The 117,164-nt window shown below is 42.3% G+C and overlaps 4 protein-coding genes across 5 annotated transcripts; 3 read left to right on the top strand and 1 right to left on the bottom strand.

The window, feature by feature from the left end:
- Positions 1–4,526: 4,526 nt before the first annotated feature.
- On the bottom strand, positions 4,527–13,199 carry LOC129824239 (myeloid-associated differentiation marker homolog). 2 transcript variants are annotated; one of them, XM_055883715.1, is made up of 3 exons: positions 13,145–13,199; positions 12,074–12,187; positions 4,527–6,605 (listed from the first exon to the last, which is right to left on the bottom strand). In XM_055883715.1, exon 3 carries the CDS (start codon positions 6,472–6,474, stop codon positions 5,593–5,595), a length of 882 nt encoding a protein of 293 aa, XP_055739690.1. In that variant the 5' UTR covers positions 6,475–6,605; positions 12,074–12,187; positions 13,145–13,199; the 3' UTR covers positions 4,527–5,592. The 2 variants fall into 2 exon arrangements, with proteins under 2 accessions (XP_055739690.1, XP_055739691.1); XM_055883716.1 differs by lacking the exon at positions 13,145–13,199 and having other exon boundaries at positions 12,074–12,596.
- Positions 13,200–31,785: 18,586 nt separating this feature from the next.
- LOC129824238 (peroxisomal biogenesis factor 19-like) lies at positions 31,786–35,023 on the top strand. Its single transcript, XM_055883714.1, has 8 exons — positions 31,786–31,946; positions 32,827–32,924; positions 33,149–33,311; positions 33,390–33,475; positions 33,633–33,806; positions 33,935–34,093; positions 34,182–34,226; positions 34,338–35,023. The coding sequence occupies exons 1-8, from the start codon at positions 31,895–31,897 to the stop codon at positions 34,422–34,424; spliced, it is 864 nt and encodes a 287-aa protein (XP_055739689.1). The 5' UTR covers positions 31,786–31,894; the 3' UTR covers positions 34,425–35,023.
- Positions 35,024–40,050: 5,027 nt separating this feature from the next.
- Positions 40,051–61,228, top strand: LOC129824237 (coatomer subunit alpha-like). The gene is made up of 28 exons (XM_055883713.1): positions 40,051–40,291; positions 43,893–44,006; positions 44,108–44,181; positions 46,227–46,307; positions 46,458–46,534; positions 46,642–46,751; positions 48,715–48,824; positions 51,374–51,473; positions 51,741–51,959; positions 52,200–52,350; positions 52,511–52,577; positions 55,680–55,755; positions 55,893–55,975; positions 56,110–56,335; positions 56,565–56,703; positions 56,808–56,970; positions 57,076–57,222; positions 57,312–57,501; positions 57,598–57,693; positions 57,834–58,046; positions 58,178–58,267; positions 58,984–59,090; positions 59,204–59,350; positions 59,478–59,801; positions 59,891–60,001; positions 60,122–60,283; positions 60,381–60,575; positions 60,762–61,228. The coding sequence occupies exons 1-28, from the start codon at positions 40,252–40,254 to the stop codon at positions 60,819–60,821; spliced, it is 3,672 nt and encodes a 1,223-aa protein (XP_055739688.1). The 5' UTR covers positions 40,051–40,251; the 3' UTR covers positions 60,822–61,228.
- Positions 61,229–83,032: 21,804 nt separating this feature from the next.
- Positions 83,033–98,617, top strand: ncstn (nicastrin). The gene is made up of 17 exons (XM_055883711.1): positions 83,033–83,174; positions 83,710–83,811; positions 89,776–89,899; positions 90,031–90,149; positions 91,792–91,937; positions 92,093–92,237; positions 94,279–94,391; positions 95,066–95,218; positions 95,366–95,470; positions 95,591–95,668; positions 95,792–95,961; positions 96,081–96,183; positions 96,299–96,397; positions 96,593–96,680; positions 96,868–97,022; positions 97,163–97,375; positions 97,577–98,617. The coding sequence occupies exons 1-17, from the start codon at positions 83,117–83,119 to the stop codon at positions 97,697–97,699; spliced, it is 2,094 nt and encodes a 697-aa protein (XP_055739686.1). The 5' UTR covers positions 83,033–83,116; the 3' UTR covers positions 97,700–98,617.
- The last annotated feature ends 18,547 nt before the right edge of the window (positions 98,618–117,164 follow it).

Here is a 117,164-nt window from a genome sequence, read left to right as displayed (position 1 = left end):
CTTATCTGAAATAGTTCACTTCTGTGTTGGGAGGCATTGGATCAGTGTTCTCGTCGCGTCTCCTGTTAGTACCTTTTATGTAGGGAAGCTAATGATCCATCATGTATGACATTCCTGGGAGTTTGTAAACTTAAATGTTTTATTACAATAGCATTTTTGCATGTTCTCTATAGTTATGTAGTTGAAAATGTATCAATTGACCAATTTGGCCACTTAGAGGCCACTTGGGTACATTTGGGCAAACTTGTGAGGGACACCTGGGAGACTTCATGCTAAATATTATGTAGCTCTCTCATTCTTGAATGTATCAGTCTGAAACGTTGCACACACACAGTTGCCCTGTTGTGGACACCATCTAAATCCCCAGCTTCCTACCTCAATGTGTTGCCTTTCTTTTGCATTTCAAAGATGATGCAATAAAAAGAAAATGAATGTTTTAAAAATAAAATATTTTACCAGATCTATTGTGTTATATTCTCCTACATTAATTTCACATCTCCACAAACTTCAAAGTGTTTCCACCTTTTACCGGTGCCCTGCTCCGAAAATCAAAGCTGTTCACTTCATGCATCAATATTTTTGCGAGCCACAATGCACACTCCTTTTGCTCTCTAGATACACACAATATCAACACCAAACCACTTTTGGTTACTTTGAGTGCATCCACTTTCCCAACGCCTTCTTCACCATCCTCGTATTTTCAAAAGGTTTCCCAAATACACATTTTTATCCAAAAAACTTACTACAACAAGGAATGATTCATCAGACTCATTTTCCACAACAATTTTTGCCCTTTTTGTTCCATTTTTGGACTTTTTTCGCTAACTGTACTCTATGCGCTTTCAGCTTCAAATTACACTTCTGCTTCCGCCATCTCACAGTCCTCCTCGAATGCCAGTCGTGGCCCAGCACACAACTGATTTCTGATCCCTTCTTCTTCTTCTTCTTCATCTTCTTTGGACTTTATATGGCAGTTGGCAACTAACTAAGACTCGGACCTTATTTTTCAATTTTGGCCTAAAATGACATACCCAAATCTAACTGTCTGTAGCTCAGGACCTGAAGTAAGGATCTGCATATTCTTGATACCATTTGAAAGGAAACACTTCGAAGTTTGTGTAAATGTGAAATTAATGTAGGAGAATATAACACATTAGATCTGGTTTTGTTTGTACCATCATCTTTGAAATGCAAGAGAAAGGCCATAATGTATTATTACAGCCCAGGCGCAATTTAGATGTTGGCCACTAGATGGCAGCAGTGTGTGTGCAACGTTTTAGACTGATCCAATAAACCATTGCATAGCTGTTCAAAATGTTGTATCAAGACTGCCCAAATGTGCCTAATTCGTTTATTAATACATTTTTAAGTTCATAATTGTGTACTCTCCTCGAACAATAGCATGGTATTCTTTCACTGTAATAGCTACTGTAAATTAGAGAGTGCAGTTAGATTAACAAGAATTTAAGCTTTCTGCCAATATCAGATATGTTTATGTCCTGGGAAATCTTGTTACTTCCTAATTGCTAATCGCATTAGCCTATGTTGGCTCAACCTTCCCGTGGACGCGACACTGATCCCGAAGCTGACTTGCCTAGTTAAATAAAGGTTAAATAAAGGTTAAAATTAAAATAGGACTGAGCTTATGTGTGACACAGGGGTGCAACTTTTACTGGGGACGGAGGGTGGCATGTCCCCCCCACATTCTGAAAATGCATTTGTATCACATTGGAATATGATACAAAACGAGGCAACGGTGTGCTTTAGGACCATGTGGACGTCTCCGAGCGGTCAGGTAGACTGTTTGGAGTGTTTATCCGACTGGATAAAAATAATATAATAATAAGAATAATTATGTCCCCCCCACTTCTAAAACCAAAGTTGCACCCCTGGTGTGACACACTGTATACTCATGCTGGCCACAACGCTCGCGTTACGTCCGCTCACATTCAAAATACATTTATACATACATGTTATTCAATCACTTCATTCAAACTGCTCGAGCTCGTCAACGAGCGTCTGCATGGCCAGGTGCTAAAACAGAACATAGTTCTATTTTTGACACTTGTCGCACTGCAAGTCCCTCCTCTCCCATCTCCTCATTGGTTTTTAGGAGCAAATACCCACGTGGGTGATTGGAAGATGAACTAAGTTCCACACTCCAGTCCAGATGGTGGTGGTGGTATTGCACCTTAAGAACAAATTCTTATTTACAATGACGGCCTACCCCAGCCAAACTCTAACCCAGACGACGCTGGGTCAGTTGTGCGCCGCCCTATGGGACTCCCAATCATGGCCGGATGTGATACATCCTGGAATCAAACCAGGGTCTGTAGTGACGCTTCCAGTCAGTCAGATAGTCCAAAGAGTTGGAGATGCTTTGCATGTTGAAACATAGTGTATGGTGCCACATTCAAAGCAACTGCCTGAACTGATGGCAGACACCTGACAGTCCTCAACCCAGAATGGACAACTCACTCAGATCCCTGGTTACATATAGGCAGGTGTCAGATACAGAGTTAACATTTTAATATGGGAAACAAAGTTCTATAGATTTTGATAGAAACTTACCTTTAACCTTTAGATTTTATGCCCTCAACCCTGATCATTATCAGGGAAATTAGAATTTTTTTGAAATTATATCCATCAATCCCAGTATAGAAGGCGCCAAACATATTGCTTCCTTATAGTTTTCAGTCATAGGAATGGGCATAAGTATTCTTTGTGCACATAACATGCTTTCAGAAATGGCCATATTCTGTCATGGTTAAACAACTGAGGTTGAATGGCAAGAGATGATTGTTTTTCAGTCCTTACCTGTTTCTTGGTCCTTTGCGCTGTAGCTGAGTTTGTATCATGGCTTCTGTGTTCACGCATCACACACACAGACACACTGATCAGTACAACAGTAGATCTACAAAAGCCTGTCATGATGATAATAGATTCGCTCCTTCAGCTGCATGGTCACTTCAACCAGGTCTATCCTTCCTTAGGGCTGGAGATTCCTTGTGAGAGTGGAGGTGAGCTGCACAGTAAGAGGCCAGAGACACCAGACAGGATCTGATTGATTTGAGCTGACCAATGAGGCAAAGATCAGATGCCACATCTCCAGCTCCAGCATATGGGCAGCTTTGACCAGCGTGAGCAGCTTAGAGTCCTCCTGTCTTCAGTTCCTCAACCATCTCAGCTAAAATGGTGTTTCTCTTCAGAATTGGTCTTGGAGTGAAGGTCTGTCTGCACTGAGGACAGCTGAAGATCTTCGAGGAGTCATCTTCACCCCGGCACCTCCTGATACAGCCCATACAGTAGCTCTGTCCACTGGGGATAGCTACTGGTTCCTTCAAATTGAGTAGCAGAATTGCTCTCTATCCGAGGACCTGTTTGTGCCATTCTCTACCACAGAGGTAGAGGGAGACTGCATCAACTTCTCTGGAGCAGACTGTGGCATCTCATTTATAAATCCTACATATACAAAGCAGCAACCCAGAACCACACCCCCTACAGCGGTTTGGGAGGTGGGTGGGATGCTACTGTGTGTGTGCGTGTGAGTGTGTTTTGAGAGAGATCAGGAGAGAGAGATTGAGAAATAATCTTGGTGTTAATGGTTTACTTTTATTACATTTACATTTTAGTCATTTAGCAGACGCTCTTATCCAGAGCGACTTACAGTAGAGTGCATACATTTTATTACATTATTTTATTTTTTACATACTGAGACAAGGATATCCCTACCGGCCAAACCCTCCCTAACCCGGACGACGCTATGCCAATTGTGCGTCGCCCCACAGACCTCCCGGTTGCGGCCGGCTGCGACAGAGCCTGGGCGCGAACCCAGCCCGGCCTGGGCGCGAACCCAGAGACTCTGGTGGCGCAGCTAGCACTGCGATGCAGTGCCCTAGACCACTGCTCCACCCGGGAGGGTGAACAAGGACTGTTGCGGAAAATTATAATCAAGTGAGAGAGACTACCTTGTTATCTTCTTGAGGCCATGAGTTGCGGGTCGCTCCTCTTTTCAGTTTGCTGCAGCTAGCAATTGGAACGAGTTCAACAAACACTTAAACAGGACAGTTTTATATCAATTTCTTAATTCAAAGACTCAATCATGGACACTCTTACTGACAGTTATGACTGCTTTGTGTGATGTATTGTTGTCTCTACCTTCTTGCTCTTTGTGCTGTTGTCTGTGCCCAATAATGTTTATACCATGTTGTTGTTATGTTGTGTTGGCACCATGCTGTGTTGTCATGTGTTGCTGCCTTGCTATGTTAGGTCTCTTAGGTCTCTATGTAGTGTTGTGTTGTCTCTCTCGTTGCGATTTGTGTTTTGTCCTATATTTATATTGTATTGTAGCTAGAGTGGAACCATTCCTTTAAAGAAACACAGCATTAGTAGATACAGAAATGTCTTACTATTGCTAAGCATTAACTATTAATATTAAACAAATCAAGTAAATACGTAATTTCTCTCTCAAAGGACACAAGCACAAGTAAATAGTTACAGACACAAGAAGTGATTGGCACACAGGCTTTAATATATCACATGGGTTTTATTGAACACTGGATTATATTCTCCCAAAACACTGATGTGGTAGGCACATTCTCAACAGGCACAGTGGAATAAAAAAACTCAACAAAGGACATGTCATGTATCAGTAACAGCAGGAAGTAGAGAGAAGAAAATGCAGCAAAAAGATGTCTCCCTCTCTATGACAAAGTGGACATTCTCATCCACAAGAGCAAACTGACACAGTAGTACAAACCAATGGGCCAGATTAAGGATAATACACGTAACTAACAACTTACTTTTTATTCTAAGATGTTTTTGGAGAGCCCATCACCTACAGAGAATGAGTTATAGCAAACAAGTGTCAAACAGTAAGTGCGCATTACCTTTTGAATATATTCTTTCAACATACAATAAACTCTTGGCAAACAGCTTGGCAGAATATGAAAATATATTTTTAAAAAATGTGAAAATAGGAATATAAAATAACCAAAAAGCTAGGCTAACATACAATTTAACATGAATTTCTAAACTAAATGTTTTTCAAACATTGGAGCAGTGTACAAATTTTCTAGGAATTACTTAAGGGTTTGATTGAGATTTTTTTTCTACTTTGTAACTCCAAACTAGGTAGGTGTGAGTTGTTCTGTAAACTGAATATTACATCTACTAACAGTATTGCATAATTTCTAAAAAAGCCATGCTTATAAAAAAGACCATTCAAAGTTAAAGGTTTAACTATAGTAACATCAACATACTCAATAAATCCATTCCATCTATGGAACACTGTGTGTTTGTGTGTCAGATAAGCAGAGATAAAACTTTAAAAAAAAAGATCTGGTCCATCTAATCTGAAATCTTGGGTCCATAACACCATCATTGTGTAAGGATTTTTTCCTTTGCATGAAATACCACAGCAATCCCCTCAATGTATAGTCCCTCTCTGGGTGAGTAGGTGACTTCTGTCTGAACATTGATGTATAAATGACGCAAAATACAGTAAGCAGTTTATTTCATTACCTCTTCATTTCTACTCCTCAACCTCTCTCTACATTGTAATCAAATCAACCACCTCCCTCTTCCTTCCTCTCACACAGTAACAAACACCAGTCGGGCAGAGTAGATCAGGTCTGCCAGGTAGAGCACAAAGTTGACTGCAGTGAGCACAGCCACAGCCACCTGCTTGTCCCAGTCGCACAGCCCTGCATATCTGCCACAGCTATAGGGCCTGGAGGATCCCCCGTGCTTCTCGTCGAACTTAAAAATGGGCCAGATGATGGTGGCGGAGAGGTACATGGCGACAGCCAGTACGGCGTAGGCGGACAGGAAGCGGGCAAAGGGGAATGGCAGGCAGCCGGTGCACTCACAGATACACAGCACTATAATGGCCGCTGACAGGATGAAACAGATGCAGAAGACGGCCAGGCACCACCTCAGTGCATTGTGAGAGTCGTAGGACACTGGGTCGCTAATGAAGACGAAGATGACGCAGGCTACAAAAGTCTCACACACCTTCAGCAGACCCGGGGCGGTGGCCATGTAACCTGCTACCTCTCCTGGCCTGGCTTTGCTGATGCTCACCTCACAAATGTAAGCGATGGTTGCCAGGCAGGAGAAGACAGTGGCCACAATGCGGTAGTTGTGAGTCTCGCTGCGGGAGTTCTGGCCCTTGAGGAAGTAGAGGGGGAAGATGATGGAGGCAGAGAGGCAGAGCAGGGAGGCGTAGCAGGCAAAGGTGATGGGGAAGTTCTTCCAGGAGACAGGGGCACGGGTCTGCAGGCCAAACAGCTCCACCAGCAGCACCAGCAGGGTCCCAGCAAAGCTGAAGGCCCAGCAGAACACACACCAGTCCCCTGTGCCATGGGAGAGGTTGGCCCCATGGACGGTCACAGCAAAGGCCACACAGGAGAAGACCAGAGCACACAAACGCACCCAGAACAGGGGGTTGGAGTGCACCACCACTATCGGCATGATGGGATATGGATGATGCTTGACAACTAGAATGGATTAGATTAAAGTGAAAGGCTGAATAGGCTGGAGATGAGATATTTATGTGGAATACTGTAGGACTACTGTTCTTGGTGCATCTGGTGCAGAGGGATCTATAAGGAGACACAGAATTGAGAGCAGCTTCAGTAACAAAGAACAAATTAACAGAATGCATTCATATAAAAACAATGAAGTTCAAATAGCAAGTATTGATTCCATTATGGTTTTCATAAAACATTCGTGATGGTGTATCACATTTGACGACATGAAGACAACAAGTGCATTTTTTGTCATTATCTCCTTGTAAATGTAACATAATAATGGGTGACAATACACAAAAGTGTATCAATTCAATCATGGATTTCGCATTTTAAATACCATGTACAGTTGAAGTCAGAAGTTTACATACACTTAGGTTGGCGTCAGTAGCACTCATTTTTCAACCACTTCACAAATTTCTTGTTAACAAACTATAGTTTTGTCAAGTCGGTTAGGACATTAACTTTGTGCATGACACAAGTAATTTTTTCAACAATTGTTTACAGACAAGAGTATTTCACTGTATCACAATTCCAGTTTACATACAATAAGTTGACTGTGCCTTTAAACAGCTTGGAAAATTCCCGAAAACTTTGTGATGGCGTTAGAAGCTTCTGATAGGCTAATTGACATCATTTGAGTCCGTTGGAGGTGTACCTGTGGATGTATTTCAAGGCCTATCTTCAAACTCAGTGCCTCTTTGCTTGACATCATGGGAAAATCATAAGAAATCAGCCAAGACCTCAGAAAATAGATTGTTGACCTCCACGGGTCTGGTTCATCCTTGGGAGCAATTTCCAAACGCCTGAAGGTACCGCGTTCATCTGTACAAACAATAGTACGTAAGTATAAACACCATGGGACCACGTAGCCATCATACTGCTCAGGAAGGAGTTGCGTTCTGTCTCCTAGAGATGAATGTACTTTGGTGCGAAAGTGCAAATTAATCCCAGAACAACAGCAAAGGACCTTGTGAAGATGCTGGAGGAAAAAGGTACAAAAGTATCTATATCCACAGTAAAACGAGTCCTATATCAACATAACCTGAAAGGCCGCTCAGGGAGGAAGAAGCCACTGCTCCAAAACCGCCAAAAAGCAAAAGCCAGACTACGGTTTGCAACTGCACATGGGGACAAAGATTGTACTTTTTGGAGAAATGTCCTCTGGTCTGATGAAACAAAAATATAACTGTTAGGCCATAATGACCAACATTATGTTTGGAGGAAAAAGGGGGAGGCTTGCAAGCCGAAGAACACCATCCCAACCGTGAAGCACGTGGGTGACAGCATCATGTTGTGGGGGTGCTTTGCTGCAGGAGGGACTGGTGCACTTCACAAAATAGATGGCATCATGACAAAGGAAATTGGGCAGAACTGAAAAAGCGTGTGCGAGTAAGGAGGCCCACAAACCTGACTCAGTTACACCAGCTCTGTCAGGAGGAATGAGCCAAAATTCACCCAAATTATTGTGGGAAGCTTGTGGAAGGCTACTCGAAACATTTGACCCAGGTTAAACAATTTAAAAGGCAATGCTACCAAATACTAAGTGAGTGTATGTAAACTTCTGACCCACTGGGAATGTGATGAAAGCATTAAAAGCTGAAATAAATCATTCTCGCTACTATTATTCGGACATTTCACATTATTAAAATAAAGTGTTGATCCTAACTGACCTAAGACAGGGAATTGTTACAAGGACTGAATGTCAGGAATTGTGAAAAACTGAGTTTAAATGTACAGTTGAAGTCGTACGTTAACATACACCTTAGCCAAATACATTTAAACTCCGTTTTTCACAGTTCCTGACATTTAATCTTACATTTTTTTCCCTGTCTTAGGTCAGTTAAGATCACCACTTTATTTTAAGAAGATGAAATGTCAGAATAATGTTAGAGTGATTTATTTCAGCTTTTATTTATTTCATCACATTCCCAGTGGGTCAGAAGTTTACATACACTCACTTAGTATTTGGTAGCATTGCCTTTAAATTGTTTAACCTGGGTCAAACTTTTCGGGTAGCCTTCCACAACCTTCCCACAATAAGTTGGGTGAATTTTGGCCCATTCCTCCTGACAGAGCTGGTGTAACTGAGTCAGGTTTGTAGGCCTCCTTGCTCGCACACGCTTTTTCAGTTCTGCCCACAAATGTTCTATAGGATTGAGGTCAGGGCTTTGTGATGGCCACTCCAATACCTTGACTTTGTTGTCCTTAAGCCATTTCGCCACAACTTTGGATGTATGCTTGGGGGCATTGTCCATTTGGAAGACCCATTTGAGACCAAGTTTTAACTTCCTGACTGATGTCTTGAGATGTTTCTTCAATATATCCACATAATTTTCCTACCTCATGATGCCATTTATTTTGTGAATTCACCAGTCCCTCCTGCAGCAAAGCACCCCCACAACATGATGCTGTCACCTACGTGCTTCACGGTTGGGATGGTGTTCTTCGGCTTGAAAGCCTCCCCCTTTTTCCTCCAAACATAATGATGGTCATTATGGCCTAACAGTTATATTTTTGTTTCATCAGACCAGAGGACATTTCTCCAAAAAGTACGATCTTTGTCCCTGTGTGCAGTTGAAAACCATAGTCAGGGTTTTTTATGGTGGTTTTGGAGCAGTGGCTTCTTCCTCCCCGAGCGGCCTTTCAGGTTATGTTGCTATAGGACTCGTTTTACTGTGGATATAGCTATGTTTGTGCCTGTTTACTCCAGCATCTTCACAAGGTCCTTTGCTGTTCTGGGATTGATATGCACTTTCGCACCAAAGTACATTCATCTCTAGGAGACAGAACGCAACTCCTTCCTGAGCAGTATGACGACTACGTGGTCCCATGGTGTTTATACTTACGTACTATTGTTTGTACAGATGAACGTGGTACCTTCAGGCGTTTGGAAATTGCTCCAAAGGATGAACCAGACCCATGGAGGTCTACAATTTATTTTCTGAGGTCTTAGCTGATTTCTTTTGATTTTCCCATGATGTCAAGCAAAGAGGCACTGAGTTTGAAGGTAGGCCTTGAAATACATCCACAGGCACACCTCCAATGGACTTAAATTGTGTAAATTAGCCTATTAGAAGCTTCTAAAGCCATGACATCATTTTCTGGAATTTTCCAAGCTGTTTAAAAGCACAGTCAACTTAGTGTATGTAAACTTCTGACCCACTGGAATTGTGATACAGTGAATTATACGTGAAATAATCTGTTTGTAAACAATTGTTGGAAAAATTACGTGTGTCATGCACAAAGTAGATGTCCTAACCGACTTGCCAAAACTATAGTTTGTTAACAATACATTTGTGGAGTGGTTGAAAAACGAGTTTTAATGACTCCAACCTAAGTGTATGTAAACTTCTGACTTCAACTGTATAAGAGGATGTGAAAGTATAGGTTCCATCTTTTCATTCTCTGAGAAGGCTTTATCAGCTGAGCGATTCCTGTTCTATTAGTCAGTGAGTCAGTGTCACTGGACATGCTTTATCCCCACCCCCGCTTTTCAGACAGGCGTGGTGCTGAAAGAGACCCCCACCCGACCTCACAGCCAATCTGTCATCGGCCACTAACAGTCTCATTATCCAGAGACACTCTGAGTAACTATTGCTCCCTCCCACTCCCTCAAGCCACTCTCTCCTCCAGTCCCCTCCACAAATTGTGAAGAGTCCATGCTCCCAGTTTACATAACGTAGGAGGGACTAAAAGAGACACACCTGTTTACATTAACAAGATGTCTTGTTCAAACAGCAGGGGACAGAGAGTGGGAGCAAGAGGGAAGGGATGTGGATAGAGAGAAATAGAGGAAACAGACAGATGAATGAAGATTTTCAACTATGGACAAACTCAAAGTGAGAGTGAACAAAGCAGTCAGGCAGAACAGGCTAGTTGAAGTAAGTAAAATGTGGAAATCCCTGTGCCTTAACCTCAGAAAGGCATATTTTAAACACAATGATGAAGAGGAATAGCAGAGCAGTGAGTCATCTCCCTCTCTCATTCTCCCTCGTGCACCCTCCCTCTTGTAAGATTTTCCAACTCGTTGATTTATCCCAACTATGCAGACTACTGCCGAACTGCTAACTGAGTCAAAAGGTGCCAAGTCCCCTTTCCCGATCTCTCTTTTTTATATTTGACTGATTTACCTTCTTAAATCTCTCTCTCTCTCTTTCTGTCTCTCTATCGAAGAGAAACACTAATCATGTAAACCACTTAAAATAAACCTATGGGAGGAAGTAATGGAAAAATCCATCCAGTCCCAGCCATTACTTGGTACTTATGAAATCATGTTAGGAAAATGGGTATGCCACCTTTTAGGGGGTGGCATGGAAAAGACAGCCTTTCCTTTCGAGAGGTGCTTAAAATAGGCTCATAGGCTCACACATAGCCTGGACAGGAGGGGAAACAGGATACACAATAGCATACTTTTGCACAGTCACACACACACACACACACACAAGCTTGAGGGTGAAGAGGGCAGGCTCAGTGTTTGTTTGAGGCAGGGTTCACGAGCGTTGTCATGACACAACATGGTTAACTCAATTTCACCCGTAATCCAGATAAAGAGCCATAGGCTCCAAGACTGCTAGGCATAGACAGTCTGTCAGCTAATGATCCCACAATGGAGGGAGGGAGAAAGGGAGAGAGGGAGAAAAAGTGAGATAGAGGCACAATACAGTGATGTAAACTGTAAACTGTAGACACTGAATACTGTAATATTGAGATATTTTAGTCACTGAGGATGTTACAGAAATACACTAGGCCATGATGTACTGTATTGTTAAAACCAACGTGTCCAAAATGTTCACGTTGTTTCACCATGCTCCATAGGTGAGCTGGTCAGATGCAACAATATAGGGGGAATATTTGTGTTATAACAAGTGTTCTGATCAATAGTAGGGACTATAGGAACGCCTGCACCCACATTCCCACAAACTATCAGAGCCCTCATATTCAAAATATTCATCTATATTATTCATTGTTTCACAACTTTCCTGTTATTCTGACAGCTGTAGCCTACTGTTATCCTTCCGTTATTCTGGTTGCTCATTGACAACCACAGTCTGAGATGGGTGTGACGCTCAATTGTGCCGCGCCCTGGAGTTTCTCAGTGTTAGAACAAAACGAGTGTATCCCCCCATCAAGTCATTCATATGAGGCAAAAGACATTTGAATGGCAAAACAGTTTAACAACACTGCATAAGTTATTTTCTTGACTATCCCTGTGTCCAAAATACTTCTAGGCTATTTGATGTGCAAAAGGGGATGTTTCAATTGCATAGTGTAGAAAGCTCACCCCGAAAGATAAACAACATTCCTGGAATTAGTATTTTTAATATACTGTGTTTAAAACTATAAAAGGCATGCAGTTAGGACGTGTTTAAAACTATAAAAGGCATGCAGTTAGGACGTGTTTAAAACTATAAAAGGCATGCAGTTAGGACACGTTTCAACTGGTTGTACAATTTGTAGTCATCATGTTGAGAAAAAAAACTCTCGAATAGACCTCTATATTTCACAATCTCAAATATAACACTGTAACCAAAATGTATTACCTTTGTTACGTTGTGGCTGCAATATCCTCAGTTCTCTCTCAGGATCTCCAATCGAATGAGAGTTTGCCAGCGTAGCCCTCCTACAGTCATAGTAAGAAAAGCACATCCACCCAGCTCCACGCCCAGTGCAAACCAAATTAGGTATCAAATGTCGCCACCATTTTTCTACTGCGCGCCATCTCATCCCTCCTCCACGCAAAATTGCACTTGACTAAGTAGGCTAGTTTCTAAGATGAATTGATTGCACGTTTTCTGTAGGCTACAAGTGTGTTGCCAAATTCTAGAAGTCTGGATCTGTGCGTTCTCCATCAATAGGTCAGTATTTGAATAATCACTATATTAACAACCTGATATACACAGTGCCTTCAGCAAGTATTCACACCCCTTTAGATTTTCCACATTTTGTTGTGTTACTGCAGGCCTGGGCAATTATTTTCCATGGAGGGCCACATTAGAATATATTTTTGCCATCGCGGGCCAGAATCATATTACAGGATTATAAATCACGTCCAGATATGCTACTTATTTTACTTTTTTAACATTCACAGAAATACACCACATCCATGTTCTCCTTTTGGTAGGTATTTTCATGCTTAAACATGCAATGAACTACACGGAGGGAAAGGTACACTGTACATTCAGCACCAGAACTCTTGTTAACGGGTATGCACAAAAACACAAGAGAGCTCAACCTATCATTTAAATTACTCAATCAGTCTGAGCAGTGAAGTCTCAGATGGGCAGCGAAGTCAGGTAACGTTATAGTTTCTGACGTCGCTATGCGCAGGATTTCTGAAACTGTTCACATACATAGGTTGACCCAAACAGTACAAACATCTTCTGAACATGACTCCTAATCTTTGGAAAGTTTTGTTCATTAAGAGATGCATAGAACCTCGTCAGTGACATTGTTTTCAATAGTTCTCCAATCACTGCATCAGACTGAAGATCGATAAGCTCAAGTAGCAGGTCAGTGGGAACGTTATCCACATTTAAGGTGAAAGGAGCCTGTCACCAACAGCATGTCATTTTCCAACACCTTCAAATTCTAAAAACGATGAGAAAACTCACCGTTCAAAGCACTCAGCAGCGACGTATACACCCTCTGGTCATGTGATAGGAAACAGACTAATAGTAGTGTCGGAAGGTGGGTGAGATTGTTGGCTTCTACTTGGCGGGTCAGGAGTAATTTTCCCTTGAGGCTTTGACAAGGCTGTACATCTGATGTTGAAAAAGGCCAAAAAACACCCTACATTCATTGTCTACTTTCCTTTTCATTGAAATCTTTGAAAAACGAATTTTTGCGCAATTTCTAGCAAGCTACTATTTGTAACTAACGTGTGTGTCAGCCTGTCAGTCACTCTGTCCTCGTGCAGTTGTTATTTATACGTGCCTTCAAGAGTTAAATCATTACACAAAGGCGAGTATTCATTGGGCTTTTTATTTGGTAAACAAATACGTTTACGATCGCAAATTCTTTATGTGATCAGAGCATTTTTCTGCGGGCCTCGTTGAATTAGGTCGGGGGCCGAATCGCCCAGGCCTTTGTTACAGTATGAATTTAAAATGGATTACATTGAGATTTTGTGTCACTAGCCTACACAAAATGCCCCACAATTTCAAAGAGGAATTATGATTTTAGAATTTTTTTACAAATTAATTAAACGAAAAGGGGAAATGTCTTGAGTCAATAAGTATTTAACCACTTTGTTATCGAAAGCCACATAATAAGTTGCATGGACTGAGTGCAATAATAGTGTTTTAAATGATTCAATGACTATCTCATCTCTGTACCCCACATACAATTATGTGTAAATCCCTCACCTGAGCAGTGAATTTCAAACACAGATTCAACCACAAAGTCTAGGTAGGTTTTCCAATGCCACACAAAGAGCACCTATTGATAGACGGGTAACAAATAAAAAGCAGACATTGAATATCCCTTTGCGCATGGTGAAGTTATTAATTACACTGGATGGTGTATAAATACATCCAATCACTACAAAGATACAGGCGTCTACCTAACTCAGTTGCTGGAGAGGAAGGAAACCGCTCAGGGATTTCACCAAGAGGCCCATGGGGACTTAAACAGTTAGAGTGTAATGGCTGTGATAGAAAACTGAGAATGGATCAACGACATTGTAGTTACGCCACAATACTAACCTAAACGACAAGAGTAAAAAGAAGGAAGCCTATACAGAAAACAAACTATTACAAAACATGCATTGTAATAATGCACTAAAGTAAAACTGTTAAAAATGTGGCAAAGGAATAAAATGTATGTCCTGAATACAAAGCGTTATGTTTGGGGCAAATCCAACACAACACATCACTAAGTACCACTCTTCATATTTTAAACCATGGTGGTGGCTGCATCATGTTGTGGGTATGCTTGTCATTGGCAAGGACTAGGGATTTTTTTAGGATGACAATAAACAGAATAGAGCTAAGCATAGACAAAATTCATGGAAGAAAACCTGGTTCAGTCTACTTTCCAACAGACACTGGGAGACAAATTCACCTTTCAGCAATAACCTAAAAGACAAGGCCAAATATACACTGGAGTTGCTTACCAAGATGACATTGAATGTTCCTGAGTGGCCTAGTTACAGTTTTGACTTAAATCGCCTTGAAAATGTATGGCAAGACTTGAAAATGGCTGTCTAGCAATGAACAACCAACTTGACAGAGCTAGAACAATTTTTTAAATAATAATGTGCAAATATTATACAATCCAGGTTTGCAAAGCTCTTAGAGACTTACCCAGAAAGACTCACAGCTGTAATTGCTGCCAAAGGTGATTCTAACATGTATTGACTCAGGGGTGTGACTACTTAGGCTGAATTAGATATCTGTATTTCATTGTCAATAAATTTGCACACTAAATACATGTTTTCACTTTGTCATTGTAATATTTGTGTTGTGGAGAAATGACCAGGCAGGAGACGGGAGTACAGTTAGTTTTCGTTTAGTCAAAACCTCTCGAGCTCTACAGTTCCCGGGCACACTAGTGCGCATGTGCATTTCCTATTAGGTGTAGTAACGTAACACTGTCGTAATACATCACCGCTTAGTAACAGCATAGTAACTAATATAAACAGATGTAGATCCCAGATACTACACTCATTATGGGGTATTGTGTGTGAATGGGTGAAACAAAATCTATTTAATCCATTTTGAATTCAGGCTGTAACAACAAAATGTGGAATAAGTCAAGGGGTATGAATACTCTCTGAAGGCACTGTTACCTAATGAAAATAATTACAGGTTTATTAATTCAATTGATTGTCATTTAGTTATTACAGTTTCATTTGGCACAATGGTTCATATTTATAGCAGGCAATGTCCTTCAATTGTATAATATTACATCTGTAGCCTATAACATATTGTTATCAGTCAATGGCTACCAAGAAATTATTTTGCAGGTACTTCTTTGTTGTTGTTCACATTATTTGTATATGTTGCTAAGAAACAGAGACAGTTCCCATGGAAACCACTATTTATTTACTACCCTAATGACTAGTTTCTCAGAAACAGACTGAAGGCATCTGAAGTTTTACAAAGATGCACCACAAGTATGCAAGCACGCACACAACACACTCTCTCTCACACACACACAAACACACAATGGTGACTGTTTGCAACTAAGGACGATGTCCACGAGCCCTATACTACTAATGTAGTTTAAAGTTTTATTGTCACGTGGCACACAAGTACAGTGAAATGCCTCTGGCAAGTTCAACTTTGGATTTCAAATATATATTTAATTTAACTAGGCAAGTCAGTTAAGAACAAATTCTTATTTACAATGATGGCCTACCAAAAGGAAACAGGCCTCCAGGATGGGGGCTGGGAAGAAAGAAAAAAAGATATAGGACAAAACACACATCACAACAAGAGAGACACCACAACACTACATAGAGAGACCTAGAACAACAACATAGCATGGTAGCAACACCACATGACAACAACATGGTAGCAACACAACATGACAGCAGCACAACATGGTAGCTGCACAAAACATGGTACAAACATTACTGGGCAGAGACAACAGCAAAGGCAAGAAGGTAGAGACAACATTACATCATGCGAAGCAGCCACAACTGTTAATAAAGGTGTCTATGATTGAGTCTTTGAATGAAGGGATGGAGATAAAACTGTCCAGTTTGAGTGTTTTTTGCAGCTCGTTCCAGTCACTAGCTACAGCGAACTGAAAAGAGGGTCCCAGGGATGTGTGTGCTTTGGGGACCTTTAACAGAATGTGACTGGCAGAACGGGTGTTGTAAATGGGCTCCCGAGTGGCGCAGCGGTCTAAGGCACTGCATCTCAGTGCTAGAGGTGTCACTACAGACTCTGGTTTGATTCCAGGCTGTATCACAACCGGCCGTGATTGGGAGTTCCATAGGGCGGCGCACAATTGGCCCAGCGTCGTCCGGGTTAGGGTTTGGCCATCATTGTCAATACGCATTTGTTCTTAACTGACTTGACTAGTTAAATAAAATAAAAATAAAAATGTGGAGGATGAGTGCTGCAGTAGGTATCCCAGATAGGGGGGAGTGAGGCCTAATAAAAAAAGTGTTAATCAAATTTAATCATAAAGCCCTTTTTACATCAGCCGATGTCACAAAGTGCTGTACAGAAACCCAGCCTAAAACCCCCAAACAGCAAGCAATGCAGGTATAGAAGCACAGAAAAACTCCCTAGAATGGCAGGAACCTAGGAAGAAACCTAGAGAGGAACCAGGCTATGAGGGATGGCCAGTTCACTTCTGGCTGTGCTGGGTGGAGATTATAACAGTACATGGCCAAGATGTTCAAACACTCATAGATGACCAGCAGGGTCAAATAATAATAATCACTGTGGTTGTAGAGGGTGCAAGAGGTCAGCACCTCAGGAGTAAATGTCAGTTGGCTTTTCATAGCCGATCATTCAGAGTTAGAGACAGCAGGTAGAGAGAAAGAGTATAAAACAGCAGGTCCGGGACAACGTAGCCCGTCCGGTGAACGGGTCAGGGTTACATAGCTGCAGGCAGAACAGTTGAAACTGGAGCAGCAGCACGACCAGGTGGACTGGGGACAGCAAGGAGTCATCAGGCCAGATAGTCCTGAGGCATGGTCCTAGGGCTCAGGTCCTCCGAGAGAAGAGAAAGAAAGAATTAGAGGGGGGCGCCAACCCGGACAGGAAGATCACGTCAGTGACTCAACCCACTCAAGTGACGCACCACTCCTAGGGACAGCATGGAAGAGCACCAGTAAGCCAGTGACTCAGCCCCTGTAAGCCCTGTAAGCCAGCCCCTGTAATAGGGTTAGAGGCAGAGAATCCCAGTGGAGAGAGGGGAACCGGCCAGGCAGAGACAGCAAGGGCGGTTCGTTGCTCCAGTGCCTTTCCATTCACCTTCACACCCCTGGGCCAGACAACACTCAATCATAGGACCTACTGTAGAGATGAGTCTTCAATAGAGACTTAAAGGTTGAGACCGAGTCTGCGTCTCTCACATGGATAGGCAAACCATTCCATAAAAATTGAGCTCTATAGGAGAAAGCCCTGCCTCCAGCTGTTTACTTAGAAATTCTAGGGACAATAAAGAGGCCTGCGTCTTGTGACCGTAGCGTATGTGTAGGTATGTACGGCAGGACCAAATCTGAGAGACAAGTAGGAGCAAGCCCATGTAATTCTTTGTAGGTTAGCAGTAAAACCTTGAAATCAGCCCTTAACAGGAAGCCAGTGTAGATAGGCTAGCATTCGAGTAATATGATCACATTTTTTGGTTCTAGTCAAGATTCTAGCAGCCATGTTTAGCACTAACTGAAGTTTATTTAGTGATTTATCCGGGTAGCCGGAAAGTAGAGCATTGCAGTAGTCTAATCTAGAAGTGACAAAAGCATGGATTCATTTTTCTGCATAATTTTTGGACAGAAAGTTTCAGATTTTTGCAATGTTACATATATGGAAAAAAGCTGTCCTTGAAACAGTCTTGATATGTTCGTCAAAAGAGAGATCAGGGTCCAGAGTAACGCCGAGGCACTTCACAGTTTTATTTGAGATGACTGTACAACCATCAAGATTAATTGTCAGATCCAACAGAAGATCTCTGTTTTGTCCGACATGAGGTCGAAGGAATTTTCCGTAGAGCTCTGAGACTGGAATGTGTCGAGGCGCAGATCTGGGGATGGGTACCAAAACATTTCTGCAGCATTGAAGGTCCTCAAGAACACAGTGGCCTCCATCATTCTTAAATGGAAGAAGTTTGGAACCACCAAGAATCTTCCTACAGCTGCCCGGCCAAACTGAGCATTCAAGTGAGAAGGGCTTTGGTCAGGGAGGGGACCAAGAACCCGATGGTCACTCTGACAGAGCTCTAGAGTTCCTCTATGGAGATGGGAGAACCTTCCAGAATGACCACCATCTCTGCAGCACTCCACCAATTAGGCTTTTATGGTAGAGTGGCCTGACGGAAGCCACTCCTCATTAAAAAGGCACATGACAGCCCACTTGGAGTTTGACAAAAGGCACCTAAAGACTCTCAGACCATGAGAAACAAGATTGAACTCTTTGGCCTGAATGCCAAGCGTCATGTCTGGAGGAAACCTGGCACCGTCCCTACAGTGAAGCATGGTGGTAGCAGCATCATGCTGCAGGGACTGGGAGACTAGTCATAGACTGTTCTCTCTGTTACTGCATGGCAAGCGGTACTGGAGCGCCAAGTCTAGGTCCAAGAGGCTTCTAAACAGCTTCTACCCCCAAGCCATAAGAATTCTGAACAGCTAATCAAATGGCTACCCACACTATTTGCATTGATGCCCCCCTCCCCCTCTTCTACGCTGCTGCTACTCTGTTATCATCTATGCACAGTCACTTTAATAACTCTACCATATTACTTTGACACCGGGGACCCCGCACATTGCCTCTGTACTGGTACCACCTGTATATAGCACCGCTATTGCTATTTACTGCTGCTCTTTGATTAGTTATTCTTATCTCTTACTTTATATATATATATATATATATATATATATATATATATATATATATATATATATATATATATATATATATATATATATATATATATATATATATATATATATATATATATTTCTTCTTCTTAAAACTGCATTGTTGGTTAAGGACTTGTAAGTAAGCATTTCACTGTAAGGCCTACACCTGTTGTATTCGGCGCATGTGACAAATACAATTGGATTTGACTTGATTGTTTAGTCAAGATTGAGGCAAAGATTAATGGAGCAAAGTATAGAGATCCTTGATGAAAACCTGCTCCAGAGCACTCAAAACCTCAGACTGGGGCAAAGGTTCATCTTCCAATAGGACAACGACCCTAAGCATACGGCCAAGACAACGCAGGAGGGGCTTCGGAACAAGACTCAATGTCCTTGAGTGGCCAAGCCAGAGCCTGGACTTGAACCTGATTCAACATCTCTGGAGAGAACTGAAAATAGCTGTGCATCAACGCTCCCCATCCTCCCAGACAGAGCTTGAGAGGTTCTGCAGAGAAGGATGGGAGAGACTCCCCAAATACAGGTGTACCAAGCTTGTAGCGTCATACCCAAGAAGACTCGAGGCTGAAATCGCTGCCAAATGTGCTTCAACAAAGTACTGAGTAAAAGTGTCTGAATACTTATGTAAATGTGATATTTTTGCTCATTTATAAAAATTTAAAACGGTCTAAAAACCCGTTTTTACTTGGTCATTATTGGGTATTGTGTGTAGATTGATGAGGGGAAAAAACTATTTAATCGATTTTAGAATAAGGCTGTAACCTAACAAAATGTGGAAAAAGTCAAGGGGTCTGAATACTTTCCGAACTGTAAATGGATGGGAGAGCTTCCTACTGCCTGAGCTATGTTGTTGATGTAAATTGAGAAGAGCGTGGGGCATAGGATCGAGCCTTGGGGTACTCCCTTGGTGACAGGCAATGGCTGAGACAGCAGATGTTCTGATTTTATACACTGCACTCTTTGAGGTAGTTAGCAAACCATGCCAAAGACCCTCAGAGACACCAATAGTCCTTAGCCGGCCCACAATAATGGAATGGTCTACCGTATGAAAAGCTTTGGCCAAGTCAATAAAAAAAGTAGCACAACATTGCTTAGAATCTAGGGCAATGGTGACATAATTTAGGACCTTTAAGGTTGACACATCAATAACCTGAGCGGAAACCAGATTGCATACCAGAAAGAATACAATAGACTTCAAGAAAGCCAGTCAATTGATTATTGACACGTTTTTCCAAAATAGAAATTGGCCTTTAACCTCACTGGTATAGGGGGCAGTATTTTCACGTCCGGATGAAAAGCGTGCCCAAAGTTAACTGCCTGGTACTCAGGCCCAGAGGCTAGGATATGCATATTATTAGTAGATTTTGATAGAAAACACTCTGAAGTTTCTAAAACTGTTTGAATGATGTCTGTGAGTATAACAGAACTCATATAGCAGGCAAAAATCGGAGAGAAAAAAATCCAACCAGGAAGTGGGAAATCTGAGGTTTGTAGGTTTTCAAGTTATTGCCTATCTAATATACAGTGTCTACGGGGTCATATTGCACGTCCTAAGGCTTCCACTAGATGTCAACAGTCTTTAGAACCTTGTTTGATGCTTCTACTGGGAAGGAGGGGAGAATGAGAGCTGTTTGAGTCAGGGGCCTGGCAGAGTGCCACGAGCTCAGTCTCGCACGCTCCCGTGAGAGTTAGCTGCGTTCCATTGCATTTCTACAGACAAAGGAATTCTCTGGTTGAAACATTATTGAAGATTTATGATAAAAACATCCTAAAGACTGATTCTATACTTCGTTTGACATGTTTCTACAAACTGTAATATGACTGTCTGAACTTTCGCCTGGACTTGCCCACGCCTCCTGAGTTTGGATTTGTGTACTAAACGCGCAAACAAAAAGGAGGTATTTGGACATAAATTATGGACTTTATCGAACAAAACAAACATTTATTGTGGAACTGGGATTCCTGTGAGTGCATTCTGATGAAGATCATCAAAGGTAAGTGAATATTTATAATGCTATTTCTGACTTCTGTTGACTCCACAACATGGCAGGTTGTTTGGCTTGTTTTTGTGTCTGAGCACCGTACTCAGATTGTTGCATGGTATGCTTTTTCCGTACAGTTTTTTAAGAATCTGACACAGCGATTGCATTAAGGAGAAGTTTAAAGTTCCATGCATAACACTTGTATTTTCATCAACATTTATGATGAGTATTTCTGTAAATTGATGTGGCTCTCTGCAAAATCACTGGATGTTTTGGAGGCAAAACATTACTGAACATAACGCGCGAATGTAAACTAAGATTTTTGGATATAAATATGAACTTTATCGAACAAAACATACATGTATTGTGTAACATGAAGTCCCATGAGTGTCATCTGATGAAGATCATCAAAGGTTAGTGATTAATTTTATCTCTATTTCTGATTTTTGCGACTCCTCTCTTTGGCTGGAAAAATGGCTGTGTTTTTCTGTGACTAGGTACTGACCTAACATAATCAGATGGTGTGCTTTCGTTGTAAAGCCTTTTTGAAATCGGACACTGTGGTGGGATTAACATCAAGTGCATCTTTAAAATGGTGTAAAATACTTGTATGTTTGAGGAATTTTAATTATGAGATTTCTGTTGTTTGAATTTGGCGCCCTGCCCTTTCACTGACTGTTGTCAAGTCGATCCCATTAACGGGATCTCAGCCGATCTCAGCCGTAAGAAGTTAAAGAAGAAAAAATCTAAACCATCTGACCCAGATGTTTTTTTGGGGTCAAGTTTAAGGAGCTCCTTTAGCACCTCGGATTCAGTGACTGCCTGCAGGGAGAAACTTTGTAACGGGGCAGGGGAAAAAGAGGGACGAGCATCGGGGCTAGTCACATTAGAAAGGCTAGGAGATGAGGAAATGTTGGACGAGCAATGAGGCATGGCTGAGTCAAATAGGAATCCTGACTTAATGAAGTGGTGATTAAAGAGCTCAGCCATGTGCTCCTTGTCAGTAACAACCATATCATTAACATTAAGGGACATGGGCAGCTGTGAGGAGGGTTCATTCTCCAGGTCTTTAACCGTTTTCCAGAACTTCTTGGGGTTAAACCCACAGAGAGAGAACTGGTATCACGAAAACGTCTCACCTTTTCTGAGGACCAATTCGAATCAGATTCCGTACCCCTCGAGGAAAAACTGGATCCTCATCCACTTAATTTGCGGAATACAACTGATTCAATATTTTGAATCTGTTTTTGTGTGTTAAAAAATAGTAACGTTAAAATCACATTACACATTTTGTAATGACAAATGCATTTGAAACTTAATTCACAGTAAAACTTTTGTATGACTTATTATTTTATTTATAGGAGTGGGAAACAAGGTGCTTGTGCATTGATAATGTCATGACTTGCCAGTCCTTAGATGGAGATCGGGCGTGCCGGCTAGGCTAAGGTCTTTTAAGACTCCCCCCAGTTTTATGATGGTCATAAATACCTTTCCTTGCCAAGCAGTATGGAGGGAGAGACCTAAGTAGAACAAAGGATCTTCTCCTGCCAAAACTCCTACATCCCCAAAATTTGAGAATTAAACAATATTTCTGTTTGAGAATGTGTTAATGGTCAGTGGACACTAAAATAACCCTCATGTCGAATTTGTTTTTATGTTGTGACATCATGAAAGACAGTATAACCACATAACTGTATCTCTGTGTGTCTACACTTCTCAATTATGAGAATTGCATCTGAATGTTGTATAAAATTAATGATTAAGTTTCAGAATACTTTTGAAAAGATAGAAATGTAACTATAGTCTTCTAAATGAGAAAAAAATAGTTTATCCAGTCAGTAACCAAGCCCACGTAAGCACAGACATTATGCCAAAGATAATGGAACACCCTTTTCCCCCCCAAGTGTTTAAAAGGACTTGCTGAAGAATTAACATATTAGACCAGTTACGTGCAGCGCCAACTGAATACGTTACAAATGGTTAAGAAATCTACCACTCTATAGACCAAGCAAACTAAGGTGTGAGCCGGATGAGCCGGATGATGCAAAATGGTTTGTAGTTTTAAACCTACAACTCCACCAAAGGACAAGACCAGAGAATGTGAGGACGCTAGTCCCCACGTTGAAATGGTTACATCTATAGACCAAGCCGAATGTTGCAAAATGGTTATAAACTATCGATCACTACAAAAGAAGCAAATCCTAGATGTCACGTTATCAGTCTGCAGCTGAAAACATACGTAGCCCAGGAAGAAGACACCGGCAACCTTTGAAGCATTCTAACGAGATCAACTCTAAGAACTACTGTACAGGGTATGTCGAAGTATCAATTCTTACCACCACCACGACCTCTACCTAAGGACATGGTGATCTCTGGTGACTGAAACAGAGTCGTACACCCAACATCTCCGAGACCAAAGGATTTAGACGATCAAGGCCAGCTCAATCGTAAATGTATAAATTGCATTCTCTTTTTCCAAATGAGCAGTTATTAGAGTGCTTAAGATTTTGTATTTTTGTGAGCGTAGCTTCCCAATGTCTGATAGAGTAACTCCTTTGTCTCCCTTTCTCCCCCCCCCTCTCTCTGAATTCGCCACCGTGTTATAACCACTGTCCTGTATTGTTAGTCTTCTAGAGACTATTTACTGTATGATGTTAGTGTGTATTTGTGTATTCTGTAATTGTTTAATTAGTTAGTAAATACATAATTTACCTAATTTGTGTATCGCTGAATCATCCATAAAGTAGGGTTCGTGCAGACTACAAGAAAGTACGACGTTCAGAATGTCTGATGAGGTAATAATACATTAATAAGTGACTGTCGATAAGATATGAAAATATCTGAAGAGTTAAATTCGGGACATCATTTTCCCGTGGTTCCCCGACTGCATAGTTAATTAATGTTACATGATTAGTTTAAACATGTAATAATTACACATAAAGAATTGATTCGATACTATAACAATCTTCACTTTAATGATAGTCAAGACACGTCAATAACCACACCAAAACACAAGGTAATAAAATAAAGTCCATTTTACATGATAGCCTGCTGAATTTGCAAGACAACTTTTCTTTCATTTTGATTTTGGCACAAATGAAAATGTGCTTCCGACTTGCCCATGGATTGATGTTTCAGCTATAGAAACAAGAATAAATAGAAAGGACATCTCCACTCAAGTCAATGATGGCGTAATGGGTGGACTGGCTGCCATTTTGAGTGTACCCATGCCAGGAAGTTAAAGCAGGAAGTGTACCCTTCAATCTGTGCTGTGCTATTAGAGCATGCGCAGACCAGCTGGATGGTGTGTTTATAGACATATTCAATCTCTCCCTATCCCAGTCTGCTGTCCCCACATGCTTCAAGATGGCCACCATTGTTCCTGTACCCAAGAAGGCAAAGGTAACTGAACTAACTGAACTAAATCACTATCGCCCCGTAGCACTCACTTCTGTCATCATGAAGTGCTTTGAGAGGCTAGTTAAGGATCATATCACCTCCACCTTACCTGCCACCCAAGACCCACTTCAGTTTGCGTACCGCTCCAATAGGTCCACAGGCAATGCAATCGCCATCACACTGCCCTATCCCATCTGGACAAGAGGAATACCCATGTAAGAATGCTGTTCATTTACTACAAGCTCATCATTAAGCTTGAGGCCCTGGGTCTCAACCCTGCCCTGTGCAATTGCGTCCTGGACTTCCTGACGGGCGCCCCCCAGGTGGTGAAGATAGGAAACAACATCTCCACTTCGCTGATCCTCAACACAGGGGACCCACAAGGGTCCGTGCTCAGCCCCCTCCTGTACTCCCTGTGTAACTGGTGTGAAATGGCTAGCTAGTAAGCGGGGTGCGCGCTAATAGCATTTCAATCGGTGACGTCACTTGCTCTGGGACCTTGAAGTAGTTGTTTCCCTTGCTCTGCGAGGGCCACAGCTTTTGTGGAGCGATAGGTAACGATGCTTTGAGGGTGCCAGTTGTTGATGTGTGTAGAGGGCCCCTGGTTCGAGCCCAGGTAGGGGCGAGGAGAGGGACGGAAGCAAAACTCTTACACCTGTTCACCCATGACTGCGTGGCCATGCACGCCTCCAACTCAAATCATCAAGTTTGCAGACGACACAACAGTAGTAGGCTTGCTTACCAACAACAACGAAACACCCTACAGGGAGGAGGTGAGGGCACTCGGAGTGTGGTGTCAGGAAAACAACGTCAACAAAAGGAGATAATCGTGGACTTCAGGAAACAGAAGAGGGAGCACCCCCCCCTATCCACATCGACAGGACAGCACCCCCCCTATCCACATCGACAGTACAGCAGTGGATAAGGTAGAAAGTGAAGTTCCTCTGCGTACACATTGCTGACAAACAGAAATGGTCCACCTATACAAACAGCGTGGTGAAGGCGGCGCAACAGCGCCTCTTCAACCCCAGGAGGCTGAAGAAATTGGCCTTGTCACCTAAAACCCTCAAACTTTTAGATGCACAATTGAGAGCATCCTGTCAGGCTGCATCACCGCCTGGTACGGCAACTGCACCACCCATAACCGCAGGGCTCTCCATAGGGTGGTGCGGTCTGCACAACGTATCACCGGGGGCAAACTACCTACCCTCCAGGACACCTACAGCACCCGATGTCACAGGAAGGCCAAAAAGATCAACGACAACCACCCGAGCCACTGTCTGTTCCCCCTACTACCATACAGAAGGTGTGGTCAGTACAGGTGCATCAAAGCTGGGACCGAGAGACTGAAAAACAGCTTCTATCTCAAGGCCATCAGACTGTTATACAGCCATCACTAACACAGTGAGGCTGCTGCCTACATACAGACTTGAAATCACTGGCCACTTTAATAAATGGATCACTAGTCACTTTAATAATGCCACTTTAATAATGTTTACATATCTTGCATTACTCATCTCATATGTATCTATTGCATCTTGCCTATGCTGCTCGGTCATTGCTCATCGATATATTTATATGTATATATTCTTATTTCATTCCTTTACGTAGATTTGTGTGTATTAGGTAGTTGTTGGGGAATTGTCAGATTACTTGTTAGACATTGCTGCACTGTCGGAACTAGAAGCACGAGCATTTTGCTACACTCGCAATAACATCTGCTAACCATGTGTATGTGACCAATAAAATTTGATTAGATTTTTTGAGTCAACTCAACTGACATTACAAAAAATACATTCCATTGCATGAGCCACATCAGTTGGCATCATTTTAATTAACATTCTACATTACCATGGCAATCCAGCATCAGTTTGATCGCTACCAGCACCTGCCCGCCCGTCCAGCAGCACTACTCTGGATGGTTCGGACTTAGAATATGTGGACATCTACAAATACCTAGGTGTCTGGTTAGACTGTAAACTCTCCTTTCAGACTCACATTAAGCATCTCCAATCCAATCCAAGAGCCCCATATACTACCCACCACTGCGACCTGTATGCTCTCGTTGGCTGGCCCTCGCTTCACACTCGTCGCCAAACCCACTGGCTCCAGGTCATCTACAAGACCCTGCTAGGTAAAGTCCCCCCTTATCTCAGCTCGCTGGTCACCATAGCAACGCCCACCCGTAGCACGCGCTCCAGCAGGTATATCTCTCTGGTCACCCCCAAAACCAATTCTTCCTTTGGCCACCTCTCCTTCCAGTTCTCTGCTGCCAATGACTGGAACGAACTACAAAAATCTCTGAAACTGGAAACACTTATCTCCCTCACTAGCTTTAAGCACCAGCTGTCAGAGCAGCTCACAGATTACTGCACCTGTACGTAGCCCATCTATAATTTAGCCCAAACAACTACCTCTCCCCCTACTGTATTTATTTTTTTCGCTCCTTTGCACCCCATTATTTCTATCTCTACTTTGCACATTCTTCCACTACAAATCTACCATTCCAGTGTTTTACTTGCTATATTGTATTTACTTTGCCACCATGGCCTTTTTTTGTTTGCCTTTACATCCCTTATCTCACCTCATTTGCTCTTATTGTATATAGACTTATTTTTCTACTGTATTATTGACTGTATGTTTGTTTTACTCCATGTGTAACTCTGTGTTGTTGTATGTGTCGAACTGCTTTGCTTTATCTTGGCCAGGTCGCAATTGTAAATGAGAACTTGTTCTCAACTTGCCTACCTGGTTAAATAAAGGTTAAATAAAAAATATATATATTTGCACATTCATCTTCTGCAACATCTATCACTCCAGTGTTTAATTGCTGAATTGTAATTATTTTGCACTATGGGCTATTTATTGCCTTACCTCCCTTAACTTACCTAATTTGCACACACTGTATATAGACTTTTTTTCCTATTGTGTTATTGACTGTGTGTTTGTTTATTCCATGTGTAACTCTGTGTTGTTTGTGTCGCACTGCTTTGCTTTATCTTGGCCAGGTTGCAGTTGTAAATGAGAACTTGTTCTCAACTAGCCTACCTGGTTAAATAAAGGTTAAATACACTGCTCAAAAAAATAAAGGGAACACTTAAACAACACAATGTAACTCCAAGTCAATCACACTTGTGAAATCAAACTGTCCACTTAGGAAGCAACACTGATTGACAATAAATTTCCCATGCTGTTGTGCAAATGGAATAGACAACAGGTGGAAATTATAGGCAATTAGCAAGACACCCCCAATAAAGGAGTGGTTCTGCAGGTGGTGACCACAGACCACTTCTCAGTTCCTATGCTTCCTGGCTGATGTTTTGGTCACTTTTGAATGCTGGCGGTGCTATCACTCTAGTGGTAGCATGAGACAGAGTCTACAACCCACACAAGTGGCTCAGGTAGTGCAGCTCGTTCTGCTGCCTGCAACATCCTCCAGCATGACCGGTTTGGCGGTGGGTCAGTCATGGTGTGGGGTGGCATTTCTTTGGGGGGCCGCACAGCCCTCCATGTGCTCGCCAGAGGTAGCCTGACTGCCATTAGGTACCGAGATGAGATCCTCAGACCCCTTGAGACCATATGCTGGTGCGGTTGGCCCTGGGTTCCTCCTAATGCAAGACACACTGATGCTATGGACTGGCCCGCCCGTTCCCCAGAACTGAATCCAATTGAGCACATCTGGGACATCATGCCTCGCTCCATCCACCAACGCCACGTTGCACCACAGACTGTCCAGGAGTTGGCGGATGCTTTAGTCCAGGTCTGGGAGGAGATCCCTCAGGAGACCATCCGCCACCTCATCAGGAGCATGCCCAGGCGTTGTAGAGAGGTCATACAGGCATGTGGAGGCCACACACACTACTGAGCCTCATTTTGACTTGTTTTAAGGACATCACATCAAAGTTGGATCAGCCTGTAGTGTGGTTTTCCACTTTAATTTTGAGTGTGACTCCAAATCCAGACCTCCATGGGTTGATACATTTGATTTCCATTGATCATTTTTGTGTGATTTTGTTGTCAGCACATTCAACTATGTAAAGAAAAAATAATATTTCATTCATTCAGATCTAGGATGTGTTATTTTAGTGTTCCCTTTATTTTTTTGAGCAGTGTAATAATAATAATAATAATATTTGTTTTATTACAAAATACCAGGGACATTATTGTATCACAATTCCAGGCAGCCATTGCAAGTGTATCCATGAGTTTACCAGTCAATTGCCAGAATTAGAAGCCCATTCTATTCATTCTTATTTCTATGGTTTCAGCACAGTGGCGATGTCGTACTACCCATGAAACCTAGCGGTCAAACAGGAAAATAGTTCCACTAGTTTTTACACCATTCATTTTTCCCCATAGGGAATTTTAGAAACACTTAAAATAAGGACTGTGTTACGTGTAGGCTAACCCTGGTGTAACGTTTTGATAACCGTGTAAATCTTTTACGGACAAGATTACTTTTATTAGTATATTCGGCTCTATTTACTCTTTAGATTCAGAAATGATAAATAGCATCAAAGTAGACATCATGCAAGATTACAAATTCCTGAGATGACACCTGCTAACAGGTATTGTGTCACTTAAAAACTTGCCCAAGACAGTTTACAGAATTTTCAATTTAAAGAAATGTAGACAATTTATTAATTGCTACATTAAGCTAACATTAGATAGTTAATCCAGAGATTCATACCTTTGCCTCGATTCAGTCTCGTCCAGATCATCATGGCGTTTGTACTTCATGATAGGCACATTAGCGGCGAATTAGCATTTAATTTGTGTGGGGGTAAATACAGACTAATATATTGATAAGTCAACCTTGTAAATGTCTCTCGAACAAGTTATCAAAACGTCACTCCTGTGCAAGCCTTCACGAAACACAGCCCTTTAAGTGGTTCTAAAATCCCCTATGGAAAAAATGATTGGAACCATTTCCCGTTTGACCGCTAGGTTTTATGAGTATTATGACCCATACTGTGTGACACTATTGTCTCAATGAAAAGTTTGGCTTTCGACTAGCCACGTGCGACATGCAAACGCAGTTACAAGCCTGCTAGGAGTTATGCTGCGTTCAAAACTGGGAACCTTGGAAAAATACGAGGTCAAATCCGAAAGTTGAAGCTCAAGAAAGAGTCCTCAGTTCCCGAGTTGGAATTCCGAGTTGGATGACCATTCAAATCGATTTTTCCCAGTTGGAGCTATTTTTTTGGGGTTCCCAGTTGTTTCGAACACACTGAAGTCGTAGATTTGCATGCAAAGCAGAATTAGGCCGATACCCACTAATTATCAAAATCCAGAAAAGAGCCGTTAAATTCTACAACCACCTAAAAGGAAGCGATTCCCAAACCTTCCATAACAAAGCCATCACCTACAGAGAGATGAACCTGGAGAAGAGTCCCCTAAGCAAGCTGGTCCTAGGGCTCTGTTCACAAACACAAACACACCCCACAGAGCCCCAGGACAACAGCACAATTAGACCCAACCAAATCATGAGAAAACAAAAAGATAATTACTTGACACATTGGAAAGAATTAACAAAAAAACAGAGCAAACTAGAATGCTATTTGGCCCTAAACAGAGAGTACACAGTGGCAGAATACCTGACCACTGTGACTGACCCAAACTTAAGGAAAGCTTTGACTATGTACAGACTCTGTAAGCATAGCCTTGCTATTGAGAAAGGCCGCCGTAGGCAGACATGGCTCTCAAGAGAAGACAGGCTATGTGCACACTGCCCACAAAATGAGGTGGAAACTGAGCTGCACTTCCTAACCTCCTGCCCAATGTATGACCATATTAGAGACACATATTTCCCTCAGATCACACAGATCCACAAAGAATTCGAAAACAAATCCAATTTTGATAAACTCCCATATCTACTGGGTGAAATTCCACAGTGTGCCATCACAGCAGCAAGATTTGTGACCTGTTGCCACAAGAAAAGGGCAACCAGTGAAGAACAAACACCATTGTAAATACAACCCATATTTATGCTTATTTATTTTTACTTGTGTGCTTTAAACATTTTTACATTGTTACAACACTGTATATATATATTATGACATTTGTAATGTCTTTATTGTTTTGAAACTTCTGTATGTGTAATGTTTACTGTTAATTTGTATTGTTTGTTTCACTTTTGTGTATTGTCTACCTCACTTGCTTTGGCAATGTTAACACATGTTTCCCATGCCAATAAAGCCGCTTGAATTTAATTGAAATTGAATTGATTTCCGAGTTCCCAGTCGTTTTGAACGCGGCAGGCGGAGGAGCATTATCCACGGTCAGAGCATGGTAGAAGGGGACTCTAAAAACACGCCATTTCGATACATCTACAACCGAAGTGACTTTATAGCAGGTTAGGAGAGCATTTTCGCCAACCCTTTTCCTAACCTACCGGTATGTGTATTCATCATTAGGGTGGATAATTGTTGTTTCACATTCAGGCATAGACTACTTTTTACAGTTCTTGAAGGTCATTTTCCATTCTCTCATGCCTCTTAGTGCTGAGCGATTAGTGCTTTTGAGGTCGGTTCGATTATAAAAAAATAATCATGGTTTTTGATTTCGGTTTTGATTTTTTGCATTGAATGCTGTATTCAACACAGGTAGTGACTGCACATTTACTGCTTATCATTTATTAACCATAATTTATTCACATTACTTAAAAAAATATTTCAGTTGTGTATATTAGGCTACATTTGTTTTATTTGATGACAATTATTTCATTCCAAGTCATCTCATATCTACAGAGCTGCCGCCTTTGCTGTCTGACAAATTCACTATTTTGTAGTTCTTCAAAGTAAATGAGGCATACTTTAATGATTTCTGAATACTATGAATCACTTAGATCATGTATTTTCAGGTCTCTCCGTAGCAGGTATAAAAGAAAAACAGAGCGGATAAGTAGATGTGCAATGGATTATGGGCATTGTATGTCATAGCAAGTGCTCCGAATGTTTTGTGTATAATTTGTCATCTCTGTCACCTCAAATAACCTGACGTCTGAAAAGGTCCAGATGACACCAAAGAATGGACATTTTCACTGATTTGGAAAATAATTTATAAAAATGTTGGATTTACAGATTAACCTTAAATGGTATGAGCTCACTGGTAATACTAACCATTTGAATAAGATCCAGTTAAACAGCTAAAATGATGGGATGTATACATAGGCTATTGGTAAACGTGTTTGCTGTTTTAATTGTATTGAACAATTATACAAAGCTGCTATTCATATTCACTTTTTGACGATGTATGATTTGACATTCATCACTTTGGAACGAATGTGTTCTTCCTATTCGTCCCTACCACTGCAAACCTAGCGGTGCCGTGTTCAAAACAAATGGAAACTGTGAACTCTGACAAAACATTTTATACTCACGTCATTTTACTGCGTCTACAGTACAGTTGTTTGGATAGAGAAGATGGCTTCAGGATCAGCCGGACAAGACACAGAACTGGATGAGTTATTGGACAGTATGATTTTACATTACTCCCTGAGTGAAGTGTGATTGTAATCAATCCTGCCAAAAGATACATTCATACAAAGAATGGTGTAAAACGCGACTTGTTAGCTAGCTAGCTAACTTTAGCTAGCTTAGATGGTGGAATTTGGTTGGACCTGCCTGCCAAGTCCAAAACGAAAGCCAGGCATTAACTTACAAAATCTCATGCCTTTTGCTGTTTACTACGGGGTCATCATTAGCATTACAACGCTGCAGCAGATGGCTCAGTGGGGGTATATATGATAGCATAATTTGTCGTTCGCTTTGACCCCGATTTGAGAGAAATGGAACGGCATCAAATGTGGTAGCAAGTTAAAACTCAAGCTCCCCTTGAATTAATATTATGTTAGTTTTTATGGTTGACAGCTAGTGTGATCTGGATTGTCAGAGAGCTCTGTCATTGTTTATGTCAACTGGATAACCAATTTTAATTCATAATGTATTGCATACTAGTAACCAATACCACTTTGTATAGCCGGCTGCCAGACTAGACTAGAGACTACTGTTATCTTGATAGCAGGAATTTAATGCAATTACCATATCATAATCTGACGTTTTTAATAATTCCAGTAGGTTGGTGAAGTTGTACTCCTAACATCAGAGATGGTAATGGTGGTAATGTATATTAAAAAAATGGGTTTCTAAAGTAGAAGTAGTGACCTCATCATACTGAGTTTGATAATCAACTAATACATGACTGAATTGCACATTGACCCCGACGTTGAAGAGTTGACCTTTGTCCTCTAGCAACCTGCTCAATCTCTTCACCTTGTCTTGACCTGCTCCTGCTAAATGCTGATAACTGTGCCACAACATCTCCACTTCTACTCTCTTTCCTCTATTAATTAAAGGTGCGCTCGATGACTTTGAGAAGACAAACTCGGCCACCTTGGGCCCAGCCCTTGCTGCTGCCATGACTCCCCCATCAGCCAAGGGCAGTGAGGAGAAAGTAAGTGAATCTTTTCCCTGGTTTCTAGAATGTCCCTTAGCTTCACCAATTGCTTATAAGTGCTTGCTTATAAGAAACTCTGGTTGTTGGTGTTCTGATTGTGGTACAGAAGATATCTTTCAGTGTCTCCTCAATGTCTGTCAACCCTTCCCTATACATTTCTCTCTGTGAATGGGGGAAGATCAATTGACCAAGAGTTTACCTGTTGATGCAAATCTCTCTAGCTCCCTCTACTGGAGGACAGTCAGTTCTTCGAGGCTCTGTTTGAAGGTGAGATGGCCTCTCAGGCAAAGGAAGAGTGGGAGAAAGCCATGACTGAACTCGCACAGGAAGAACCTGAGCTGCTGCAACACTTTCACAAATTGTCAGAGGCAGCAGGGAAAGTTGGTAAGCATCCACATATTTTCAGTTCTGTTTTCCCCCTGTGTTTTGCGGATATATATATATGTATATATTTTTTTACAGGTACTGATGTAGCCTCCCAACAAGAATTCACTTCCTGTCTCAAAGATACCCTCAGTGGATTGGCTAAAAATGCAGACAACTTACAGGTAGTTCAGATGATTATAATTTGGATGTTTTTTAATAAGTAATGAAAGGTTTGGTTATCACCACCCTTGGACAATGTTCTGAAAATATTGACCTTTGTTGGACTGTCCCTTTGTACTTCAATGCATTTCAGACTGTTCTCGTGTTTTTATTAATCAGAGTGCAGGATTGGCTGGAGAGGATCTGGCAAAGACTCTGGAAGGGCTGGATTTAGATGAGGGTGGAGAGCGGGGCGGGCAAGATGGAAACATCCTGCCGATCATGCAGTCCATCATGCAGAATCTTCTCTCCAAGGAAGTGCTCTACCCGTCTCTCAAAGAAATCACTGAGAAGGTTCGTGTGTTTTTCTTGGTTTATTTTGGGGTTTTTCCTCAAATTATACTTATTCTTATTTTTTATATATCTTGCCCTTTACCCAACTTTCTAACTGGATAACTGATTGTCATTCACTCCTCATGCAGTATCCTGAGTGGCTGAACAGCAATCGTCAGTCCCTCCCCCCAGATCAGTTCCAGCGCTACGAACAGCAGCACAGGGTCATGGGAGAGATCTGCAGCCGGTTTGAGAAGGAGGGAGATGTGGAGAACAGCTTTGAGAGCATTCTGGAAATCATGCAGCAGGTGAGACAAACTTGCATGAACTGTTGGTTGTCATCCATACTGATGGTTTCCTGTGTATGGATATTGATTGAGTTATCTGAATTTTCAGCTACAAGACCTGGGCCAACCACCCAAAGAGCTGGCTGGTGAATCAGTATGTTTCTCCTCTCACTTGCACTCTCTTTCTTTGTCTACCAACCTATCTTTGTTAGTGCAGCTGTATAGTAACGTTAAATTGAACCCCATATCTGTTTTCCCCCATCAGCCACCTGGCCTAAACTTTGACCTGGAATCCCTGAATCTCCCAGGAGCCTCTGGGACTGGAGCTGCAGATCAGTGCTCGATCATGTGATCTCAGAGCAGCCACTTCAATTGATACACAGGCTTGGGCCGTGTGCAACGGGGCTGACGAGGGAGGACCATCAATCACTAGAGCAGAAGGACAAGGAGGAGAACGAGACTGTGCACTGCTCTCCTCCTAACATATGTTTCTGTGTCAAAATAGAAGAGCACTGTGAAGGGTGGCAAAACAAACCAATGTGACCACACCCTTCGGTAACTCACTGATCATTACATAACTGATTTTAAGTCAATTGCTTTGGTTTGTCATAATAAGCTCTTCCAGGTCATTTATAGTACAGGTAGTAGCTTTCCCACGCACAGCTCAACTGACTAGCACTTGACTTATCTGGCAGTTTTTACACTCACCACTGTTTAGCCTCATGGTAAGACTGGTTGAACTGCCCTATTGGTTAAAACAGTGCCTTGCACATTTTTCTTGAGAATTTGAGAATGTTCATTATTGTTCTCAGTCTTAGAGCAGGGATATTAGGTTTCTCTGTTGTAAGAGTTGCTGAGTGATTGAGTTGTATCATGGGGCTGCATGCCTAACAAAGGTTGTTGAGTCAGTGTCACAGTTCCACTCATCAATAAAGTAACACTAACACCTCAGGTTGATTCAGGTTGTTTCTGACCACTAGTTTAGATTTACAAAATGTGTCATTGAATTATTTAAGGAAAAGAAAATGGAAGAGTTAAACTTGCCTCCTAATTTCATAACATAATCATAAGACGGCTAGCTGATTTTAGAGACTTTACCTGGGTTCTCGGTTAGTTAGATCTTCCCAATAGCTGCCATGTTGTACCAGAGATGGTAAACTGGTCTGTGCACATGATTTGACCTCTAGTTTTCATGTTGGTTCAAAAGTCATTGTTATATTGATAAGAGTCCACAGCCGCAGAGCCAGTCATGCGGCCAATTGGGGCTCCCGAGTGGCGCAGCGGTCTAAGTCACTGCATCTCAGTGCAAGAGGTGTCACTACAGTCCCTGGTTCGAATCCAGGCTGTATCACATCCGGCCGTGATTGGGAGTCCGGCAGGGCGGTGCACAATTGACCCAGCGTCGTCTGGGTTTGGACAGGGTCGGCCGTCATTGTAAATAAGAAATTGTTCTTAACTGACATGCCTAGTTAAAAAAAATTAAATTAGGTGTTTATAAGGGACATTATTCAAGTGTATAAACCGGTTAGTTCATTTGGGGCTGTGGTTAGCTCATTGGCACTCTGACTAGATGGGTTCGAGTCGTGATGGGGCTAAAGCCAACGTCAGTCAGCAACCGTCGGGGTAACGACGGCCCCAGATTCCCGGGGTCATCTGTCCAGTAGTAGGACCACAGACACCACTAAGATTGTTAACTTTTTGGGTACTGCAACCACCTTTGCTTTTTATGTCGCTACAATTTATGCCGACGTTATGAAAAAAGGGTGTGTGACCACAATCTTGAAATAGGATTTGTGCCTTCAGGAGAAAATACTGTGTTTTGCACATTATATTGAAACCGGTACCACTACCGATATGTGACCTTGCTTTGATCTAAAGAAAAATAATACAAACTATGATAATATATGGTATTTGTTTTTTAAAGCGACAGATACAAGTACAAATATTTAAAACCTTTTCTGAGAACCTTTACAGGTGTGGATTTTAAGTTATGTGCAAAAATGACCATTTGCATATGGCTGTGAGGGGAGATGAAGGTAGCCTATTATTGCCACATGTTACTGCAAGAGGAAAATTATCAGACCATGTAACACCGTCAGAGCTGATAGCCTGGTGTCGTTCTTCCAATTATTTTTACCCGATTAGCTACATGTCTTTCCCCTGTCATCATTCAATCATCTGCCTGAATATATTGTATACATAAACTAACTCTGTGTAATATCCACTATATATACAATAATATGTGGACAACCCTTCAAATTAGTGGGTTCGGCAAATTCAGCCACACCCGTTGCTGACAGGTGTATAAAATCGAGCACACAGCTATGCAATCTCCATAGACAAACATTTGCAGTTGAATGGCCTTACTGAAGAGCTCAGTGACTTTCAACGTGGCACAATCATAGAAGGCCACCTTTGCAACAAGTCAGTTCGTCAAATTTCTGCTCTCCTAGAACTGCCCCGGTCTACTGTAAGAGCTGTTATTGTAAAGTGGAAACCGTCTAGGAGAAACAACGGCTCAGCCACGAGGTTGTAGGCCACACAAGCTCATAGAACCGGACTGCCGAGTCCTGTAGTACGCAAAAATCATCTGTCCTTGGTTGCAACACTCACTACCGAGTTCCAAACTGCCTCTGGCAGCAACGTCAGCACAAGAACTGTTCGTCGGGAGCTTCATGAAATGGGTTTCCATGGCCGAGCAGCCACACACAAGTCTAAGATCACCATGCGCAATGCCAAGTGTTGCCTGGAGTGGTGTAAAGCTCGCCGCCATTGGACTCTGGAGCAGTGGAAACGCATTCTCTGCATTCTCAAACTCAGTTTGTTTTCCTTTTGTTTTATGCTCTGTTCATATCTGAAGAAAGATCATTGCTGGTTGAAAACACTTTGAATAAATAGTGCCGAAGAACATGGCTGACCTTTTACATTGTCCCAACCAACTGTGCTATTTTGTTATTTTTTAAAAAGTTTTGTGTAACTTATTTTTTAACTTACTGTGTACATAATGTTGCTGCTACTGTCTCTTGTGACCGAAAAATAACTTCTGGACATCAGAAAAGCGATTACTCAACGCGGACTGGAAGAAACTTTTTCCTTTAACGAGTACGACAAGAAGGATATCCTGCTTTCAGTGGAACAGGCCCAGATCCACGCCTTTTGCGTGAAGAAAAGATGCCGGAAAAGGGGACACAGATCGGGGATCCTTCTGAGAATCCGGAGGCAAGGGAGTAAACACCCAATGCCTTCCATTCATCTTGCTAACGTGCAATCATTGGGAAATACAATTGATGACCTACTATTAATATTATCCTACAAACGAGACATTAAAAACTGTAACATCTTATGTTTCACAGAGATGTGGCTGAACGAAGATACGGACAACATAGAGCTAGTGGGATTTTCCATACACCGGCAGAACCGAGACGCTATCTCTGGTAAGACGAGGGGTGGGGTTGTGTGTCTTTTTTGTCAATAACAGCTGGTGCGCAATGTCTAATATTAAAGAAGTCTCGAGGTATTGCTCGCCTGAGGTAGAGTACCTTATGATAAGCTGTAGACCACATTATTTACCAAGAGAGTTCTCATCTGTATTATTCGTAGCCGTCTATTTACCAACACAAAGCAAAGCTGGCACTAAGACAACTCTCAACCAACTCTATAAGGCCAAAAGCAAAGAAGAAAATGCTCACCTAGAAGCGGCGCTCCTGGTGACCGGGGACTTTAATGCAGGCAAACTTAAATCAGTTTTACCAAATTTTTATCAGCATGTCACATGTGCAACCAGGGGGGGAAAAAACCCTAGACTACCTTTACTCCACACACAGAGATGCATACAAAGCGCTCCCCCGCCCTCCATTTGGCAAATCTGACCATAATTCTATCCTCTTGATTCCTGCTTACAAGCAAAAACTAAAGCAGGAAGTACCAGTGACTCGCTCAATACGGAAGTGGTCAGATGACACGGATGCTACACTACAGGAATGTTTTGCTAGCACAGACTGGAATACGTTCTGGAATTCATCCAATAGCTTTGAGGAATACACCACCTCAGTCATCGGCTTCATCAATAAGTGCATCGATGACGTCGTCCCCACAGTGACCGTACGTACATATCCCAACCAGAAGCCATGGATTACAGGCAACATCCACATCGAGCTAAAGGCTAGAGCTGCCACTTTCAAGGAGCGGGAGACTAATCCGGACGCTTATAAGAAATCCCACTATGCCCTCAGACGAACCATCAAACAAGCAAAGCGTCAATACAGGATTAAGATTGAATCCTACTACACCGGCTCTGACGCTCGTCGGATGTGGCAGGGCTTGAAAACTATTACGTACTACAAAGGGAAATCCAGATGCGAGCTGCCCAGTGAAGCGAGCCTACCAGATGAGCTAAATGCCTTTTATGCTTGCTTCGAGGCAAGCAACACTGAAGCATGCACGAGAGCACCAGCTGTTCTGGATGACTGTGTGATAACGCTCTCGGTAGCTGATGTGAACAAAATCTTTTAAACAGGTCAACATTCACAAATTCGCTGGGCCAGACGGATTACCAGGACGTGTACTCAAAGCATGCGTGGACCAACTGTCAAGTGTCTTCACTGACATTTTCAACCTCTCCCTGACCGAGTCTGTATCAATCATCGACAACGAGCAGTTGCCATACTGCTCGTTGTGTCCCCTGCTCGTTGTGTCCTCAGCAAACCTAATGATGGTGTTGGAGTTGTGTTTGGCCACGCAGTTGTGGGTGAACAGGGAATACAGGAGGGGGCTAAGTACACACCCCAGAGGGGCCCCAGTGTTAAGGATCAGCGTGGCAGACGTGTTGTTGCCTACTCTTACCACCTGGGGGCGGCCCGTCAGGAAGTCCAGGACCTCCTCCTATAGGGAGGAGGTCAGAGAATTGGCAGTGTGGTGCCAGGACAACAACCTCTCCCTCAATGTGAGCAAGACAAAGGAGCTGATCGTGGACTACAGGAAAAGGCGGGCCAAACAGGCCCCATTACCATCGACGGGGCTGTAGTGGAGCGGGTCGAGAGTTTTTCAAGTTCCCTGGTGTCCACATTACCAATGAACTATCATGGTCCAAACATACCAAGACAGTTGTGAAGAGGACATAACAAAACCCTTTCCCCCTCAGGAGACTGAAAAGATTTGGCAGAAGGTCCTCAAAAGGTTCTACAGCTGCACCAGAGAGTATCCTGACCGGTTGCATCATCGCCTGGTATGGCAACTGCTCGGCATCTGACCATAAGGCGCTACAGAGGGTAGTGCGAACGGCCCAGTACCTCACTGGGGCCAAGCTTCTTGCCACCCAGGACCTATATAATAGGCGGTGTCAGAGGAAAGCACATAATATTGTCAGAGACTCCAGTCACCCAAGTTATAGACTGTTTTCTCTGCTACCGCACGGCAAGCGGTACCGGCGCCAAGTCTAGGACCAAAAGGCTCCTCAACAGCTTCTACCCCCAAGCCATTAGACTGCTGAACAGTTAATAAAAATTGCCACCGGACAATTTACATTGACCTCCCCCCTCCCTTTTGTACATTGCTGCTACTCACTTCGCCCCCACCTACATGCACATATTACCACCCTGCACACTTACTTTGTACCAGTGCCCCCTGTATATAGCCTCCTTATTGTTATTCTTGTTACTTTTTATTATTACTTTTTTATTTTAGCCAAACCTGGTAAATATTTTCATCTTCTTGAACTGCACTGTTGGTTAAGGGCTAGTAAGTAAGCATTTCACGGTAAATGTCATGTAATGCCACATGTTCAATGGCTCAAATTGATAATTCACATGATTGACGTTTTATGTGAGCTATATAAACGATAATTGTGAGGAAAGGTTGATGCCACAGAATTAATTGAGTACAACTCATTGGGATGCAAGCCCCACCCGTAGACTGTAGTAGTGACTCAATCACTGCGCCGTGGCGTGGAGCTTTTTGCATCAGCTGCAAAGACCTATGTGTATGAACTTTATTGTTCCCAAGCAAAAAAACATTGCACCAACAGGTCGACGTGTCAGGAAATAGTCGGCGCAAGTAAATGGGCTAAAGAAGGAGTTGGGTAACAGTCTGCGAAAAACAACCGTTTCAAAGACTTTCAAAAATACATTTTCAGCGTGAAATAAATATAGCTAGCTAACGTTGGTTGTCACCGCTTTCTTACGATGTTGACCAAATTCGAGACGAAGTCGGCCCGTGTGAAAGGTAAGTTAACGTCGTTAAGTTAGCAGCCTGTGTTAGCTAGCTAACGACGTTGCCCATGTTCATGTAAAATGTTGCTCTTAAGTCGTTGTAAATTTACAAGACATATTTATTGATTATATTAGAAATGTCATTGTCACGATCTCTAGATTGTTCATGACTTCGCTAGCTAGCTTCTACCCTCTGATTGCAAGGAAACGTATGCTATCTTCGCTAATGCTAACGACACTACATGACCAAAACACATCTCGATTTGTTCAAATTTATGGGCGATTCACGATAAAACAGTAACAGTCAAAAGTTTGGACACCTACTCATTGAAGGGTTTTTCTTATTTTTTTCTAGTTTCTACATTGTTGAATAACAGTGAAGACATCAACTATGAAACAACATATGTAATCATGTAGTAACCAAAAAAAGTGTTAAATCAAAATATATTTTATATTTGAGATTCTTCAAAGTAGCCACCCTTTGCCTTGATGACAGCTTTGCACACTTGGCATTCTCTCAACCAGCTTCATGAGGTAGTCACCTGTAATGCATTTCAATTAACGGGTGTTGTGGAATTTATTTCCAACAAAACGTTTCTTCTTTCAGTGAAATACGGAACCGTTCCGTATTTTATCTAACGGGTGGCATCCATAAGTCTAAATATTCCTGTTACATTGCACAACCTTCAATGTTATGTCATAATTACTTAAAATTCTGGAATAAAATTGCGTGCAATGAACGCAAGAGAAGTGACACAATATCACCTGGTTAATATTGCCTGCTTACCTGGATTTATTTTAGCTAAATATGCAGGTTTAAAAAATATATACTTCTGTGTATTGATTTTAAAAAAGGCATTGATGTTTATGGTTAGGTACACGTTGGAGCAACAACAGTCCTTTTTCGCGAATGCGCACCGCATCGATTATATGCAACGCAGGACACGCTAGATAAACTAGTAATATCATCAACCATGTGTAGTTATAACTAGTGATTATGATTGATTGATTGTTTTTTATAAGATAAGTTTAATGCTAGCTAGCAACTTACCTTGGCTTCTTACTGCATTCGCGTAACAGACAGGCTCCTCGTGATGCAGGTGGTTAGAGCGTTGGACTAGTTAACCGTAAGGTTGCAAGATTGAATCCCTGAGCTGACAAGGTAAAAATCTGTCGTTCTGCCCCTGAACAAGGCAGTTAACCCACCGTTCCTAGGCCGTCATTGAAAATAAGAATGTGTTCTTAACTAACTTGTCTAGTTAAATAAAGGTATAAAAAATAATAATCGGCGTCCAAAAATACCGATTTCCGATTGTTATGAAAACTTGAAATCGGCCCTAATTATTCGGCCATTCCGATTAATCGTTCGACCTCTATTACAGACGGTAGGCAATTAAGGTCACAGTTATAAAAACTTATGGCACTAAAGAGGCCTTTCTACTAACTATGAAAAACACCAAAAGAAAGATGCCCAGGGTCCCTGCTCATCTGCCTGAACATGCCTTAGGCATGCTGCAAGGAGGCATGAGGACTGCAGATATGGCCAGGGCAATAAATTGCTATGTCCGTACTGTGAGACGCCTAAGACCGTGCTACAGGGAGACAGGACAGACAGCTGATCGTCCTCGCAGTGGCAGACCACGTTTAACAACACCTGCACAGGATCGGTACATCCGAACATCACACCTATGGGACAGGTACAGGCTGGCAACAACAACTGCCCAAGTTACACCAGGAACGCACAATCCCTCCATCAGTGCTCAGACTGTCTGCAATAGGCTGAGGCAGGACTGAGGGCTTGTAAGCCTGTTGTAAGGCACGCCCTCACCAGACATCACCAGCAACAACGTCCCCTATGGGCACAAACCCACCGTCGCTGGACCAGACAGGACTGGCAAAAACTGCTCTTCACTGACGAGTCACAGTTTTGTCTCACCAGGGGTGATGGTCGGATTCGCTTTTATCGTAAAAGGAATGAGCGTTACACCAAGGCCTGTACTCTGGATTGGGGTCGATTTAGAGGTGGAGGGTCCGTCATGGTCTGGAGCGGTGTGTCACAGCATCATAGGACTAAGCTTGTCATTGCAGGCAATCTCAACGCTGTACGTTACAGGGAAGACATCCTCCTCCCTCATGTGGTACCCTTCCGGCAGGCTCATCCTGACATTACCCTCCAGCATGACAATGCCACCAGCCATACTGCTCGTTCTGTGCGTGATTTCCTGCAAGACAGGAATGTCCGTGTTCTGCCATGGCCAGCGACAATCTCAATCCCATTGAGCACGTCTGGGACCTGTTGGATCGGAGGGTGAGGGCTAGGGCCAACTCCCCCCACAGAAATATCCAGGAACTTGCAGGTGCCTTGGTGTAAGAGTGGGGTAACATATCACAGCAAGAACTGGCAAATCTGGTGCATTCCATGAGGAGGAGATGCACTGCAGTACTTAATGCAGCTGGTGGCCAGACCAGATACGGACTTACTTTTGATTTTGACCCCCCCCCCCCATTTGTTCAGGGACACATTATTCAATTTCTGTTAGTCACATGTCTGTGTAACTTGTTGTGTTTATGTCTCAGTTGTTGAATCTTGCTATCTTCATACAAATATTTACACATGTTAAGTTTGCTGAAAATAAACGCAGTTGACATGGACGTTTCTTTTTTTTGCTGAGTTTATGTTGATTTGTTAAACACTTTTTTTGGTTACTACATGATTCCGTATGTTATTTCATAGTTTTGATGTCTTCACTATTATTCTACAATGTAGAAAATTGTAAAAAAAAAAAAAAAAAAAAAAATTTGAATGAGTAGTCTTAATGAGTCCAAGCTTTTGACTGGTACTGTATATTCTCTAAATAGGCTTTGCTGTACAATTTTTAAAGGTCAAATACACTGCATTTAAAACAGCAATAATCTAATAAATTCAGAGCTTGTGTAATTATACCTAGGCTAAATATATATGCCTTCCAAACCATAAGACCCACTAATAATTTTGATTTTATAATTTCTTTTTTTGCAATCACTGAACTGGCTTTCAGTTCTGTCTATAAAAACCCTTTTACAAATGTAACCAGAACAATCCATAATGCACATACAGTTTTAGTGAATCAGGCATTATAGAAAATGAACACCTGTCTCATAAACAATCTCTCAAGCACAAGCCCATGTGCTAGTGAGTAGCCAGCTTATATGTATGTATGTGTGTGTATATATATGTTTGAACATGGCATCCGATCTCAGAAATCTGACTTCAGTGCGTTCAAGACAACTGATAACTTGGAAAAAAATAGCTCCGATTGGGGCACAAAAAAAATGAGCGGTCATCCAACTCAGAATTTCAAATCTGAAACTAGGGCATCTTTCTAGAATTCCGACCTGAAGATCACTGACACCGTTTTTCCAGTTTCCAGTTTCTTGAAAGTACCAATAATCATTTATTGTGTACTTGATGACCATGTTGCCATTCATTGGTGTCATAGCTAGTAGACACAGATTGTCTAACTAGCGAGTCTCCCTAGGCAAACTTGTTACCGCCCACAATGTGTCAAGCTTTGCCTAGGGGCGGGTTTACAAGACTAGTAAGTCAACTTTCTAAAAGCATTTATTTTCCATAGGGCTGAGTTTCCACCCTAAGCGGCCCTGGATCCTTGCTAGTCTTCACAATGGAGTCATCCAGCTGTGGGACTATCGGATGTGCACACTGATTGACAAGTTCGATGAACATGATGGTAAAATGAGTTTTGTAACTAATTTCAACAACAAAAAATGGAAGAATTTGATCCATTTTGATTGGTTATTGATTATGATGTTTGTTTTTTTTATTGTAAAGGCCCTGTCAGAGGAATTGATTTCCACAAGCAGCAGCCTCTTTTTGTGTCTGGAGGTGATGACTACAAAATCAAGGTTAGACATTTATATTAGGGATGTGAAAAATTTACAATTTTGTTTAACTCTTAAACTGCCATTTGAAAAAAATAGTTTTTCCATTAAAATTATAAGGGAAAAAATCATACAATTCCATGTCAATTCACAATGCAGAATAATGGTCCTATTACATATGTATATACCCTTGAAAGCGCTACGACATATTTGTTTGTCTGTAAGGGTATACAATGGCTTTTTAACACCAGAACCGCCTGTCCTTTCAGCCTATTAGTACCCGCTAGAGAACATTGCTAACGTTGCCGGGCGTCCCCTTTAGCATACACATCAGATGCATATCAACACGCAAGGTTGCGAAGATATTCTTGGAGAAAGTGATATTTGGAAAAAGAGTTGCACCTCTTGAATTGAGTTATTTGACAGAAGTTAGTGTCACAGAAAGTGCAGAATGTTCTTTTTGATACTATATAGAAATCAAAAAGTTTCACATGCATGTGACTGAAGGAGGATTTGATAAAGGGATGCAGGTAGACTGGCTTCGTTTGCTTCCCCTCGCTCATCAACTCAGTCAAAGATATGTTTTTCATTATTCCAAAGGCCTACTGCAACACAGGATATTTTTGTTTCCCTTACAGTAAATGTAATTCGTAATAATAGAATTATGGTAAATAAAACAGTCCCGTAAAGCTTATTTTAACAAAGTCAAATGCAAAATAGGATGATATCGACCTGCCAGGCACGTGGTCAAATTATTTGCCATAAACATGAGTGCCAATGCTGATTAAATAGGCATAACGCAAACTCATCGTTACACTATTGTTCTAAATTAAATCAACCTCTTGACCCTCATTGTCATTCAGTTAGGCCTGGCTGGGTACCAACGTCCTACATCACATTGTCTTTGAATAAGTAAGTAAATAAATAAAATACAAACATTAAGGAAAAGTCGGGAAAGGACGTAATTGTTTGGGGGCCATTTAAAAAAATATATTTTCTTTAATATATATTTTTTTGACACCATCTAGGCGGTTCTAGTGTTAGGCGGTTCTTCTAGTGTTAGGCGGTTCTTCTAGTGTTAGGCGGTTCTTCTAGTGTTAGGCGGTTCTAGTGGTTAGGCGGTTCTAGTGGTTAGGCGGTTCTATTTTTAATGCAGACATAAAACCTTCTCTGTAGATAGTTTCATAGCGCCACTGAATGGGCATTTTACTTGTCTGTTAAGGAATGCCGCTTCTGAAGCAGGACTAACGTCCATCACTAGGCGACCAGAACTGTCAAACAAATCATCTCAAGCTGCCTGCACACAGCCTGTCTACTTCTTACGGGCAGACCACTCTTTCCTTTATCAAATGAAATGTTATTGGTCACATACACATGGTTAGCAGATGTTAATGCGAGTGTAGCAAAATGCTTTAAAGTTACTTAAATACTGTGACTTACCAAGACATTTAGCAGAAAGAGAACACCCCTTCTGCTAGGAATCGACTCCTAAGATTCAGTGTTTTTGAAACGGAGGAGACTGATTAGCTGCCGTAATTTCGAGAACACAAACACTCGCATCTTTCATAGCGAGCTAGCAAGCGACCGAGAGCGAGGGGAGGGGCACAATATAGGCAGGTCGGCCACCAGGCAGACGGAGTCAGAACCATAAACTAGGCCTATCTATCGGCAGTCAAAAGTTGTATCTCGCAATGGTATTTAGCCATTTCTTGGCCTCCAATGTCTCGTAACTTCAGTAAAGTAGGGCCTATCATCAATGAATAGGCTAGGATATTCTACACACAACAGACCGAAGACTGAAAACACACTCTCATCATCAGCGAAGAGAAAGAGCAAGCGAGCCAGCTGCACTGTGATTTACATTTTGTGAGGGGGAAAAACATTGTTTTTCATTAGAGATTTTTCTTAACGTTAAGGATCCCAATTTCATTTTAACGTTTAAACATTTACACCCCTAATTCATACACCCTCACCTTCTCCCTCATATTTGTTTTAGCAGAGAATACATCCTAAAACATACTGGAAAACTGATGTCACTGCTCTATTAACTGTTTATCTCCCTTTACCAGGTGTGGAACTACAAGCTGCGGCGTTGCCTCTTCACTCTTCTTGGACACCTAGACTACATCCGCACCACCTTCTTCCATCATGTGAGTCCTTTCTTATTTTTACATACAAAATGGCTTGCCTACATCCATTTTGTTGTCACTTACGTTAAGGCCCAACCTTTGAATGTCATGTTTATCCCTTAGTTTCATGTTCTCAATGCGTTCTGAAACCCATTCCTTTCCTTTCTCCAGGACTATCCCTGGATTCTGAGTGCCTCAGATGACCAGACCATCCGCATCTGGAACTGGCAGTCCAGGACATGCGTCTGGTAAGTCTGTGCCTGAGCCAAGCGTTGGCACCTCACTCAAACGCTTGCATGTGTCTGTTTTTCTAACTGTAAATTATGATATCATTTTTTGTGTTTCTCTCCTGCAGTGTCCTGACAGGGCATAATCACTATGTGATGTGTGCTCAGTTCCACCCATCTGAGGACCTGGTGGTGTCGGCTAGCCTGGACCAGACTGTGCGCGTGTGGGATATCTCTGGTGAGGTCGTGGGGATGGGACTCAGGGTAGCGGGTGGGGGTGAGGTTTGGGGAGGGGGCTGGGTGGTATGGAAAGGAAGCTAGGGACAGGACATGTCCTGAACCCCTTCCTCTCCTCTTTGTAGAGAATGAATCTCTATGGGCTGTTTGCAGAAACACCTCTCTCCTTAGTTGAGATGGACAGGTGAATAGAGAGAGTGAAAATGATAGGGGAAGCAGATAATGAGAGCATAGCTATGAACAGAACTAAAGACCTTTCAGTGAAGAATTGTAGAGCACGGTAGTTAAATGAGATAAGGTAACACTTTGTCAGATGGGGAGATTGAGAGAGAATATGGGAGAGGTGTTTCTGTGCTTCTGCATGTTTTAATATCTACTTATCGTCTGATCGTGTTTGACTGTCCTTCCATCATTCTTTTACTCTTCTCATATACTAACCCATTTTAGGTATCTAAGTTTCCTACCTCATTCTCAACTCACACACACACACCACATAATTCTGTTTCAGTGTGGGTATGCATGGCTTCAGTGACTTCTCATAACCAAATAAAATGTTATTTGTCACATGCTTTGTAAACAAAAGGTGTAGACTAACAGTGAAATGCTTACTTACGGGTGCTTCCCAACAATAGAGGAAAAATATAGAAAAAAGAATAACACAAGGAATAAATACACAATGAGTAACAATAACGTAGCTATATACACAGGGTACCAGTACCGAGTAGATGTGCGAGGTTATTGAGGTAGATATGTACTGTAGCTCACAATCCTGTGCAGCTGGGAGGTGTGGAATTCCCTTATTTATTCTCACTATTCTGTGCGCATGAATGTCCCAGATTACATGATAGTCAGCCATTGTCTCCAGGCTCAGTTTGTCCGTTACAATTTCACCTCTCAAATACCCTAAGTAAACTATGTTAGGCATCAGTGCCGTGCTACTATTAACTGCTCTCATTTAATGATAACGCATCACCTCGCAAACTTACCAGTTGTTATTACCCTTTACTAATAAGTAATATATATGATATAATGCTCTACCTGTGCATTGTGCATGTCTCCACGGCACAGTCAGCAATACTGTAAGTAGCCATAACATCCTCTTTCAGACTTTATCAATATCATCTTTGCATTTCCTGATCAATGCTGTAGATTACATTAACTTGTAATTGATAAGTTTGTTGGTCAGTAAGCATGAACTCTTGGCATGACTCAAACCTCAAAGCAGCAGAAAGATGTTTAGTTTGTAGCAGTATCTAACCCAAGCATGGACTCTCCAAAATACTACTCACCCCTCCTGACATTCAACGCCCAATCAGAGCACCTCTTTACAACCCCAACCACCACCTCCACCAGCCCATCAGCCAAGTCCATCCCTTCCCACTTCCACCTGTGTCACCTGTCCCCATGCTCTCCCTGGAAACATCCACACCTGCACATGGGTTCCTAGTGCAGTTCTCCTTCATGAATCCTCTTCTTGATCCTGTTGGCTTATTTGTTCACCACCAGATTTCCCTGGGCTAGCGACACTGACACAAACTGTGTTCTCTCCATATTAAGTGTGTGATCTGACTCGAGTCCTGGACATCATCTTTTTGTAATTGATTAATTGTGAACCAATGACGGGGAACTGGGATGCTCTTTGTGTGTTGGTGATTAATTAACCCCATTATGGCTGTTTTGATGTGCCGTTAAAAAGAGATGGTAGTTCCTGGACTCGAGTTAGGACCACACTGAGAAAACAGGTTGTGTTGTTGCTTTTCAGTGCATGTGTGTGTGTGTTCCAACAGCTACGTTTTTATGTTAGAGCTCTCAAATCATGCACTGCCTTTACTCTCACTGATGGTATCTCTGAGTGTATTAACGTGTGTCAATCCATCTCTTTCTCCTTCCCCTGTATGTGGATTCCCCTGTGTAACATATATATGGATTCCCCTTGTGCGTGGTGCTATGTTTGTTGGTTCCAGGTCTGAGGAAGAAGAACCTCTCTCCCAGTGCCGTGGAGACTGAGGTGCGAGGCATCTCTGGCGTCGATTTGTTTGGTGCTTCCGATGCAGTCGTCAAACACGTGCTCGAGGTGAGTCATTGATGTCTGTTGAAAGTAAAGTCGGTATTTACCCTAGGATGTTTTTCAACAGTGGTGGCAATGTTAGCGTGGGGGGCGTGGTAGTAGTGGATGTGGTCAATAGTGCGGTTTTAGAGGCCCTCTTGGCCACAGAGACATGTTAGCGTTTTAGAGCAAATTTCCTACAATTCTACATATTTGCCATGTTTTATGCTTTGTTCTTATGCAATCTAAGTGACTCAAACATAATAAAATCAATGGGAGCCCCATGACATTATATATATTTTTTAGATTAACCCTATCTGTAGTTTTTATTTTGATTGTTAGGTCTCAAAGATGATCTTATTTTTAAAAATCTATAGCTCCATTATCTTTTCTACATAATTTATGTCTGGTTTTAGTCATCCATAAAATTAAAGTATTCACACCCCATTAATTTTTCCACATCATGTTGTTACAGCCTGGATTTAAAATAGATTCCATTTCGATTTTTTTGTCACTGGCCTACACACAATACTACCACCTAATGTCAAAGTAGAATAATGTTTGTAGATTTCTTTAACAAATTAATAAAAAATTACAAGCTAAATTGTTTGTTCAGGAGTGAAACAAGTCACGTAATACGTTGCATGGACTCACTAGCCCTGTTTCCGTTGGCTCGAATGTAATTATCAAATTCAAGGTTGGCCAGCGCAGCCCATTTTCCCAAATTCTGCTAGCTCGATTAGAATTCGGGCTGGTGATGCCGTTACTATGTAACCACCAGCTGATCACTGCTGGATGCTGTCACCACGTTTAGCTAGCTCGTCTCGGCTTGTTGCTGTTAGCTAGCACATGGACAAGCAGTACTGCAGTAGTCAGACAGGACATTAATTACCACCGTAACTGAATCCTTCATTAATTGTTGCATTACACAAACTTTTATGAGAACAGTCAGCCTGTTATGCTAGCGACGATGCTAACCTTTCAGCTAGCTAACAAGCTAAAAATCCTTGCTAAATGCATAGCTCCGAGTCTGGCTGGCAGTGGCAGGAGAATGGGGTAACGTTAGTAGCATCATGGTGAGGGTGAATACAATTCTTCATCTTGCTAGCTAGCACCATTAGCGAAGCCAGCTGCACATTCACGGCTACCTAGCAAGATTACATAATTTCTCATTTCTGGAGACAGTGGAAACCCAATTTGAGCTAGCCCACCAAGGCCAGCCTAATCTGGGTTGATTTTAAAGTGCCAATGGAAACGTGGCTTCTGTGTGCAATAATAGTGACTTTTGAATGACTACCTCATCTGAGTGAAAAGGAAGCCTGTACATAATAAAACATATTCAAAAACATGTAATACTGCAAAACAAATTGGAAAAGCAATTCACTTTTTGTTCTAAATATAAAGTGTTATGTTTGGTGCAAATCCAATTCATTACTGAGTACCACTCTGTATTTTCAAGCATTGTCTTGGCTGCATCGTGTTATGGGTAGGCTTGTAATTGTTAAGGACTGGGGAGTTTTTCAGGATAAGAAACAGAATAGAGCAAAGCATAGGCTAAATCCTAGAGGAAAACCTGGTTGTCTGCTTTCTACCAGACACAGAGAGATGAATTCACCTTTCATCAGGCCAATAACCTAAAACACAAGGCCAAAGCTACACACACACACACACATAGAATAAAGATTTAAATCCACGTAAAGTGTTGGTCCCAGGTTTCATGAACTGAAATAAAAGATCCCAGAAAATATGCACATGAAGGTTATTATTATTTAAGGCACATTTTTTGTAGGTCCTTGTTAATGTGCTTTTTTCCTTTGCCTCTTTCATCAGCATGATCATTACACAGGTGCACCTTGTGCTGTGGACAATAAAAGGCCACTCCTAAAATGTGAAATTTTGTCACATAACACAATGCCACAGATGTCTCAAGTTTTGAGGGAATGTGCAATTGTCATGCTGACTTTAGAAATGTCCACCAGAGCTGTTGCAAGATAATTTAATTTTAATTTCTCTAGCGTAAGCTGCATCCAACGTCATTTTAGAGAATTCCAAACAGCCTCACAACCGCAGCTTGAGGAGTACTTCTGTCTGTAATGTAGCACTTTTTGTGGGGAAAATCTGATTCTGATTGGCTGAGTTGGCTCCCGCCCAGTCTTGTGAAATTCATAAATTATGGGCCTAATGAATTTATTTCAATTGACTGATTTCTCTATATGAACTGTAACTCATTAAAATCGTTGAAATTGTTGCATGTTGTGTTTTTATTTTTGTTCAGTGTATCTATCTAGATCTCAATATATATCATATATTTTTGTAGTGGTGACAACGATGTAGCTAGGGCATCCCGCTGCTGAAATCTAGGTGAAACACTGAAAGTAGTTGTGGTGTGCCTCAGAATTTCCTATTTACAAGTATCCTGTATGCCCGTCTTTGGAGAAGCAGAGCGGTGTGAGCTGAGCAGATCACTGAAATTAATAATATTTTATTGGTAGGCCCTGGAGTTTGTACTGCCCAAGAAAAGCTCTGAGCCATCTGAGGGCCAGTTATGAACCATGTGAGTTTTCCTCTCCCTGCAGGGTCACGACCGTGGGGTCAACTGGGCCGCCTTCCATCCCAGCATGCCTCTCATCGTCTCGGGGGCTGACGACCGGCAGGTCAAGATCTGGAGGATGAACGGTGAGTGTGTGTAACTGGAGGATGTATTGTCTTACTATGTACAGTACTTTCAGAAAGTATTCACACCCCTTGACTTTTTTCACATTTTGTTACTACCTGAATTTGAAATGTATTACATTTTGATTTTGTGTCGCTGGCCTCCACACATTACCCCACTCATGTGCAATAATTGTGTTTAACATGATTTTTGAATGCCTACCTCATCTCTGTACTCCACACACAAAATGATTTATAACTTGATTGTCTTACTTTCTCCCACCTCTCCAGAGTCCAAGGCATGGGAGCTGGACACCTGCAGGGGCCACTACAACAACGTGTCCTGTGCTGTCTTCCACCCCCGCCAGGAGCTCATCCTTTCCAACTCTGAGGACAAGAGCATCCGTGTGTGGGACATGTCCAAGAGGACTGGTGTCCAGACCTTCCGCAGGGACCACGACCGCTTCTGGGTGCTGGGGGCTCACCCCAACCTCAACCTATTTGCTGCCGGTAAGTGACTAACGTATAATGATAACAATGAATCAAATTGATATGGAGCTTTTTATTGTGCTCAAAGTAGATTACATTGTAAGGCAGATGGAGGTGGTATTCTTGACTCACCACCTATGCAGATGGGCACACATACTGTATATCGCTGCACTTAATTTTACTGTCTTTCAGTGACAGTGTGCTGTTGAAGACATTTGTTAATTAGAAGTTGAGTGCGTGACCAGGCTGTTTGTCCTCCAGGTCATGACAGTGGTATGCTGGTTTTTAAGCTGGAGCGTGAGCGTCCGGCCTATGCTGTGTACGGAAACATGCTCTACTACGTCAAGGACCGCTTCCTGCGCCAGCTCGACTTCAGCAGCAGCAAAGACACTGCCGTCATGCAGTTGCGCAGGTGTGTGCGTGTGCATGCTCATATAACACTGCGAAGTCTGTATTGTCCTTTAACTGAATTCTGAAGGATGAGACTGACTGCTTGCGATTTTCTAAAAGAATGCGAGAGGTCAGCTGGTTTTGTCATGTGAATTCTAACCACTGTTCTGTTTTTCTACTAGTGGGTCAAAGTTCCCAGTGTTCAGCATGTCTTACAACCCTGCAGAGAATGCTGTCCTGCTCTGCACTGTGAGTCTCGCTCTTAAAACAAACTTGCATGCACATAATAAGTTATACAGTCATGTCCTAAATTATTGGCACCATTGATTAAGCTAAGCAGAAAAGACTACATTAAATAATTCAAATACTGAGCTATATTGTGTACTTAAAAAATTGGGAAATTATATCTATTTTATACTAAGACCATTGAGAGATTGATTTAATGAGTCTTTATTATTTTAATTATTTGTAACCCAGTTTTCATTACCTCACCTTTGCGAGGATAACCGCACTGAGCCTTTTTCGAAAATGTTTTATGGGATTGGAGACAACATTGGGAGGGATCTTAGACCAGTCCTTCATACAGAACCTTTCCAGATCCTTGATATCCTTCATCTGTGCTTACGGCAGTGTTGTATGTAGTGCCCGAGACCGGTCTCGAGACCACGACTTATCAATTATGTAGTACAATAGAGAAATCATGCACAAAGTAGCCTATACAATCACAAAGCACGTGAAATACACTGCTCAAAAAAATAAATGGGAACACTAAAATAACACATCCTAGATCTGAATGAATGAACTATTCTTATTAAATACTTTTTTCTTTACATAGTTGAATGTGCTGACAACAAAATCATACAAAAATTATCAATGGAAATCAAATGTATCAACCCATGGAGGTCTGGATTTGGAGTCACACTCAAAATTAAAGTGGAAAACCACACTACAGGCTGATCCAACTTTGATGTAATGTCCTTAAAACAAGTCAAAATGAGGCTCAGTAGTGTGTGTGGCCTCCACGTGCCTGTATGACCTCTCTACAACGCCTGGGCATGCTCCTGATGAGGTGGCGGATGGTCTCCTGAGGGATCTCCTCCCAGACCTGGACTAAAGCATCCGCCAACTCCTGGACAGTCTGTGGTGCAACGTGGCGTTGGTGGATGGAGCGAGGCATGATGTCCCAGATGTGCTCAATTGGATTCAGGTCTGGGGAACGGGCGGGCCAGTCCATAGCATCAATGCCTTCCTCTTGCAGGAACTGCTGACACACTCCAGACACATGAGGTCTAGCATTGTCTTGCATTAGGAGGAACCCAGGGCCAACCGCACCAGCATATGGTCTCACAAGGGGTTTGAGGATCTCATCTCGGTAAATAATGGTAGTCAGGCTACCTCTGGCGAGCCCATGGAGGGCTGTGCGGCCCCCCAAAGAAATGCCACCCACCCCACACCATGACTGACCCACCGCCAAACCGGTCATGCTGGAGGATGTTGCAGGCAGCAGAACGTTCTCCACGGCGTCTCCAGACTGTCACGTCTGTCACGTGCTCAGTGTGAACCTGCTTTCATCTGTGAAGAGCACAGGGCGCCAGTGGCGAATTTGCCAATCTTGGTGTTCTCTGGCAAATGCCAAACGTCCTGCACGGTGTTGGGCTGTAAGCACAACCCCCACCTGTGGATGTCGGGCCCTCATACCACCCTCATGGAGTCTGTTTTTGACCGTTTGAGCAGACACATGCACATTTGTGGCCTGCTGGAGGTCATTTTGCAGGGCTTTGGCAGTGCTCCTCCTTGCACAAAGGCGGAGGTAGCGGTCCTGCTGCTGGGTTGTTGCCCTCCTACGGCCTCCTCCACGTCTCCTGATGTACTGGCCTGTCTCCTGGTAGCGCCTTCATGCTCTGGACACTACGCTGACAGACACAGCAAACCTTCTTGCCACAGCTCGCATTGATGTGCCATCCTGGATGAGCTGCACTACCTGAGCCACTTGTGTGGGTTGTAGACTCCGTCTCATGCTACCACTAGAGTGAAAGCACCGCCAGCATTCAAAAGTGACCAAAACATCAGCCAGGAAGCATAGGAACTGAGAAGTGGTCTGTGGTCACCATCTGCAGAACCACTCCTTTATTGGGGGTGTCTTGCTAATTGCCTATAATTTCCACCTGTTGTCTATTCCATTTACACAACAGCATGTGAAATTTATTGTCAATCAGTGTTGCTTCCTAAGTGGACAGTTTGATTTCACAGAAGTGTGATTGACTTGGAGTTACATTGTGTTGTTTAAGTGTTCCCTTTATTTTTTTGAGCAGTGTATATTCACATGCGCGCTGCACACAGCCTAGTTTCAGCGGAATATCATCTGCAGGCAGCGAGAGTGTGCAGCTCTCAGCTGGTTTTGGCATGGAGCAGCACACAGAAGAATGAAATCGGTAGCCGGTAGAGTTGGAAAGACGTTTCAACTTATATCTACCAGTAAATGCTAACTAAGCCATTAATGGGTATGCAAACCAGGTATTGGAAAAGCTGAGTCTGAAGTGTTGGTTAGTAGGCTATTTGTGATGCGCAATTGTCATTATGCCTGTTTGCATCAGGGGCGTAGACAAGGATGGTGGGTATACTCTAATTTTGCCAAAAAGTTCCCATACGGAAAGGCACCCTGTGTGAAAAATACTTTAATTTTTTATATATATATATTTTTAGATTGATCAGATTTCCACTCCCTAAATAATTAAAGCTGCGTACCACCAGACACTGAGATTAATATATCTTTCAGCAGGACAATAACCTAAACCACAAGGCCAAATCTACACTGGAGATGCTTACCAAGAACACCGTGAATGTTCTTGAGTTGCCGAGTTACAGTTTTGACTTAAATCTGCTAAAAATCTATGGGAAGACCTGAAAATGGTTGTCTAGCAATGATTAACAACCAATTTGACAGAGCTTGAAGAATTTTGTAAAGAATAAATGGCAAATGTTGCACAATCCAGGTGTGGAAAGCTCTTTGAGACTTACCCAGAAAGACTCACAGCTGTAATCGCTGCCAAAGGTGATGTATTGACTCAAGGGGTTGAATACTTAATCACAATATTTGTTTTTCATAAATTATAACATTTGTAAAAAAATATATATATATATATATTTTTTTTTACTTCCATTTTGCCACTATTTTGTGTAACTTGTTGACAAAAAATTGACAATTAAATCCATTTAATCCCACTTTGTAACACAACAAAATGTGGAAAAAGTCAAGGGATGTGAATACTTTCTGAAGGTACTATACATACTCATCATTTAGACACTTTCTTTAGTTGTTGAAAATGTATTGACGTGTCTCTTCTATTGCAGAGGGCAACTAACCTGGAGAACAGCACCTATGACTTGTACTCCATCCCCAAAGAGAGCGACTCTCAGAATCCAGATGGTAAAACGACACTCTTTTTCTCTCTTAACGAGACGACATCTGTCAAATGTGAATGGATTTCTAATTTCATATCTTGCTTTTTAGATGATTTAATAACCCCACTAAACCCATGTTAATTCTTTCTCCCCCTCCTGCAGCTCCTGAGGGGAAGAGGTCCTCTGGTCTGACCGCAGTCTGGGTCGCCAGGAACAGGTTCGCTGTTCTGGACCGCATGCACTCGGTAAGTGTGTGTGTGCACATGATTAAATAGCATGTATTGTCTGGACCAATGGCTGTAGTTATTCTAAATATGGTTACAGTACAGAGGTCAGAGGATGACTATAGTAATGATGGTGAACCCTGCTCTACCTCCAGCTGCTGATCAAGAACCTGAAGAATGAGATTGTGAAGAAGGTACAGGTACCTAGCTGTGAGGAGATCTTCTATGCCGGGACGGGCTCCCTGCTGCTGCGCGACGCAGACGGAGTCACCCTCTTTGACGTGCAGCAAAAACGCTCGCTGGCCACCGTGAAGATTGCCAAGGTCAAGTATGTGGTCTGGAGCGCCGACACCAGCCACGTGGCCCTGCTGGCTAAACACGGTATGTACTAAACACACATCTTATCTGTCTTTTCATCTCTGTTTTGCTGCCAAGATTTTCTCCATACTAGTTGTTTTTCCAACCTTTCACAGATTCTCTCTCTCTACCTGTTGTCAACAACCTATCCCAAATGTACACCCTATCTAGCTGTTCACTCGCTTTCTAGTACCCCCAGATGTTAGCCTTCCTTTACCTGTTAATAAACCTGATTGTCTGCTTGCCCCGGCAGCCATTATGATCTGCAACAGGAAGCTGGAGAGTCTGTGCAGCATCCATGAGAACATCCGTGTGAAGAGTGGAGCCTGGGATGAGAGTGGAGTCTTCATCTACACCACCTCCAACCACATCAAATACGCCCTCACCTCAGGGTAAAGACACACCACTACTGCACAAGACACCGCTCTAGTGACGAGTTTGAGAGAGGAGAGCAGTATCCAACTTTTCTAATCACACTCCACTCCTCTTTCTGTAGTGATCATGGTATCATCCGGACTCTGGATCTGCCCATCTACGTGACCCGGGTCAGAGGCAACAGTGTCTATTGTCTTGACCGTGAGTGCAGGCCCCGCGTGCTGAACATTGACCCCACGGAGTACCGCTTCAAACTGGCCCTGGTCAACCGCAAATATGAGGAGGTGAGGAGGAGGTCATTTGATGCTCCTTCTCTCTTTTCCCTTTCTGGAGTTACTTTTTGACTGACTTTGTTTGACCAACTTTGTTTGACCCCTGACCTCCTACAGGTGCTGCACATGGTGCGTAACGCCAAGCTGGTTGGCCAGTCCATCATCGCCTACCTGCAGAAGAAGGGCTATCCGGAGGTGGCCCTGCACTTCGTCAAGGATGAAAAGACCCGCTTCAGTCTGGCTTTGGAGTGTGGAAACATTGAGGTGAATTTGAGACCCCAGGTTTCATTCAACATCTCTGAGAGACCGTCTGTGTGAAACACTGTGGTGTAATTTGCCCTCCGATCCTGTAGGTGGCGTTGGAGGCCGCCAAGGCTCTGGATGAGAGGGGCTGCTGGGAGCGGCTGGGCGAGGCGGCGCTGCTGCAGGGTCACCACCAGGTCGTGGAAATGTGCTACCAGAGGACCAAGAACTTCGACAAGCTCACCTTCCTCTACCTCATCACCGGCAACCTGGCCAAGCTCCGCAAGATGATGAAGATAGGTTAGACAGATAGAGGAGTGTGTGTTGTTTCAGACCAATAGTGCCTGTGTTTGTCAGAGTTGTTTGACTGACAAGTGTTTGATCACTGTGTTGCAGCTGAGATCAGAAAGGATATGAGTGGACACTACCAGGGTGCTCTGTATCTGGGGGACGTCAGCGAGAGAGTCCGCATCCTGAAGAACTGTGGCCAGAGTGAGTCTTCTTAAATGAACACACACCTCTTACTCTCTCTTTCCAGCTCCCACAATATTTCTGACATGGGACTCTTGTTTTATGGTGCTTTTGGTCTAAACTGCTTGTCTGTTAACTCTGTGGCTGTCTTCCATTTGTAGAGTCACTGGCATATCTGACTGCTGCCACCCACGGGATGGACGAAGAAGCGGAAGCCCTGAAAGAGACCTTTGACCCAGAAAAGGACACTGTCCCTGAGGTGGACCCCAATGCCCAGCTGCTGCAGCCACCACCTCCCATCAACCCCCTGGATACCAACTGGCCCCTGCTCACTGTGTCCAAGGGCTTCTTCGAGGGAGCCATTGCAGCCAAGGGTGAGTCCCCTGCCCGGACAGCACATTTTGTGTAAGCCATTTGGGACTAGCCTGCGGTAGTGTATTGTGTCGTGTCAGCATATTTGTTGTGTAGAGTTGTTACATTCGTTTTTTTATTGTGCGTGTTGCAGGGAAGGCTGGTCAGATGGCTGCAGACATGGATGTTGATGCCCCAGGAGGAGAGGGCTGGGGAGAGGACGCAGAGCTTCAGCTGGACGAGGGTGAGTCCTTCTCAAAAAATCCTTAAATGAGGTGACAAGACTTTAGATTGGCACTATCTTACCCCATCTCTTTCTATGTTCCTCTCATTTATCTCCTCTCTTTTATTTATTTGTATAATTTTTTAGGGGGTAGATCAGCTTTAATATTGCAGATATTTTGTAGCTTCCATCAATGTAGTTTTCTGCATCACTTCCAATCCCCCATATATTTTTTTGCAAATATACAGTACCAGTCAAAAGTTTGGACACACCTACTCATTCAATGTTTTTTCTTTATTTTGACAATTTTCTACATTGTAGAATAATAGTGAAGACATCATAACTATGAAATATCACATATGGAATCATGTAGTAACCAAAAAAGTGTTAAACAAATCAAAATATGTTATTTTAGATTCTTCAAAGAAGCCACCCTTGCCCTGAGGACACTTTTTTTGGTTACTACATGATTCTATGTGTTATTTCATAGTTTTGATGTCTTCACTATAACTCTACAATGTAGAAAATAGTCCAAATATAGAAAAACCCTTGACTGAGTAGGTGTTCTAAAACTTTTTACCTGTAGTGTATGTTTTACGGACACAGTATGTTTTACATTAGTTATCTTGTTATTATTTGTCATTATTCCCAACCTTAAGCTCCATTCAACCCCTCCCATCTATCTCTTAACACCATCCATATTGGATTTCTATTTGACATCTCTCTCTTTCCATCAGATGGTTTCATGGATGCCCAGGATGGATTAGGGGAGGAAGGAGGTGCCACGAAGGAGGAGGGAGGAGGCTGGGAGGTAGAGGAGGATCTGGACCTGCCTCCAGAGCTGGTGAGATGATTCTCTTCTTTAACATGAAATCTCCACTCTTTGGTTTAGCAGGACTCATAGCATGACTGATGACTAGTCAGTCTGAGAATGTTGTCTCTTCTCTCTCCCACTAGGAGTTGCCAGCTGGTGCCGGAGTAGGGGCTGAAGATGGTTTCTTTGTCCCTCCTACCAAGGGCATGAGCCCCACTCAACTGTGGTGCAACAACTCCCAGCTCCCTGTGGACCACGTCCTGGCTGGTTCCTTTGAGACTGCCATGAGGGTAATCTCTCTCTCACTCACTCACTCACTCACTCACTCACTCACTCACTCACTCACTCACATACACACATGCCTTTTATACAGGTTTATACTTTATACTAGTCTCTCTCTCTTTCTCTACTTTTCAGTTGCTCCATGACCAGGTTGGGGTGGTGCAGTTCGGGCCCTATAAGCAGCTGTTCATGCAGACTCTATCCCGCGGGAGGACATGCTACCTGGGCCTGCCGTCTCTGCCCTGCCTGCGTGGCAACCCGCAGAGGAACTGGAAGGACTGTGGGGCCAAGCAGGGGCTGCCCGCTGTGGGTCTTCGTCTCTCAGATCTCATTGCCCGCCTGCAGCAGTGCTACCAGCTCACCACTGCCGGCCGCTTCGAGGAGGGCGTTGAACGCTTCCGCACCATCCTGCTGTCTGTGCCACTGCTGGTGGTCGACAACAAGCAGGAGATCGCAGAGGTACGTAGACTTGTTTAGACTAAGGTTAATCAAGTGTGGGCCTGATGGTATTTAGTGGTGATAACCTGATTGAGGTCACTGTCTTTTAGGCTCAGCAGCTGATCACAATCTGCAGAGAATACATTGTTGGCCTCACCATGGAAACGGAAAGGAAAAAGTTGCCTAAAGACACATTAGACCAGCAGAAGAGGCTGTGTGAGGTATTGTCATTGTGTTTATCTACTTCCCAACTGAACCATTAGTCCGCCATCTCCCTATTCACTGAAGAGCTCACTACCCATTGATCCTTTTTTAAAGATTGTATGTGTTGTTTTTCCCAGATGGCAGCTTACTTCACCCACTGCAGTCTCCAGCCAGTCCACATGGTCCTTGTCTTACGTACAGCACTAAATCTATTCTTTAAACTGAAGAACTTCAAGACAGCTGCCAGTTTTGCCCGTCGTCTGCTTGAACTAGGACCCAAACCAGAGGTGGCACAGCAGGTAACAAAGTGTGTGTGTGTGTGCTATGTCCCTTTATACACATGCAATTATTTCTATATATTCACTGTCTCTTACCTTCTCCATCTCTGTATTAAAGACACGCAAGATCTTGGCAGCATGCGAGAAGACGCTGACAGATGCCCACCAGCTGAACTACGACCCCCACAATCCATTTGACCTGTGCGCTGCCTCGTACACGCCCCTGTACCGTGGACGCCCAGTGGAGAAGTGCCCCCTCTCTGGGGCCTGCTATTGCCCCCCCTACAAGGGCCAGGTCTGCAGGGTCACACAGGTCAGTCAAGAGAACAGCCCTACTGTGTTGTCATGTACAGAATGCCCCTCTATTTAGAATTGTCCCGCTTTGATATGAAGTTGTATTAATTGCTTTGTAATTGCTTTGTAACTGAGTGTTAAAACATATTTTAGATGTCCTCTTCCGTCAGTGATATCGCTGACCGTTAACCTTCTTGTTTCCAAGGTGACTGAGATCGGAAAGGATGTGATTGGTCTGCGTGTCAGCCCTCTGCAGTTTCGTTAGAGGATGTGAAAAGGACCAGGAATGGGGAAGAACAACATTGATCCATTAAGCGAAACACATCCACACTTTATTCTATATACACCGTTTCTTTCTTGGATTAGATAGAAGAAAACATGATTAATGAGAGAGAAGGGTTGGTAGGGTGATATACGATTTATTGGTGAGAAAATGTTATTTTGATGTTAAGCCTTTTTATGTTTCTGACTGTGACTGCCTGCTTTACCTTTCCTGTGATGCTGTACTTGTGAGTGTTATATCATCTCTGCTCCAATTGTTGTTTTATTAGAACCCTACTAGACAAACCTGTCTGTCTCTTTCTGACCTGTAAGCCCCATAAAATGAATAATACAAAATGAACATCACTGCTTTGTGTAACTTGTTAAATATAATAAAAGCTCTACTACTAATATGTTGGTGAACAATTCTGTAATTTCACAAGTGTCATTCTAGCTCGTTTCAAGTCCTGGTTTTCAAACATGGACACCCCAAACAATGCTTTGAAAGCTCTGGATCAAAGTCATGTTCTGCTAATGTTGCAAGTACAACATGAAAGGGACAAATTGGTGCAAATAAAAGACAAAATGGCACAACATTAAATATAATTTCTTCCTTTTCCCCCAGAGGAACAGGTTGAATCATTCATATGTAGAAATCATTGCCATTGTATCATTTTGAGGAACCATCTTGGGAGTTTTCAATGTGTATTTTTGGGAATAGAATGCATACCAGCGATTGGATATGCCTTTTAAACAATGGAGGATGGCTCCATTGGCTGGAACAGAGCGAATGGAATGCCATTGCCGTGTCTTTGGCTATGCCGGATTAAGTGATGACATGCTATTCTATAAAATAATTTCTCTGTAATTAATATTACCCGATTAGCTAATCAGGTAAATGTAATAAACTAGAAAGTCGGGGCACCACGAAAGAATGTTTATAGAGCTGTTATCTTCCGAATAAACTCTTAAAGACCTAGTAATCTTTTACATCAGTAGCAGTCAATATTTAATCGTCACTTTATTCAGTCTCATCTGAAAGTTGTAAATTCATGGTTATCTTCACGAACCCTGGCTAACAAGTTGAATCAGCAATACAACATTTGGTTAAATTATTTATTTACTAAATACCTAAATAATCACACAGAATTACATCTACACAGAATGGATCATACATTGATTACAAATTATGTCAAAGGAAAACGTCCCTAGCGGACGGAACAGATATGACGTCTGGTTACACAAAGAAAGGGCGGTTGGGTTTTGACTGGAAGAGCGGGAAGACTGAGGAACAAAAATATTTTGTGTCTCTATTGGGCCGTAGGCAGCTATGCTATCGTAAATGCAGTATCTTATGAATTCTAAATAACCGTCCATTTGAAAAAGGAAAATGCAATAAATATTTGCTCTGAGCTGCGCTTCGGTAGATTGGTCGTAGATAGATGGCCGGGTTGTCCAGCATGGAAGAATGTCTAGTGGTGAACTGGAGCATGGTAGAATGGATACTCTGTCCGTCCTCTCCTAGGCCATGTTTACAGCTGCTGTTGCTAACGCAACGGCTAGGAGGTATCACTTCTTTAGTGAATAAGAGTTCAAAGTTCATACCATACTTTTAAGCTCGTGCTATATTCTGGCTGGTATAGTTGAAATTCATCCTTCGGCGTGTCGATCGTCACATTGAACACGATGCTAATTTCGTTAGGTTATTATCTGAGCCCTTTTAACGTAGGACCGTCGTCCTCAAGTCCCCGGAACAGGAAGTTCAATTTTCGTCAACGGGTTTATATAGTAGTGAAAGAAGGGCGTGTTTCATAGTTTACAACCCATGTTTGTTCACTTGGGCGGGGCCTCTGAGTGAGCAGAGTGGTGTTCTTATGACAAATCGTTCTCTCATTAAGAAGCTAAAAATTACATTTAATCTTTTCACAAATAGTTTCATATTTAAACATTTAAATTGCACAACAATTCCATGTGAATCTGATAACTAGAATGTGTAGATGTTCCAGGATAGTTTATGTCGTCCTATCATCAGTTTTCATGTCTGACGCCAACTGATCTGACGTCATATTCATCAAGTACCAACGCATATTTTCAACTGGTTGGATTACCGAAATATGGTTCCGTTTCCCACCTTTTGATGTTCCCAGAATCTCTATGTTAACAAAGGGCTTTTCAAGAGTCAACTCTATAAAGTAGAGAAAGAGAAACGGGGGGGGGGGTATTTATGGGGGTCATAAACCTCCCCCATCAAGCCAACGTCATGACACCATCAAACCAGTATTTGATACCATTCTACTCATTCTGCTCCAGCCACTGCCATGAGCCTTGTCCTCCCCATCAACCTCCTGTACTTTTAAAGTACGATTTTTGAATGTTAGAAATGTATTAAACTGCTTTATCAAGGCTTGTCTGTGTTCACTACCATTTTGAAGATTGGGCAGCCTTGTTGTGCGCAACCGGTTCTTGCAAAAAACATTCTCTATTCAGGCTGCAAAGGCTTTGATTTCTATACTATACTGAACAAAAATGTATGCAACATGCAGCAATTTCAAAGATTTTACTGAGTTACAGTTCATAGAAGGAAATCGGTCAATTGAAATAAACGAATTAGGCCCTAATCTATGGATTTCACATGCCTGGGCAGAGGTGCAGCCATGGGTGGGCCTGAGAGGGCATAGGCTGACCCGCTAGGGAGCCAGGCCCACTCACGGCAGAGCCAGGTCCAGCCTATCAGATTTAACCCACAAAATGGCTTTATTACAGACAGAAATACTCCTCAGTTTCATCAGCTGTCTGGGTGGTTGTTCTCAGACGATCCCGCAGGTGAGGAAGCTAGATATGGCGGTCCTAGGCTGGAGTGGTTACACGTGATCTGCGGTTGTGAGGACGGTTGGACGTAATGCCAAATTCTCTAAAATTAAGTTGGAGGAGGCTTATGGTTGAGAAAACTGCCCATTTTAGAGTGGCCTTTTATTGTCCCCAGCACAAGGTGCAACTGTGTAATGATCATGCTGTTTAATCAGTCCATTACATGAAATTCAAATAAAAATCAAAATTAAATGACAGGTTGTAATGCAACAAAATAAGAAAAATGCCAAAGAGGATGAATACTTTTGCAAGGCTCTTTATTCCTCTGTGGAAAAAGAAGAAATTATGTAAAGAAGAAATTAGGTTTAATGTTTTGCCATTTAATCTCAAAGACTGAGATGTTAAGGACAACTTTTATTTGCAGCAGTTGCTTGGTTTCCATCCAATTGGGGACAGATTTTCATGTGATTATAAATAAATTGCTAAAATAAAATATGTGCATTTTCCCATCAGAGTTGTTTCCATCAAATTGACTTGTTGTGGATAAAAGTATGTGCGTGATGACATAGTGCACATGAAAATTACTTTTGCGGTTAAATTCCCATGTACCGAATAAAAATACAAGTTAAATGGGTTTCCATTGCATTTCCAACTCTACTAATGGTTTGTCACAAAAATGTTTGCCCTATAGAGCGAATGTGCCCACTAGTATTGGCACATATGCTCTAGCCAACAACACGCTGATACAGTGAGGGTATAACCTATGATAAGAGCATGATGGACAAAAGAGCAAGAATATTTACATTTGTCAAATAGCAGCCAAGCATCGATCATCATGTCACCAGAATAAGACCTTCGATATTTATTGGAAAGGAGCATCAAGCTCATCACCTTGCACTTTCACCATCCTGTAAAATTCATCATAACTTACTCCATCTGTAGCCTAATAAACTGCATACTTTCCCGAGTCGTAGGGAAGGCCACACAAAATGTCATCAAGTGACTCAAATTTACTTCGATATTATGGTTAATATACTGTATCAATATCTCCATTTTATTTTTTGTACGATTTTTTTTATTTATAAATAAGAATACAAAACATCACATACAAACAACAATATACAGACGCCAACAAACATCCACAACATCACCCCTGCCCAGATCCACATTCTCACACCCCCATCTCCAGCGCCCGCATCACTCTTCGCCACATAGCCACAACTTGCACCATTTTGTTCCTCTTCGTTGCCCACGCCCTTATTTCCTTTAATGACATCACAAAATAACAAACATAATGACATTTGTGTTCTATAGATCGCCTCTGACCATTCCCCACATTCTAGGTTCGAAATATTGTTCCAGTAGTTGCTTTTGAATGTGTTAGCTTCAGCAGGAAAAAGGTCTGTTGAGACAAAGCACATTCCTTTTGTGAATTTGGAGAGGGAGACCTGAATCTTCTCACCTTGATTTACAACAGGATGTGAGTTGTTAATCCACCCCTAGTTATTTCCTCCCCCCTCTGTGGGTGAGAGGAAGTTATTCATTGCAAACCTGATCAAGTTATTCATTGCAAACCTGATCTGACCTGTTTAGATTGTCGTGGACAGTAATGACACACACCCTACCTTGTCACAACACAACTGATTGACTCAAACGCATTAAGAAGGAAAGAAATTCCACAAATTAACTTCTAACAAGGCACACCTGATAATTGATATGCGTTCCAGGTGACTACCTCATGAAGCTGGTTGAGAGAATGCCAAGTGTGCAAAGCTGTCAACAAGGCAAAGGGTGGCTACTTTGAAGAATCTCAAATATGAAATATATTTCAATTTAACACTGTTTTGGTTACTACATGATTCCAAATGTGTTATTTCATAGTTTTGATGTCTTCACTATTATTCTACAATGTACAAAATTGTAAAAATACAGAATAACCCTGGAAAGAGTAGGTGTGATCAAACGTTTGACTGGTACCGTAAAAGTAACATACGCATCTCAACATCAACTGTTAAGAGGAGACTGCGTGAATCAGGCATTCACGGTCGAATTGCTGCAAAGAAACCACTACCAAAGGACACCAATAATAAGAAGAGACTTGCTTGGGCCAAGAAACATGAGCAATGGACATTTGTCTGATGAGTCCAAATTTTAGATTTTTGGTTCCACCCGTCATGTCTTTGTGAGATGCAGAGTAGGTGAACGGATGATCTCCGCATGTGTGGTTCCCACCGTTAAGCATGGAGGAGGAGGTGCGATTGTGTGGGTGTGCTTTGCTAGTGACACTGTCAGTGATTCATTTATAATTCAAGGCACACCTAACCAGCATGGCTACCATAGCATTCTGCAGCGATTCGCCATCCCATCTGGTTTGGGCTTAGTGGGACTATCATTTGTTTTTCAACAGGACAATAACCCAACACACCTCTAGGCTGTGTAAGGGCTATTTGACCAAGAATGAGAGAGATGGAGTGCTGCATCAGATGACCTGGCCTCCACAATCCCCCGACCTCAACCAAATTGAGATGGTTTGGGATGAGTCGGACCACAAAGTGAAGGAAAAGCAGCCAACAAGTGCTCAGCATATGTAGGAACTCCTTCAAGACTGTTGGAAAAGCATTCCAGATGAAGCTGGTTGAGAGAATGCCATGAGTGTGCAAACCTGTCATCAAGACAAAGTGTGGCTATTTGAAGAATCTCAAATATGAAATATATTTTGATTTGTTTAACACTTTTTTGGTTACTACATGAACCCATATGTGTTATTTCATAGTTTTGATGTCTTCACTCTAATTTGACAATGTAGAAAATAGTAAAAAAATAAATAAAGAAGAACCCTTGAATGAGTAGGTGTTCTAAAACTTTTGTCCGGTAGTGTGGCTACCTCAATTACTTTGAACACCTGCACATCGACTCGGTACTGGTACTCCATGTATATAGTCATGTTATTTTTTCCTTGTTATTGTTATTCGTTATTCACTGTGTATTTATTCCTCGGGTGACTGTTTCTATTATTATAATTGTTTTATCTTTATTTTTAACTCTGCATTGTTGGAAAAGGACCCGTAAAGTAAGCATTTTTACACCTGTTATTTACCAAGCATGTGACAAATAAAATTGGATTAGATTTTTTGTGTGTGTGAGACAAAGCTAGAGGTTTTACTCATCCCAAAATCTTTCCACGAAATGAGGAATTTTTCCTTGGAGGTTAATGAATTTGGTCAACAAAAAACTGAATTGCTAATTTGCTAAATTAGGCGTATTTGACCGAATATAAGTTTTGTAATGGTTAGATTCCTGTGGGCAAAATGAATGGGTATAGAATAAGGTTTAGAAATAAACGTTGAAAATACGGTCTGAGGTTAACACAAGTTTAAGAGATCTTATATGATTTTTAGATTAGATAATATCAGTTAGTTAACATGACCTTCATGGAATATGAAGCCTTCATGTGCGTTATGTTTTTTGACAAAATTCACAAAAAAGTGACAGTAGCTGATTAAGATTATCACATAGAACAAAACGCACAAGATCTCCTAAGCCTGTCTTTACCACAGACCTTATTTTCTGTGTTTATCCAAAAACTCCATACATTTTCCCATACGTTTTGGTGGAGTTAGTGCCAAAAAAAAGACACCATTACTATTGCTCTCTATAGCCATTGAGGGCTCCCACCATTTTAAAGTAGTCAACTGTCTGCGGATTCCGATGAGTTGGGACCAATCAGCCAATGAAGAAGAAGAAAATGGACTTCTTTAAAATGAAGATTGCCTCAATGGCGCAGCCAATGCTGTCACAGACACTATAATGCACAGGTGTCAAACTCATTCCACGGAGGGCCGAGTGTCTGCGGGTTTTCGCTCCTCCCTTGTACTTGATTGATGAATTAACATCACTAATTAGTTAGGAACTCCCCACACCTGGTTGTCTAGGGCTTTATTGAAAGGAAAAACCAAAAACCTGCAGACACTAGGCCCTCCGTGGAATGAGTTTGACACCCCTGCTATAATGGCACAGTTCCAAAGATGAATCCTCTATCTATTTCTATGGCTTGTTGGTCACATTCGTATCTGCCCTATCATTGGCTAGAATGGTCCCACCTAATCTCGTCTCCTCCTGCCTGCCTTCCATCTTTGAGGACATGTGTTTCCATTGTTAGAACAGTCACATATATATCTTGTCAATATAATACACCATTTTTGCTTGTAGTAGACAGCGTCTCTTCACTATTAGTTGAAGCAGCATACTCAAACTAACATTGAAAAACATCCGAGCTTGCTAACGAAACAATGTAAATAGCAAATAAACATGATGACAAACTCTCACTTTGTAGACTTTCGAGTTTTACGCCTGCACACAGCGCAAAAATGAATCTATCAGCATTTAACTCACATTGAGCACAGCTGCCCAGTCAGGCAGTGTTGCTGCACATCCATGAAACAAAACGGAAGAAATACTTTGAAATCAGCTACTGCAGCATTTTTCTGATATAAATTGCAACTCACATGTGCTCATTATTGACTTCTGACTATATTTTGATTCGTAAATGTAATGCTCTCACGGTAGAGCCCTGCAAATTGACCACCCGCCAACATGGCTGGAGAAACATTCTTACCCGCCAATACCTAAATCTACCTGCAATTGCCCTAGTAGTGTTGCAGTAAAAGGGAGGTACCTTCTACCCAGGATAACTTCTAGTTTCCAAATCCACAGAGGTTTGGGATCTAAAATTTGTTTATTATGATCAAGTTCGATCACAACAGTGAATTATTTTAAAGTTCGCTACAAATCGAGTTATTTCATTGAATAGTGATCCATTATGACTATATAAAATACAGTACAGAAACTGCTTCTCCAACAGACATCCCCAATCACACTTCTAGGCGATGTCATGGCGACGTTGGCTAACAAAGCACATGCGTAGAAACGGTCTCTCGCGCCAAACTGCGCATGTCAATCCGTCAAATAAAAGGCACTTCAATATAAAGCTAAAAAGCTGTTTTTGACGAAAATGGAAACATGTCAGTTTGTCATTTTCTCGAGATTGGAGTAATAACATGTTTAGCTAGATAAGACATTGGCTCGAATCTAGGTTGTGGCATTAGATTTCGAGAAAATTTACAACTAAGGAATCATTTTTTACTTCTCTCCTTTACTTCTGAAACCCCCAAATTCCGGTGTGGTCGGCTTGGTCTGTTTTAGAAGCGTACCCGGAAGTCTCGCGATGTTGCACCTCTATGTTTAGAAATTCTGTGGCATGACCTTTACAACAACCATGTGATCAAAGGTCATAAACGTTCGACTGTTGTCGACTGGAAATTTCTATCATTGGTTAATATCAATGCATGTTTACTGTTTTGGGTGGATGACTATTGAGAGCTTATATACATCTTTATCCTTACAATGTATTTACATAGGCCTTCATCCAAATGTCTAACATCCAAATGTCTAACATAAATAAATGAAATATCCTCCTTGTGACAATATAGCTAATGTATTTATCTAGATGTTACTTCAATGTTGTGTCCCATGTTATAGCCTAATGTTTGTCTTGCCAGTAATATTGTTGTTACAAAACAAATTAAAATGTGTTGATTGTCTTTTAGGTGTGAATAAAATTTAATACATGTTGTAGGCTACACAAGGGTTATTGTAGGGGGTTTCTACACTGGTAATTTTAGAGGCTTAATCTGTGTCCGGAAAACCGTCCCTTAATGAGCAAGTACCGCAGACACCCGTCGTGAGGTCAATACCAAGTGAATTTGACTGCTTGGCATATTGCCTGGCATATTGTTTACCTTATGTGAACTGATGTACGTGTATAGTCTAATCCTTTTCTGTACTGTGATTATTTTGTCCTTCATGTGATTGAATCAAATTCTGTTCTTTACTTGCTTACTGACAAAAGCAACTTAAAGATTGAGAATTAAAGAAATAAACTGCAGGCTGTGGTAATGCTGACATGCTATCAATTACCATACATGCAATCACACCTGTTACAATTCCATGTTGCACGATCACAAATAATAATTAGGACGGTACAAGGGCATGGCATCAAATAACATTTTATTGGTCGAGTACACGTATACAGATGTTATCGCAGGTGCAGCGAAATCCTTATGTTTCTAGCTCCAACCGTGCAGTAACACCTAACAATACACACACAAATCCCCCCTCAAAAAAGAAAGGAATTAACAAATATCAGAATCCGGAATATAAATATTTGTATTTATATATTTCACCATTATTTAACCAGGTAGGCCACTTGAGAACAAGTTCTCATTTACAACTGCGACCTGGCCAAGATAAAGCAAAGTAGTTTGACAAAAACAACAACACAGAGTTACACGTAAACAAACGTGCAGTCAATAACACAATAGAAAAATCTATGTACAGTGTGTGCGAATGTAGAAGATTAGGGAGGTAAGGCAATAAATAGGCCATAGAGGATAAATAATTACAGTTTAGCATTAACACTGGAGTGATAGATGTGCAGATGATGATGTGCAAGTAGAGATGCTGGGGTGCAAAAGAGCAAAAAGATAAATAACAATATGGGGATGAGGTAGTTGGGTGTGCTATTTACAGATTGGCTGTGTACAGGGACAGTGATCGGTAAGATGCTCTGACAGCTGATACTTAAAGTTAGTGAGGGAGATATAAGTCACCAGCTTCAGTGATTTTTGCAATTCATTCCAGTCATTGGCAGAAGAGAGCTGGAAGGAAAGGAGGTGTTGATCAGAGAATCACCAGCAGCAAGAGCGACATCATTGATATACCAGAGTCGGCCCGAGAATTGAACCCTGTGGCACTCCCATAGAGACTGCCAGAGGTCCGGACAACAGGCCCTCTGATTTGACACACTGAATTCTATCTGAGAAGTAGTTGGTGAACCAGGCGAGGCAGTCATTTGAGAAAGCAAGGCTATTGAGTCTGCCGATAAGAATGCGGTGATTGGGCCTCCCGGGTGGCGCAGTGGTCTAGGGCACTGCATCGCAGTGCTAACTGTGCCACCAGAGTCTCTGGGTTCGCGCCCAGGCTCTGTCGCAGCCGGCCGCGACCGGGAGGTCCGTGGGGCGACGCACAATTGGCATAGCGTCGTCCGGGTTAGGGAGGGTTTGGCCGGTAGGGATATCCTTGTCTCATCGCGCTCCAGCGACTCCTGTGGCGGGCCGGGCGCAGTGCGCGCCAACCAAGGGGGCCAGGTACACGGTGTTTCCTCCGACACATTGGTGCGGCTGGCTTCCGGATTGGAGGCGCACTGTGTTAAGAAGCAGTACGGCTGGTTGGGTTGTGCTTCGGAGGACGCATGGCTTTCGACCTTCGTCTCTCCCGAGCCCGTACGGGAGTTGTAGCGATGAGACAAGGTAGTAATTACTAGCGATTGGATACCACGAAAATTGGGGAGAAAATGGGATAATAAATAAATAAATAAATAAAAAGAATGCGGTGATTAACAGTCGAAAGCCTTGGCCAGGTCGATGAAGACGGCTGCACAGTACTGTCTTTTATTGATGGCGGTCATGAAATTGTTTAGGACCTTGAGTGTGGCTGAGGTGCACCCATGACCAGCTCGGAAAACAGATTGCATAATGGAGAAGGTACTGTGGGTGGTGATCTGTGATCTGTTTGTTAACTTGGCTTTCAAAGATTTTAGAAAGGCAGGGCAGGATGGATATAGGTCTATAGCAGTTTGGGTCTAGAGTGTCTCCCCCTTTGAAGGGGGGGATGACCGCGGTAGCATTTCAATCTTTGGGGATCTCAGACGATACGAAAGAGAGGTTGAACAGGCTAGTAGTAGGGGTTGGAACAATTTCGGCAGATAACTTTAGAACGACAGGGTCCAGATTGTCTTGCCCAGCTAATTTGTAGGGGTCCAGATTTTGCAGCTCTTTCAGAACATCAGCTGTCTGGATTTGGGTGAAGGAGAAACGGGGGGGGGGGGGGGGGGGGGGGGCTTGGGCAAGTTGCTGCAGGGGGTGCATTGCTGTTGGCCCGGGGTATGGGTAGACAGGTGGAAAGCATGGCCAGCCGTAGAAAAATGCTTATTGAAATTCTCGATTATCGTAGATTTATTGGGGGTGACAGTGTTTCCTAGCCTCAGTGCAGTGGGCAGCTTGGAGGAGGTGCTCTTAAATATAGTGTATACAGTGGAATCTGAAAGTATTCAGACCCCTTCACTTTTTCCACATTTTGTTAGGTTACAGCCTTATTCTAAACTGGATGTAATTGTTTTTTCCCTCATCAATCTACACACAATTTTTGCAAATGTTAAAAGAACTCAAATATCACATTTACATAAGTATTCAGACCCTTTAGTTGAAGCACCTTTGGCAGCGATTATAGCCTTGAGTCTTTTTGGGTATGACGCTACAAGATTGGCACACATATATTTGGGGAGTTTCTCCCATTCTTCTCTGCAGATCCTTTCAAGCTCTGTCCGGTTGGATGGGGAGCGTCGCTGCACAGCTATTTGCATGTCTCTCCAAAGATGTTTGATCGGGTCCAAGTCCAGGCTCTGGCTGGGCCACTCAAGGACTTTCAGAGACTTGTCCCAAGGCCACTCTTGCATTGTCTTGGTTGTGTGCTTAGGGTCATTGTCCTGTTGGAAGGTGAACCTTCGCCCCAGTCTGATGTCCTGAGCGCCCTGGAGCAGGTTTTCATCAAGGATCTCACTGTACTTTTCTCCGATCACCTTTTCTTCGATCCTGACTAGTCTCCCAGTCCCTGCTGCTGAAAAACATCCCCACAGCATGATGCTGCCACCACCATACTTTACCGTAGGGTTGGTATTGGCCAGGTAATGAGAGGTGCCTAGTTTTCTCCAGACATGATGCATGACATTCAAGCGAAAGAGTTCAATCTTGTTTTCCTCAGACCAGAGAATCTTGTTTCTCATGGTCTGAGAGTCCTTTAGGTGCCTTTTGGCAAACTCCAAGCAGGATGTCGTGTGCCTTTTACTGAGGAGTGGCTTCCGTCTGGCCACTCTACCATAAAGGCCTGATTGGTGGAGTGCTGCAGAGATTGTTGTCCTACTGGAAGGTTCTCTAATTTCCACACAGGAACTCTGGAGCTCAGTCAGAGTGACCATTGGGTTCTTGGTCACCAACCTGACCAAGGCCATTCTCTCCCGATTGCTCAGTTTGGCCAGGCGGCCAGCTCTAGTGCTCTGATATGTACTGTCAACTGTGGGACCTTATATAGACAGGTGTGTGCCTTTCCAAATCATGTCCAATCAATTAAATTTACCACAGATGGACTCCAATCAAGTTGTAGAAACATCTCAACGATGATCAATGGAAAAAGGATGCACCTGAGCTCAATTTCGAGTCTCATAGCAAAGGGTCTGAATAAATATGTAAATAAGGTATTTCTGTTTTATTTTTTTTTATACATTTGCAAAAAAATCTGTAAACCTTTTTTCGCTTTGTTAAAATGGGGCATTGTGTGTAGATTGATGAGGAAAACAATTTATTTAATACATTTTAGAGTACGGCTGTAACGTAACAAATTTTGAAAAAAGTGAAGGGGTGCCGAATGCACTGTATGTACATGATGGTGTGTGTATAGACAGTATAGACAGTATAGTGGCTTGCGAAATGATTCACCCCCTTGGCATTTATTTTTATTTTGTTGCCTTACGACCTGGAATTAAAATGGATTTTTGGGGGCTTGTATCGTTTGAGTTACACAACATGCCTACCAATTGAAGATGCAAAATATTTTTATTGTGAAACAAACAGGAAATAACAGAAAACTTGAGCGTGCATAACTATTCACCCCCCCCAAAGTCAATACTTTGTAGAGCCACCATTTGCAGCAATTACAGCTGAAAGTCTCTTGGGGTATGTATCTATAAGCTTGGCACATCTTGCCACTGGGATATTGCCCATTCTTCAAGGCAAAACTGATTCAGCGCCTTCAAGTTGGATGGGCTCTGCTGGTGTTCAGCAATCTTTAAGTCATACCACAGATTCTCAATTGGATTGAGGTCTGGGCTTTGACTAGGCCATTCCAAGACATTTAAATGTTTCCCCTTAAACCACTCGAGTGTTGTTTTAGCAGTATGCTTAGGGACATTGTCCTGCTGGAAGATGAACCTCCGTCCCAGTCTCAAATCTCTGGAAGACTGAAACAGGTTTCCCTCAAGATTTTCCTTGTATTTAGCGCCATTCATCATTCCTTCAATTCTGGCCAGTTTCTCAGTCCCTGCCGATGAAAAACATCCCCACAGCATGATGCTGCCACCACCATGCTTCACTGTGGGGATGGTGTTCTCGGGCTGATGAGAGGTGTTGGGTTTGCGCCAGACATAGCGTTTTCCTTGATGTTCAAAAAGCTACATTTTAGTCTCATCTGACCAGAGTACCTTCTTCCATATATTTGGGGAGTCTCCCACATGCCTTTTGGCGAAAACCAAACGTTTTTGCTTATTTTTTTCTTTAACAATGGCTTTTTTCTGGCCACTCTTCCGTAGAGCCCAGCTCTGTGGAGTGTATAGCTTAAAGTGGTCCAATGGACAGATCCTCCAATCTCCGCTGTGGAGCTTTGCAGCTCCTTCAGGGTTATCTTTGGTCTCTTTGTTGCCTCTCTGATTAATGCCCTCCTTGCCTGGTCCGTGAGTTTTGGTGGGCGGCCCTCTCTGGCAGGTTTGTTGAGGTGCCATATTCTATGCAATTTTTAATGATGGATTTAATGGTGATCCGTGGGATGTTCAAAGTTTCAGATATTTTTTTATAACCCAACCCTGATCTGTACTTCTCCACAACTTTGTCCCTGACCTGTTTGGAGAGCTCCTTGGTCTTCATGGTGGCGCTTGCTTGGTGGTGCCCCTTGCTTAGTGGTATTACAGACTCTGGGGCCTTTCAGAACAGCTGTATATATACTGAGATCATGTGACACTTAGATTACACACAGGTGGACTTAACTAATTATGTGACTTCTGAAGGGATTGGTTGCACCAGATCTTATTTAGGGGCTACATAGCAAAGGGGGTGAATACACACATATGCACGCACCACTTTTCCGTTTATTTTATTTTTATTTTTTTTAAGAAGTTATTTTTTTCATTTCACTTCACCAATTTGGACTATTTTGTGTATGTCCATTACATGAAATCCAAATAAAAATCCATTTCAATTACAGGTTGTAATGCAACAAAATAGGAACAACGCCAAGGAGGATGAATACTTTTGCTTGGCACCGTATTTGAATAGAAAAGGTGTGTACAGCAGTAGTTATATAGGATGAGCCTTGACTAAAATACAGTATGTACATAAGAAGTGGGTAAAACAGTATGTAAACATTATTAAAGTGACCAGTGTTCAATGACTACTTATATAGGGCAGCAGTCTCTAAGGTACAGGGTAGATTACCGGGTGGGAGCCAGCTAGTAACAGTGACTAAGTTCAGGGCAGACATATTCTGATTGCGAAGGGAACTAAGCATGATGTTTCTTTCATCTGATGCAGTAAGTTTCCTTGTCCAACCCCTGCGTCTACGTTCCTCAACGTTGCCTGTTTCAGTTGATGATTGTGTTTCAACCTACATATTGAATTGATGATCATTAGCACCTGTTTGGTATAATTGTTAAATAATACACCTAACTATATGCCTACAAAATCCTTGACTTTATGCAAGTGTACCTAGAAGAATTCATGCTTTTTTGAATGCAAAGGGTGGTCAACCAAAATATGGATTTGATTTAGATTTTTCTTCTGTTCACTCACTTGCATTTAGTTAATTCATAAATATAATCTATTAACATGTCTGTTTTTGAAAGCATTCTTTCTTTACAGCATTTTTTCACACCTGCCTGAAACTTTTGCACATTACTGTACAGTCGTGGCCAAAAGTTTTGAGAAGGTCACAAATATTAATTTCCACAAAGTCTGCTGCCTCAGTGTCTTTAGATATTTTTGTTACATGTTACTATGGAATACTGAAGTATAATTACAAGAATTTCATAAGTGGCAAAGGCTTTTATTGACAATTACATGAAGTTGATGCAAAGTGTCAATATTTGCAGTGTTGACCCTTCTTTTTCAAGACCTCTGCAATATGCCCTGGCATGCTGTCAATTAACTTCTGGGCCACATCCTGACTGATGGCAGCCCATTCTTGCATAATCAACGCTTGGAGTTTGTCAGAATTTGTGGGTTTTTGTTTGTCCACCTGCCTCTTGAGGATTGACCACAAGTTCTCAATGGGATTAAGGTCTGGGGAGTTTCCTGGCCATGGCCCCAAAATATCCATGTTTTGTTCTCCGAGCCACTTAGTTATCACTTTTGATTTATGGCAAGGTGCTCCATCATGCTGGAAAAGGCATTGTTCATCACCAAACTGTTCCTGGATGGTTAGGAGAAGTTGTTCTCGGAGGACATGTTGGTACCATTCTTTATTCATGGCTGTGTTCTTATGCAAAATTGTGAGTGAGCCCACTCCCTTGGCTGAGAAGCAACCCCACACATGAATGGTCTCAGGATGCTTTACTGTTGGCATGACACAGGACTGATGGTAGCGCTCGCCTTGTCTTCTCCAGACAATCTTTTTCCGGATGCCCCAAACAATCAGAAAGAGAATTCATCAGAGAAAATTACTTTATCCCAGTCCTCAGCAGTCCAATCCCTGTACCTTTTGCAGAATATCAGTGTGTCCCTGATGTTTCTCCTGGAGAGAAGTGGCTTCTTTGCTGCCCTTCTTCACACCAGGCCATCCTCCAAAAGTCTTCGCCTCACTGTGCGTGCAGATGCACTCACACCTGCCTGCTGCCATTCCTGAGAAAGCTATGTACTGCTGGTGCCCCAATCCCACAGCTGAATCAACTTTAGGAGACGGTCCTGGCGCTTGCTGGACTTTCTTGGGCACCCTGAAACCTTCTTCACAACAATTGAACCGCTCTCCTTGAAGTTCTTGATGATCCGATAAATGGTTGATTTAGGTGCAATCTTACTGGCAGCAATATCCTTGCCTGTGAAGCCCTTTTTGTGCAAAGTAATGATGACGGCACGTGTTTCCTTGCAGGTAACCATGGTTGGCAGAGGAAGAACAATGATTCCAAGCACCACCCTCCTTTTGAAGCTTCCAGTCTGTTATTCGAACTCAATCAGCATGACAGAGTGATCTCCAGCCTTGTCCTCGTCAACACTCACACCTGTGTTAATGAGAGAATCCCTGACATGATGACAGCTGGTCCTTTTGTGGCAGGGCTGAAATGCAGTGGAAATGTTTTTGGGGGATTCGGTTCATTTGCATGGCAAAGAGGGAATTTGCAATTAAATGCAATTCATCTGATCACTCTTCATAACATTCTGGAGTATGTGCAAATTGCCATCATACAAACTGAGGCAGCAGACTTCGTGAAAATTAATATTTGTGTCATTCTCAAAACTTTCGGCCATGACTGTATATGTCAGAGCGGCATTGGACTAAGATACAGTGGCATAGTATAGAGTACAGTATATACATATGAGATGGGTGATGCAATATTTACAAACAATTAAAGTGACTAAGATACCGTAGAATAGTATAGAGTACAGTTTACACATATGAGTAATGCAAGATACGGAGACATTATTAAAGTGGCTAGTGTTTCATTTCCTTAAAGTGGCCAGTGATTCCTAATCTATGTCTACAGGCAGCAGCCTCTGATGTGCTGGAGATGGCTGTTTAACAGTCAGTGGTGTAGTCTAGAACACAATACAGTATATACAGTACATACAGTTGAAGTCGGAAGTTTACATACACTTAGGTTGGAGTCATTAAAACTCCTTTTTCAACCACTCCACAAATGTCTTGTTAACAAACTATAGTTTTGGCAAGTCGTTTAGGACATCTACTTTGTGCATGACACAAGTCATTTTACCAATAGTTGTTTACAGACAGATTATTTCACTTATAATTCACTGTGTCACAATTCTAGTGGGTCAGAAGTTTACATACACTAAGTTGACTGTGCATTTAAACAGCTTGGAAAATTCCAGAAAATGATGTCATGGCTTTAGAGGGTTCTGATAGGCTAATTGACATAATTTGAGTCAATTTGAGGTGTACCTGTGGATGTATTTCAAGGCCTACCTTCAAACTCAGTGCCTCTTTGCTTTACATCATGGGAAAATCAAAAGAAATCAGCCAAGACCTCAAAAGAAATTTGTAGACCTCCACAAGTCTGGTTCATCCTTGGGAGCAATTTCCAAACGCCTGAAGGTACCAAGTTCATCTGTACAAACAATAGTAAGAAGTAAAAACACCATGGGACCACGCAGCCATCATACCGCTCAGGGAGGAAACACGTTCTATCTCCTAGAGATGAACGTACTTTGGTGCGAAAAGTGGAAAACAATCCCAGAACAACAGCAAAGGACTTTGTGAAGATGCTGGACGGAACAGGTACAAAGTATCTATATCCACAGTAAAACGAGTCCTATATCGACATAATCTGAAAGGTCGCTCAGCAAGGAAGAAGCCACTGCTCCAAAACCGCCATAAAAAAGCCAGACTACGGTTTGCAACTGCACATGGAGAAATGTCCTCTGGTCTGATGAAACAAAAATAGAACTGTTTGGCCATAAGGACCATCGTTATGTTTGGAGGAAAAAGGGGGAGGCTTGCAAACCAAAGAACACCATCCCAACCGTGAAGCACGTAGGTGACAGCATCATGTTGTGGGGGTGCTTTGCTGCAGAGGGGCTGGTGCACGTCACAAAATAGATGGCATCATGAGGCAGGAAAATGATGTGGATATGTTGAAGCGACATCAGTCAGGAAGTTAAAGCTTGGTTGCAAATGGATCTTCCAAATGGACAATGACCCCAAGCATACTTCCAAAGTTGTGGCAAAATGGCTTAAGGACAACAAAGTCAAGGTATTGGAGTGTCAATCACAAAGCCCTGATCTCAATCCTATAGAACATTTGTGGGCAGAACTGAAAAAGCTTGTGTGAGTAAGGAGGCCTACAAACCTGACTCAGTTACACCAGCTCTGTCAGGAGGAATGGGCCAAGATTCACCCAACTTATTGTGGGAAACTTGTTGAAGGCTACCCGAAACGTTTGACCTAAGTTAAACAATTTAAAGGCAAAGCTACCAAATACTAATTGAGTGTATGTAAACTTCTGACCCACTGGGAATGTGATAAAATAAATAAAAGCTTAAATAATCATTATTTCTACTATTATTCTGACATTTCACATTCTTAAAATAAAGTGGTGATCCTAACTGACCTAAGACAGGAATTTTTTACTAGGATTAAATGTCAGGAATTGTGAAAAACTGAGTTTAAATGTATTTGGCTAAGGTGTATGTAAACTTTCGACTTCAACTGTATGAAATGGGGGATGCATGTGGAGTGCATGTGGAATAGTGTGGAGTGTGGTTTATACATATAAGATGAGTAATGCTAGATACGGAACATTATTAAAGTGGCTAGTGATCCATTTCTAAAAGTGGCCAGTGATTCCTAGTCTATGTCTGTAGGCAGCCGCCCCTGATGTGCTCGTGATTGCTGTTTAGCAGTCTGATGGCCTTGAGATAAAAGCTGTTTCTCAGTCTCTCGGTTACAGCTTTGATTCACCTGTATTGACCTCGCCTTCTGAATGATAGCAGGGTGAACAGGCAGTGGCTCGGGTGGTTGATGTCCTTGATGATCAATTGCCATACAAGGCGGTGATACAGCCCAACAGGATGCTCTCAATTGTGCATCTGTAAAATTTTGTGAGGGTTTTAGGTGTTGAGCAAAATTTCTTTAGCCTCCTGAGATTGAAGAGGCACTGTTGCGCCTTCTTCATCACACCGTCTGTGTGGGTGGACCATTTCAGTTTGTCAGTGATGTATACGCCAAGGAACTTGAAGCTTTCCACCTTCTCCACTGTGGTCCCATCGATGTGGATAGGGGGTGCTCCCTCTGCTGTTTCCTGAAGTCCACGATCATCTCCTTAGATTTGTTGACATTGAGTGAGGGGTAATATTTCTGGCACCACACTCCCAGAGCCCTCACCTCCTCCCTGTAGGCTGTCTCATCGTTGTTGGTAATCAAGCATACTACTGTTGTGTCGTCTGCAAACTTGATGATTGAGTTGGAGGCGTGCTTGGCCACGCAGTCATGGGTGAACAGGGAGTACAGGAAGGGGCTGAGTACGTACCCTTGTGGATCAGCGAAGAGGGGGTGTTGTTTCCTACCTTCACCACCTGGGGGCGACCCGTCAGGAAGTCCAAGACCCAGTTGCACAGGGCGGGGTTCAGACCCAGGGCCTTAAGTTTGATGATGAGCTTAGAGGGTACTATGGTGTTGAATGCTGAGCTATAGTCAATATTAAGCATTCGTACATAGGTTTTCCTCTTGTCTAGATGGTACAGGGCAATGTGCAGTGTGGTGGTGATTGCATCGTCTGTGGATCTATTGGGGCGGTAAGCAAATTGAGGAAGGTCTAGGGTGGCAGGTATATAAACAAACAAAATACTGCAGAGTTACTTAAGAGCTAGTCGCAATGCTGCCATCTCCGTCGGCGCCATCATGTCTCCATTTGTAGTCTCCAATTGTAGTGGGTCTAGGTCAGGTTTGGGCAATTATGGTCCTCGGGGGCCTGATTGGTGTCACACTTTTCCCCCATCCATAGCAAACACACCTGATTTAAACTAATTGCATTTTTAACTGAAGATCATGATTAGTTGATTATTGGAGTCAGGTTTGTTAGCTGGGACTGGGGCAAAAGTGTGACAACAATCAGGCCCCCGAGGACTGGAGTTGCCCAGGCCTGGTCTAGGGTGTTGGGTAGGGTGGAGGTGATATGATCCTTAACTAGACTCTCAAAGCACTTCATTATGACAGAAGTGAGTGCTACAGAGCAATAGTAATTTAGTGCAGTTACCTTCGCTTTCTTGGGTACAGGAACAATGGTGGATATCTTGAAGAAAGTAGGGACAACAGACTAGGGAGAGATTGAATATGTCCGTAAACACTCCAGCCAGATGGTTTGCACATGTACGGAGAATGAGAGCTTTACAGTCCTCGTGAGCGGCGGTGGCCTGCGTCAGCGGCACTGTATTTTTCTTGAAGGAGGCAAAGAAGGTGTTTAGCTTGTCTGTGAGCAAGGCGTCGGTGTCAGCAACATGGCATGCTTTCCCTTTATAATCTGTGATTGTCTGTTGTCCCTGCCACATACGTCTCGTGTCTGAGTTGTTGAATTTCAACTCCACTTTGTTCCTGTACTGTCGTTTTGCCTGTTGGATTGCCTTATGGAGGGAATAGCTGGACTATATGTACTCATCCATGTTCCCAGTCACCTTGCCGTGGTTAACTGCGGTAGTTCACGCTTTCAGTTTTGTGCGAATGCTGCCATCTATCCATGTTTTTTTGGTTTGGATAAGTTCTAATCGTCACAGTGGGAACAACATCCTCTATCCACTTCCTGATGAACTCAGTCACAGAGTCAGTGTATACGTCAATACTACTCTCAGAGGCAACCGGGAACATATCCCAGTCTGCATGATCAAAACAAACTTTAGGTATAGATTCTGATTGGTCAGACCAATGTTGAACAGTCCTTAACACGGTTACTTCCTGTATACGTTTCTGCTTTTCGGCGGGGAGGAGCAGATTGGAGGCGTGATCTGATTTTCCGAAGGGAGGGAAGGGGAGGGCCTTATAGCCGCCCCGGAAGGGGGAGTAGCAATGGTCAAAAGTGCCCTATGAACAAGTAGCACAGGAGATGTGTTGATAAAATTTCGGTAGCATTTTCCTCAGATTTCCTTTATTAATGACCCCAAATACAATAAATGCAACCTCAGGATATGCGGTTTCCAGTTTGCACAAAGTCCAGTGTAGTTCTTTGAGATCCGTTGCGGTGTCGGCTTGGGGGTGAATATCCATGGCAGTGACTATGACCGAAGATAATTCACTCGGGTGGTAATGCGGACGGCATTTGAGGGTGAGGTATTCCAGATCGGGAGAACAAAAGAACTTCAGTTCCTGTACATTACCACAATCACAACATGAGCAGTTAATCAGGAAACATACAACTCCACATGTATTTTTCCTAGAGAGTTCTTTCTTCCTTTCCGCTCAATGGCAAACAACCAAGCATATCCCATATGCTGCAAAAACACCTCTGTCATTCTAGTAGCCAATGCACTCACTACCTGGTTATATTTTGAGAAAACTGTCACAAAAATACAAAACAAGTTTTGTGAATGTTAAAAAGAGCTTGGGCTGGTATCTAATTTTCTTATCATCAGGATATTAATTCCTTGGACCATGTTGATCATGTTCTGCTTTGCGTAGAAGTTACATTTCAATAGCATCCACTTCATGGGCAATAACAAAGGTGAATGCCATGCCTGCCATTGTCGCGTTTCCTAGAAATAGCAGAAATAGCTGTCGGTGGATATGTACCTCCTCAAGCTTTACTTGTCGACTTCCGTCAGCATCCGTCTACAGACGGCTACTTTCGGCTGACCACTCAAACGCGCCCATAGACATTAAGGTTAACTTTCTCAGGCAGGATGAGAATTACGACATCCTTTGCTAGTTACAACTATTTCACCATGATCCTTAGAAAAAAAATTGGGCCATAGAGAGCAATAGTAATGGCGTCTTTTTGAAGGCACTAAGTCCGCCATGAACAAAGCCTATGGGAAAATTCATGGAGTTTTTGTAGTTTTTTTTTTAATAAACACTGAAAATAAGGTATGTGGTAAACACAGGCTTAGGAGATCTTATATGTTTTGTTTAATCAGATAATCTTAATTAGCTAACATCACTTTCTGTGATTTTTAAAAAACATTTATGTAATTTAGAAAGCATAAAAAGGCTTCATAATTCATAAAGGTCATGTTAACTGAACGACATTATCTCATAGAACAAAACTTAGAAGATCTCATAAGTCTGTGTTAACCTCAGACCTTATTTTCGTTGTTTATTCCAAAACTCTATTCTTTACCCATACATTTTCCCCATAGGAATGCCTGAACGAACCAGACGTAAATCATGTCCTATTTTTAGGACTACAAGCCTGAGTGCTCTATAGAAATAAATAGTAATGACGTTTTTTTGTAGGCACTAACTCTGACCGACATGGTGGAGTTAGTTAATGACTTTTTGGATAAACGCCGAAATTAAGGTGTGTGGTAAACACAGTTTTATGATATCTTATACGTTTTCTTCTATGAGATAATCTTGTGTTAACCTCAGACCTTATTTTCGGAGTTTATTCTAAAAACCTATTCTTTCACCATTCATTTTAACCATATGCCTGAGCGAACCAGGTCACAGATTTCTGGGTTTGAGGACTACACGCAAAGACAGAAACTCTCTGCTCAAGCTTCCAATTCTCATTCATGCCACAAGGTGGTAGACTATACGGAGCGCTTCAAATTAAAATAATTCCGGCTTCATGCGCCATTGGGAGTGTTCCCATAGCGCTGACGTCATCCACGTAGTCCTACCTCTTGGTTTTAATATCTATGGTTTCACAGCGTTGTTTCTGAAACCAGGAAGATGGGTTTGGAATCGTCGAAATGGGCTATAATATTCTTCGTTTGTTGGGTTTACAAAAGTAAGTTTACCCTTTGTTTATAATACTAGCTACATACGTTCAGTTACCTATAATTACCGTTTTAGTTTGGCTTAGCAAGTTATCCTCTTTGTTGGGCGATTGCATTGGCTATTTCCATTGTAACTCGCAGCTAACGTTACTGTAAATGGTATAGTAGCTAGCTTAGAGCCCAAGGCTACATCTAAATTCTAGCCAGTTACAACGATAATGCTGACAGTGAGGTCATATTTTTACCCCATTACACTCTTCGACAAACACAATTAACGTTATGTAGCTAGTTTGTTGAAGTCCCGTATGAGATGCACTTAGCTAGGTTAGCCAGCTGGCTAGTTAACACGATTGTAAAACTGATAGCTACTGTAACTCGTGATCTTAAGTCAAACAGTGAGTGGGTGGCTATACAGGCATTATAGGCTTCAGGATGACTGGATGAAAGCACATTGGATGTTTAGCAATATGGTTAGGTGTTTTGGGAATGGGAATACATGACTACAGAAACTGGCCACTTCAATTGTATTTTTCTTTTGTCTTTCAGATGTGAGCTGTAACTCTGTTGAGCAGAAGATTTATGTGGAGCTGAATAACACTGTACCATGCGTTCGACTGCTCAATGCTACACATCAGATTGGCTGCCAGTGTGAGTGACATAGCATGACACACACTGGATTTCTTTGTAGAAGGAATGTGGGTGTCATTTCCAGTGACTTTTTAAAAGGACATTCTACTCCAAAATGAATTCAAATCTAATGGATGCTTAAACCATCTATCTCTAGCCCCCCCCCCCTCTCAGAAATGAACACAAGTACATATTGGTCCAATTTTTTTTTACGGTTGATTCTTTTACGATAGCATAAAAATAAATAAAAAAAACATTAAATAGGCCTAATACTCCTACCGTGGCACACTTTCAAGATGCTAGAGAGCTCAACATGTGAGACTGTGTGTGTGCGTGTAAGATGGCGCTGCATTGCATAGCAGCTGTTTTACGGGCTCCTGACCAATTCTGCTAAGTTTATATACTGTATCAGTCAACTTTGTACACTCCTACTCATTCCAGATTTTTTATTTTTTTTAACTATTCTACATTGTAGAATAATAGTGAAGACATCAAAACTATGAAATAACACACATGGAATCATGTAGTAACCAAAAACGTGTTAAACAAATCAAAATATATTTTATATGTGAGATTTGTCAAAGTAGCCACCCTTTGCCTTGATGACAGATTTGCACCCTGTAGACCTAAGCAAGCCTTTTTCTGTATCTAAAAGGGGCTACTTTCCTGTAATTCCATTTTTTTCTCTTGTTTTTATTTATTTTTTATTTCACGTTTTATTTAACCAGGTAAGCCAGTTGAGAACAAGTTCTCATTTACAACTGACCTGGCCAAGATAAAGCAAAGCAGTGCAACACAAACAACAACAGAGTTACACATGGAATAAACAAATGTACAGTCAATAACACAATAGGAAAAATCTATATACAGCGTGTGAAAATTGAAGTAAAATTAGCGAGGTAATGCAATAAATAGGCCGTAGTGGCGAAATAATTACAATTTAGCAAATTTACACTGGAGTGATAGATGTGCAGCAGATGAATGTGCAAGTAGAGATACTGGGGTGCAAAGGAGCAAAAATGTAAAAAACTATAACAATATGGTGATGAGGTAGTTGGATGGGCAATTTTAAAGATGGGCTATTGTTAGAGGAATGTATTTCCTATATGTTCAATTAAAACACTGTCTGTTTCTAAGAATTTGTAAGATACTTATTTGCATAAAATGAACAGAGACCAGTCTCATAATTAATCGGTGGCGTTTATTTTCGAGAGCTCTGATCATAGTACAATTTACATCAGGTTATATAATAAAAAATGACGTCATAGGTTTTTAAAATGTCCTTCCTCCTCTCGGATACAATGACAATATAGTTCACAAGCCTTCCCACATTGTCTGCCACCTGTTAAACAATCTACTACTAGCCCAAGGTCTCTCCCCTCCCTGGGTAGAGACAGAATGTCCTGTAAGCAACACAGCATTCCAGCCAGTCTGACGATAGCTCCATTAGTTTCTAACAAGGAACAGAAAGTCCTTGTTCTAATTCTTGACTAAAACTACACACATTATATTCAGTATTATGATTATAATAAGATTCATACATCCACACAGTAACATAGTTGTATTCTGTTTAGTTATAAGTTTAAATGTATACATAATTTAGTCATTATTCATAAAAATCCCATAACAGTTATGTACAGGTGCATTGATCTGTAAGCTGCTCTGATAGCTGATGCCTAAAGTTAGTGAGGGAGATATGAGTCTCCAGCGTCAGTGATTTTTGCAATTCGTTCCACTCATTGGCAGCAAAGAACTGGAAGGAAAGGTGGCCAAAGGAGGAATTGGCTTTGGGGGTGACCAGTGAAATATACCTGCTGGAGGGCGTGCTATGGTGACCAGTGAGCTGAGATAAGGCAGGGATTTACCTAGCAAAGACTTATAGATGACCTGGAGCCAGTGGGTTTGGCGACGAATATGAAGCGAGGGCCAGCCAACGAGATCATACAGGTCGCAGTGGTGGGTAGTATATGGGGCTTTGGTGACAACAGATGGCACTGTGATAGACTGCATCCAATTTGCTGAGTAGAGTGTTGGAGGCTATTTTGTAAATGACATCTCCGAAGTCAAGGATTGGTAGGATAGTCAGTTTTACGTGGGTATGTTTGGCAGCATGAGTGAAGGAGGCTTTCTTGCAAAATAGGAAGCCGATTCTAGATTTAATTTTGGATTGGAGATGCTTAATATGAGTCTGGAAGGAAAGTTTACAGTCTCACCAGACACCTAGGTATTTGTAGTTGTCCACATATTCTAAGTCAGAGCCGTCCAGAGTAGTGATGCTAGGCAGGCGTGCAGGTGAGGGCAGCGATCGGTTGAAGAGCATGCATTTAGTTTTACTTGCATTTAAGAGCAGTTGGGAAGCCACGGAAGGAGAGTTGTATGGCATTGAAACTCGTCTGGAGAAAACGTGTCCAAAGAAGGGCCAGACGTATACAGAATGGTGTCGTCTGTGTAGAGGTGGATCAGAGAATCACCAGCTGCAAGAGCGACATCATTGATGTATACAGAGAAAAGAGTCGGCCCGAGAATTGAACCCTGTGGCACCCCCATAGAGACTGCCAGAGTTCCGGACAACAGGCCCTCCGATTTGACACACTGAACTCTGTCTGAGAAGTATTTGGTGAACCAGGCGAGGCAGTCATTTGAGAAACCAAGGCTATTGAGTCTCCCGATAAGAATGTGGTGATTGACAGAGTCAAAAGCCTTGGTCAGGTCAATGGATACGGCTGCACAGTATTGTCTTTTGTCGATGGCGGTTATGATATCGTTTAGGACATTGAGCATGGCTGAGGTGCACCCATGAACAGCTCGGAAACCAGATTGCATAGCGGCGAAGGTACGGCGGGATTCGAAATTGTCGGTGATCTGTTTGTTAACTTGGCTTTCGAAGACCTTTAGAGAGAGGTTGAACAGGCTAGTAATAGGGGTTGCAACAATTGTGGCTGATAATTTTAGAAAGAGAGGGTCCAGATTGTCTTGCCCAGCTGATTTGTAGGGGTCCAGATTTTGAAGCTCTTTCCGAACATCAGCTATCTGGATTTGGGTGAAGGAGAAATGGGGGAGGCTTGGGCAAGTTGCTGTGGGGATGCAGAGCTGTTGACTGGGGTAGGGGTAGCCAGGTGGAAAGCATGCCCAGCCGTTGAAAAATGCTTATTGAAATTCTCGATTATCGTGGATTTATCGGTGGTGACAGTGTTTCCTATCCTCAGTGCAGTGGGCAGCTGGAAGGAGGTGCTCTTATTCTCCATGGACTTTACAGTGTAACCAAACTTTTTGGAGTTTGTGCTACAGGATGCAAATTTCTGTTTGAAAAGCTAGCTTTTGCTTTCCTAACTGCCTGTGTGTATTGGTTCCTAACTTCCCTGAAAGGTTGCATATCGTGGGGGCTATTCGATGCGAATGCAGTATGCCACAGGATGTTTTTGTGCTGGTGTAACAGTACTCTTCTTGCATTGTGTACAATCAATCATCGACACAAATTCCAACTTGTAGCACCAGTCATGGAGCTTTATTCTGATAGAAACAGCACAAAATTGCACGTCATGCAATGCACGGCTCACCATCCAACTCTGCACTCACGCACGCTGGTTTGGGGCTTGTTCACTGGGCAATGTAGTTACCAAAATAATACAACAATTACAATATAATAATTTGAAAAATGTACCTGATAGAAACAGCACAAAATTGCACGTCATGCAATGCATGGCTCACCATCCAACTCTGCACTCACGCACTGTACAAAATATATAACCCCCCCCCACCAGACACAGTAAGTTGCTAGCTAGTATTAGAGGGAATTCTCTACAACAAATATTCACCAAAAAACGCTGCATCTTATGTGTGATGTTTCGAATAACATTTACAAACAAATTGATATAAATTGCACATTTAAATCATCACTTGGGAGTATAAAAATCACTTTTGACGTACAGTGCTTTGCAACCAACAACTTACCGCTGGTTTGGTGCTTGTTCACTGGGATGATTCTAACTGAAACATCCTCCCCCGTAAGCAAGCTACGCAAACCAGCCAATAAGATGCCATGTTGAGTAGGTGAAGGCAAGACAAAACCAAAAACCCATTGGCTTAACAATAAAGTGGCAAGGGGAATCACCAATATAACCCTGTTACACTGGTCAAGGGCAGTTAGGTCTGGAGTGAACCAAGGGCTACATCTGTTCCTGGTTCAGTTTTTTTTGAATGGGGCATGCTTATTTAAGATGGTGAGGAAAGCACTTTTAAAACCTCTTGAAGCTAGGGGGCAGTATTTTTATGTTTGGAAAAATAATGTTCCCAAAGTAAACTGCCTATTTCTCAGGCCCAGATGCTAGAATATGCATATAATTGGCAGATTAGGATAGAAAACACTCTAAAGTTTCCAAAACTGTCAAAATATTGTCTGTGAGTATAACAGAACTGATTTTGCAGGCAAAAACAAGAGGAAATCCAACCAGGAAGTGCCTCTTATTTTGAAAAATCCCTGTTCCATTGCCTGCCTTTCCTCCATTTGAAGGGATATCAACCAGATACCCTTTCCTATGGCTTCCACTGGGTGTGAACAGTCTTTAGACATAGTTTCAAGCCTTTATTCTGAAAAATGAGAGATTTATCACATCGCGTCAGTGGACTGCCAGATGTCCTTCGATTAGTTCATGCGCGCGACAGTGGTAGCTAGACATTTTCTTTCTCGCTTGTATTGAATAGTTTACCGTTCGGTTGAAATATTATCGATTATTTAGGTTAAAAACAACCCAAGGATTGATTATAAGAAAACGTTTGACATGTTTCTACAAACTTTAGGGATACTATTTGGAATTTTTGTCTGCCCGTCATGACCTGCACGAGCCTGTGGATTACTCAACAAAACGCGCCAACCAAATGGAGGTTTTTGGATATAAAAATTATCTTTATTGAACAAAACGAACATTTATTGTGTAACTGGGAGTCTCGTGAGTGCAGATCATCAAAGGTAAGCAATTCATTTTATTGCTTTTCTGACTTTCGTGACCAAGCTACTTTGCTGCTAGCTGTTTGTAATGTTTTGTCTACTGATCGATGTCCTCACACAAACGCTTGGTTTGCTTTCGCTGTAAAGCTTATTTTCAAAATCTGAAACGCCAGGTGGATTAACAGCAAGCAAGCTGTGTTTTGGTATATTGCACTTTTGATTTCATGAAAATTTAATATTTTTAGTAATTTAATTTGAATTTGGCAATTCAGCGGATGTTGACAAAAATTATCCCGCTAAAGGGATCTGTGCGCCAAGAGGTTTTAAAGAATAACCAGGCATCCTCTACTGACGGAATGAGGTCAATATCTTTCCAGAATACCCAGGCCAGGTTGATTAGAAAGGCCTGCTCGCTGAAGTGTTTTAGGGCGTTTTTGACTGTAATTAGGGGTGGTCGTTTGACCACGGATGCAGGCAATGAGGCAGTGATCGCTGAGATCCTGGTTGAAGACTGCATGGAGCTGAGAGAGAATGTTGCAGTTTTTCAATAACTTTTTTTCTGCAATTCTACACATTTTGCCATGGCTAATTTTGTGTTTTTATGCTCAAACAACAAAATCAACAAGGACCCCAATTTGGGCATGTGGCCTGCGTGCCCGGTCGCGGTAATCCGTCCATGCCAATAGTACTCCTAAATTCATAGTCTATTTTATTGGTTTCATTGTTTTAGCTTTTATTTTGGTGATTTCTAGTTCTTAAAAGTTGAGATTATAAAAATATATATAAGTCAATTATCTTTTCTACAAACTTTCTGACAGGTTTTAAGTTTACACTGAATGCATTTTTCCCTCCTGAAAATGTTTATTTTTATTTTTATGTGGGTGGCGGCAACAATTTAGCAGCAGCGGTATGCCGCTGCTAAATTAATACAGGGGAAACACTGACTGTGGTTTCTAACCAAGCATTACTTTTCGTAATGCTGGAATACAGATCGAAGATTTGCATACTAAGACAAGCGTTTTCTCTATCCTGTGTGTCAGCCTCGATATCAGGTGATACAGGTGTGATCCATGTCTTGGAGTCTGAGGCAGATCTCGAATGGCCTTTGAGCAAAGGACCCAATCCTCCTTATATGGTTCTGTTGGAATCATCCCTCTTCACCAGGTAGGCTACACACACAGCCAAAAACATTTAACACACTCACTCACAGTGAATATTGTTCATCACAGCCGCACAATGATATGATCCATGTCCTAGTAGCCCTGTCACGCTCAAGGATTGTCTTCTCTCTACAGGTCCATCATGATGAAGATGAAGAATGAATCCAATAGGGTAGCTGGGGTTGCAGTGGTGGTCCCAAATACTAGCCCACCAGAGTTCTCGCCACACACGACATGTCCCAATGAGAACACAGGTAGGTGGATCAGACGTTAGGACTCCAGTCCGTCAAAAGGACTAGAGTACCAGTCAAAAGTTTGGACACACCTACTCATTCAAGGGTTTTTCTTTTTTCTCTTTTTTTTACTATTTTCGACATTGTAGAATAATAGTGAAGACATCAAAACTATGAAATAACACATGGAATGATGTAGTAACCAAAAAAGTGTTAAACAAAATACATGTTATATTTGAGTTTCTTCAAAGTAGCCACCCTTTGCCTTGACAGCTTTGCACACTCTTGGCATTCTCTCAACCAGCTTCATGAGGTGGTCACCTGGAATGCATTTCATTTAACAGGTGTGCCTTGTTAAAATTTCATTTGTGGAATTTCTTTCCGTAATGCGTTTGAGCTAATCAATTGTGTTGTGACAAGGTAGGGGTGGTATACAGAAGATAACCCTATTTGGTAAAAGACCAAGTCCATATCATGGCAAGAGCAGCTCAAATATGCAAAGAGAAACGACAGTCCATTACTTTAAGACGTGAAGGTCAGTCAATCCGAAAAATTTGAAGAGCTTTGAACATTTCTTCAATTGCAGTCGCAAAAACCATCAAGCGCTATGATGAAACTGTCTCTCATGAGGACTGCCACAGGAAAGGAAGACTGAGTTACCTCTGCTGCAAAGGATGCGTTCATTAGAGTTACCAGCCTCAGAAATTGCAGCCCAAATAAATGGTTCAGAGGAGACTGCGTGAATCAGGCCTTAATGGTCGAATTGCTGCAAAGAAACCACTACTAAAGGACACCAATAAGAAGAAGAGACTTGCTTGGGCCAAGAAACGTGAGCAATGGACATTAGACTGGTGGAAATCTGTCCTTTGGTCTGACGAGTCCAAATTTGAGATTTTTGGTTCCAACTTCCATGTCTTTGTGAGATGCAGAGTAGGTGAACGGATTATCTCCGCATGTGTAATTCCCACCGTGAAGCATGGAGAAGGAGGTGTGATTGTGTGGGGGTGCTATGCTGGTGACACTGTCAGTGATTTATTTAGAATTCAAGGCACACCTAACCAGCATGGCTACCACATCATTCTTCAGCGATTTCCCATCTGGTTTGTGCATAGTCCCACTATCATTTGTTTTTCAACAGGACAATGACCCAACACACCTCCAGGCTGTGTATGGGCTATTTGACCAAGAAGGAGATTGATGGAGTGCTGCATCAGATGACCTGGCCTCCACACTCAGCCGACCTCAACCCAATTTGAGATGGTTTGGGATGAGTTGGACCGCATAGTGAAGGAAAAGCACCAAAAACAAGTGCTCAGCATATGTGGGAACTCCTTCAAGACTGTTGGAAAAGCATTCCAGGTGAATCTGGTTGAGAGAATGCCAAGAGTGTGCAAAGCTGTCATCAAGGCAAAGGGTGGCTACTTTGAAGAATCAAAAATATATTTGGATTTAACACTTTTTAGGGGGGGATTACATGATTTCATATGTGTTATTTCATCGTTTTGATGTCTTCACTGTTAGTGTGCAATGCAGAAAATAGTCAAAATAAAGACAAACTGTTGAATGAGTAGATGTCAACTTTTGACTGGTACTGTATGTGATCTTTTCTAACTGGGGTGCTTTTTAAACGTCATTTGTTTTACTTGGTTTACTTTTTCCTCAGGTGTATACTCTGACAACTATGGTCCTAATTTGGCACACTGTAACACTACTGTATGGAACCCTCTGGGGAACGGTCTATCCTATGAGGAATTTGACTTCCCTGTCTTCTCCCTGAAAGAAGACAACGAAACAGAGTTCATCAAACAGGTGAGGGATCACTTCAAGCTGTCACAACCCAGTCAGGATTAATATCATGTCACTTAATGACCATTAACTGTCTTTATCCGAAGAACATCCTACAGTATTTCTGTGTATTGAAATTGTACCCTTCATTCTGATACATGTATCCACTCTACTTGCAGTGCTACTTGGACCATAATCGCGCAGTGAACGGCAGTGTCCCGCAGTACCCTTTGTGTGCCATGCAGCTCTTCTCCCACATGCACGCAGTCACCAATACTCCAACCTGCATGAGACGCAACGACATCAACTTTAGCATCAACCCAGGTACACAAACAGCCACTGTCGTTAGCAGAGATACATTATTGTTAGGGCCATGCTTTTTAGGCACTTTGCTTTTACCAGTATTTCCAGTTTTATCCACTAGGTTTGCTGCAGGTAGAAAATCCTAGGAAACATTCTTTAATTGTCTCAATCAATCAAGGAATGTCTGGTTGTGCTTCTGTGTTTGGTGGGGGCGGGGCAGGGCCGGTCCTGTATTTTCTGCTGCCCTAGCCGAGACAGAATCTGACACTCCCCCCTCATAGGCCTATGCTACAAATTAAACACAATTTTTAACACATCTGGTTAGTAGGCTATATAATCTGTTCAATGTCAATAACAGCCTAATATTTTCTATCTGATTACATTGATAAAATCACCAATGCCCTGGACGTTCTGCCACCCTAGGCGAGACAAAAATAATTACATCTTAGATATCCTTATGAAGCACGGCACTTTCAAAAGTTACCTTTGCACCCAGACAGAGGCTCTACTGACACAGAAAACTGTAAGCTTTAACTGCTGGCTACTCGTTTGTTGTATAACCCAACAACAGAAGTGCTTCCCTAAAAGCTGCCTGGGTTTAAACAAACATCTCTTTTCAGAAAGAGAAAAGCTCAATTAATAGGGACAGAATAGTCCTTTTTTTATCTCCTTAAATATTCTAGGCGCAGTTTAGCTTCAGATTGTCATTGAGAGGAATCAATATATCCCCATATGCATCGGAGTCATGTCTTTCGCAGGCATTTTAGAGCTTGTTTCTACCATAAGGCATCACCAAGTTGAAGCATTGTTATAAACTCAGCAAAAAAACGTGTGTAAATCGTGTGTGAGCGGTGTGGTCAGCATGTAAGATGTTTGGTGCAGAATTTCTCATTGAAAAAATGCTTAAATGAGTCGTCTCTTGTTGAATGACAACAGACTTTACTGAAGAATCCCTACTCTTTATCAATCAGACAAAGGGGCGTAGACTTTGGATACCGATTTCTGATTGGGCACACATTTCTTTGTTGTTGAGGCAAACTGCCGACAAAAGCCTTGCCAAAGTCCAAAGCGAACAAAATCGTCACAACATATACACAAACTCTTCCGAACTGTATCGGCTGGGAAGCATGCAGACGTCTTAAGCCATGGAAGGCGTACTCTGCGCATCTTGAATTGTGAGGTGAAGAATCACTGCTCTACAAATAATATTCCTTGCCAAATAATAGGCTTTGTGCAATTTAAGATTCGCTGAGCTACACCTCGCCTGCCTCAGGCGATTTCCCCCCCCCCCCCCCCCCCCCCCTGCCCCCACCACCAAACACACACGTACAACCAGACATTGATTGATTGGAGACGGCTTGTGTCAATTTAATTAATGTGTGTAAATGTGGGAGGCGTATATCTGCAGATCTTAATCGCACAAAGCCTATTTGGGATTGTGGCTAGGTTTGTCAGCCGACTTTCTACCTGCAGCAAACCTAGTAGATAATGCTGGAAATAATGGTAAAAGCAAAGTGCAAAAAATAAAGTATAAAAACCATGGCTCTAATTATTGTGTATATGTGAATAGTTAGTATACACATTCCATCATGTACACTGAGTGATGATTCACCAGGTGAAAGCTTTGATCCCTTTAAATACCAGTTAAATCCACTCCAATCAGTGTCGATGAAGGGGAGGAGACATGTTAACGAAGGATTTTTAAGCCTTGAGACATGGATTGTGAGACATGGAGGGTGAATGGGCAAGACAAAAGATTTAAGTGCTTTTGAACAGGGTGTGTCAAGAACTGCAACACTGCTGGGTTTTTCACAGTTTCCCGTGTGTATCAAGAATGGTCCACCACCCAAAGGACATCCGATCAACTTGACACAACTGTGGGAAACATTGGAGTCAACAGGAGCCAGCATCCCTGTGGAACGCTTTCGACACCTTGTAATCCATGCCCTGAAGAATTGAGGCTCTTCTGAGGGCAAACGGGTATAACTTAATATTAGGAAGGTGTTCCTAATGTATTGTACACTCAGTGTATATCTCACTCACATATCTACCTCTTTCACAGAGATGGTGTGTGACCCTCTGGGTGATTATAATGTTTGGGGTTCCATTCGGCCCTATAACGACACCGTCTTGGGCCACAAGGAGAACGAGAGCGTTGTTATAGCAGCAGCCAGGGTAAGTGACACAAAGACCTGCCTCCCTCTTACACATCTTGTCACATGTTCACAGATGTGTTAATGCTGTGTTCATAACCAAGTGGAAAGGTGGTAATTACCAGTTGTAAATACCAGTTGGATGCTTTGAGCTTGTTGAGAAAACCAATTGGCTAATGGTCAACAAGCTACATAAACAATAAACTAAAAGTACAGCTATTTTGCTTGTAAAAAAATGGTGTTCAAACCCCATGTTAATAGATTGCTTTTTAGAAATATTGTTTTGTTACATTTAACTGCAGAAAATTCTGTTATCGTGGCCATTTCCTTAGTAGGTAACGTCAGAGGTCAGCATGTGGGAGAAGTCGGAGCTCAGGGATGATAGACGAGTTTCCCACTAGTAATTATGAGTTGGAGGTGTGTTCAAGTAGATTCTTCCCAGTCGTCTGTGGTAAATACCACCTTCCCACTTGGTTATGAACGCAGCATAAGCCTTTTGGAATTTATGCAAAACGGTATACAAGACGAGCCACATTCCTGTGTGTGGTATACACATCTTGATTTAAGGAGTTTAAAAACTGCTTTGGTAATTTGGTCAGTACCATTTTCCTTCCTATACAATCCTTACATAGTTTTCTTTCTTGTTTGAAGTTCATGAGCAATTGACTGGACACCTTGCACTCTCCGTTTTTGTAGCTGGACAGCAGGGCATTTTTCTGGGAGGTTTCAACTGGAGCAGAGGGAAGTATCTCCGGGTTTGTCACTCTGCTTGCTGCTGCCCAGGCACTGCGTGAAGCCACTCACAAGGCCCCTCCCACACGGAATATCCTCTTTGCCTTCTTCCAAGGGGTGAGTTCCTTCTGTCTCCCTAAGCAAGTCAGTCTAGTATGTGTCAATTATGGTGCACGAGTCCCATGTGGTCACTATCATATAGCAGTATTGTTTAGTGTTTTACTATATGAGCGAGGATGTTGATCGCTTATTCCTCTCTTTCAGGAAACCTTTGACTACATTGGCAGCTCTCGGATGGTTTACGACATGGAGAACGGCAAGTTTGTGATAGACCTGGACAATGTTCACTCAATACTAGAGATTGGTCAGGTAAGGACATGCGTATACAGTCTCATTGAATACTCAAACACACGCAGGCATATTTTTGTAAAACACATGGGTATACAATCAACCAATACTGAGTGATGGATCTTTTATGTTATTTGTAAGGTGGCCGTGCACAGTGGCACCAACCTCTTTCTCCACTCAGACCCTGTGTCCAGGAGTAACGACACTGTCAATGACGAGGTGAGGGAGCGTTTTCTTTTTCTTTCTTTGTGCCTCTTACCTGGGCCACCTGTCTTTTTTCTATACTCTTTTTTAAAATCCTTTCTCTCAACCCACTTTTCCCAACCTCTTACTCTGTTTCAGGTTAAGAATTTTGTGAAAAATTTACAGTCCTCCACGGCTGGGCTCAGCTTCTTATTGGTTGAGCCTAATGTCTCTCAGCCACTCCCACCCTCCTCCCTCCAGCGTTTCCTGCGAGCTCAGCCAATCCCTGGGATTGTGCTTGCAGACCACGAATCCGCTTTCAACAACAGGTGAGTCAGTGTTTGACTATGGTCTGTCGTTGCTGTTCATTTTGATTACGGCAATATTCATCTTGTCTGATTTCTTCATTAGTAGTGAGGAGGGTTCTGTCCTGTTTGCCCATGCACAGGTACTATGAGAGTTTTTACGACAATGCTGCTAACCTGAACCTGACCTATCCATCTGACTTGAGTCCAGAGGAACAGCTGGAGTTTGTGACTGAAACTGCAAAGGTATTCTTACCAGAGCAATCCCACTGATCCATCCATTGCAGTAGGTACAGTTGCCTTTACATCGTGATCCATTGTTACAATAATGTATTCTCCCTCCCTCCCTCTACTCTTTCAGTCCCTTACTGACGTGGCTACGGTGGTTGCACGTGCTCTCTACAAGCAGGCCGGGGGAGACGATTCCCAAGTCAACACCATCAAGGCAGACCCCAAAATAGTGAGACTCGATGAATGATTACCTGTTCAGCTGTTGTACATGTCATACTGTTATAGTCTGTTATTTTCCATGACTGTCAATATTTCTGTTAACATAAGTCACTTGTTTATTCTCAGCATCTAAAATATTTTCAAATTTCAAGTTTTTGGGACAGTAAGCAGAATTATTTGACCAAACACTCAATCTCTCTCTCAGGTCACCCAGATGCTGTATGGGTTTCTGGTTAGTTCCAACAACAGTTGGTTTCAGGCAGTGATGGCCCCAGAACTAAAGAACATTCTCAGTGAGTTTTAGTTCACACTAGAAAACACCCTTTAACCCTACAGACGCAGTCTGCTTCTACCAATGTCATAAACACACATGCAGCTATGGAGCATGTGTACATGTTTACTAGTCAGACACACTTGCATCCATAAAGAAGGTATTGGGGTACTTGGGTCTTCATTGCTTTGTATTTTTCTGTCTCCTAGAGCCCAGCCCACCAGAGTACTATGTTGGTGTTGTCATGTCTTCCACTCCAACTCGTCTGGTCCAGTACCTCCTGGCCAATTTAACTGGAGCAGCCACCAACCTCACCCAGAGTCAGTGCCAGAAGCCAGATGAGCTGCCGAACGAGAGCAGACAGGTAGGTGTGCCGCTGGATCTGTCTGTGTGCAGATGTATAACGTATCACTGTTTACATCCGGGGGGGAAAAAAAATATATTGTTTATTTGTACACTATGGTGCTGGAATCCCACCACACTCATTCACTGTTTCTCTCGCAGATGTACTCCTATCTCTGGGTTCAGGGCATTGTCCCACCCAACAGCACCCAGAGGGATTCTTTCTGCGTACGTGCATCGGTACGCCTGACCAAAGCAGTGTCCCCTGCCTTCGAGCTGGGAGAGTATGCTTCTAAAGACTATTCCACGTGGACAGAATCACGGTGGAAGTTCATCAAAGCTCGAATTTTCCTAGTAGCGAGCCGGGACTTGGAGGTAAAACTGCAGTCTTCTTACCTTCCATGATCCACGTCTGTTTAATCAATTACAGCTGTGTTGCTTCGGTTCAAGTGATTTCTGTTTGAACCAGTTATCATGTTTAGGTAGGGAAATAGTGTCAAATTCATTGACAAGTACAATCATGTTTTTTCTCCTACAGTATTCACCTCTTTCTTCCTCTTAATTTGTCTCTCATAGATGCTGACCTTAGGCGTGGGAGTGGCTGTGTTGTTCACATCCCTACTGGTGACATACTTCATCAGCACCAAGGCAGATGTCCTCTTCAGCTCCACGAGGGAACCCGCTAGCGCCGCCTATTGATTACCTCCAGGCGTTTTAACCTGTGACCAGCGACCACTACTCTCCCAACCAAACAGGAACAAACAGCATTTTTTTTTTTTTTTTTTCACACGATAGGCAGACAGGCAAAGAAGTTAAGCAGAATAGATTGTTTTATCTGTGTGAGCCTGATGGATTTACACAGATGAGGTTTAACACATAACTGGAATTGACTGGCCCGGATGCATCCGGACTCATCAGGGTCAGATTGCACTGGTCTATGCCAGTGTAAAAGATGTTCATATTAATTTTTTTGTTCAGTCAAATAATGTTTTGTTTACTGTATCAATGAAGTAGGCGTTAAGCTTTGTTTGAATGTGTGTGCTTGCGTGCGTGCGTGCAATGTGTGTTAGTGGGAGGTGAGTGAGTGCTTGCAAGCGTGTGCAAGTGTATATGTTGAGGATGTGGTTGTAGTATGTGCAGTACCTTTCTTTTCTCTGTCTGTAGTATACTGATCTATAATTTCTAGGGAGAATGAAACCTTACGTCTGGCAAATAGACTTTGGATGTGGGTTTAGCTGAATGACCACTACAGCTGTTTTCACACAGGCAGCCCAATTCTTATATTTACATCAGATCTTTTTCAGAGCTGATCTCATTGGTCAAAAGACCAATTAGTGAAGAAAATATCAGAATTGAGTGTCTGAACACATCCTGATATGCATTAAAATGTGTATGTCAAAATGGTATTATTTTATTTTGTTTGCAGTCTATAAAAATCTACTTTGTTATTTTAAATCTATTAATAATTTGCAGGATCATGCCCCCCAGAGGTTTTTATGTATTGATGGAAAAGTCAAATGATACGGGGTGTGTTTGTAAGTGAAGGTGATCTCTGACCAACAGGGGAATAAATGTGATTATTGCCTTGATAACTAAATAAACATGGCTTTTCCAATCCTCTAGTGTTGCTCCTCTACTCTCTCCGGGCATGTGGTGTAGTGCATGGCTTGGTATATGTGTTTTTTTCTTCTTCTGAGTAGTAGTTCTACATAGGGGGCCTACAATAGGCTACTACATCAGCCTTGAGGTTCCACAAGAATAAAAGGGGGGGGGGGGGGGGGGGGGGGGGCGCAGGGTGTTACAGTTATTGCAAAATTCTGGGAACTTTCAATAAATTCCTTGGTTTTACAGAAATCCTGGTTGGAGGTTTCTGGATTTCCTGCTTATTCCCTCCTGGCTCCTGGTTGCAATAATCCACCAACCAGGATGTCTGGAAAAACAAGGCATTTATTGAAAATTAATTGGAATTTTGCAATTCTAGCTACAGTTCTCCTTGCAGCAGGGTATTATGCTGGCAGCACAGGCATGGATTATTTTCCTTTTTTCAAAATAGGAGTCCCCTGCAAATACAACTTCAGGAATATTTTTTTCTTTTAGGTCTACTGCAGTACAACTGTTTTTCACAGCATTGAAACCACCTTAAAAAAAGTGAATAGATAATTTTACATGATTTTACTTTTATTGTATAGCAGTATTTCTGTCCAAAGTTGATGCAGAAAAATGAATCCATGCTTTTGTTACTTCTAGGTTAGACTACTGCAATGCTCTACTTTCCGGCTACCCGGATAAAGCACTAAATGAACTTCAGTTAGTGCTAAATATGGCTGCTAGAATCCTGACTGGAACCAAAACATTTTATCGTATTACTCCAGTGCTAGCCTCCCTACACTGGCTTCCTGTTAAGGCAAGTGCTGATTTCAAGGTTTTACTGCTAACCTACAAAGCATTACAGATGCTTGCTCCTACCAATCTTTCCAATTTGGTCCTGCTGTACATACCTACACGTACGCTACGGTCACAAGACGCAGGCCTCCTAATTGTCCCTAGAATTTCTAAGCAAACAGCTGGAGGCAGGGCTTTCTCCTATAGAGCTCCATTTTTATGGAATGTTCTGCCTACCCATGTGAGAGACGCAGACTCGGTCTCAACCTTTAAGTCTTTATTGAAGACTCATCTCTTCAGTAGGTCCTATGATTGAGTGTAGTCTGGCCCGGGAGTGTGAAGGTGAATAGAAAGGCACTGGAGCAATGAACCGCCCTTGCGGTCTCTGCCTAGCCGGTTCCCCTCTCTCCACTGGGATTCTCTGCCTCTAACCCTATTACAGCGGCCGAGTCACTGGCTTACTGGTGCTCTTCCATGCCGTCCCTAGGAGGGGTGCGTCACTTGAGTGGGTTGAGTCACTGACGTGGTCTTCCTGTCTGGGTTGGCGCCCCCCTTGGGTTGTGCCGTGGCGGAGATCTCTGTGGGCTATGCTCGGCCTTGTCTCAGGATGGTAAGTTGGTGTTTGAAGGTATCCCTCTAGTGGTGTGGGTGCTGTGCTTTGGCAAAGTGGGTGTGGTTATATCCTGCCTGTTTGGCCCTTTCCAGGGGTATCATCGGATGGGGCCACAGTGTCTCCTGACCCCTCCTGTCTCAGCCTCCAGTATTTATGCTGCAGTAGTTTGTGTCGGGCGGCTAGGGTCAGTCTGTTATATCTGGAGTATTTCTGTGTCCTGTGTGAATTTAAGTATGCTCTCTCTAATTCTCTCTTTCTTTCTTCCTCTCTCTCGGGGGACCTGAGCCCTAGGACCATGCCTCAAGACTACCTGGCATGATGACTCCTTGCTGTCCCCAGTCCACCTGGCCATGCTGCTGCTCCAGTTTCAACTGTTCTGCCTGCGGCTATGGAACCCTGACCTGTTCACCGGACATGCTACCTGTCTCAGACCTGCTGTTTTCAACTCTCTAGAGACAGCAGGAGCGGTAGAGATACTCTCAATGATCGGCTATGAAAAGCCAACTGACATTTACTCCTGAGGTGCTGACCTGTTGCACCCTCGACAACTAATGTGATTATTATTATTTGACCATGCTGGTCATTTATGAACATTTGAACATCTTGGCCATGTTCTGTTAGAATCTCCACCCGGCATAGCCAGAAGAGGACTGGCCACCCCTCATAGCCTGGTTCCTCTCTAGGTTTCTTCCTTGGTTTTGGCCTTTCTAGGGAGTTTTTCCTAGCCACCGTGCTTCTACACCTGCATTGCTTGCTGTTTGGGGTTTTAGGCTGGGTTTCTGTACAGCACTTTGAGATATCAGCTGATGTAAGAAGAGCTATATAAATACATTTGATTTGATTTGTAAGCTATGGTGTAGGCTTAACAGAAAGAAATACATTTTCAATAAAATACTAATATATGTAATTGGAATTACTCAAGAGTCTGCAAAACTTTAAATGGTCTCTTGTGCTGACCAACTGGTTTAATTCACTGCATTGCAGTACACTAAATTAATTACATATTGACTTATAGAGAAAAAACGGTTCTATGTGCCGAAGTTAAAGAGGGGTTGGGAATACTCCGTATGGTCTGTAGAATCGATATATGGTGTTATTTCATAGGGGACTGTGGTCTAAATACCCAGCAGCACTTTCCACTCCACCCATTCCATTTGCCACAATGCAATACACTGTATTTGAAACACCAAAAATATTTTGGGCTGTAGATAGAAAGTAGAGTACAGCTGTGCAGTTTTACAGTTAATTTGTTTTACAGCTAATTTCTTTTTCATTCCACCCATTTTGACATGGGGTGGAGAAACATTTTTGCCAATTTAAAGCTAATTTCCTGGAATTCTGCACATTTTGTAATGCCATTTTAATATGATATCTGAGTGAGAGTGACTAACAAAATCAATGGGGGCCCCCTGGAGGCCAAAGCCCCTTGACACATGCTCTGCGTGCCCGGTTGGTATTCGGCCACAATTAGTACACGCTTAGATAGCAGGCTAGACTAAATACCAATCTAAAAATGTATTAAGTGACATTGCTTATTGAGTGACTGCCAGTGACTGACATACAGTGCCTTCATAAAGTATTCATACCCCTTGACTTATTCCACATTTTGTTGTATTACAGCCTGAATTCAAAATTAATTAATTATATATATTTTCTCACCCATCTACACACAATACCCCAAAATGACAAAGTGAAAACATGTTTTTAGAAATGTTTTCACATTTATTGAAAATTAAATACAGAAATGTCTAATATACGTAAGTATTCACACCCCTGAGTCAATACTTTGTAGAAGCACCTTTGGCAGCGATTACAGATGTTAGTCTCTAATCACTTTCCACATCTGGATCGTGCAACATTTGCACATTATTATTTTCAAAAGGATTCAACTATGTCAAATTGTCTGTTGATCATTGCTAGACAACCATTTGCAGGTCTTGCCATAGATATGACTGTATATTTAAGTCAAAACAGTAACTCGGCCACTTAGCAACATTCACTGTCTTCTTGGTGTAACCGATGTGAAATGGCTAGCTAGTTAGCGGTGGTGCGCGCCAGCAGCCTTTCAGTCGGTGACGTCACTTGCTCTGAAACCTTGAAGAAGTGGTTCCCCTTGCTCTGCAAGGGCCGCGGCCTTTGTGGAGCGATGGGTAACGACGCTTCGTGGGTGACTGTTGTTGATGTGTGCAGATGGTCCCTGGTTCGCGCCCGGGTCGGGGTGAGGGGACGGACTAAAGTTATACTGTTACATTGATGCTGTTGACCCGGATCACTGGTTGCTGCGGGAAAGGGGGGTGAATGTAACCGATGTGAAATGGCTAGCTAGTTAGCGGTGGTGCGCGCTAGCAGCCTTTCAGTCGGTGACATCACTTGCTCTGAAACCTTGATGTAGTGGTTCCCCTTGCTCTGCAAGAGCCGTGGCTTTTGTGGAGCGATGGGTAACGATGCTTCGTGGGTGACTGTTGTTGATGTGTGCAGATGGTCCCTGGTTCGCGCCCGGGTCGGGGCGAGGGGACGCCATAAAGTTATACTGTTGCATTGGTAAGCAACTCCAGTTTAGATTTGGCCTTGTGTTTTAGGTTATTGTTCTGCCGAAAGGGCAATTCATCTCCCAGTGTCTAGTGGAAAGCAGACTGAACCAGGTTTTCCTCTAGGATTTTGCCTGTGTTTAGCTCCATTCCTTTTCTTTTTTATCCTGAAAAACTCCCCAGTCCTTATCGATTACAAGCATACCAATAACATGATGCAGTCAGCACTATGCTTGAAAATGTGGAGAGTGGTACTCAGTAATGGGTTATGTTGGATTTGCCTCAAACATGTTCAGGACAAAAGTTAATTGCTTTGAAAAATTCTTTGCAGGATACATGTTTTGGAATATTTCTATTCTGTACAGCCTTCCTGTTCACTCTGTCAATTAAGGTTAGTATTGTGGAGTAACCACAATGTTGTTGATCCATCCTGTTTTCTCCTATCACAGCCATTAAACTCTGTAACTGTTTTATGGTCACTATTGGCCTCTTGGTGAAATCCCTGAGTGGTTACCTTCCTCTTCGGCAGCTGAGTTAGGAAGGATGCCGTTATCTTTGTAGTGACTGAGTGTATTGATACAACATTCAAGTGTAATTAATAACTTCACCATACTCAAAGGGGTATTCAATGTCTGCTTTTTATTTATTTTTTATCTACCAGTAGGTAACCCTCTTTGTGAGGCATTGGAAAACCTCCCTGGTCTTTGTGGTTGAATCTGCGTTTGAAATTCACTGCTCGACTGAGGGACTTTACAGATAATTGCATGTCTGGGGTACAGAGATGAGATAGTAATTAAAAAATCATGTTAAACACTATTATTGCACAGAGTGAGTCCATGCAACTTATTAGGGTTCTTGTTAAGTATATTTTTACCCATTAACTTATTTAAGCTTGCCATAACAAAGGGTTGAATACTTATTGACTCAAGACATTTCAGCTTTTCAGTTTTAATTTATTTGTAAAAGTTTTGAAAAAACAATTCCACTTTGACATTATGTGGTATTGTTATTTAGGCCATTTACAAAAACGCTAAATTTAATCCATTTTAAATTCAGGATGTAAGACAACAAAATTAGGAAAAAACAAGGAGTGTGAATACTTCCTGAAGGTAATGTAACGAGACAAATTCACAACCCAATTTCGAAATTGCACCTGGTGTATTCTACTTTTTAAAAATATTTTTTTATCAACCCATCCACTAATACCCCAATTCGGAGGAACAATTTTTATTTTATTTTTTTACAGCTTTTCAGCTACATATACATACTTTTTCAATACAAATTTGACATACATGGTACTTTTATATACAGCAATCACATAACAATAATACATTACCGAACATAAAGTATTTAATCCCACCCCACAACCACTCTCAGCCCATCCCACCTATCACCATAGACCACCCTCGTTTGGTTTCCATGTGCCATATATTTTTTAAATGTGCTGTGATGTTTTACATACATTTTGAACTTTTCTAATTGCATGTTATCCACAGATTGTGAGGTAAAGATGAAAACCTTTTCAACGAGTATTATTATATTTTTGATTGATTGACTTTTGCTTAATTTTAAGTGAATGTTGTGATTTTTTTTTTACCATTTCTGAACCTGTGACCAGAAACAAGCTACATAGGAGCAACATCAGAATAAATTATCAAGTGATTCTGTCTCTTCGCAGCAAAATCTACAGAGCTGAGATTGTTGAATGCCCCATGGAGAGAGAACCTGCGAACAACCAGTATTCTCTCCTGTGGGGCCAGAGAGTCCAGGGATGGGAGGGAGTAACATGCCTGCTACTCTTGATGACATACCTATTGTGGCAGACCTCCTTGACGGAAGCCCTCCACAGTGGGACCCCGAAGTACCACCTACAGAATGGGAACATCTCTTCCCTAAAATTGACACCCTTCAGGATGGAATCCCAGTCTAGCCTGAGGAGGGAGCCTCAGGGGAAGAAAGAGGAGGTGAGGCCTCACAATGAACAGAAGGAGAGACCCCACAAAGAGGAGGAAAAGTCCCGCAAGCTGAAGAAAATGGGGATTTCCCCACAATTGACATTTCAGCTCTTGAATGGTCTCCTTAACAGACAATTGAAGTTAGAACAACAAAAGAATAATGACATTGACATAACAGAAGTAACAGTGAACGCTAGTATAGAAACAACAGACTCACGCACAATCAAGGTGTATTCGGGAAACAGGAAGAGGAGAGGAACCAGCCGAACAATCTAAAAAGAAGGACAGGGTTAGAATCTCTGTTCCACCTCAACTCATAACAGAAGCAGGAGAACTGAAGTCTATCTCAATCATAAGGATCAAACCCTTACCAGAGATTACACTCTGTGGATGGACACATCACCAAACAAAGGGAGAAGTCGTTTGGGACCCGAAAGGATGTGACCTGACGTTAATCAAAGAAAAAGACGAGTGGGTGCTCATCATGAACAAGATTGAACCAGTGGAAGGTGAAGAACATATTGTTGAAATAACGAGAACAAGATTGACTGAAGGGAGTAGCAGCACAGTCATTAGAATTGGTCCTACGCCAATACCTAAACAGGAAGAGCCTGTGATAACTAGAAAGATAACAACAGTGGAAGTGGCTGCAAGAACTACAGTAGCTACCACTAAGATAACATCAACTGCCCTTACCAAGCAGTCCACTGTACCGACAAAGAAAAATCTAATTATTTGAAATCTAATTATTTTTAACTACTTCTAGAAGGTGCCAATAATATTGTCCAGTCCATTTTAGGATTTCTTTGTGGAATTATCAACCATTTTTTGTTTTGTTCAACTGCACACCAAAGACATACATATGTGGATACCAAAATATGTTTTAATTTCAACAGTTTTCTGTAACAAATTGTGCATTATTTGAAGAAAGTGCAAGTGTGCCAATATCTTTTTAATACATTTGCAAAAAAAACATTTTGCTTTGTCATTATGGGGTATTGTGTGTAGATTGATGAGGGTAAAAAACGATTTAATTCATTTTAGAATAAAGTTGTATGGTAACAAAATGTGAAAATAATCAAGGGGTCTGAATACTTTCTGAATGCACTGTAAAAGTCCACTAAGATTTAAACAGGGAAATTTGTAATTTGAAAAGGAACTTTATAGAAGTCACGTGTTTTCTACACTTGTAAATGCAAAAAATACTTAACATGTGCTCACAACATGTGAAATTAAGAATACAGGCGCTTTATTCACCTGTTCATGCGAAAAGGACATTAGAACACTTGAATGTTGAGTATGGGGGGTGATAAAGGCCTAAATTCAGCCTAGGCAACAGTACCACCGTGTGGCTGTCGCCTACCATTGAACATCTGACTGACATGACGATACCAACGCCTTACTAATGTCTGTGTGACACCTCATAAAGTGCATAGATTATATTTATATTAAATAAATCTCAACCATAAATGTTAGAAACTTACCGCTTTTCCCATGCAAGCCAACATTCCCGATGTAACCACCTTGAGCTATAGTGTAGCCTACGGCTTGTGTATTTCCAGATATCACTCATGGCCTAGAAAAGATGATGTCCAATCTATAGGTAATCTGTCTTTCCCTCAACAACTCATGGGATGGTATGTAATATTATCTTGCTGTATACAGATCTAAAGGTTCTTAGCCAATCACAGACTGTGTTGTTCCCAGTAGCCTACATCAGACAACCAATAAGAGTTGTGTCCGTGGCTTTCAGTCGAATAGACAAGTTCATAGGCTTTCCCAGAGGGTCCATGCTATTCGGGATGCTTGGGATATCCCAATGATAAAGTAATTTGATGTGCTAGTAGTATTTCATGGATTAATTCAATTGTAAATTAAAATATACACACGTGGCGCTTTAGGATATATTCCTATTTTACATTGTAATAGACTATCCCTACATGCCATTGTATTATAGGATATATACATATTTTAAATTGTAATACACTACTCCTATATGCCATTGTGTGCTGGAGCTATGAGTTTATTTTTCCACTGCCACTAGGCCTACACATTCACACTCAAACTGAATTGAATGGGGGATCCATAACTACTTTTCACTGAAGAAGGGAAACGAGGTACAACATACAATTTCGATTGAAGACTTAAAATCATGACTGACAAGACCAATGAAATCCTAACGGTATCCTAATATAGTGTGGATACAGGAGTAGACTATTCTACAATAATGTAACTGTAACTGTAACTGTATGTGCTAGTATTATTTATCTAATTGGTGAATGAAATTGTAAATGTGGATGGGTAAGCTACTTTATTCAATGATTACGATATTGTTCAAGGTAGACACAGGAGTAGCTTATAGTCTAAAATAATAACGTCATTGAATGTGCTATTGTTTAATTCATTTAATTGATTCATTAAATTGTAAATGAGGATGGGTAGGTTACTTTACTCAGTGAATACTGAATGTCTTGCTATCTCTGGGAGTATGTTAATGAAGGCTTTTCAGCTGCTGAACTATGGTAATGTCAAACAAATTTATTTTAGTCAAGAAGAAGTAATGAGCCAGAGCAACCGATCAGCATCACTGCAGCTGTTCAACTCACCACCCCCACTACTCTCCCTCCACAACTCATTTGTCTCCACACTGAAAATTACTGTACATACATACCCTAGTGCAACATAATCCATTCAAGGCCTCAGCTGGATGCCTAAAATGTGAGAAATGTAAACAAGATGCTACGTGTGTGTGTGTGGGTGGGTGGGTGGGTGGGTGGGTGGGTGGGTGGGTGGATGGAGTTCCAAGAAAAGACGTGTGATGTGACCGTCTGTGTCATTGTTGACATGCCATAAATGGAAGATGGCAACGGAGATAGTGCTGAGAGTGAGAGTGTACAGTATGAAAATAAAAGACCCCTCGGGATCTAAAATGAGTGCGGGGTGCCCTCTTGTGTCTCGTTTTTGTCTGTTTGAGGATACTACCGTCACTCTTGGTTGAGGTTCTTGGAACTGCTATTTAAGTCTGAGCTGAGGTCGGCAGAGATTTGTGCTATGTTGTGTGTTATCTTGAATATCAGGCATATGTTTGAGTACAGAATGAAATGGTGTAAACTGAACAGGTTGAACTTGTTGAGTAGACTCTTCGAAAAAGGGGTTCCAACAGAGCTCTTTGGCTGTCACCAAAGGAGAATCCTTTTTGTTTCCAGTAAGAACCCTTTTGGGCTCCATGTAGGGGTCAGGGTGAACCAAGATGGGAGCTGTGGTGAAGTGGTGTTTGAGATCCCGGAACGCCCGGTCAGCAGCTGGGGACCATGTGAACGGAACCTTGGGAGAGGTGAGTGCAGACATGGGGGAAAGCTAGGGTGCTGTTGCCCCATATAAAGCGGCAATAAAAGTAGGCAAATCCTAGGAAACGCTGCAGCTGTACTCTGGACATAGGCTGGGGCCAATCCACCACCGCTCTCACCTTCCCGCGATCCATCTGTATGTTTCCTGCAGCGATGACGCAACCCAGAAAGGGGATGGTGGAGCGATGGAATTCACACTTCTGCTTTAAAAAAAAAGCTGGTTCTCCAGGAGACGCTGGAGAACTTGTCGGACATGGAGCACGTGTTCTTGGGTGGAGCGGGAAAAGACGAGGATGTCATCGAGGTAGATAAAAACGAACCGGTTCAACATGTCACGGAGAACATCATTCACCAGAGCCTGGAACACAGCAGGGGCATTGGTGGGGCCAAAAGGCATGACCAGATACTCGTAGTGACCGCTGGCCGTGTGGAAGGCAGTTTTCCACTCGTCCACTTCCCGTATCCGCACCAGGTGGTAGGCATTCCGTAGGTCCAGCTTGAAGAACATGGTGGCCCTCTGGAGCAGCTCGAAGGCCAAGGAGATGAGCGGCAGCGGGCAGCGGTTCTTCACCAATGATGTCGTTGAGACCTCGGTAGTTGATGCATGGGCGCACAGGTTTTGTCCTTCTTCCCCACAAAGAACCCTGCGCCAGGCAGGGGAGGCAGAAGGATGGAAGAACCCAGCAGCTAGGTAGTCCTCAATCTAGGTCTCCATAGCCTTGGTCTCCGGACCCGACAGAGAGTACAGTCGTCCCCTGGGCAGAGTGGTGCCTGGGAGAAGATCAATCCCGCAGTCATATGGTCGGTGCGGCAGCAGCGAAGTGACCCGGGCCTTACTGAACACATCCCGAAGGTCCTGGTACTTTGTGGAAATGGTGGCGAGGTCCGGGGCAGCTTCCGAGCTCCCAAGAAAACGTCCCGAGCCAGGCTGCGCTGATTTCAGGCAATGGGCGTTACAGAAGGGGCTCCAGCCCATGATGGCACCGGCAGAGCAGTCAATGAGGGGATTGTGCCGCTGGAGCCAGGAGAATCCCAATACCACGGGAACCTGAGAAGACTTAATGAGCAGGAACTGGATCGTCTCGCTGTGGTTCCCTGACACACATGGGTTGATGGGGGTGGTATTGTGGGTGACCCAGCCAATAGAGCGTTGTTGCGGAGCTGGTCCGAGTCTGCTGGGTCAGTCATAGCCAGTTTGTACTATCACATTTAAGGTATGACCCAGATGCAGACAGTGTAGAAGAAACAAAAGTGTATTCCTTAAACAGGGGCAGGCAAACAACAGGTCAAAGACAGGCAGGGGTCAATAATCCAGAGAGGGTGCAAGGGGTTCAGAATGGCAGGCAGTCTCAGAGCAGGTAGGGGTCAATAATCCAGTAAGGTGGGGTAAGGTACAGGACTTTAGGCAGTCTCAGGGTCAGGGCAGGCAGAAAGGTCAAAACCGGGAAGGACTAGAAAACAGGAGCAAGAAACAGGTGAACAAATGCTGGTAGGTTTCACAAACAAAACGAGCTGGCAACAGACAAACAGAGAACACAGGTATAAATACACAGGGGATAATGGGGAAGATGGGCAACACCTGGAGGGGGGTGGAGACAATCACAAAGACAGGTGAAACATATCAGGGTGTGACAGATACATTACAGAATTACACAGAGTATATGACTATCATCAATAGGCTAAAACAACATGGTAACACACGTCTTCAATTCAGAATAATCTCACAGAGATTAAACTATGTGTGTACACACAGGAGCTTCATAGTGAGTTTTCAAATTATGAACAGATTCACTGTCCTTTTAACCAAATTCAAGCAAAAATTCACATTCAACCTGAATTAACATTTCTTTGCACTTTGCTCGTTAAAACAAAAGACAGGAAAACACAGCCAGATTCTGAAAGGTTTCTGGGTTTCCGGACTTCACTGCTGAGGGATTGCAAAGGACACTGTCCAAAAATGCTCTTCCTTCTCAGGAAGAAGAAGAAGAAGCGTGTTTTTGACGGTACCTAATGCTTCAGAACACTGGAAAGAGTATACTCTTTCTTTACCATATTGTAATGAAACAGCAGGGAGCAGGTCTCGAACCCTCGACCTTCTAGCTCGAGGTCCGGCTCGCTATCGACTGTGCCGCAAAAGCATGCTCAAGCGGCAGAGTCGATTTCCGCGCTTATAAACCCAGGGTCTTTACAATGTCTTTGTTTTTATATAACAAAATATTGTTAAATAGGAATAAATAGTTTAAGCTTTTTTTAGATTGAAATTGCTAGTGCTACTGTAACGTTACTTATTTACTTACATCAGCCTGCCTAGTCAGCTAGGTAGCTAGCCAGACAGTTTTATTTAGCTAATGTTAGCTAGCTAACTGTTATTGTAGCTTTCTGTTTATGTGTAGTTTTCACTTCAATGGCATCCCTCGAGGAGATTTTATTTAATCTTTCCAACCAGGCGAAGTACTATGGCAGCACTGATCTCGACAAGAGGTGCAACATTCGTAGGGGGCAGAAATGCACTATTCAGGGTAACGCTAAGCAGTTAACTTCTATTACATAACTGGAAGGATTTAGCTATGAACAACCATTTTACATCTAGCTAGTTGGTCATCTACAAGTTGCTAGCTATACATTTAGTTATAGGCCATGCTGACCGAGATGCATGTTGGCCATTTCAAAGTGAAGCTCATGATTGCCAAAATCAACCTACGCTTCTTTTGGTGTGGGATTGTCAAGGATGGGGACAGCTGAGCAAGTGAAATAACCTTTTGTTTATCAATCACATTCTATTAAATCTGAAATTATTATGGTTTTAATGAGAGAGAACACAGCATTTCAATTTGTCACCTTGTGCTTAAAGGTCAGTACCTGTCCAGCCTGACAGAAGTTTAAGAGGGTGAAGACTGTGACGCAGGAGTTTTGCCCTGATAAGTTGTTTTGTAATGGTTGCTTTATTTGACCACAGAAGAGTTCAATATTATAGAATGTGTGTCATTATCCTTACAAATATGAAAATCAGCATACTGACTGACACAGATTTGGGTAAGAATGAAGTAATCCTCTCTAACACTTTAAATGTTAGGGGTGGACCTCATCGGACCCTTCATGAAATCCAGGAATGGCAACAGCTGGTGTCTGACGAGGACCGATTACTTTACCAAGTGAGTGGAGGCAATACTCACCTCTTAAGGCTAGGGGGCAGTGTTCGGAAGTTCGGATGACTAACGTGCCCAAAGTAAACAGCCTGTTACTCAGGCCCAGAAGCTAGGATATGCATATAATTGGTAGCATTGGATGAAAAACACTCCGAAGTTTCTAAAAACTGTTAAAATAATGTCTGAGTATAACAGAACTGATATGGCAGGCAAAACCCAGAGGAAAATCCATCCGGAAAATGTTTTTTTGAGGTCACAGGCCATTTCAATGCTAGCCTATAAGAAAAACAAATAAATAGGACCCAGATTCCAGTTCCCATGGCTTCCACTAGATGTCAACAGTCTTTAGACAGGGTTTCAGGCTTGTTTCTTGAAAAACAAACAAGTAGTTTATCCAAGGTGTCCCTCATTAGAAAAGTAGTCTTGTTGCGTGTGTGAATGAGGTGCGCGCACTTCATCATTTATCTTCCCTACTGAACATACTATTCTCCGTCTTAAATATGATAATTTATTTAGATATTAGAGTACCTGAAGATTAATTAGAAACATCATTTGACTTGTTTGGACGAACTTTACCGGTAACTTTTTGGATTAGTTTGAATGCACGTTGAACGAGTGGATTACTGAAATCAATGGCGCCAACTAAACTGACTTTTTTGGATATAAAGAGAGACTTTATCGAACAAAATGACCAATCATTGTGTAGCTGGGACCCTTGGGATTGCAAACAGAGGACGATCTTCAAAGGTAAGTGATTTATTTTATCGCTATTTGTGCTTTTGTAATGCCTATACCGGTTTGGAAAAGTATTTTGATGTGGGGTGCTGTCCTCAGATAATCGCACGTTATGCTTTCGCCGTAAAGCCTTTTTGAAATCTGACAACGCGGTTGGATTAACAAGAAGTTAAGCTTTTAAATGATGTAAGATGCTTGTATTTTCATGAATGTTTAATATTACGATTTTTGTATTTTGAATTTCGCGCTCTACAATTTCACCGGATGTTGTTGTAGTGGCACGCTAGCGGGACACCGATCCCAAAGAGATTTTAAGGTCAGTAAAGGAAGAGAACATGCTTAACTCTAAATTCCCTTCTGTAACCCATTTAAAAAGTGTGCTTGGAACCAACAATTGATTTTCCTTTTGTATGATGCCCATCAAGGACAAGACGATTCTCCTGAGGTCATCTTGAGTGACCGAGGTCATGAACTCTGGAACAAGGTACGGATATTATAAGTTATATTCTGTCACCAATAGTTTGTTTTAATATTTATTAAATTAATACATTTTCCATGGTACATAATCAGACATTTCAACATCTTCCATTGTCAATAGATTGCACTTTCCTACCCCCTCCTGTAACGCTCGTCGTCGGTGGAAGGAAGAGTGGACCAAAGCGCAGCGTGGAAAGTGTTCATGATATTTATTTACAAAAACACTCAAACAAAAATAACAAATCCAAAAACGAAAGCGAACAGTTCCGGCAGGCACAGACACTAAACAGAATAAACACCCCACAAAACCCAAACAGAAAATCACAACTTATATATGATCCCCAATCAGAGACAACGATAGACAGCTGCCTCTGATTGGGAACCACAATCGGCAAAACAACAAAGAAATAGAAAGCATCGATTTCCCCACCCGAGTCACACCCTGACCCAACCAAACATAGAGAATAAATAAGGATCTCTAAGGTCAGGGCGTGACACCTCCTCCAGTTTTAGATGAACGGACCAACCAGACCCTCAAGACTGCCATGGGCAAGTCCCTTGACGGTTACCAGGAATGGTGGAAGGACAAGCTGAAGGTCATTCTCTTTGCACACAACAGCAGCGTCTAGGCCTCCAGAGTACTCACCCTATCGACTGCTGTATGGATGGGAGCTGCAGCTGTTGACTGAGGTAAACAATGCAATTATATATACAATTATTGCATATACTGTAGTATTTAAAATTTGTGATTGACTTAGTGTTGTTGTTTGTCTATTGTTATTTTTGGATAACGTACTTTGAGATCCCTGAAACTCCACCTGATGTGGTGGAAGTTGTCGAACCAGGTCAGAACACCTTCGAGGACCACCTTCAGGCACGGGCTGAGAAGGATCTGGAGGTTTTTGACCAGGTAAAAATTATTGTCGGGTGTTAATTTATTTTCTGTCCCTCCAAGAGACATGTAAGAGATGTATCTGTAATAATATTAAATATAATTGCATTTATTTCTATTATCAATCAAGGTGAGACTGAACATTGACAAGGTGCAGGAGAAACAGAAGGAGAGCTACCGGAGGAGAATCAAGAAGCGGACCAAGTGCTTCGACATCTGGGCGAATGACTTAGTTTGGAAGAAGGATGAAAGGAAGGTGATACCTGGGAAAACTTGCTGCTCTTTCGCTCCAAGCTGGGGTCACCATCAATTAAGGTGAATATAAAAATATCAGATGATTACTATTTGCTACCTCTCAGTGGGCGGCATTGCCATGCTGTCAGCAGTACCAACACTGGCCCAGGGGTTTCTCCAAATAGTCAATCTCAAGGCTAACCACTGGGACACGTTAGCTCCGCTGCCAGGTAGGTACTGTTAAGGTGTGGCCATGACACCACCCCTGAGTTTCTCTCACAACTCACCTCTCTCATCTTTTCTAGGGACCATCCCTAACCTCAGCAACCCCACTGACATAAAAATGACAGACAGGTATCCTTTCTTTTCTGTCTGCCATTAACATTATTGCATGTCTAATCAAACATTTAAATTAAATCGTTCAATAACTGTATTTTTACATACCTGATCAACCTGTAACCTGTGTGTTTGCTTGTTTACGTCTCTGTCTCCTACCCTGTAACCTTTTCTCTGCTCCTGTTCTCCAGGACCTAGCGGTTCTGCCCAACACCCAGACATGGATCCACCTGATGTCCTCCATTACCAACCACACTCCAACTTTTCATTACATCATCTACAGCTACTGTTATTGTCATCAAAACTTATTTTTTTATCCCAATGCCTGTTTATTCATAAAAAGCTCAAGCTAGCAATGGTTAGCCTATGCAATTGAATAGGAAAACAATCTAAGCTTATTATTAGGACTACATTTAGTTAAAGGATTCTAGTCAGGCTATTGTTTGTCAAATCCAGATTAAATATAGGCCTTCATGTGTATCAAATCTGTAGGTGAAAGTGGGCTAAATCAATGACAGATATAGCTGAAATGTTCAGGCTTTATCATGATCTGTGATGAAAACAGGCTGGGGTGTTTTCGGTTCCGTTTAGGCTAACGCAAATGCACTGAAACGAATAGCCTGATTCAATGCGATTCTCCTGAATAAATGTATATAAGCTGTTTGATCTATCTTTGACCCACACCGCTTCTATCTTTTTGGTCTTTTGCTGTAGACATAGCGATTCACTAATATTCTAAATTGCGGAGCATTTAACTTCTAGTTCCTCCCAAACCCGGATCCGGGAGCACCCCCGTCAGTAAAAAAAGCTGACTAGCATAGCCTAGCATAGCGTCACAAGTAAATACTAGCATCTAAATATCATTAAATCTCAAGTCCAAGACACCAGATGAAAGATACACATCTTGTGAATCCAGCCATCATTTCTGATTTTTAGAATGTTTTACAGGGGAGACACAATATGTAAATCTATTAGCTAACCACGATAGCAAAAGACACAACTTTTTTTGTCCACCATTTTTTTCCTGCATAGGTAGCTGTCACAATTTCGACCAAATAAAGATATAAATAGCCACTAACCAAGAAACAACTTCCTCAGATGACAGTCTGATAACATATTTATTGTATAGCATATGTTTTGTTAGAAAAATGTGCATATTTCAGGTATAAATCATAGTTTACCATTGCAGCCACCATCACAACTCTCACCAAAGCAACTAGAATAACTACAGAGACCATCGTGTATTACCTAATTACTCATCATAAAACATTTCTTAAAAATACACAGCGTACAGCAAATGAAAGACACAGATCTTGTGAATCCAGCCAAAATTTCAGATTTTCTAAGTGTTTTACAGCGAAAACACAATATAGCGTTATATTAGCTTACCACAATAGCAAACATCACAACAGCATTGATTCAAGCCAAAAATAGCGATAACGTATAAACCACTGGAAGAGAACTGGAAGGAAAGGCGGCCAAATTAGGTTTTGGCTTTAGGGATGATCAGTGAGATACACCTACTGGAGCACGTACTACGGGTGGGTGTTGCCATCGTGACCAGTGAACTGAGATAAGGTGGCGCTTTACCTAGCATAGCCTTGTATGACCTGGAGCCAGTGGGTCTGACGACGAACATCCAGCGAGGGCCAGCCGACTAGAGCATACAGGTTGCAGTGGTGGGTGGTATAAGGTGCTTTAGTAACAAAACGGATGGCACTGTGATAAACTGCATCCAGTTTGCTGAGTAGAGTATTGGAAGCTATTTTGTAGATGACATCGCCGAAGTCGAGGATCGGTAGGATAGTCAGTTTTACTAGGGCAAGTTTGGTGGTGTGAGTGAAGGAGGCTTTGTTGCGAAATAGAGAGACGACTCTCGATTTGATTTTGGATTGGAGATGTTTGATATGAGTCTGGAAGGAGAGTTTGCAGTCTAGCCAGACACCTAGGTACTTATAGATGTCCACATATTCTAGGTCGGAACCATCCAGGGTGGTGATGCTAGTCTGGCGTGCGGGTGCAGGCAGCGACCGGTTGAAAAGCATGCATTTGGTTTTAATAGCGTTTAAGAGCAGTTGGAGGCCACGGAAGGAGTGTTGTATGGCATTGAAGCTCGTTTGGAGGGTAGATAGCACAGTGTCCAAGGAAGGGCCAGAAGTATACAGAATGGTGTCGTCTGCGTAGAGGTGGATCAGGGAATTGCCCGCAGCAAGAGCAACATCATTGATATATACAGAGAAAAGAGTCGGCCCGAGAATTGAACCCTGTGGTACCCCCATAGAGACTGCCAGAGGACCGGACAACATGCCCTCCGATTTGACACACTGAACTCTGTCTGCAAAGTAGTTGGTGAACCAGGCAAGGCAGTCATTAGAAAAACCGAGGATACTGAGTCTGCCGATAAGAATATGGTGATTGACAGAGTCGAAAGCCTTGGCCAGGTCGATGAAGGCGGCTGCACAGTACTGTCTTTTATCGATGGCGGTTATGATATCGTTTAATACCTTGAGCGTGGCTGAGGTGCACCCGTGACCGGCTCAGAAACCGGATTGCACAGCGGAGAAGGTACGGTGGGATTCGAGATGGTCAGTGATCTGTTTGTTGACTTGGCTTTCGAAGACCTTAGATAGGCAGGGCAGGATGGATATAGGTCTGTAACAGTTTGGGTCCAGGGTGTCTCCCCCTTTGAAGAGGGGGATGACCGCGGCAGCTTTCCAATCCTTGGGGATCTCAGATGATACGAAGGAGAGGTTGAACAGGCTGGAAATAGGGGGTGCGACAATGGCGGCGGACAGTTTCAGAAATAGAAGGTCCAGATTGTCAAGCCCAGCTGATTTGTATGGGTCCAGGTTTTGCAGCTCTTTCAGAACATCTGCTATCTGGGTATGGGTAAAGGAGAAGCTGGGGAGGCTTGGGCGAGTAGCAGCGGGGGCGGAGCTGTTGGCCAGGGTTGGAGTAGCCAGGAGGAAGGCATGGCCAGCCGTTGAGAAATGCTTGTTGAAGTCTTCATTTATCACGGATTTATCGGTGGTGACCATGTTACCTAGCCTCAGTGCAGTGGGCAGCTGGGAGGAGGTGCTCTTGTTCTCCATGGACTTTACAGTGTCCCAGAACTTTTTGGAGTTAGAGCTACAGGATGCTAATTTCTGCTTGAAAAAGCTGGTCTTTGCTTTCCTGACTGACTGCGTGTATTGGTTCCTGACTTCCCTGAACAGTTGCATATCGCGGGGACTATTCGATGCTATTGCAGTTCGCCACAGGATGTTTTTGTGCTGGTCGAGGGCAGTCAGGTCTAGAGTGAACCAAGGGCTATATCTGTTCTTAGTTCTGCATTTTTTGAACGGAGCATGCTTGTCTAAGATGGTGAGGAAGTTACTTTTAAAGAATCCCATCAACTGACGGGATGAGGTCAATATCCTTCCAGGATACCCGGGCCAGGTCAAATAGAAAGGCCTGCTCGCAGAAGTGTTTTAGGGAGCGTTTGACAGTGATGAGGGGTGGTCGTTTGACCGCGGACCC

The sequence above is a fragment of the Salvelinus fontinalis genome, chromosome 26, assembly GCF_029448725.1.
Source record: "Salvelinus fontinalis isolate EN_2023a chromosome 26, ASM2944872v1, whole genome shotgun sequence".
NCBI classification, from domain to species: Eukaryota; Metazoa; Chordata; class Actinopteri; order Salmoniformes; family Salmonidae; genus Salvelinus; species Salvelinus fontinalis.
The sequence above is the reverse complement of the archived record's forward strand: the minus strand, read 5'-3'. Positions and strand labels throughout refer to the sequence as shown.

Coding starts and splice junctions, on each gene's coding strand:
- LOC129824239 (XM_055883715.1), bottom strand. CDS start 6,474: ATGCCGATAGTGGTGGTGCACTCCAACCCCCTGTTCTGGGTGCGTTTG.
- LOC129824238 (XM_055883714.1), top strand. CDS start 31,895: ATGGCTTCAGGATCAGCCGGACAAGACACAGAACTGGATGAGTTATTG. Junction 33,476..33,632: donor AAAATGCAGACAACTTACAG/GTAGTTCAGATG, acceptor TTTATTAATCAG/AGTGCAGGATTGGCTGGAGA. Junction 34,094..34,181: donor TTCTGGAAATCATGCAGCAG/GTGAGACAAACT, acceptor CTGAATTTTCAG/CTACAAGACCTGGGCCAACC.
- LOC129824237 (XM_055883713.1), top strand. CDS start 40,252: ATGTTGACCAAATTCGAGACGAAGTCGGCCCGTGTGAAAG. Junction 51,474..51,740: donor CAAGATCTGGAGGATGAACG/GTGAGTGTGTGT, acceptor CCACCTCTCCAG/AGTCCAAGGCATGGGAGCTG. Junction 58,268..58,983: donor AGAGCTTCAGCTGGACGAGG/GTGAGTCCTTCT, acceptor TCTTTCCATCAG/ATGGTTTCATGGATGCCCAG.
- ncstn (XM_055883711.1), top strand. CDS start 83,117: ATGGGTTTGGAATCGTCGAAATGGGCTATAATATTCTTCGTTTGTTGG. Junction 90,150..91,791: donor ATGTCCCAATGAGAACACAG/GTAGGTGGATCA, acceptor CTTTTTCCTCAG/GTGTATACTCTGACAACTAT. Junction 95,471..95,590: donor CAATACTAGAGATTGGTCAG/GTAAGGACATGC, acceptor GTTATTTGTAAG/GTGGCCGTGCACAGTGGCAC.